Here is a 144,179-nt window from a genome sequence, read left to right on the forward strand (position 1 = left end):
GTGCGTGGTTTCATATCTCCAGAGGAAATGGGCCAGTGACAATTTTTCTCAGGCAAAATATTTCCTTCACAATTGGGTCCACTGCAGTCTTTCTCAGCCTTTTTTCTCATTCATATGCCACTTTAAGCAAACTCTTACTCATTTTTCGACACTCCAAGGAATAAAGTCCCAACCTGTTCAACCTTTCCCTGTAGCTCAACTCCTGAAGATCTGGCAGCTTCCTAGTAAATCTTCTCTGCACTCTTTCAATCTTACTAATACCCATCCTGTAGCTAGGTGACCAGAACTGCACACAATACTCTAATTTTTCCCTCACCATCATCTTATCCAACCTCACCATAACTTCCCAACTCCTATTTTCAATATGTTAATTAATGAAGGCCAAGATGACAAAAGCTGTCTTTAGAACCCTGTCTTCCTGTGACACCACTTTCATGGAATTATGTAACTGTGTTTTATCTTTTGCTGCCGATTTCTATAACTTAGCTGTTCAATTTCATAATGTTGGCTTCTGGACTATTTTATTGTGCCCCTTGATCTAGAGAGTTCTGGCAGAGCAAAGCAATTTTGTTTTCTTTTGTCAGCTCAAATTTTGTCACATTGATCCAAAAACAAGTATTTTCCCCATTCCTTCATTTCAGATTCTCTGCAGCTGCCGTATTGTACCTCACAGTGACGGCATCGCATTTGTCTTGTTTATCCATTACCCCTCCATCCAGATAGATGTGCTGATCAACGAGTCGAATCCACTCATCCAGCATCACTGCCATTTCTGCTGCTCGGGCTTTTCATCCCACATATTAAATTTGTTATTTCCCCTCTTCTTTTTCTCAGCAAAAAGAATCAGGTTTATTTGATCATCTTTCTGAATCCCAGTGAAAGGTTATGGACCTGGAGGTTTTAAAGCCGATTATTTTTCCAGTAGATGACCCGCTGAGTATTTCCAGCATTGAATTTTTATTTTACTGCCTTAGTGTATTACTGAGTGCTTTGAATGGGAGAAGAAATGTGGTTTGGGTTATGTAAAGATGTCTAGAATATGGAGTGGATTTAGAAAAATAGACGTAAAAATGGAGGGTCATGGAAATAGTTAATTCATCTTTTTGAATTTTGGAGTCTCCTGCCGGAAAGCGCAGGAGACTCATCGGGCTTAATTCAAACCTGCCGGCAGCAAACTCTTAATGATGTCCCATCTTGTCCTGTGGAGCCCAGCACATATAACCATATGACCGTTTACAGCATGGAAACGGGTCATATTGGCCCTTCGAGTCTGTGTCAGTTCACATGAACAACTCCACTAGTTTTCACTTCCAAAACTCTGGCCATATCCCTCCAACCTCCTCATATCCATGTACACATCCAACCTTCTCTTAAATGACAACAAGGACCCTGCCGCAATGATCTCTTCTGGAAGATCATTCCATTCTGCCACCACTCTCTGAGTGAAGAAGCATCTTCTAACATTCCTCCTAAAGTTTGCCTCTTACCTTGAACTCATGCCCTCTTGTTCCAACCTCCCCTGCCCTCAGGGGAAAGAGTCTACTCACGTCTAGTCTATCTATTCCTTTCATAATTTTGAATACCTCTATCATAACCCCCTTCATCCGTCTACGTTCCAATGAATAAAGTCGCTGTCTCCTTAATCTTTCTCTGTACTCGAGATGTTGTAAGCCATGTAACATTTTTGTAATTCTTTCCTGCACCCTCTCCACCTTATCCATTTCCTTCCGATATTTGGAGACCAGAACTGAAAACAATTCTCCATACCTGGCCTCACCAATGCCTTAAACATTTGCAGCATCACTTTCCAGCTATACTCTGGTCTATGATATGATTTCTGAATCCCAGCAGACCATATCTCAGGTTAAGACCCACTGTCTTAATGTCCCTCATATGCAAGATTTTGCCTCCCATCTGCACACTTTTGTGCTTTCTCCAAGGTTGATCTTGTCATGAGATACCATCAGATCCCATCCATAAGGAAGACATTCCTAACACGGTGATTATTACCCCTTCTGGACTTTTTGAAAATCTTAGGATGCCACTTGAGATGAAGAATGGTGTTCAAACCTGCCAGCGGGTTATAGACACTTTGGGCAGAGATTTAGAGTTCCCTTACATCTACTTGGATAACATCTGGTAAAAACAATGGCGTCACGAATATGCTGTCCAGACCGACTATATATCATATTCAGGGTGACATTGATATTCCTGAATTAGCCAGTGTCCAGGCAATGGACCCCGATGTTCAGGCATACAGTACGGCCATTACTAACCTGGACATACAGCAGAGGGCAGCACAACTGGGTGGCCAACCTTACTTTGTGACATGTCTTTGGGCTCCATTAGACCAATGTTTCCTGCATCTTGGAGGAAACACCTTATTGAACAGATACACAGCTTATCTCATCCGTCCATCAGAACATCTGTCAAGCTCATGTCAAATAAATATGAATAGCATGGACTGAGAAAAGGCATTGTGCAATGGGTTTGCACATGAACCTCCTGCCAGACTGCCAAAATTCAGTGCCACACTAAGGTACCTCTTCAACATTTCCCGACGGTATGCAGGCAGTTGGAACACGTGCATGTAGACCTGCTTGGACCTTTGCCAGAATCTCAAAACATGAGATACATTCTAACAGTTGTAGAATATTTCACGTGCTGGCCAGAGGCCGTCCCATTGCCATCCAGTGACACTGAGACAAGGGCCAGAGCATTAATCAACTGGATGGCTAGATTTGTTTTTTCCCACATTAATTCAGTCCACGGAAAACAATTCCCCCACGCTCCCACCGGCAAATGAAGTCCACTTTTAAGGCCCGACTCACTGGTCTCAATTAGGTTGATGAGTTGCCATGCATTCTTTTGGGAGTGCGCACAGCTCCAAAGTAAGATATATCTGCATTGTCCGCAGAGATGGTTTACGGTATGGTCCTTACAGTTTCATGGGACATTCATTTCACAACCAACTCTGATCTGAACATCCTTCCACAGCTTCCACATGGTATCGCAATCAGCAAAGCTTTTCCTACCCATTGGCTTGGATCCCCTTAACAGAATGTACCCCACCACTCCTGGATGCTGATTTTATATTTGTGCGCAGACAGGACCCAGGAGTGCTGTTACAACGACCGTATGAGGGCCTTTTCCACGTGGTGAAGAAGGATGGGTTTGAGTATACTTTGGACATTGGGGGATATTCGCAGCTGTTTAGTTGGGACAGACACAAGCCTGCCCATGTGGATCCCGCTTCACCCATTCAGTGCCCCCAGCCCAGACGATGAGGGTGTCGACTTAAGGTGCATGCAGCTGGTGTTTTACTTTCTGGCGACGGTTCTGGGGGTTGTAGCAGCTGTGTCGCGGGTCGAGTGGGCAAGGTTCTTTGGTGTGTGCATGAAATCATAAGGCAGACAGCTGGGAACTCATCCATTTAATTGACTGCATGCACGTGGTGCTGCGTGCCGAGGAACAGCACGTTGATCTGTGAATTCTCCTGCCGGAAGGTGTGGGACACTAACAGGGCTTTATTTAAACCTGTGGTCCCGTGGATCTGCAGCAAACTCATAAATGATATCCCACCTTGACCTATGGAGCCCGGGACATGCTGTAAATAGAAGAAGCCTGTAAAGACTGAATAAAGCTGTCTTGTGTTGACTACCCTGGTATGTGTGTGTGTGTGTGTGTGTTGCTTTAGTAGCTCTATCAAAGTAGCCGCTACATATATAAATATTTGGGAGGATTATCGCACTTACAGGATACTTTACATCCATCTCACAGCCTGTGGGAAGAAGCTATTCCCCAGCCTGTAAGTCCTGATGTTGATGATGGACGTGGTTAAAGATGCTGTTCACTAGATCAAAATGGTCTTTGTACTATTCCTTGAGCCCGATTTGAACAACACTCCCAGAAAATGTCATCTACAGAAAAAGGGAGACCCCAGTGATCCTCACCTCTCTGCATCATTCCTGTCTGATGCTTTACAGCTATTGGACCATCCAATGGTACAGCCAGACAGGAGACTCAACTGCGCTCCTGTAAAATCTCAGGATGAAAGTCGTTGGCCTTGACCTCCTTAACCTCCTTGGGAAGTGTAGGCCCTTCCTGACCAATAAGGAGGTGAGATTGATTTGTGTATTAATACGTGTGCTGTATGGATGGGAATTTTATGTGATTGAATTGTCTATTCTTGCTGTTTAACAATCTTTAGTGGATAGTTGTCATTGGACTTTAGGATGTACGATCATGTACAGATTGTCCTTCAATTGCCATTTGGCCCAGATGTCAATTCAGTCCAAGAATACGTTCGATCACAGGCAGATTCTGAACAATAACACCATTCATTCTTAAACAAACATCGTTTTTAATTTTTTTTCAACAAAAAAAAAGGATCAAACTTTAACTTATACTATTAACCTAACGGCCTTCCATTACCCCCTTCTAATTCTAATTCAGGTGTATTTAATGTGCATAAAGTTATTTGACACTCCTGCAAGTTCACCGGTATCTATCAATTCTTGTCTTCTTTTTCTTTCTTTGGCTTGGCTTCGCGGACGAAGATTTATGGAGGGGGTAAAAGTCCACGTCAGCTGCAGGCTCGTTTGTGGCTGACAAGTCCGATGCGGGACAGGCAGACACGGTTGCAGCGGCTGCAGGGGAAAATTGGTTGGTTGGGGTTGGGTTCTTGTACTGTGCACAGAATTCAACATTTATGAATTTTCAATGGTCATTGTATCAGCACCAATTTTCTGGTGCTTAAAAGTAAATGGTTACCCTCCATGAAGGCTCTTGTTGGTTTCAGAGAGGGATTTCTTGCTCATTGGACACACAAAAACTGATTCCCTCTGATCAGTCACTTTGGGCTCTTGCCAAAGAAACTTGACCCATCAGGGTTTTCCAAATGATAACCTCTTCTGCAGGTCACCATTGAGTTCCTTTTGTTTCCCTTATTTCAGGTGAAACACCATTTCTAGCCAGCCATTTCCTCTTGTATGGACAACAATGTTTTTCAACAGGCTGAACAGAGAACTCAAAACCCCTCTTCAAAATGGGGTTTCAACAAAATGCCAGCTTGCCATCTCTCTCTCTCTCTCTCTCTCTCTCACTCACTCATTCTCTTTTAGAAAAAGACAATTTGGCCTCTCCTCTCTGCTTGCAAAACCACATGACCTTTTTAGAACACCAAACTGGAACAGGCCAGATTACTGCACCAGACCCAAAGTTCTGAGTCCATTCATCTGTTGTTTTAAAAGCAATAATCCATTTACACCTGCTTTTGAAATGATAGCAAAGCAGTCTCCTTGTTTTCTCTTTGCAAAGGCTCTTGGCACCTGAATGACTCACTCTCGGCAAAGCTCTTGCAATTTAAATAAGTTCTGATTTGTGAAGTGTTTGTGATTGTTTGTGACCTACACGATTCCTATAATCCATCTCTTTCAAACATGTTGCTGGAAAGGTTCGAGAATTGATATAGTAGGTCACAGGAAGCTAAAGTTTAGATCTACAGAGTGCAGGTATTTAGCAAAATGGCCACCCAGTCTGTATTGATCTTGCTGATATCAAGGTCAACTGAGTCTACAAAATATATTAGATTAGTTTGGATGGGGTGCATGTGAAACTCTGCCTCACCTGGAAGGTCTGATTGTGCCCTTAGATGGAGGTGAGAGGAGATGTAGCGACATGTTTGGCAATTTCTGCAGTTCCCATGTGGAGTGCATCAGGTGGTGGTGGGTGGAGAGGGAAGTGCCATCGAGGGAGTCACAGAAAGATGTGCACCTGTGAAAAGAAGATATGAGTGGAGCAGGTTAGAGGATGGTACTGAAGTTGGAAGTGTCCAAGTATAACGTGTCAGATGTGGCAGATGATGGGTGGTAAGTGAGAAACCTGAGGGATTCTCTCCGTGTTCTGCCAGAGAGGAGGTGGGGTAAAGGCAGAAAGATCATTGGAGATATGGGTACAGGCTTTATCAATGACAGTATGGGAGAATCGGCATTTTTGAAGAAATAAGACATTTTGGGTATCCTGGTATGAGGACCTCAACTTGCGATTGTTACAGGCCCAGAGGACCCCAAAACCTTGCAGCAATAGAAAATCACCAAGACAAATGGATACTTCAACAAACGTCTTTATAATTTCCTTGAAACAAAAAAACTGGATCAAACTTTAACTTATCACTATTAATGTAACAGCCTAACATTAACACCTTCTAATTCTAAGTGCAGGTGTTTTTAATGTGTATAAAGTTCTTTGACACTCCTGCGAGTTTACCGGTGTCTATCAATTCTTATACTGTGTACAGAATTCAACATTTATGAATTTTCACCAAGCTCTGGTGCTTAAAAGTAAATGTTTACCAGAGGGATTTCTTGCTCATTGGACACACCAAAACTGATTCCCTCTGATCAGTCACTTTGGGGTCTTGCCAAAAAAACTTGACCCATCAGGGTTTTCCAAATGATAACCTCTTCTGCAGGTCACCATTGAATTCCTTTTGTTTCCCTTATTTCAGGTGAAACACCATTTCTAGCCGGCCATTTCCTCTTGTATGGACAACAAGGTTTTTCAACAGGCTGAACATAGAACTCAAAACCCTTCTTCAAAATGGGGTTTCAGCACAATGCCAGCTTGCCATCTCTCTCTCTCTCTCTCTCTTTCTCACTCACTCTCTTTTAGAAAAAGCCGATTTGGCTTCTCCTCTCTGCTTGCAAACCACATGACCTTCTTAGAACACCAAACTGGAACCGGCCAGATTACTGTACCAGACCCAAACTTCTGAGTCCATTCATCTGTTGTTTTAAAAACAATAATCCATTTACACCTGCTTTTGAAATGATAGCAAAGCAGTTTCCTTGTTTTGTCTTTGCAAAGGATCTTGGCATCGGAATGACTCGCTCTTGGCAAAGCTCTTGCAATTTAAATAAGTGCTGATTTGTGAAGTGTTTGTGTTTGTTTGTGACCTACACGATTCATATAATCCATCCTTTTCAAACATGTTGCTGGAAAGATTTGAGAATTGATATGGTAGGTCACAGGAAGCTAAAGTTTAGATCTACAGAGTGCAGGTGTTTAGCAAAATGGCCACCCAGTCTGCATTTGGTCTTGCTGATATCAAGGTCAACTGAGTCTACCAAATGTATTAGATTAGTTTGGATGGGGTGCATGTGAAACTCTGCCTCACCTGGAAGGTCTCATTGTGCCCTTGGATGGAGGTGAGAGGAAATGTAGGGACAAGTTTGGCATTTTCTGCAGTTCCCATGTGGAGTGCGTCAGGTGGTGGTGGGAGGAGATGGAAGTGCCATCGATGGAGTCACAGAAAGATGTGCATCTGTGAAAAGAGGATATGAGTGGAGCAGGTTAGAGGATGGTGCTGAAGTTGGAAGTGTCCAAGGATAACGTGTCAGATGTGGCAGATGATGGGTGGTAAGTGAGAAACCTGTGGGATTCTGTCCTTGTTGTGCCGGAGAGGAGGTGGGGTAAGGGCAGAAAGAGAATTGGAGATATGGGTGCAGGCTTTTTCAATGAGAGTATGGGGGAATCTGCATTTATTGAAGAAATAAGACATTCCTGAAGTAGAAGACCTCATCTTGGGACTGTTACATATCCAGAGGACCCCAAAACCTAGCAGCAATAGAAAATCACCAAGACAAATGGATACTTAAGCAAACATAATTTTTAATTTTCTTTAAACAAAAAAACAATCAACCTTTAACTTATCACTATTAATGTAACTGCCTAACATTAACCCCTCCTAATTCTAAACGCAGGTGTATTTAAAATGTATCTAGTTCTATGACACTCCTACAAGTTCACCGGTATCTATCAATTCTTATGCTGTGCAAAGAATTCAACATTTATGACTTTTCACCAAGATTTGGTGCTTAAAAGTAAATGGTTACCCTCCAGGAAGGTTCTTGTTGGTTTCAGAGAGGGATTTCTTGCTCATTGGACACACAAAAACTGATTCCCTCTGATCAGTCACTTTGCTCGTCTTGCCAAAGAAACGAGCCCCATCAGGGTTTTCCAAATGATAACCTCTTCTGCAGGTCACCATCGAGTTCGTTTTGTTTCCCTTATTTCAGGTGAAAAACCATTTTTCGCCAGCTATTTCCTCTTGTATGGACAACAAGGTTTTTCAACAGGCTGAACTGAGAACTCACAATCCGTCTTCAAAAGGGGTTTCAACAAGATGCCAGCTTGCCATCTCTCTCTCTTTCTTTTAGAAAAAAAGTCTATTTGGTGTCTCCTCTCTGCTTTCAAAAGCACATGACCTTCTGAGAACAGGAAACTTCTAAGTCCAATCATATGTTGCTTTAAAAACAATATTCCATTTTGCACCTGCTTTTGAAATTATTTAGCAAAACAGTCTCCTTGTTTTGTTTTGCAAAGGCTCTCGGCGCCAGCATGACTCACTCTCAGCAAAGCTCTTGCATTTTAAGTAAGAGCTGTTTTGCAAAGTGTTTGTATTTGTTTGTGACCTACACGACTCCTACAATCTATCCTTCAAAAACATATCTACATACAATATAAAATATAGATAATCTGTCACAGGACAGATGCAGCAGAGGAGTTGTGATAAAATCAATCGTGTCCTTTCAAAAAAATAAGTGGGAAGAGGTATAATCCAGGTAGCTCTGGTGAGTGGAGTTTGTAATAGTTAGAAACTTGAACCTCTCTATTTCAGGAGACAATTTACTGTCATGTAATTAAAAAATGTCGTATCACACAAAATAGCTTTTTTCCTTCTGTGAGGCAGACAGATTCGCCATTGGCAGAACTTGCCTGAAATGCCTCTTGCAGTCAGAGAAGGAAGCAAAAGAGAGTCGTGCTCTTTCCCCCCCCCCCCCCCCCCCACCATCCCATATCCTGGGCCAAGTCACTGAGGGTCTGTGGATTCTCTTTCAATGCTCACAGACCAATCCAAGCCATTGGTAATGGGAGCTCCAGTTTTGAACCTCTGACACGATTAGGAACCCTTCAGCACCCACTCATATCCCAGGTCTGACACCCTTTTAGCCAGTCTTGAACCAGTTTCTAGGAATCCACGGGCTGGTGTGAGTTCCTTGACTGCTTCATCCAGAAGCCCACAGCCTGCGTGGGTTCCTCTCCTCAAGTCACCAACAGCCTGTCACCTGTGTGGGTCCTTCAGCTGCAGAACCCCTCATTGGTCTGCTTCCATTGTCACTGACCTGTGGATTGAATCCTCTGCTTCTAAGATGTTGATGGGGTTTGGTCTTCTTGTTTTCTGGTGCCCTGCGCTAGTCCTGCGCTTCCCTAGAGTTCGCGGTGGCGAGCAAATTTAACACATCTAAATTTTAATTTTACAACTTAGAGGAGAATCTCGCATGTCTGGAGGGATGGAAAGGTCATTATTACAAATTGAAGCCTAATATTTGAATATTCAGGTGCCAAATTTGCAAAAGCATAGAGTATATATTTCTCAAGCTATATGTAATTTTTTCCAAAAGAATACAACTTTGAATGTATGCATGTCATCATGGCATCCCTAAAAATATATCTGATTTCCAAGTCAGTGCAATACATTTCCTCATTACCCCTAATGTAATTTTAAAAATTTCAATTGATATATTAATAGTTTTAACTTGGGCCTTGTTCCTTCAATATTTCCTAATAAAAATAAAGTTGTATTTTGCGGAAAAACAACTCCTGTAACTTGTTCCAAAAAATTTCTAATTCTCCCCAATAAGATCTTGCATTAGGACAAAGATACGTTGAATGCAAGAAAGTTGCTACATATTGACCACACCTAAAACATTGATCTGATAATTCTGATTATATTCTATTCAGTTTCTCTGGTGTAATAAGTAACTATGTAACCATATAACCACTTACAGCACAGAACAGGCCAGTTTGGTCCTATTAGTCCATGCCGTAACAAATCCCCACCCTCCTAGTCCCACTGACCAGCACCCGGTCCATACCCCTCCAGTCCTCTCCTCTCCATGTAATTATCCAGTCTATACTTAAATGTAACCAATGATCCCACCTCAACCACATCTGCCGGAAGCTCATTCCACATCCCTACCACCCTTTGCAGAAAGAAATTTCCCCACATGTTCGCCTTATAATTTCCCCCCTTCAATCTTAAACCATGCCCTCTAGTTTGAATCTCCCCGACTCTTCATTGAAAAAGCCTATCTACATTTACTCTGTCTGTCCCTTTTAAAATCTTAAACACCAGTATCAAGTCCCCCCTCAATCTTCTTCGCTCCAGAGAAAAAAGCTCCAGTCTGCACAACCTTTCCCTGTAACTCAGACCCTGAAATCCTGTCAACATTCTCGTGAACCTTCTCTGCACTCTCTCTATTTTGTTTATATCTTTCCTATAATTTGGTAACCAAAACTGTACACAGTACTCCAAATTTGGCCTCACCAATGCCTTGTACAATTTCATCATAACCTCCCTACTCTTGAATTCAATACTCCGATTTATGAAGGCCAACATTCCAAATGCCTTCTTCACCACACCATCTACCTGAGTATCAGCCTTGAGGATACTATTTACCACAACTCCTAAATCCCTTTGTTGTTCTGCACATCTCAAGAGCCTACATTTAATGCATATGACCTATTTAGATTTGCGCTTTTTCTATCCACTAAAAATGGTTGAATAGCAAGAATAGACAATACAATCACATAAAATTCCCATCCATACAGCACACGTATTAATACACAAAACAATCACATCTCCTTATTAGTCAGGAAGGGCCTACACTTCCCAAGGAGGCTGAGGAGGTCAAGGCCAATGGCTCTCATCCTGAGATTTTACAGGAGCGCAGTTGAGTCTACTGTCTGGCTGCATCATTGGATGGTCTAGTTGCTGTAAAGCATCAGACAGGAATGATGCAGAGTAGTGAGGATCACTGGGGTCTCCCTTTTTCTGTAGATGACATTCACTAGGAGTGTTATTCAAATTGGGCTCAAGGAATAGTGCAGAGACCATTTTGATCTAGTGAACAGCATCTTTCACCACGTCCATCATCAAAATCAGGACTTACAGGCTGGGGAATAGCTTCTTCCCACAGGCTGTGAGATGGATGAAAAGTATCCTATAAGTGCAATAATCCTCCAAATATTTATATATGTAGCGGCTACTTCGACAGAGCTATTAAAGCAACACACACACACACACACACACACACACACACACACACACACACACACACACACACACACACACACACATACCAGTTTAATCAACACAAGACTGCTTTATTCAGTCTTTACAGGCTTCTTCTATTTACAGCGTGTCCTGTGCTCCATGGGTCAAGATGGGACATCATTATGTGTTTGCTGCAGATCCACGGGCCCTGTGAGTGTCCCGCACCTTCCGGCAGGAGAAATCACAGACCAACGTGGTGTTCCTTGGCACGCAGCACCACGTGCATGTGGTCAATTAAATGGATGAGTTCCCAGCTGTCTGCCTTATGATTTCATGTGCCCGCCAAAGAAACTTGCCCACTCGGTCCAGAACCCCCCAGAACCGTCACCAGAAAGTAAAACACCAGCTGCATGCACCTTAGGTGGACACCCTCATGGTCTGGGCTGGAGGCACTGAATGGGTGAAGCGGGATCCACATGGGCAGGCTTGTGTCTGTCCAAACTAAACAGCTGCGAATGTCCCCCAATGTCCAAAGTATACTCAAACCCATCCTTCTTCACCACGCAGAAAAGGTCCTCATACGGTCGTTGTAACAGCATTCCTGGGTCCTGTCTGCGCACAAAAACAAAATCAGCGTCCAGGAGTGGTGGGGCACATTCTGTTAAGGGGATCCAAGCCAATGGGTAGGAAAAGCTTTGCTGATCACGATACCATGTCGAAGCTGCTGAAGAATGTTCAGATCAGAATTGGTTGTGAAATCAATGTCCCATGAAACTGTAAGGACCAGACCATAAAGCATCTCTGCGGAAAATGCAGACATATCTTACTTTGGAGCTGTGTGCACTCCCAAAAGAATGCATGGCATCTCATCAACCTAACTGGGACCAGTGAGTCGGGCCTTAAAAGTGGACTTCAGTTGCCAGTGGGAATGAGGGTGAATTGTGTTCTGCGGACTGAATTAATGTGGGAAAACCAAATCCAGTTGACGACGAATGCTCTGGCCCTTGTCTCAGTGTCACTGGATGGCAACGGGACGGCCTCTGGCCAGCGTGTGAAATGTTCTACAACTGTTAGAATATATCTCATGTTTTGAGATTCTGGCAATGGTCCAAGCAGGTCCACATACACGTGTTCCAACTGCCTGCATACCGTCGGGAAATGTTGAAGAGCTACCTTAGTGTGGCACTGAATCTTGGCAGTCTGGCCGGAGGTACATGTGCAAACCCATTGCTCGACACCTTTTCTCAGTCCATGCTATACATATTTATTTGACATGAGCTTGACAGATGTTCTGATGGATGGATGAGATAAGCTGTGTCTCTGGTCAATAAGGTGTTTCTTCCAAGATGCAGGAAACATTGGTCCAATATCTTATCCTGAGATATGATCTGCTGGCATTCAGAAATCATATCATAGACCAGAGTATAGCTGGAACTGATGCAGCAACTGTTTAACGCATTGGTGAGGCCAGGTTTGGAGAATTGTTTTCAGTTCTGGTCTCCAAATATAGGAATGAAATAGATAACATGGAGAGGGTGCAGAAAAGATTTACAAAAATGTTACGTGGCTTACAACATCTAGAGTACAGAGAAAGATTAAGGAGACAGCGACTTTATTCATTCAAACATAGACGGATGAAGGGGGTTATGATAGAGGTATTCAAATTATGAAAGGAATAGATAGACTGGACGTGAGTAGACTCTTTCCCCTGAGGGCAGGGGAGGTTGGAACAAGAGGGCATGAGTTCAAGGTAAGGGTGCAAAACTTTAGGAGGAATGTTAGAGGATGCTTCTTCACTCAGAGAGTGGTGGCAGAATGGAATGATCTTCCAGAAGAGATAATTGCGGCAGGGTCCTTTCATTTAAGAGATGGTTGGATGTGTACATGGATATGAGGGGGTTGGAGGGATATGGCCAGAGTGTTGGAGGGGAAAACTAGTGGAGTTGTTCATGTGAACTGGCACAGACTCGAAGGGCCAATATGACCTGTTTCAGTGCTGTAAACTGTCATATGGTTATATGTGCTGGGCTCCACAGGACAAGGTGGGACATCATTAAGATTTCGCTGCCAGCGGGTTTGAATTAAACCCGTGAGTATCCCACGCTTTCCGGCAGGAGACTCCAAAAATAGAAAAGATGTATTAACTATTTCCATGAACCCTCTACTTTTACATCTATTTTTCTAAATCCACCCCATAATCTAGACATCTTTACTTAACACAAACCACATTTCTTCTCCCATTCAAAGCACTCAGTAATACACCAAGGCAGTAAAATAAAAACTCAATGCTGGAAATACTCAGCAGGTTATCTACTTGAAAAATAATCGGAGTTAAAACCTTTTGGTCGATAAACTTTCACTGGGATTCAGAAAGATGATCAAATAAACCTGATTCTCTTTGCTGAGAAAAAGAAGAGAGGGAAATAACAAATTGATTACATGGGATGAAAAGCCCGAGCAGCAAAAATGGGAGTGGTGCTGGATGAGTGGAGTCCACTCATTGATCAACACATCTGTCTGGATGGAGGGGTAAAGGATAAACAAGACAAACACGATGCCGTCACTGTGAGGTACAATACGACAGCTGCAGAGAATCTGAAATGAAGGAATGGTGAAAATACTTGTTTTTGGATCAATGTGACAAAATTTGACCTGACAAAACAAAACAAAATTGTTTTGCTCTGCCAGAACTCTCTAGATCAAGGGGCACAATAAAATAGTCCAGAAGCCAACATTATGAAATTGAACAGCCAAGTTACGCAAATCGGCAGCAAGAGATAAAACACTGTTACATAATTCCATGAAAGTGGTGTCACAGGACGACAGGGTTCTAAAGACAGCTTTTGTCATCTTGGCCTTCATTAATTAACATATTGAAAATAAGAGTTGGGAAGTTATGATGAGGTTGGATAAGATGATGGTGAGGCCCACTTTGGAGTATTGTGTGCAGTTCTGGTCACCTAGCTACAGTAAGGGTATTAGTAAGATTGAAAGAGTGCAGAAAAGATTGACTAGGAAGCTGCCAGATCTTCAGGAGTTGAGCTACAGGGAAAGGTTGAACAGGTTGGGACTTTATTCCTTGGAGTGTTGAAAAATGAGTAAGAGATTGCTTAAAGTGGAATATGAATGGGAAAAAAGGCTGAGAAAGACTGCAGTGGACCCAATTGTGAAGGAAATATTTTGCTTGAGATAAATTGTCATTGGCCCATTTCCTCTGGAGTTATGAAACCACGCACAGAACAAGTCAATGTCATACGATTAAAACAGTGGTTTTCAAAATTTTTTCCCCAATCACAGAGCTCATTAAGTAATTACTTACAAACAGAGCACTTCTGGCAAAGGGATTAAGTGGAATATGATACAGGGGGTGGGGGTGTGGAGGAGGAGTTTGAAAATCACTGCTCTAGATGAAACAGTTTCTCCATCTCCGTTTTAAGCAGACATCCTTTTATTCTGAGGTTGTGCCCACTGATCCTAAACTCTCCCACTACTGGCAAAATCCTCACTATCCAGCCCTTTCACTATTCATCAGATTTCAATGAGGTCCTGCCTCATCCTAATAAACTCGGGCGAGTCCAGGCCCAGAACCATCAAATGCTCCTCAAACATTATTCCTCTCATCCCCAGGATCATTCTTGTAAACCACCTCTGGGCCATCACATCCTCTCTTAGAAATGGGGCGTAAAATTGCTCACATCCCTTACGAGATCAGGACAACCAGAAGGTGGTCACGGGAGGGAAGACAGCTGCAGGTCTGCCTAGATTCCATGGATTGGATGGTGTTCAAGGAGTCAGCTGAGGGGGGGGGGGAGAGTGGTGTGGCAAGATGGCGTAGGAAAAAGAAGTTCAAAGACACCTCTCGCTGACTGAACTGTTCAATACTCGAACTGTAATGTCTTGTTTTTCTTTATCAATATTTTGAACAATAATTTTCTACTGTAGAATTCTGGAAATGAAGAAAGGAAAAAAAACAGTGTTGGGCACGATCAGTTGCCCCAATTATCACAGAGATAAAGACTGAAGGGAACGATACGCTTTATTACACACAAGACTTCAGGCCCGGGTCCAAGTGAGGGAAGTGAAGGCCTGGATCACAGGGGAGGAGTCCAGGGAGGAGTTCAGGGAGGAGTCCAGGAGAGGATGTCATCAGGAGGCGGGGTGGGGGGGTGCCAGCCCGTGCCTGTACTGGTCAGTACATACAATACCATTTCATTACAAGCAACTTAGAAAAAACCTAGGTTGTCAACCTGTGAAAAGTGCAGAAGAAGCAAGGACGACCTTCCAGAAGGAACCTCGGGACAAGTTAGACATGAATCCTCAACGTGGAAGTCGGGAGCATCTGGAAGAAATGTCTGCAACCTCTGCACATCCGGAGATGAAAGATGGGGCCAAGATTTTTGGCCGGGCCAGGAGGAGCGCAAGTAAGGAATTCAACATGAGCCGGGCTTGACTAAGGAGAGTGGTGGGTGAATGTCCGAATGTGAGCTCTAGATACCGGGAAGGGGACTGCCTGTATGCAGCGGAGCATCTGGAGATGTTCTCACTTGCAGGAAATTCTGGATCCGATCTACAGTCCGGCTGCCAGGTATGATGTGGAAGAGAAGAGGTGGAGGAGGACAACTTAGAGGTTCAAGAAGAAGAAGAACAAGAATTACTACTTGCTGCAGTTGGACTCAATGAAGGGAGGCCTAAGGCTTGAAGAACATCTCCTTCTCCAATGAAAGCTGTTGTTTCACCAGATACCTTCCCCAGACGTCAAGGCCCCTCTACAGAACTGATCCATCAAAATGAAAATATGATGTCTACTGTGAACTAAGGTTTTGAAACTTTAAATGATCAATTTGCTGGTATGAAGGAAATAAATGGCTGGTATGTGTGAAGAAATTACATCTATTGAAGTTGATATTAATAAGAGTTTAACAGCAGTGGAGACTGGACAAGATCAATTTAAGAGGATAGAAGAAGTTTTTATTGACTGTCCGTATGGACCATTATGCAGAGAGAATGGATGATATTGAGGATTTATTTACAGGCTGGGATGTCCAGAAGAGAGATTTGTTACAAAACATTGATTAGTTGGAAAATCAAAGTTCTCGTAATAATATTAAGATAGTTGGTCTGCTGGAAGATATTGAAGATTCAGATCCTGTAAAATTATTTTTGGAAATGGATTCCAGAGATGTTGGGAGTTGAGTTTTTTTAGATCGGGTTCAGAGGGCGTTAAGGAGAAAATCTTTTCCGGGTCAAATGCCAAGAGCAGTTCTTTTAAGATGTTTGCGATATCAGGATAGAGAAATGATTTTGCGGCTTGCGGTTCAGAAAGCTCACCTTGATCAAAGCCCTACGATGGTTCAAGGCAATATGGTTTTATTTTATGCTGATTTAAGTCAGGAGATTATTAAGTGACGGAAAGAGATTAATCTGGCCAAAGCAGTTCTGTTTGATGAAAGGGTATAAGTTTACTTTACTTTATGGGCCAGATCAGTCTCAATGTTTTGAGAGTCCTTATGGTGCATTAACTTTTGTGAATTCCTTCCCAGATTTGAAGGAATCAATGGGGAAAATGTCCGAGGATAAGATTGGGATGGGTATGGGGAAAAGAAGTTGGAATCAGAATTGGTGAGTGATGTTGAAGATGAAGCTCAAGCTCATTGTGGGTGTTATCACTGGGATGACTGATGGGTTTTAATGTTCGGTTGGGGGGTGGTGGTTGACTCGACTACTTCTAAAGTCATCTTCCACTTGTGGTATTAGCTGCACCTGGTCCACAGAGGAGGATCCGACTCTTATACTCGTAGGTTTTTTTTACAGGATTTTCTTCTTTGAAAAGAGGGGTTTGGTTTTTTTATATATATATATAATTGTAATTGCTGTGTTAAGTGTCAATCTCAGGAGCAAATTAAGTTTCGGCTCATTTCAATTTTGTGATCTTTAATGTTAAAGGACAATAATCCGATTGAAAGGAAGGAAATATTAAAGAAAATGAAGGTTCATCTTGCTTTTTTGCAACAAACTCATATGGCTGAGAAAGAACATATGAAATTGAAAAGAGATTGGGTGGGACATGTTTTTGCATCTCCATTTAATTCGAAAGCTCGAGGTGTTGTACTTTGGTTCATAAGAAGTTACCGTTTCAGTTGGAATCATTCTCTGCCACATCATTTTCTCGAAGACAATCAAGATAACTGACCTGTTCATGGAGCACTGTGTCTGGACTCAGATTCACAAACTCACCTGGCAAGGTCAGCATACAGCCATAGACTAGCTCTACCACTAAACATCCATGATCTGCCCTAACAGCAGTAGGCATGCGAAGGAGAACCATGGGCAAATGTTTGCCCCATGTAGATGCATCGCCAACTGCTTTCAATCGTCAATGAAAATGCTCAAAGAAGCTGTTGGCCCTGAAATGCTCAGCGATAATTCAGGTCGTGCCCAGAGGATCAGTGAGAGCTCGGACCAATGCTGACTCGAACTGAGACCCTCGATCTGTTGTAATAGTTTGCCCAGAACATCTAAAGATGGAATCCAATGATCCACAAAAGTCCAAGCAATTGTCTCTACAGAGAGCCGATGTTAGGAATTTCATCCTTCCACCTGGTCGTCCAGTCCTAACCTGTGAGCAGATAAGTACATTGTCGAGATGGCGGAAGTGGACCTTCCAAGCACAAGGTGCACGTGCTGGAAATGGGAATCCAAAACAACAAAATCCCCCAGCTTGAATTTCATGTGCCTGGAGACTTTAGGGTGTTGACCCAGCAAGCGAGTCCTTGCCCATAATCCAACATTCTGTTTAACATGAAACCAGGTCAAATCTTCCTTAACCAGTTTGATTGATGCTCTTCTACCAGGAAGAGATAGATTGTGAAGAGAAAATCTCCTGCCTCATAACTGCCACACAAACGGCAGAGTCCTTCCGGTTGGGGGAAAAAAAATCACAAGCCAACTTTTCACCCAATTCATCCAGGGTCACATCTTAAAGATCGAGACCAGAGTTGATCTGGTTTCACCTGATGAAATTGGCATCAGTGTGCCGTGCATGAGCCATGGCAGTGAAATCGATGGCAATTGTTGGATGTAATGTCGCGCCTGGATAGGGCACCAGCCACAGCATTCGCTTTTCCTCAGATATGCTGTGTGTCCGATGAAAATTGTAGGATGAACTCCAAGTGCCAAATCTCTCTGCGCAAATAGAGATGTGTGCTTCTACTTTCAGTATGCAGAAGAGGCTGGTGGTCTGTACAAATTGTGTAAGAATGACCTTCCAATAAAAAGCTGAAATATTGAATTGGACATTTGGATTCAAATAAATTTATTTCAAAATTGTATCTACTATTTCAAGAGGAATCTCCAAACCCAGACTTGAATAAATCAAAAGAAAGATGGGAATTGCATTTGGGAACTGAAATTGACCCTTTTTGCTGGTCTGACATTTGTTGAGACAGTAATTAATGTTTTTGATAGATTAGTTAATTACAAATTTATTCATCAATTATATTTAATGCTATATCAATTAATTTATTGCAATTTTTTTCAAATTTATGTCTTAGATGTGGCACAGAAATTCGTACGTTGATACATTCTCTCTGGTCATGTCTCAAGGTGACATCATTTTGGAAAGATGTGGGCAAGTTTTTGGAACAAATTATAATAATGTTTACCATCAACACCTGAGCTTTTACTTTTGGGAAATGAATATGATTTGGAAGCCTTATTCAACTTCTCAAAAAAATTTTATAAGTTGCATTAGCAGTGGCCAGGAGATGTATAGCAATTCCATGGAAATCTGAATCCCATCTTAAAATTGATCGTGGGGAAATGCAAAATTGTATTCCCTTAGCAAAGGTGACATATAATATTAACTGGGTATGATACATTATTCAAAATATGGAAACCATATTTAGATATGGGTTTGGATATCTAATGTATTCACTTCTCCACCCCACCACCACTTTTCATTAATCTTAATGGTTGAACCTTCTCATGTTGGTTGAATTCTAATATTTTTTTAATATCCTGCCTTTCATTTTGGGAGGGAATAGTTATCACAGGAGCTTTGAACCTAGATCTGTTTTTTTTTTCATTATACTTTTCTTCTCTTCTCACTTTTACAGACAGTACAACCATTTATTTGTTATTCTATTTTGACCAATGTATCATTTGGATACGATTCTTGTATTATATTGTACTGTATACAAAACTATAAATTAAAAAAAAAACTGAAATGTTTCACTGCGCGATAGATAGCTAAGAGTTCTTGCCCAAATGTACTATACTTTGCCTGAGCCGGTGACCGCTTGGCTGAAAAAAAACACCGGAGGTTCCAATTGCCCACAGACTCGTTGTTAGAACACTGCTCCCACAGCACATGCATCTGTGGTAAGAGAGCAAGATTTTGAGCATTTGATGTACAACCTTAGTGACATTTGTCAGAACAGTGTTCACATCATGGAAAGCATAAACAGGATGGTCTCCCAAAGATAATGTCTTTTTGAAGCAGACATCAGATCCTTTGAGTCATTCAGCAAGTGGTAATAGAGATGCTGTGGCATTCACCAGGAAACAGCAATAAAAATTCCTCATACCTAAAAACCATCACAACTGGCCAAACATAACGGAGGGAGGAAATTCTCAAATTTTATGCACTTTCCATTCATCAGGCAAAATACCATGTTGTATAAATCTAGGTCCCAAAAATACAAGAGCAGCAGAACCAGAAACACTTTCCTGGGATTGATCACGAGGCCACATTCCTCAAGCCTCCGTAACAATGAGATAAGGTGGCTCTTGTGCTCCTCTTCATCCACACTTACAACCAGAATCTCCTCGATGAACACAAGCACCAAACAAACCCAAGGCCAGTGAGTTCGTGGTCCATGAACCACTGGAATGTCTGAGCTGCATTCCATAGACCGAATGGTTTTCTCAAAAACACAAACATGCCAAACGAGAGCATCACTGCTGTATTTGTGACATCCAAAGACTCAAATGGAATCTAATAGTAAGCACGTTCTAGATTTATTTTGGCAAATGCAGATTTGCCGTGGAGGTTTGCTGAGAAGTCTTGTAAATTTGGAATATTGTATCAGTCAGGCATGGTGGAATTGTTCAGGGGACGATCATCTCTGCAAGGCCGCCAATCTCTAGTTTTTTTCAGAACCACATACAATCGTGAAGCCCAGCAGCTATCAGATCTGTGGGCTAGGCACAATTCTTGCCATTCCAATTTTGAGATTTTAAGATAATCCGGGGTATTACAAGCCTGCGTCTCATAGACCCTGCCTTTATATGGTGGCTTATTGCATGTATGCATACCATTATGATGGGAACACGAGGCGAGGAAAAGACTTGAGGAAGGCTTGGAAAGGGCAGGAGCCAGGTTGAAGGCTTGTCAGGCAGCAGATGGCATTGGAAGGACAATAAATGTAGCCCACTTGCATTCAAGAGCTGCAGTCCACACAACGGCATTTTGTCAAATACATCACTGAAAAATGTGAAAAGAAATCCTCTCCCAAAGTGGAATTGGCCACATTTACAACTGAAAACCCACCCAAAACGATGTGAAGTTAAAATGAAATGCGAGTGACCTCTGGGCATATTTGAATAAGAGAATCATTTGTAGCTGAAAGAACACATGACATATTAGCAAATCTATGTTCCTCAGGACTTGGAGGGACAGGCACCGCACCAAAGTGACAGATAGTTTTGGAGTTTTACATAGAGATGCCAAACTAATAACCTATTCTAACAACTGCCTAGAATTGTTCCATTTTTCTCAGTTGCCTTCGATAATCTCTCCCAAATGAGAACAAGATCACAGACAAAGGAACAGAACCAGGCCACCAGGCCCATCGAATCTGCTCCGTAAACTGACACAAAACTATTTCTTGATTTAATACTCAGTGATCTGGCTTGCACTACTGTATGTGGCAGCGGTTCCACAGATCCACGACCCTATGGCGAAACAAGTTCTTCCTAATCTCTGTTTTATAGGATAACCTCTAATTTTCATGTCCTCAATTCACCCACCAAGGGAACCATCTTACCCGCATCCACCCTATCTAAACCTTTCAATATACGAAATGCCTTCATGAGATAACTTCTTTAATTTCCTGTACTCCAATGAATACAACCCAAGAGCTGTCAAACATTCCTTGTACGTTATCCTTTGCATTTTGGGAATCATCCTAGTCATTCTCCTCTGCACCCTCTTCAACAACATCACATCCTTTCTCACATAGGGGGCCCAAAACTGCACACACTACTCGAAATGAGGTCTCACCTGTGCCCCATAGATCCTCATCAACACCTCTTTACACTTGTACACCATTCCTCTTGAAATGAATGCCAACATAGCATTTGCTTTTTCATTATCAATTTCACCTGGTCATTAACTTTTAGGTTTCCTTGCACAAGGACACCCAGGTCCCAATGCACATCCAAGGTCTGAATTTTCTTCCCATCCAAATAGTATGCTTCCTGTTTATTTCCACTGCCAAAATGTACAACTGTACATTTCTCGATGTTAAATCTCATCTGCCATCATTTTGCCCAGTTTCCTAATCAGTTTATATCCTTCTGCAACTTTACGGTTTCTACATTTCCTACTCTGTCCCCTATCTTGGTGACCTCCGCAAATTTGGCCACAAAATCATTTAAACCACAATCCAAATCATTAATTTCTTTTTCCTTGGAATATATCTATCCTGCATTCCTTTTATTACTGCCACATACCATTCTAGAATCAATCATTACTGAACCTGAACATGTTCTTTGTGATAAACATCTTCAAATAAATGTTCTGGATTTAATTTTTTAAATTAATGTGTGATTCCTCTTCATCAACTCTTTGGAAGCTGAATTCACAAAATTTTCCAAATATTTTTTCAGCAATAATTCTGTGGTACAGAGGATTACTCATCTTTCCTAGAGGTTAAAAGTTGCATTTTGATTTTCTTGTTTCAACTGAACATTGTACAAGGTGAAGGCTGATTAAAATGGATTCAGTAATGATGGCCTTCAAATTTTGCATTATTGCTGTGGCTACACAGCTTGAATGATAAACTGCTGTTTCTACAGGGAATTAACTCATGGAAATGTTCTAAATACATTCATTGGAGATAGACCTCTGTGAAAAGTTTACTGCCCATCGGCAACGATCCTTGAAAAGAGATGAATCGTCACCCAACAGAGCAGCCCAGGAATAGGCCATTTGGTGAACAATGTCTGTGGTGACCATGATGTTCATTTAAATTAATCCCATGTGTCAGCACATTGTCCATACACATCACCCATTCCCTCTTGTTCATGTGCCCAACCAAATGCCTCTTAAATCGCGGTGATTTCACCACTATCCTGGCCATGTGGGCCACACCCCTACCGCACTGTGTAAAAACCTGCCTCACTTGTCTCCTTTTCCCCTCTCATGTTCAATATAGGCATCGTAGTATTTTTACATCTCCCACGGGGGCGGGGCAAAGAAGAAATCTATCTTCTCCAGGACTACAATAATTGGATAAATTTCAACCAGGTAATCTCTCAGCCTCCAATGTTCCAGAGAAAACTATCCAAATTTGTTCAATCTCTCCTCAGACCCAATGCGCTATCCCAAGCAACCCCCAGATAAATTCCTTTTGTCATGCAGTAACTAGAATTGCAGGAAACACTCACAATGTGGCCTAATCACATTTATACTTCATGCCCTGCTCAATGAAGAGTACTTTCTTTAACACCCTACACTTGTGTTGCCACTTTCAAGGAGCTCACACATGCACCCCGATATCCCTCTTTGCAACACTACTACAAGTCCTCTCAAAGAGCAAGACACTTGTCCAGATTAAACTTCATCTGCCATTTCTCTGCCCACATTTATCAGTCATCTGGTTTGGAAGGGAGAATACGAGGGGGACTGGGTGAATCAGCAGGAGAGAGAGTGAAACCTGGGGAGGGGGGAGGTGGTGGGCAGGTTACATGATTTTGGATAATTCCATATTCATACCATTGAGTCACAAATGCAATAAGAGATGGTTCCTCTGGATTTGACCTCACCCTGACAATGGTGGAGGCAGAAGACAAAGGTCATTGTGGGAATGGAATGGAACTTAAAATAGCTTGTGACCATGAGCCAAGATGGCCATTGTGATCAAAGTGGAGGTGCTCAGTCAATCTGCCATTTACTCTGCATTGTGTTTCCTGCCACAGAGGGCACGGACATGGTTGGAGGAGGTAATTGTGAAACTTTACCCTGCATGAGAATCCCTCGATGGTGGTAACTGATGTAGATTGCAGGAGAAAATGCCCAAGGACGGGGTGGAATTAGGAGTTGTTATTAGTTGAAAGATCATCACCAACGAGTAGGAAAGTAGCTTCAGTCTATTCTCCCTCTCAGAAAGATTTAGTTGATAAACAAAACAATCTTTCAGCACAGCCAGGGGCAAAAGGGCTCTTAATTTAGTCTTACAATCAACAGACTTTGAAGTTACCCACCGTAAATGACTCAAAATTCAATTCTAGATTCACTTCTGGTGGAAGTATAAGAGCCAGTGTCTTGCCTAATCAGATTAGCCTTATTCTGAGTTTCCATTTTGACTTTCACACCATCAAATGCAAGCCCCAGTTTTGTTCCCCAACTATTTTCTATCCTTACCCTCTTTGCAACCTCATCTACCTGAAATTGGAACAAACAACAGCTAATTTTTCCATGTATAAATCATATACAAAATAATTTACCCACATTTTCACATCACTGTAGCCACTGAGTGATAACTTGTGCCCATCAGAAAATTGCACCAGCCACTACAGTGTGCTATTTACCTTGGTGTTAATGACTCTTTTCCAGTGTTACTTGCAGATATAATAACATATTCAACATGCACAATATTCCTTTCCTTACTGACCAGAACTATAAAGCATTGTGTAAAAAAGAGAAAAGCTCAAGTCAACCAGGAGATACAAACTCCTGACTGCAATGTTGCTGTGCAAATTTGCTACATTATTGAAGTCTCACAGAGCTTACAACAGATATTCAAAGTCAAGCAATAACAGAAATAACAGAATATTACAGCACGGTACAAGCCCTTTGGCCCACGATGTTGTGTTGATCTTGATATTTCTAACAAAAAAAATAATACCCTGTAGGAGCTACTGTGGTTGATGCTACTAAATAAAGGCAAACACATACAAAGGTACACTGTTAGCCCACGACGTGTCAGGTAAGTCTGTGAACTGATGGTGGAGGGGCGTCCGCTACAACCCTGTTTTTCTTTCACCCATGTATGCCTGTCTTAGAGTCTCTTAAATGCACCTTACATGATATTGTAATGGATAAATATATTTGGAGAATTTGGTATTATTTGGGATTTTGGTAAGATTTAGAGTAGGTTACATACATATACACACATAAATTATGAAACATTTTATTTGAAAGACTGAAGAAATATTGAAGATCTCTGGAGGATGTTATTCACATTCACAAGTAGGTGTTAATCAAACTGATGTCATAAAATGAATGACCATTGTTTGGAAATGGAGCCAGGATGGCTACTAGTACTTTTCTGCAGGGTACTTAGAGGAAAGTCACACTGGGTTTTGTTTATCTAACAAAAGCTTGAGCAGAAGACAGAACTCCTGTTGTTTGGAATAAGAGGAATGGAACTCTGTAGTAGCTTGCAGAAAGAAGTTACCATCTAGAAAATCCTGACGGGGCAAGTTTCATCAGCCAGACATTGAGGTGACTAATGAAGGTACCTCAGTTGTGGAAATCCTGGAATAACAAATAACTCTCTCCAAACCCTACAAGAACCTTCCTGAGTGGGAAGCATTTACCTTTCGAGAACCAAAACCTGGTGAAATTTAGAAACGTTCAATTCTGTGAACAGCAGAAGAATTGCCTGCATCCAGAGAACTTGGAAGAAGGAGAAGTGAGATTGAACTGTGAACCAAATAACTTTTCTTAAATTTAAACACATTACAAACATGTGTGCTTAGAATTAGAAGGGGGTTCATTTGGATTAGTTAAGTATAGAGTTAATTTAAAGTTTCATTCTAATTTCATGTTTAAATTTGATTAAAAATAACTTCTGTTTTAAAAACCACTTGTCTTGGTGAATGTCTCTTGCTGCTGGGTTTTGGGATCCTATGGGCTCTTAACAATATGTGCTTGGATATAGACATTGGGCCTGTCAAAGTAGGAAATGGCTTCTACCAGCAGCAGTTTCTATTTGACAAAAAATATTGATAGGTGGCTGGCCACATACGTTTCCTAAAAATTAATACCTTCTCCCTCCCTAAACCACATTCTGCCCCATGACATCTTTCTGCATTGCATTACTGGGACCACCAAGGACCTGACCCATTTCCCATCTCTCCTTGCAATGCCAATATGGCAGCTGCCATTAAGAACTGACAAATCACATTTTAATTCAGCAAGCAAGATGAAAATCATCCTGACATCCTGCTTAAAAAGAAGGGTCAACAAACCTTCCAAATTTTGTCACTTCATTTTTATTTCAATTCCCATGGGGCATGAGCAAAAAATGTCCCATCCATTTGCTCACCAAATTATGAGTAAAATCATGATCCCTGTTCATGAAAACCCATAACATTCAATGTTACACAGATAATCTAGGAAGAATTCTGTAATAAAAATGAATGAAACATTGAAAGAATTTCCCCCTTATAAACATTGAGATTATGGTGCGCCAAGAGGCCAAATCGCTGCAACACTTGGATAGTCCAAGATGGCACAAACTCCCCTTCACTGCCGAGAAGGAGCCCACTCCTAGCACCATGTATAGGCTGAGGAGCCCTACACTTCTGTGTAGCGGCAGCCAGCTGGAGAGTGACTCCACAACACAATGACGTAAAGCTGGAAGTCGGGGAGTACGTCACCAGAAGTGGGTGGGCCAGCGAGCACACATGGGGAATTTAAAACAGTATGTGGTAGCGCTGCCACAGCGGATGCTACAAGGCGATAACTTCTTACTTGCTGCAACCAAACAGGTCTGCAAGATACACCAACCTAAATAGAAAACATGACTGGAAATACCAGAGATCATAAATTCAAAAGATTGGTGAAATGTTTACTCTGTATTGTTAACACCAAAGTCCCTATATTTTTAAGGCATTCGGACAAGTAACTGAGAAACATTGCATTTTAAACACATGGTACGTCAGGATCAGAAGGATTGGAGCATTATTGTTCAGGTGACACAATTTTAAAAAATAACATCTAACTTGATGAAGAATGTGATACAACAACAGGAAAAACTGATAGAATCAGACACATTCTATTAGCATTGGGAAGCAAAGAAAAATGGATTTGTGAGAAGTGGCTTCACGTTCACAAAATCTGCTCGAGACAAAAGTTGAGAACAAAGAACATTTAGTTACATTTACAACATTGCAAGGTGGGGTACTCTCCCCCTACCTCGGGAAAGTACACCGAGGGCGGGAAGCTTCTTTGTTTTTATACATTTTTCAATTCACCTCCCCTTACATTTTTCTTACATTTATCCTTCTTGGATTGGTTTGGCACTTTTCCCTATTCGCCTGACTCTTGACTGAGTCCGACTTTCTCCTATCCCATACTCACACCTCCTTTCCCCACCCCCTATTAAACAAGCTCTTTGTGTGTGTACGTGCATATTTCTTAAATTCCTCTGTTATCTTGTTTACTCTGTTCTGCTGTTTTTCATGCGCCATTTTACACAAAGAACATTTTAGCTTTTTTCTTGCTTTTTCTTTCTACCTTCTATAACTGTTTCAGAACTCCTAACATTAAAATAATAACTGTTTCTAAACTCCTGCAATTAAAATAATAACTATCTCTAAACTCCTTCAGATTTGTTTTCCATCCCTTCCTAAGCGACCCAATGACCCCTGACAGGTCCTTCCCGACTTGCGACCGTAATGAAACCCGAAAGGTCCCACAATGGACGCAAGTCGGAGATTTGCCCCTGTGCGATGAGCCCTGAAGTCTTAGAGACTATTTTTAAAATCAAACGAGAACAGAGAACAGAGACAAAATGTACGACCCAAAATATGCAGATTGATTTTGTGACTCAGTTTCTCAGGGTCCATCGGCTGGGGGCAGCCATCTTAATTTCAGTGCGCATGCGCGACTTGTTAGTTGGCGCTTCCACAAAGACTTTGCTGAGTGGCCCTCAGTCGGCACGTGCGTATCAGCCGCACATGCGCGAACCCAACTTCAAGTCGCAAATCCACAGCGCATGCGCCAACCAGACTTCCAAAACTTCACCAGTATGGAGGAACATAATCAGGTTGCCAGGCAGGGAAATAACTTATTCCCACAGGCCCACAGGTTGACAATGTAATGTCAGTTGAATGGGTCCGTCGAATGAAAAGGTTGAGAGGGATATGGTTTGTTTGCAAGCAGCTTGGCCAGCAGAAAAGAAGGAGCGAAAGGACTGTTTCAGAGTTGTCTATTTGGACCAGTCATTTGAGTTGAATCTTTAAAAAATTCATGACAGGCTGGACTATCATTTTAGATGGAGATTTTAGATTGACACATGCAGCCCGGGAACAGGCCCTTTCAGCCTATGAGCCACAACCACTCAATTACACCAATGACCTACAAACCCCACTGACAGTGTCAAATTTGAACCCAGCTCACTGGCCCCTTAACAGCGTTGTTCTAACCGCGACGCTAACCTCGCCACTCTCAATGGTTCCCAGGGTTCTTCCTCCTACTTTCCATTAGCTGTGATTGCTTCAAATTCCAGTGCCCTTGTTTCCCTGAGGCTCTGACCCCTGCCCAGTGACACTGTCCCCAATGCTTCTCCCTGGCCAGATGATCATCGCTCTCTTTCCCGGCTCTCACCCAAACTTTCATACCCCATTTCCACCACCTACGTCCCCCCTGTCATGTCCCACCCACTCACCCACAGGGCCAAGGGTAATGAGGTGGGGGCAGGTCCAGGCTGTAGTCACACAGCTTGTCGAAGGACAAGTGAGAGCAGGAGTCCTGGGGAAAATGGTGAAGGGTAGTGTGTACTGTAGCAGTCAGCTACAGGGGCACAGCCTCCAGTGTTGTGGGGGGGGGGGAGAGAGAGGACTGGCTCAGATGGGACAGATGTCCCGGTGCCAGGGGTCAGGGAATTCCCCAGCTCAGTGAAGGTCTGGGATGCTGCCACCGGCAAGGAGACTGGACCACACTGCTCTCCCCACATCTCCATTGTCTGGGGGTCCCAGGAACAGCTCATATTCCAAGGCCTGTGGGTGGCAGAAGGTTCAAGAACTGGGGTGGGGAAGTTGTGATGGGTGATTGATTGGAGAGGGTTCCAGTGAGGGAACGGGTCTGGTGGGTGGACAGACCTGATGGGGATGGGCTTTTGGGTACAGGCAAATAGGTGAGGGGGGATGGGATGGGGACTTTGGGCTTGGCATGTTGGGGGACAGGGGCTGGGTGAAGGCCCTGGTGGGAGTCAGGAGCTCTGGGAACAGTCCAAGCAATGGGTGAAGCATTGGGGATGGGCCCAGTGTGGGACAGAGGCTTTGGGGACGATCTCAGCAGGGGGATGGGTTTGGGGACGGGCCTGGTGGGAGATGGGGGCTTTGGGGATGGGCCTGGTGGGTGACAGGGGACAGTATTGGGGATGGAGCCAGAGGAAGGAGACCATCCCTGGAGCTCCAGTTCACCATTGGGTCACTCACCTTGGCCCACGGACGTACTTTGATCTGTGGGAACTTGAATTCGGTGCACTTGGGGTTCATCTCTCGGATCTGCTCCCTGGTTGAGGTCCCCAACACCTATTGGAACAGAAACCACCTTCACAACTGGCTCAAGGTGAAGGGAGCAGGAGGGTGGCAAGGGGAGGGGATGCAATGTATGCGTACCAGGTCAGGGACATGGGACGACCCCAAGAACTGGGGTGGTGGTGAAGGCTTCAGCCTCTTAGGGGCATTTAAGAGGCTCTGAGTCACATGGATAAAAGAAGAATGGAGGGTTATGAAGGAGGAAGGGGTTAGTTATTTTTATTTTGGTAGGAATACATCAGTCGGCACAACATCGAGGGCTGAACTGCTTGTACTGTGCTCTCGTGTTCTATGTTAAAACCTGTCAGTCTTTCAGCAAGCGGAGATGTTGGAGGGGGAACACTGCCGACTGGCACATTCCAGGCTGCAGGAGTACATGATGAGGAATGGATGGAGACTTGGCGCTGCCAACACGAAGGCACTATAGGGATGGATCATAACCCTCCCATTACTGGGCACTGAGAGGCTGAGACCAAGGGGAACTCCTCCAACAGCAGACGGGGGCAGTAACCACACGGTATAAAAATGGTGGCAATGAAGATAAACAGAGACGATTACAGCAATGTGCAGTGAAGGGAATATCTGGATTCAACTAGAGGAGGAGAAAGGACTTGCAACGGTCTTCCTCTTTGGAAATAATTTCTGAATAATGTCAATTTTGTGGGGTGGGGGGGTTAGGGAAGAAAAAAGCCCTACTCAGTCAACTTTGCTTCATGAGATACATTCTCCGATCCAGGAAATCTCTTCTGCACCTGCTCCAAAGTACAAGGTCAAATTTATAACTATTGGATAACACAAGTACGACCTGATGAAACAGCGTTATTGGGGTAAACACATGTAAACACACAACCAAGCCCTCACACTAACAGACAAATGATACATGTGCAGCACGTCCAGAAAAATAACTCCATATTGTTGAATAAATAGCAGAGTCGAGGAGTATTTGTATAAGTACACTGAGTGTGTACTTTGAAAAAATCCTGGATCTCTTTCCCGACAGGAATAGCTGGATGATGCTGTTGGCCGGGTGAAGGGGTCCTCGATGATTCTGTAAATGATCGTAGTGGATCACATTGATATTTGGGGTGGTGGGGGGCAGGAGGGTGTCCCCAGTTGCTCTAGGCCTCTTCAGGTCCCGTGGATTGACCTCTGATCATTTAAAAAATATATTATTTATAAATTATATACACAAAAAATTAACACAATTAATAATAATACAAATGAAATACAAATATATGTGGTATATATAAAATAAAGAATAAAGAAATCCCCCCATAAACCACCTCATGCCCCCTCCATCTGGACATTAGCAAACTGGCCTCTACTCAGCCCCCACGACACAGATATAGGCGACTGAAAGCAGCGAACAGTGCTCCAATCACTGGTTCTGGGGAGGTGGGGGATCATGCTAACTGGGAATCCACCCTATACACAAGATGGCTGACGAACGTGGTGACCGCACAGAGTCCACGGGGACCAACAACTTTCATCCCAGGGGACAACCCGCACGGAAGGATTCAACAAGGACAGGAATACTGACCAATCGGGCGCCGGCGCGGATGTGACATCACTCCTGTCGACAGCAGCGGGGAGAGAATAGAAGTAGAGCTGCCAGTGTAATGAAGCATCTTTAACTTTGATTGCTTGAGTGTGTGTCCTCCTTTCCACCCTTCACAGTAGCGCAAACACTCCAATTTCACATCGGGAGTCACATGTCTAGTTTCCTCATATGAAGAATGAGAAGTGCACACATATTGTCAAATTTGTTTCTGGGATGTTTTAACCGGGTGATAGGAGGAAAGTTTGAATATGGATCTCTTTGTCATTGGAAAAAAGGGAGATGATCTTACAACATTATGAGAGGACACAGCAGCACGGATCGAAAGACGATAATGCAAAGGAGCCGAACACCAAGTGTCACAATTTCCCAATAACCGATCGGCTGCTTAGACTTTAAGAAATGTCTGAAATGAAAATGAAATATCCTTGGAATTCTCTACCCTATTGAAGGTTCATTTGAAATTGGGATCCATGGACTTGTGATGAGTTTATTGGCGGACACATTCGTAGAGGGATCATATGCATTTAACTTAGATGCAGATACTTTGAAAAAATTAACAGACATTAAATTGGAAGCGGTAATAAATTTTGAGGAAAGATTGAGAATAAATAGTCTCCCTTGTAGTTGGGGTACAATGTATTTCTTGAGATCAGAGGAATCCTGGAGCCAAGACAAAGTGATCCTATGAAATCTAAGGATTTGATTGAGTTGTTGGGGTAGTTGGAAATGGAAGGGCCGAAGGGTCTCCTGCTCCTTCGACTGCCTGTCTTCTGCCTTGCGATGCTGAGTGGGTGCGCTGTGTGTTCGATCGCTCGCTGATTGGTTGCTTCAGTTGCGCGAGTCAATGGGCTGATTCGGTGAGGCCGCTATTTGATTGGACGCTGAAGTCGGGTTGGATTGATAGGCGGATTCGCGGGCTGATTGGCTCGTGCTGTGAGGAGGCGGGACGTTTGCGGCGGCATCGTCTGCTCAGGGTCCGTCGCGTCCCCGCTGACCCAACGGGAAGAAATTGGCGGCGGCGCCGTGATCCTCAGCCGCGTGGTCCAGGGAAAACGGGCGACCAGCAGCCCGGTGGGACCCACCCGGGAGCGGCCGGTACCGGCGGGTTGTTTGGGTGGAGCCGAGGCGTCGGTGCGAGGCCTGATGACGCCGACATGGCGAGGTTGGAGGACGTGGGGTAACTTGCAGCGGGAGTTGGCGGGGGCAGGAGATTGGCAAGTCTGGTTGGCGCATGTGTGGTGAGTTCGCGCATATGTTGCAGATACGTATGTGCTAATTGAGCGAAGCGAAACATTTGCGCAAGCGCCAACTGATGACTGGCGCATGCGCACAGAAATTAAGATGGCTGCCCCCATCCAATGGATCCTGAGTTACAAAGTCAATCCGGACATTTTGGGTCTTTTGTGCCCTGTGTCTCTGTTCTCGTTTGTCAAATCATTTGATTTAAAAAATAGGCTCTAAGGCTTCAGGGCTCTTCGCACGGGGTCAAAACACCGACTTGCGACCATTGTGGACCCCCACCCCGAAGCGACCATTGTGGGACCTTTGGACTCTACTACGGTCGCAGGTCGGGGAGGACCTGTCGGTGTCATTGGGTCGCTTCGGAAGGGATGGAAAACCAATCCATTTTTCTTTGCTTCCCAATGCTCATATAATGTGTCTGATTCCATCCGTTTTTCCTGTTGTAGCATCACATTCTTCATAAAGTTAGATGTTTTTTTTTTAAAGTTGACGTACCATGTGTTTAAAATGCAATGTTTCTCAGTTACTTGTCCAAATGCCTTAAAAATATAGGGACTTTGGTGTTAACAATACAGAGTCAAGATTTCACCAATCCTTTTGAATTTATGATCTCTGGGATTTCTGGTCATATTTTCTATTTTGGTTGGTGTATCTTGCAGACCTGTTTGGTTGCAGCAAGTAAGAAGTTATTGATTTGTAGCATCTGCTGCAGCAGCGCAACCAAATAAAGAGATGTCCCCACAAGGTGAGTGTAAAACAAAGACTGGCTTTACTGCTTTAAATTCCCCACGTGTGCTCACTGGCCCACCCACTTCTGGTGACGTGCCCCTGAATTCCAGAAGTGACATCATTGCATTGTGGCATCACTCTCCAACTGGCCGGCCGCTACGCGGAAGTCAAGGGCATCTCTGCCCGCACATGGTGCTAGGCCCAGGCTCCTTCTCAGTGGTAAAGGGGACTCTGTGCCATCTTGGACTGTCCAAGTGTTGCAGTGATTTGGCCTTTTATGCTTGCCCGGTCACCTGGTACGCTACAATCTCAGCATTGATAAGTGGAAAATTCTTTCAATGTTTTATTCACTTTTATTACAGAATTCTTCCTAATATATCTGTGTAACATTGAAAGTAATGGGTTTTCATGAACAGGGATCACGATTTTACTCATAATTTGGTGAGCCAAATTATGATAAGACAGTTTTTGCTAATGCCCCATGGGAATCAAAATAAAAATGAAGTGAGAAAATTAGGAAGGTTTGTTGACCCTTCCTTTTAAGCAGCATGTCAGGATAACCTTCATGTTACTTGCTGAATTAAAATGTGATTTGTCAGTTCTTATGGCAGCTGCCATATTGGCATTGCAAGGAGAGATGGGAAATGGGTCAGGTCCTTGGTGATCCCAGTAATGCAACGTAGAAAGATGTCACGGGGCTGAATGTGGTTTAGGGAGGGAGAGGGTATTAATTTTTAGGAAAAGTATGTGGCCAGCCACCTATCAATATTTTTTTTATCAAATAGAAATTCCTGCTGGTAGAAGCCATTTCCTACTTTGAACAGGCCCAATCTCATTATCCAAACAGATATTGTTAAGAGCCCAAAGGATCCCAAAACCCAGCAGCAAGAGACATTCACCAGGACAAGTGGTTTTTAAAACAGAAGTTATTTTTAATCAAATTTAATCTTGAAAATAGAATCAAACTTTAACTTAACTCTGTACTTAACAAACCCCAATTAACCCCCTTTTAATTCTAAGTGCACATGTTTGTAATGTGTTTAAATTTAAGAAAAGTTATTTGGTTCATAGTTCAATCTCACTTCTCCTTCTTCCAAGTTCTCTGGATGCAGGCAATTCTGCTGTGCACAGAATGGAATGTGTATAAATTTCACCAGGATTTGGTGCTCAAAAGGTAAATGTTTACAGCTCAGGATAGGTCTTGTAGGGTTTTTAGAGAGAGATTTGTTGTTCCAGGATTTCCACAACTGAGGTACCACCATTAGTCACCTCAGTGTCTCACTGATGAACCTTGCCCCATTAGGGTTTTCCAGATGGTAACGTCTTTCTGCAAGCTACTACAGAGTTCCATTCCTCTTATTCCAAACAACAGGAATTCTTTCTTCTGCTTAACCTAGTGTTAGATAAACAAAACCGAGAAGTGACTTTCCTGGAAGCACCCTGCAGAAAGGCACTTGTAGCCATCCTGGCTCCATTTCCAAACAATGGTCATTCATTTTATGACATCAGTTCAATTAACACCTACTTGTGAATGTGCATAACATTCTCCAGAGATCTTCAATATTTCTTCAGTCTTTCAAATAAGATGTTTTAAAATGTATGTGTGTGTATGTATGTAACCTACTCTAAATCTTACCAAAATCCCAAATATTACCAAATTCTTCAAATATATTTATCCATTACAATATCACGTAAGGAGCATTTAAGAGACTCTTAGACAGGCATACATAAGTGAAAGAAAAACAGGGTTGTAGCGGAAGCACAGCGCGATATTACGAACTACCACCATCGGTTCACAGACTTACCTGACACGTCGCGGGCTAACAGTGCTGGGCACCAAAGTACAGTGAGTGGATCAGATGAAGCCCCTGCCTAAAGGCACGGGGCACTAATGGCTCCTAGCTTTAACCTGCTGGTCCTGTGGACCGGAAGGTGTTCACTAATATTCTCATTGACAGGCAGGGAATAAAAGGTCTGTGTATGTCTGTAATAAACCAGTCTGGAGTTGACAACCTTTGTATGTGTTTGCCTTTATTTAGTAGCATCTATCGCAGTAGGTCCTACAGGGTATTATTTTTTTGTTAGAAATATCAAGATCAACACAACATCGTGGGCCAAAGGGCTTGTACCGTGCTGTAATATTCTGTTATTTCTGTTATTGCTTGATTTTGAATATCTGTTGTAAGTATCACATTTGTGGCCCGAAATGTGAAGTTAATAAAACATCAAACACAAGTTTTATCAGGTAAACTTCTCAGTGTGTTTATCTTCCAATTTCCTTTGTTCTACTGCTTGTGTTCTTATCTCCCTCTCGTACCATGTGACTTCCGGTACATCTCATACATATTCATTATCATGACATCCCTCCTTTAATCAGAAATAAACTTTACCTTCAATTACCAATATCCCTCGGAAACATACAAACATCGTAACTAATGGTAATACTATAACTCAACTACATAAAATTTACTTCCTACAGTACTCATACATGCACTTTATGATTTAAGATTAAAATACTGTCCCAAAGTTCTAATTAAAACTATGGCACAAAGTCTTCGTATAGTTTGGGCACTTTCCGGTTTCGTTTCGGCCTGGCTGCGATATTGTCGTCGCTTCTCGGTTGTTCACTCTCAGCGTCGGAAATACTGCTCGCCACGGCTTCGGGTGTTTCTGGCGCTCTAGTCACTTCATCAGGAGTGCTGGTAACTGCCTCTGGAACATCATCAGGTCTCTCAGTTTCAGCATCTCGTATTGGCCTTTCAACCTCTTCACTCGATGTATCTGGACTGGTACTTTTTTACACCTGATACATTTCTCTTATACAGAACTCCAGTCGGAGACTTGACTGTCACCATACTGCCACTTCTGGTTTCGACAGTATCGGGTTGATGGTAATAAGGTGGGTCTAGTTTACCACCAGTTTCATGCCTCACTAGAACATTATCTCCTGGCATGACGTCTGAGTACTTGGCTCCACGTTTTGAATCTGTGTACAGCTTTGCTGCACCTTTCTTTTCAGCACCGTGGTCCCTCATCTCCTGGTCGTCTCAGATTTCCTTTATTTCTGGCATTTTTGTGCGGACTTTTCTCCCAAAAAATGCTTCTGCAGGACTTTTTCCAGTGGTTGCGTGAGTCGTTGCTCGATAGACAGCCACATAAGATAGCAATGCTTCTCGCCAATTTTGTCCTTCTGCGTGTGCAATCCTCAATCGTTTTTCAATGGACTGATTTTGTCTCTCTACTTCTCCGTTGGCTTGCGGCCATTTCGGAGTTACTTTATGATGGTAGGTACCTGTGGTCCTCATGTATTCCGCAAATGTCTCTGAAATGAATTGTGGAACATTGTCTGAGTATAATGCTGTGCACGCGTGGGTTCGGATCCCATCCTCGTCGCCAATGTCACATTTGTGGCCTGAAATGTGAAGTTAATAAAACATCAAACACAAGTTTTATCAGGTAAACTTCTCAGTGTCTTTATCTTCCAGTTTCCTTTGTTCTCCTGCTTGTGCTCTTATCTCCCTCTCATACCACGTGACTTCCGGTACATCTCATACATATTCATTATCATGACAGTAATCACTGTGAGACTTCAGTAATGTAGCAAATTTGCACAACAACATTGCAATCAGAAGTTTGTATCTCCTGGTTGACTTGAGCTTTTCACATTTTTACACAATGCTTTATAGGTCTGGTCAGTAAGAAAAGAAATATTGTGCATGTTGAAGATGTCATTATGTCTGAAAGTAACACTGGAACAGAGTCATTAACACCAAGGTAAATATCACCCTTTAGTGGCTGGTGAAGTTTCCTGATGGGCACAAGTTATCCCTCAGTGGCTACGGTGATGTGAAAATGTGGGTAAATTATTTTGTATATGATTTATACATGTTAAAATTAGCTGTTTTTTGTTCCAATTTCAGGTAGGTGTGGTTGCAAAGTGGGTAAGGATAGAAAATACTTAGGGATCAAAAACTGGGGCTTTCATTTGATGGTGTGAAAGTCAAAATGGAAACTCAGAATAAGGCTAATCTGATTAATCAAGCCACTGGCTCTCATACTTCCACCAGAAGTGAATCTAGAATTGAATTTTGAGTCTTTTATGGTGGGTATCTTCAAAGTCTGTTGATTGCAAGACTAAATTAAGAGCCCTTTTGCCCCTGGCTGCTGAAAGATTGTTTTGTTTATCAACTAAATCTTACTGAGAGGGAGAGGGAGAATAGAGTGAAGCTGCTTTCCTACTCATTGGTAATGAATCTTACAGTAAGATCTTTCAAATAATTACAGATTCCTAATTCCTCCCAGTCCTCGGGCATTTTCTCCTGCAATCTACATCAGTTACCACCATCCAGGGATTCTCATGCAGGGTAATGTTTCACAATCACCTCCTCCAACCATGTCCTTACACTCTGTGGCAGGAAACCCAATCCAGAGTAAATGACAGATTGGCTGAGTGCCTCCACTTGGATCACAATGGCCATCTTGGCTAATGGTCGCAAGCTGTTTTAAGTTCCATTCCATTCCCACTCTGACCTTTGTCTTCTGCCTCCTCCATTGTCTGGGTGAGGTCAAATCCAGAGGAACCATCTCTTATTGCATTTGTGAATCGATGGTATGAATATGGAATTTTCTAAGTTCATGTAACCTGCCCACACCCCCCCATATTTTTCTCCCTTTCCTGTTAATTCACCCAGCTCCCCTCGTATTTTCCCTTCCAAACCAAATGACTTATAAATGTGGGCAGAGAAATGGCAGATGGAGTTTAATCGGGACAAGTGCCTTGCACTTTGAGAGGACTTGTAGTAGTTTTGCAATGAGGGATCTTGGGGTGCAAGCGCGAGCTCCTTGAAAGTGGCAACACAAGTGTAGAGCGTTAAAGAAATTATTCTTCATTGAGCAGGGCATGAAGTATAAATGTGGTTAGGCCACATTTTGAGTGTTTTCTGCAATTCTAGTTGCTGCATGACAAAAGGAGTTTATCAATGGGTTGCTTGGGATAGAGCATTGGCTCTGAGGAGTGATTTGTCAAATTTGGATAGTTTTCTCTGGAGCATTGGAAGCTGAGTGATGGCCTGGTTAAAATTTATCCAATTATTGTAGTCCTGGAGAAGGTAGATTTCTTCTTCCCCCGCCCCCGTGGGAGATGTAAAAATACTACGATGCCTATATTGAACATGAGAGGGGGCAAAGGAGAAAAGTGAGGCAGGTTTTTGCACAGTGCGGTGGGGGTATGGCCCACAATGCCAGGATAGTGGTGAAATCACCATGATTTAAGAGGCATTTGGTTGGGCACATGAACAAGAAGGAATGGGTGATGTGTATGGACCATGTGCTGACAGATTGGATTAATTTAAATGAGCATCATGGTCACCACAGACATTGTTTACCAAGTGGCCTATTCCTGGGCTGCGCTGTTGAGTGATAATTCATCTCTTTTCAAGGATTGTTGCCGATGGGCAGTAAACTTTTCACAGAGGTCTATCTCCAATGAATGTATTTAGAACATTTCCATGAGTTAATTCCCTGTAGAAACAGCAGTTTATCATAGAAACATGGAAGATAGGAGCAGGAGTAGGTCATTCTACCCTTCGAGCCTGCTCCGCCATTTGATCATGGCTGATCTTAAAGTTCAGTACCCCGTTCCCGCCTTCTCTCCGTAACCTTTAATACCCTTATACTGAAGAAATATATCTAATTCCCTCTTAAATATATTTAATGAACCTGCCTCTACTGCCCTCTGTGGCAATGAATTCCACAGATTCACCACCTTCTGGGTAAAGAAATTCCTCCTCATCTCGGTCCTAAATGGTTTGCCTATTATCCTCAAACCATGGCCCCGGGTTCTGGATTTTCCCATCCTTGGAAACATCTCATCTGCATCCATTCTGTCCTGTCCTGCTAGAATTTTATATGTCTCTATGAGATCCCCTCTCAATCTTCCAAAATTTGAAGGCCATCATTACTGAATCCATTTTAATCAGCCTTCACCTTGTACAATGTTCTGTTGAGACAACAAAATCAAAATGCAACTTTTAACCTCGAGGAAACATGAGTAATCCTCTGTACCACAGAATTATTGCTGAAAAGATATTTGGAAAATTTTGTGAATTCCACTTCCAAAGAGGAACCACAACAAGATTTTTAAAAATTAAACCCAGAACATTTATTAGAAGTTGTTTATCACTATAAACATGTTCAGGTTCAGTAATGATCGATTCTGGATTGGCATGTGGCAGTAATAAAAGGAATGCAGGGTAGATATATTCCAAGGAAAAAGAAATTAATGATTTGGATTGTGGTTTAAATGATTTTGTGGCCAAATTTGCGGAGGTCACCAAGATAGGGGACAGAGTAGGAAGTGTAGAAACCGTAAAGTTGCAGAAGGATATAAACAGATTAGGAAACTGGGCAAAATGATGGCAGATGAGATTTAACACCGAGAAATGTACAGTTGTACATTTTGGCAGTGGAAATAAACAGGAAGCATACTATTTGGATGGGATGAAAATTCAGACCTTGGATGTGCAAAGGGACCTGGGTGTCCTTGTGCAAGGAAACCTAAAAGTTAATGACCAGGTGAAATTGGTAATGAAGAAAGCGAATGCTATGTTGGCATTCATTTCAAGATGAATAGTGTACAAGGGAAAAGAGATGTTGATGAGGCTCTATGGGGCACAGGTGAGACCTCATTTCGAGTACTGGGTGCAGTTTTGGGCCCCCTATCTGAGAAAGGATGTGATGTTTTTGGAGAGGGTGCAGAGGAGAATGACGAGGATGATTCCCAGAATGCAAAATATAATGTACAAGGAGTGTTTGACAGCTCTTGGGTTGTATTCATTGGAGTATCGTAAATTAAAGAAGAAAGCTCATGGAGACATTTTGTATTTTGAAAGGTTTAGATAGGGTGGATGCGGGTAACATGTTTCCCTTGGTGGGTAAATCGAGGACAAGAAAATTAGAGGTTATCCATATAAAACAGGGATTGGGAAGAACTTCTTTCACCAGAGTGTCATGGAGCTGTGGAACTTACTGCCTCATACAGCAGTGGATGCCAGATCACTGGGAGTATTTAAACAAGAAATAGACAAGTATCTCGTTAGTGAGGGCATGAAGGGATATGGGGAAAAGGCTGGAAATTTGAAGGAGTGTAGAGTAGATCAGTGTGTATTTACAGAGCAGGATCAATGGGCCTGGTGGCCTGGTTCTGTTCTTTTGTCTTGGGATCTTGTTCTCATTTGAGAGAAATTATCGAAGGCAACTGAGAAAAATGGAAACATTCGAGGCAATTGTTGGAGTAGGTTATTTGTTTGCCATCTCTATGTAAAACTCCAAAATTATCTGTCACTTTGGATCGGTGCCGATCCCTCCAATCCCTGAGGAACATAGTCTTTCTAATATGTCATGTGTTCTTTCAGCTACAAATTATTCTCTTTTTCAAACATGGCCACAGGTTACTCGTGCTTCATTTCTGTCTTGCAATTTTTTGGGTGGTTTTTCAGTTGTAAATGTGGCAAATTCCATTTTGGGAGTGGATTTCTTGGCACATTTTTCCGTGATGTATTTGAAAAAACGCTGTGTGGACTGCAGCTCTTGAATGCAAATGAGCTGCATTTGTTCTTAAAGTTCCTGCCCTTTCCAAGCCTTGCTCAAGTGTTTTCCTCGCCTCGTGACCCCATCGTAACGGTGTACAGACATGCAATAAGCCACCATATAAAGGCAGGGTCTGAGACGCAGGCTCGTAATACCCCCAGATTATCTTAAAATCGCAAGCTTGGATTGGCAAGAGTTTGGCGTATTCCACAGATCTGACAGCTGCTGGGCTTCACGGTTGCATATGGTTCTGAAAAAAACTAGGGATTGGCGGCCTTGCAGAGATGATGGTACCGTGAACAATTCCACCGTGCCTTACTGATACAATATTCCAAATTTACAAGACTTCTCAGCAAACCTCCACGGCAAATATGCATTTGCTAAAATAGATCTAGAATGTACTTACTATTAGATTCCATTTGAATCTCCGGATGTCACAAAGACAGCAGTGATGTTCCCATTCGGCATGTTTGAGTCTATGGAATGCAGCTGAGACATTCCAGTGGTTCATGGACCACGAACTCACTGGCCTTGGGTTTGTTTGGTGCTTGTGTTCATCAATTAGATTCTGGTTGTAAGTGTGGATGAAGAGGAGCACAAGAGCCACCTTATCTCATCGTTTCCAAGGCTTGAGGAATGCGGCATCGTGATCAATGCCAGGAAATTGTTTCTGGTGCTTCTGATCTTGTATTTTTGAGGCCTAGAGTTATGCAACATGGTATTTTGCCTGATGAATGGGAAGTACGTGAATTTTGAGAATTTCCTCCCTCCGTTAAGGTTGGCCAGTTGTGATGGTTTTTAGGTATGAGGAATTATTATTGCTGTTCCCTGGTGAATGCCACAGCATCTCTATTACCTCTTGCTGAATGACTCAAAGGATCTTATGTCTGTTTCAAAAAGACCTTAACTTTGAAAGACGATGCTGTGTATGCTTTCCATGATGTGAACACTGTTCTTACAAATGCCACTAAGGTTGTACATCAAATGCCCAAGGCCTTGCTCTCTTACCACAGATGCATCTGTCAGTGCTGTGGGACCAGTGTTTGAACAACGAGTCTGTGGACAATTGGAAACTTTGGCATTTTTTGTTCCAGCCAAGTGGTCACCAGCTCAGGAAAATATAGTACACTTGGGCAAGAACTCTTAGCTATCTATCGCGCAGTGAAACATTTCAGTTTTTAAAAAAATATATTTATAGTTTTGTATACAGTTCAATATAATAATAGAATCGTATCCAAACGATACTTTCAATTATGAAAATGGAATAAAAAAATAAATGTTGTACTGTACATAAAAGTGAGAAGAGAAAAAAGTATAAAAGAAAAATAATACAGATCTAGGTGCAAAGCTCCTGTGATATCTATTCCCTCCCAAAAGGAAAGACAGAAAATTAATAAAATTGTAGAATTAAACCAACATGATAAGGTTCAACCATTAAGATTAAAGAAAAGTGGTGGTGGGGTGGAGAATTGAATACATTAGATATCCAAACCCATATCTAAATATGGTTTCCATATTTTGATGTATGTATCATACCCAATTCTAATATTATAAGTCACATTTGCTAAGGGAATACAATTTTGCATTTCCCCACAATCAATTTTAAGATGGGATTCAGATCTAAAACATGAATTTGAAAAACTAGGAATAAATTAATTTATGTGGCATTAAATATAATTGATGAATAAGTTATAATTAACAAATGTATCAAAAACATGAATTATGTCCCAACAAATGTCAGACCAGAAAAAAGGGTTAATTTCAGTTCCCAAATCCAATTCCCATCTTTCTTTTGATTTATTCAAGTCTGGGTTTGGAGATTCCTCTTGAAGTTGAAGATACAATTTGGAAAGGTTTCTTTGTAATTCCCTCATGAATCCCAATTTCCAATCCAATATTTCAGCTTTTTTACTGGAAGGTCATCCTTTGACCATTTGTACAGACCACCAGCCTCTTATGCATACTGTATCTCTACTTGCGAAGGGAGATTCGGCACTTGGACTTCATCCTTCAATTTTCATCGGACACACATGACATCTGAGAGAAAGCGAATGCTGTGGTTGGTGCCCAATCCAGGTGCGACATTACATACAACTACTGACATCAATTTCAATGCTCATGCATGGTGCACTGATCCCGATTTCATCCGGTGTAACCAGATCAACTCTTGTTTCCATCTTCAAGATGTGACCTTGGATGAATCGGCTGAAAAGTTGGTCTGATTTTTTTTTCCCCAACAGGAAGGACTAGGCTGTATGTGTGGGTGGCTATGAGGCAGGAGATTTTCTCTTCACAATCTATCTCTTCTTGGTAGAAGAGCATCAATCAAACTGGTTAAGGAACATCTTACCTGGCTTCGTGTTAAACAGAATGTTGGATTATGTGCAAGGACTTGCTTGCTGGGTCAACGCCCTAAAGTCTCCAGGCACATGAAATTCAAGCTGGGGGATTTTGTTGTTTTGGATTCCTATTTCCAGCACGTGCACCTTGTGGCTTCCAAGGTCCACTTCCGCCATCTCGGCTATGTACGCCTCTGCTCACGGGTGAGGACAGGACTACCAGGTGGCAGGATGAAATTCCTATCATCGGCATCTCTGTAGAGACAATTGCTTGGACTTTTGTGGATCATTGGATTAAATCTTTTGGTGTTCTGGGCACTATTACAACAGATCGAGGGTCTCAGTTCGAGTCAGCATTGGTCCGAGCTCTCATTGATCCTCTGGGCACTACCTGAATTATGGCGAAGCATTTCAAGGCCAACAGCTTCTTTGAGCATTTTCATTGATGATCGAAAGCACCATTGACAGCAGGTGGCAATACATCGACATGTAGCGAATGTTTTCCCATGGTTCTCCTTTGCGTGACTACAGCTCTTAGGGCAGATCATGGATTTTTAGTGGTAGAGCTATTCTATGACTGTATGTTAACCTTGCCAGGTGAGTTTGTGAATCTTAGACCAGACACAGTGCTCCATGAACAGGTCAGTTATCTTGACCGTCTTCGAGAAAATGAGATAACTCTGAGGTTCTCCTATGTGGCAGCATCATCTGCAGTGGATGTGCCAAATGATTCACAACAGTGTTCTCGTGTGTTTCTTTGACATGATGTTGTTTGTAAACCACTTTAGCCAATTTACGATGGTTCTTTCCAGGTCTTATGGCACCATCCATAGTGTTTTTTGTTTGACAGGAATGGAAAAGGTAACACTGTTTCCATCAACAGGTTGAAGCCAGTGTATTTCGAATGTTCACATTCTGCATCAGGGCCAGAGCGAAAGGACCAGTCGTGCACCTGCATACCCTGACTTACAGAATCATACGAGATCAGGCTGAACTGTCAACCCTCCAGACCGTTACACTTGGGACAGTTATATTCATTCGCCTCCTTGCATGGATCGGAGGCTGGAGGTGGGAGTGGGGGGAGGGGTCTGTCACGGTGATGCATCTGCCTGCTTTGGGAATGGTGCCAGTTGCCGCTGATGATGTAATTGGATCGTTGCACTGGAGGAATAGCCCACATGCGCAGGTGCGTTAAGCATCAGTATATGGGTGATGGATTTCGGATGCAGGAGTGGGGGAGAGGGAGAGCATCAGGATCACCATGTGGCACTGAGCTAAGGAGAAGGTCAAAGGGGTTTGGCTGGGTGATGTTTAGAGAGTTGAAGAATGCAATGTTGTGTTTGAGGAGGATAAAGAAGGTCGACTGCATTGTCTTCTGGAGGAAATGAGTGAGGATATTCTTTAATTGTTTGTAAACGATGGTATATCAGTGCCGTTACAAATCTAACCCTTCCCTACCTCACACTCATTACTCTCTATTATATTTCCATCCATGTATCTTAGTCTTTTGAATGTCCTCATTGTGCCAGCCCCCACCTCCACCCCAGCAATGCATCCCAGACCCTCACTGCTCTGTAATTTTTTTAAAGCTTGTTTAGACGATCAAATCAAAAGATGAATGAAGTTCTACTGCTTCATCTCGTGATCTCATCATCATTTCTTTGCAGATTATGTTTGTCTTAAATAGACACTATGAAGGAGAGGGGGAAGGGTGGATCCCTTATTATATCTGCTGTGCAAATACTGCGAGCTGCATTGTTACACCTCATAGCAACACATGTAACACCTCATCATCAGATGTTGAAGAATACTGGGGAATATTAATGATCTAAAATACCCAAACTGGAGAAATAAATTTAAATGAATGCCTTTGGAATGAACTTTGGAAGGCAGCATTGGGTTTTCGTGACTTGCTCATGAACCAGAATTTCTCTCACTTGGGTTCTGGCTCCTGAGACCATTCTCTTGCTTCCATTTCAATGAAGTGACTACTTTCCCTTCCTGGCTCCCATGCAAGCTCGCTGTGGCTTCTTTTGTACTGACTGTCATTATGTTGTTGCAAAGTACTGTCCATCCATCTTTTCTCAAAATCTGGACTAATCCGTACCAACTCATGAAATATTGATGCTCTCCATTTATTGACTTTCTTGATTTGAGTTTCTTCCTGTCCAACATGGTTCGTCAGTGGATGGCACAATTGCAAATCTGTTGCGCTGCCAGTGATAGGGATGGGGTTCAAATCCTGCTCTCTCTGTGAGGAGTTTTTATGTTCTCCCTGTGTGTGTAGGTTTCCTCTGGGGTGGGGGAGGGGGTCCAGATTTTTCCCACTGTTCAAAAAGTATGGGGGGTTGAAGGTGAATTGGGAGGCACAGGTTTGTGGGCCTAAAGGGTCTGTTACTGTGCTGTAACTCATCTTAAAGTATCGCATTGACTCTGATATGACACTAATGTAAATCTTGGTAGCAATGGTGTGTATGATTCTGCTTTGTCTTGATCTCTGCGGCTATTGGCCTCGTCTCTCATATGGAACCCTATAACTTGGATGATTTGGAATTACCTAGTTGTGAGGAGTATATCTGAATGAATAGCTTCGCTAATTACTCACCATGTTCATGTTTAAAGTCCATCTATCCTTGTCTGCCCAGTCTGGACTGGAAAATTGCAAATGTTACTCCACTCCTTAAGAGGGAATAGAGGCAAAAGACTGTAAATTTTAGACCATGTCTTCACATAAAAAAAATAATTATCATGTAAATTTAACAAATAATTCTGAAAATGAGGCCATCGTAGTCCCTAATGCATATTTCCATGTCAATTTTTGCAACAATACTCTTGCCAAAGTACCTTTCTATAAAAATATTCTGATGCCTGCATAACTCTTTAAAGAGTATCTTTGGAAGCGAACATGGAATTGATTGAAAAATATATTGAATACAATGAAAAATATTCACTTCAACACAATTCACATCTACCATTCATGTCAAAGGAAGATCTTTCCATTTAATTAAATCAGCTTTAATTTTATCAATAGAGAAACATATTTAAACTTACACAAATGTTGATAATCCACATCAACCATTACCCCTAAATATTTAATTTTCTTAGTCCATTTAGGCTGTGTAATCTGTTTACAAGTAGGATAATATTCCTCGTAATTGGTAACATGTTCCTCTTATCCCGATTAACCTTATAAACAGACATTTCTCCATATTGTACCAAACAGGTTTGCAGATGTCGTAATGATTCTGAGGATTTGTTAAATATACTGGTACAAAGGAACCTTATATTCTCTTCATTTATTTTAATCCCACTTTATTTTATCATTTTGTCTTATAGCTTGGGCTAGCGGTTCTATCACCAATGGTGACAAAAGACAACCTTGCCTTGTGGAGCATGTTAAATTAAACGTATCTGAAATTTGTCCATTTGTCACCATCCTCGCCAAGGGATTTTTATACCAGGCTTTAACTCAACCAGGTAAAAAAGGTCCAAACTTAAATCTTCAAGTACTTTAAATAAAAAGTACCTTTCAACTCGATCAAAGGCTTTTTCTGCATCTAATGCCACAATCATTGATTGATTCAAACAATGTCTTGACACATTAATCAACGTCAACAGTCTAACAATATTTTCAGAAGAAAATCTATTCTTAATGAAACCTGCTTGATCAACATGTATTAAACGTGATAAATACTTTGCAAGTCTATTAGCTACTATCTTATAATCTACATTTAATAACGATATTGGTTGATATGAGACAACGTTCAATGGGGCTCTTCCTTTTGTGCAATAACTAAGTCTAGCTCTAGAAAAGGATTCTGGAAATGCTTTTGCTCTTCTGTAGCTTGTTTAAGAACATCCGTCAAAACAGGAGACAAGACTTCATAAAATTCTTTATAAAACCCTCCTGTAAACCCATCTTCTCCAGGTGATATTCAATATCGCTTCTTCAATTTCTAACTCATTGAAAGGAATTTCCAATTCTGTCCTATCTTTATCGTCCAAAACTGATACGTCCAAACTACCTAAAAAAGACTCAACACGTTCCTCATCCTGACTTACATCAAAAGGATATAAATTCTGGTAAAATGAGTGAAATTCATCATTCATTTCCTGAGGTTTAAAAGTGATTCTTGTATTATTTTTTATCGCATTTATTGTCCTTGATGCCAGTTCAGTCTTTAATTGCCGAGCGAAAACCTTATGCACTCTTTCTCCGTACTCATAATAACGCTATTTGGATCATTGTATTAATTTTTCATATTTATATGTTTGCATTATATTATAACAGTTTCAACTGAATCAAATAAGTTTTTATCCACAGTCGAATTTCATTGGAATTCCCTTTCTAACATTGTTATTTCCTTCTCCAAATTTTGCCTCTCTGGCAAATGCTGCATCTAAATTCTTGTAGAATAATTGATTATCAGACATCTTAAATAAGCTTTTAAAGCATCCCACAAAACAAATTTACTTTGTACTGAATATGTATTAATTTGCACATAAGACTGAATATGGTCTTTGATTTAACTTAGAAACTTTGGTTGCTTCAATAACATCCTATGAAATCTTCACCGATAAAGGTCTCTACATTATGCAAACCAGAACATGTGCAGGAGCACAATCCTTTATCCAGAACCCTCGAGGGGGGGCGGGGGTCACTGTGTTCCGAATTTCAGATTTTTCTGGATTTCGCAAAGACAGATTTAAGCCCACCAAATTTGTGCTCCTGTATCCACCCCCACTCCCTTCTAGACGCGCTGCCATTTTCCCCCCACCCCTCACCCGCCTGATTCGCGCTGCATCTCTCTCCCCACTTGCTGGTGTTTGGAGCTTTCCGGATTTTAGATGTCCGGATAAATGATTGTGTACTTCTACTTAACAATGAAGAATGATCAGACAAAATCCTACTCTTAAATCTAGTATAAATCTACCCTGTAATTGTACTGACATTAAGCAAAAGTCAATTCTCGAAAAAGAATCATGTCTGGGTGAATAAAAAGAAAAGTATTTTTCTGTCAGTATTAACTTCCTCCAGATTTCCACCAAATTCAAATCTTTCATTGAGTCTAACATCCATTTAGCTATTTTGGTTCTTTGTACAGTTTTTGGAAATTTATCCAACTCTCAATTAAAATCCCCACCAACCAAAATATTTTCATTAGCTTGACCCAGATTCAAAAAAGTTACAGAAATAACATCTTCATCATCTTCATTGGGTCGATAAACATTCATCAAAGTCCATGCTTCAGCAAAAATTTTACAATTCACCAACAGCTCTCTACCCAATGTGGCAGAGAATGATTCCAACTGAAACGTTATCTTCGTATGAACCAAAGTTGCAACTCACCTCTAGCTTTTGAATTAAATGAAGATGCAAAAACATGTCCTACCCAATCTCTTTTCAATTTCTTTCTCAGACAAACGAGTTTCTTGCAAAAAAGCAACATCAACCTTCATTTTCTTTATATATGCCAATACTCTCTTCCTTTTAAGTGGATTATTAAGTCCTCTAACATTAAAGGTCAAAAAATTTAAATGAGCCATAACTTGATTTCCTCTTGAGATTGACACTTCACACAGCAATTACATATTTAAATAAACCCAAACCCCCCCCTTTCAAACAATAAGAAAACCCTGAAAAAATGTAAAAACCTACAAGAACCGGACCCCCCTCTGTGGACCAGGTGTAGTTCATACCACAAGTGGCAGATGACTTTAGAAGTAGTAGAGTCAACCACCACCCCCCAACCGAAATTTAAAACCCATCAGTCATCCTAGTGATAACAACCACATTGAGCTTGAGCTTCATCTTCAACATCACTCACCAATTCTGATTCCCCATTCCCTTCCCAATCTTATCCCAGGACATTTTCCCCATCGATTCCTTCAAATCTGGGAAGGAATTCGCAAACACTAATGCATCATAAGGACTCTCAAAACATTGAGACTGATCTGGCCTGTAAATAACCTTAAATACCTTCGGATACCGAAAAGTAAACTTATATCCTTTCTTCCACAGCACTGCTTTGACCAGATTAAACTCTTTCCGTCAATTAATAATCTCTCAACTTAAATCAGCATAAAATAAAACCCTATTGCCTTAAACCATCGTAGGGCTTTGATCAAGGCGAGCTTTCTGAACTGCAAGCCACAATATCATTTCTCTATCCTGATATCACAAACATCTTAAAAGAACCGCTCTTAGCATTTGACCCGGAAAAGGTCTTCTCCTTTTCGACCTATGAGGCCGATCTAAAAATCACGACTCCAAACATCTCTGGAATCCATTTCCAAAAATAATTTTTCAGGATCTTCTGGCAGACCAACTATCTTAATATTATTACGACAACTTTGATTTTCCAACAAATGTCTCTTCTGGACATACCAGCGTGTAAACAAATCCTCAATTTGATCTATTATCTCCACATAATGGAGAAATAAAAACATTATCTATCCTCTTAAATTGATCTTGTCCAGTGTCCACTGCTGTTGAACTCTTATTAATATCAACTTGAATAGATGTAATTTCTTCACACATACTAGCCATTTTTCTCTTCATACCAGCAAATTGATCATTTAAAGTTTCAAAACCTTAGGTCATAGAAGACATCATCTTTTCGTTTGGTTGGATCAGTTCTGTAGACATGAGGTTGACTTCCATCCCTGTTGCAGGGGCCTTGAAGTCTGGGGAAGGCATCTGTGGTGAAATGACAGTTTTCATTGGAGAAGGAGATGTTCTTAAATCCTTAGGCGTCCCTTCAGTGAGTCCAACTGCAGCAAGTAGTCATTCTTGCTATTCTTCTTCTCGAACTTCTAAGTTGTCCTCCTCCACCTCTTCTCTGCCACCTCATACCTGGCAGCCCAACTGCGGATCTGATCCAGAATTTCCTGAATGCGATAACTTCCACCCATGCTGAGAAGCTCAGTAGAACACAGGGGAGCATCTCCAGATGCACCGCTGCATACAGGCAGTTCCCTTCCCGCTAACTCCCGCTGGCATTCGGGCACCAACACCCCACTCTCCTTTGTCAAGCTGGCTCATGTCGGATTCCATACGCGCGCTGCACCTGGCCCGCCACCAGGCCAAAGATCTCGGCGCCATCTTGCCTCTGAGGATGCGGAAGTTTCTTCCAGCTTCTCCCAAGTTCCACGTTGAGGATTCGGATCTATCTCTAACTGTTCCTGAGGTTCCTTCTGGAAGGTCAGGCTTGCTTCTTCTGTACTTTTCACAGGTTGAAAACCGAGGTTTTTTCTAAGTTGCTGGTAATGAAATGGTATTGTATGTACTTACCAGTACAGGCATGGGTTGGCACACCCTCTTGATGAAATCCTCTCTGAGACTCCTCCCTGGACTCCTTCCCTGTGACCCAGGCCATAAAGTTTGAGGCACCTCTTCCTTCCCTTCACTTCCTTGCTTGGACCCAGGCCTGCAGTCTTGTGTGTAATGAAGGCTATCGTTCCCCTTATTCTTTGTCTCTGTGATTATTGGGCCAACTGGTCGTGCCCAACCCTGCTTTTTTCCTTTCTTAATTTCCAGAATCCTACAGTAGTAAATTACTGTTTAAAACATTGATAAAGTCAAAAAAGTCACTACAGTTCGAGTATTGAACAGTTCAGTCAGGGAGAGGTGTCTTCTCACATCTTTTTCCAATGCCATCTTTCCAAGACCCCACCCCCCCCCCACAACATCCCCTCAGCTGACTCCTTGAACACCATCCAATCCACAGACTCTAGGCAGCCCTGCAGCTGTCTTCCCTTACGTGACCACCTTCTGGTTGTCCTGATCTAGTAAGTGTTGTGAGCAATTTTAGGTCCCATTTCTAAGAGAAGATGTGATGGCCCAGAGGTGGTTTACAAGAATGATCCTGGGGATGAGAGGAATAATGTTAGAGGAGCATTTGATGGCTCTGGGCCTGGACTTGCTCGAGTTTAGAAGGATGAGGCAGGACCTCATTGAAAGCTGATGAATAGTGAAAGAGCTGGATTGAGAGGATTTTGCCAGTAGTGGGAGGGTTTAGGACGAGTGGGCACAACCTCAGAATAAAAGGATGTCTGCTTAAAAAGGAGATGGAGAAACCTTTTCATCTGGAGCAGTGATTTTCAAACTCCTCCTCCACACCCCCACCCCCACCCCCTGGATCATATTCCACTTAATCCCTATGCCAGAAGTTCTCTGTTAGTAAGGGATTACTTAAGGTGGAATGTGATTGGAAAGAAAAAGTTTGAAAACCTCTGTTTTAATTGTACCTGATTGATTTGTTCTGTGCGTGGTTTCATATCTCCAGAGGAAATGGGCCAATGACAATTTTTCTCAAGCAAAATATTTCCTTCACAATTGAGTCCACTGCAGTCTTTCTCAGCCTTATTTCCCATTCATATTCCACTTTAAGCAATCTGTTACTGATTTTTCAACACTCCAAGGAATAAAGTCCCAACCTGTTCAACCTTTCCCTGTAGCTCAACTCCTGAAGACCTGGCAGCGTCTTAGTAAATCTTCTCTGCACTTTTTCAATCTTACTAATACCCTTCCTGTAGCTAGGTGACCAGAACTGCACACAATACTCCAAATTTGGCCTGACCAACATCTTATCCAACCTCACCATAACTTCCCAACTCCTATTTTTAATATGTTAATTAATGAAGGCCAAGATGACATAAGCTGTCTTTAGAACCCTGTTGTCCTGTGACACCACTTTCATGGAATTATGTAACTGTGTTTTATCTCTTGCTGCCAATTTGTATAACTTCTCTGTTCAATTTCATAAGGTTGGCTTCTGGAGTATTTTATTGTGCCCCTTCATCTAGAGATTCTGGCAGAGCAAAGCAATTTTGTTTTCTTTTGTCAGCTTAAATTTTGTCACATTGATCCAAAAACAAGTATTTTCACCATTCCTTCATTTCAGATTCTCTGCAGCTGTCGTATTGTACCTCACAGTGACGACATCATGTTTGTCTTGTTTATCCTTTACCCCTCCATCCAGAGGATGTTGATCAATGAGTGGACTCCACTCATCCAGCACCACTGTCATTTCTGCTGCTCGGGCTTTTCATCCCACATATTCACTTTGTTATTTCCCCTCTTCTTTTTCTCAGCAAAGAGAATCAGGTTTTTTTGATCATATTTCTGAATCCCATTGAAAGGTTATCGACCTGAATGTTTCAACTCCGATTATTTTTGCAGAAGATGACCTGCTTAGTATTTCCAGCATTGAGTTTTTATTTTACTGCCTTGGTGTATTACTGAGTGCTTTGAATGGGAGAAGAAATATGGGTTGGGTTAAGTGGAGATGTTTCGATCATGGAGTGCGTTTAGAAAAATAAACGTAAAAGGGGAGGGTGCATGGAAATAGTTAAATCATCTTTTAAAATTGTTTTTTTAACTATGATTGTTTTCCGATGTACGTGCAGTGTTCAGAATTAAAAATTTATTGTTATGAACATGTCACAAAATTTGTCATTTTGTGGCAACAATACAGGTGCAAATATTGTTGTAAATAACATTTTAAAAAAAGAAATCCATTTGTGCTAAATGAAGCATAGTGAGGGAGTGACTGTGGTTCCTTGTCCATTCAAAAATCTGATGGCAGAGGGGGAGAAGCTGTGTTTGTACCACTGGATGTTCGTCTTCAGGCTCCTGGACCTGTTTCCCTGGTGATAGCAGTGTGAAGAAGGCCTGGCCTGGGTGGCGAGGGTCCTTGAGGATAGAGGTTGTTTTCTTGAGACTCCGCCTCTTGGAGAAATCCTTAATACATGGGCTAAGGATGAAAGGGGAAAAGTTTAGTGGAAACATGAGGGGGATCTTCTCCACACAAGGTGGTGGGAGAGTGGAACAAGCTGCCAGCTGCATGAGGAAATGTGAGCTCCATGTTAGCATTGAAGAGTTTGGACAAGTTGAGGGATACGAGGGTGTTGACAGGCTCTGGACTGGATGCTGGTCAGTGTGATGAGGCAGGATAAGAGTTCTTCAGTTGGCGCGTTAAACCATAAGACAGATAGCTGTGTTCTCACCCATTTAATGGAACGCGCATGGTGCAGCGGGCCGAGGAATGGCACGTTGATCTGTGGAGTCTCCTGCCGGAAAGCACGGGATACTCACGGGGCTTAATTTAAACCTGCTGGCAGCAAACTCTTAATGATGTCCCACCTTGTCCCGTGGAGCCTGGCACATATAACCATATGACAGTTTACAGCATGGAAACAGGCCATATCGGCCCTTTGAGTCTGTGCCAGTTCACATGAACAACTCCACTAGTTTTCCCCTCCAATACTCTGGCCATATCCCTCCAACCCCCTCATATCCATGTACACATCCAACCTTCTCTTAAATGACAGAAAGGACCCTGCCGCAACTATCTCTTCTGGAAGATCACTCCATTCTGCCACCACCACAGAAGCATCCTATAACATTTCTCCTAAAGTTTTGCCCCCTTACCCTTAACTCATACCTTCTTGTTCCAACCTCCCCCGCCCTCAGGGGAAAGAGTCTACTCATGTCTAGTCAATCTATTCCCTTCATAATTTTAAATACTTCGATCATAACTCCCTTCAACCATCGACGTTCAAATGAATAAAGTCGCAGTCTCCTTAATCTTTCTTTGTATTCTAGATGTTGTAAGTCAGGCAACATTTTTGTAAATCTTCTCTGCACCCTCTCCACCTTATCTATATCATTCCTATAATTTGGAAACCAGAGCTGAACACAATTCTCCAAACCTGGCCTCACCAATGCCTTAAACGTTAGTCTATGCTATGATTTATGAAGGCCAGCATGCCATACCCCTTCTTAAATACCCTGTCTACATGGGAATCCACCTTCAGTGAACTCTGTACCATAACTCCAAGATCCCTCTGTTCCTCTTCATTTCTCGACCCCCTCCCCTTAACTGCATAGGTCCTATTAAGATTATTTTTTCTGGAATGCAGCACCTCAGACTTGTCAACATTAAATTCCATCTGCCATCTTTTCCAAACAAACCAAATCCTGTAATCCAAGAAAACCTTCCTCACCATCCACCACTCCCCCTATTTTCATATAGTCTGCATATTTGCTTACCCAGTTAACCACACCCTCATCCAAATCATGAATATAAATGATAAACAACAGGGGACCCAGCACCAATCCCTGAGGCACACCACTCGTCATAAGCTTCCATCCTGACAGACAGTTGTCCACCATGACTCTCTGCTGTCTATGTCCCAGCCACCTCTGAACCCATCTCACTATCTATTAATCCCTAGTGACTGAACCTTGCTAACTAACATTACATGTGGAACCTTATCAAAAGCCTTACTAAAATTCAAATAGATCTCGTCAACTGCCCTACCTTCATCCACTTTTCTTGTCACCTCTTCAAAAAATTCAACAAGATTCGTTAAAATGATTTTCCGTTCACAAACCCATGCTGGGTGCCACTGATCAATCCCTGTCTATCCAGATATTTGTATATACTATCTCTAAGAATACCCTCCATATCTTTCGCCACCACCAAAGTCAAACTTACTGGCCAATAATTACTTGGCCTGCACCTTGTGCTTTTTTTAAACAGTGGAACTACATTTGCAACCCTTCAATCCTGCATCACCACACCCTTCTCCAGTGATCTTTGAAAAATCACTGTCTGAGCCCCCGCTATTTTCTCCCTGACCTCCCTTAACGTCCTGGGAAAAATCCAATCAGGACCAGGAGACTTATCCACCTCCATTGACCCTGGAAGCTCCAAAACCCTCTCTTTACTAATCCCTATTCTTTCCATAACTAAGCTATTCACCTCATTTATCTCACATAATCCAGTGTCTCTTTCCCTTGTGAATACAGAAGAGCAAAAAATTGTTCAATATCTCCCCCATCTCATGCAGCTCCTCACATACACATCGTCCACCGTTCCCATTTTCCAGTGGACCTACCCTATCTTTAACCCTCCTTTTACTGTTCACGTATATGTAAAAACCCCAAGGATTCACATTCACCTTATTTGCTATGGACACCTCATACCTTCTTTTTGCCTTTCTAATTTCCCTCTTGAGGTTCTTTCTGCAATCTAAGTAAGGATCATACATCTCATCAATCTTTTGTTTCTTATATTTAGCATGGGCCTCCCTTTTATCCTGAACCGTTCCTAATTTTTCTTGAAAACCACAGCTCCCTTGAACTTTTAGTCTTGCCTTTTGGCCGATCTGGAACATAAAGATTCTGTACTCTCAAAATCTCACCTTTTAAATACCCTCCAATTTTCCTCTTCATCATTTCCAGCTAAAAGATCAGCCCACACAACTCTCTGCAAATCCCTTTTAATTTCCTCAAATCTGGCCTTCCCCCACTCGAAGACCTTCAACTTCAGACCCAACCTATCCACTTCCATAATTAAGCTCAATCTAATGAACCCATGATCACTGGATCTGAAGTTCTCCCTAACGCTCACTCCACCACATGCTCATTCCCTAACCACATTTGGCATCTCCACATACTGCTGCAAAAAGCAGTCCTGAACACATTGAACTCTAAGCCATGCTGACCTCTCACTGACTGTGTTTCCCAATTGATGTTAGGACTTCACTTGCCTCCTTTCTGGACCAATCAACCTCGGATATTGCTTAATCAGGCTGAAACCTAGATTTGCCTTGTGGCATAATGGCAGAGGACTTGAAATTCTGGCATATAGTAGGTGCATTGGATGCTGCTACAGCATCTCAAGTAAGAGAATTTGTTGCCAATACCCTGGCAGAAAACCAGTACACCAGGTTCTGCCAATTTTTCCTCGATATGCTGGAATTGACAAGACATGAGTGCGGCTTGCGGCTTTTAAATATGGAGGGTCTGGGTGACAGGAATCCATCCGATTTAATGAATGAGATGTTCGCATTAACAGATGGTCATTCTAATTGTTTACTTTTTGAGACTCTATTCCTGACCAAACTCCCAGGTCATGTTGCAATACCAATCATTCACATGGATTTCCACCATCCCCATGACATAGCACAGGAGGCTGACAGGCTCCATCATACTCCAATGCAAGAGTCTGCTCACGTCCAGACTGTTTTTGCAGCAGATCCATCTCCCGTGTCCCATGAGCCTCCTATATCTGCAGTTCAGTCAAAGAAGGATGAGAGTGGTGTTTTTACCATGGCCATTGGGGTAAAAATGCCCATAAATGTGTCCCACCATTTACCTATTACAGCAAAAAGGCAGGAAACAAAAAAGCCGGCTACCATTAATTGCCTCGGCAGCTGGGACAAGTATGGGCCTATTGTATCTACAAGATGATGCTGGTAAGCACAAGTTTCTTGTAGGCACAAGTTTCTTGTAGACACAAGTGCTGAGGTCGGTTTGCTCCCGCCAACCTATTTTGAAATAAAAACCACAATAAATAACAACACCCGGCTCTTCAAACAGCAAATGGGACGACAATTCCCTGCTTTGGCACATGACGGGTCATGATTGGGATAGGAGATGTGACATTCCATTGGAATTGTGTATTGGCTTCCATTGCCCAGCCCATTATGGGTGCAGATTTTTTAAGGTCCCATGACTTGCCAGTAGACGTGGAGGAAATTGGTTCATGCTACCAGTTTTCAAACATACCCACTGGTATGTAGCAAATGGAGAGTTGCCCATCTAGGGGTGCAAACCCTGCACAAAGATGCCTATGGTGCTCTTCTCAATGAATTTACTTGTATTTTCTCACCTAATTTCAATACCTCCTAAACAGCCCAGGATGTGTCCCATTACATAGACACTTCAAGCCAGCTGAATTACACCAGGGCTCTTTGTCTTCCACCTGATAAACTGCTCAGGCAAGGGCAGAGTTTAGTGCAATGGAGGAATTAGGTATCATTCAGCATTCCAACAGACCTTGGGCATCACAGTTACACATGGCACCCAAGAAAACAGGTGGATGAAGACTCTGTGGCGATTACCGTAGGCCAGGGGTGTCAAACTCAAATTCGCAGAGGGCCAAAATTAAAAACTTTTAATAAGTCGTGGGCCAAACTAAATATTTATTGAAAATTTTCAACAACATCTGCATGTTTTCTCTTCTTTCAACATATGTAATGTTAAACTTTTTCTTATTAAAATAAATGTTTAATAATATTTTTGGTTAAACTCTTTCCAGAAGAAGCATTAACAAATGGGAAATAAAATATAAAATAAAGTTTGCTGTAAAACCAGACTTCTTTTCATCTCCTCCACCTTCTGGAGCTTTTGCTTCTCATTCAGATCCTTATACATGTCCTGGTGTTTTGTTTCATAGTGTCGCCGTATGTTATATTCTTTAACTACAGACACGTTGGTTCCACACACAAGACAAACAGGTTTGTCTTTTAAAATGATGAACATATAGTTTGCCTCCCACCTGTCTTGAAAGGTCCTGTTTTCTGTCTTTCTTTTGGCCATTTTTCATAAGAGGTTTATTACATGTGAGTTAGGTGACAGATCGCAGATCCTAATGAAAGTAAACAGAGGAGGTGGGGGCGATTAACGGGCTGATGGGCCGGCGCCAACGCATTTGCAAAGCATTCTGGGATTTGTAGTATTAGCTGTGCATGCGCTATATTGGCGTGGCGACCAGCGGGCCAGCTCTAATACATATTTGATATGATCTTGCGAGCCAAATATAATTATATCAAGGGCCAAATTTGGCCCACGGGCCTGAGTTTGATATGTGTGCCGTGGGCTCATTAACTACATCCGACAGATACCCTCTCCCTCATATTCAAGATTTTGCTGCCCAACCGCACAATTTCTGTGCTTTCTCCAAGGTTGATCTTGTCATGAGACACCATAAGATCCCAGTCCATAAGGATGACATTCCTAAAATGGTGATTATTACCCCTTCTGCGCTTTTTGAATATCTTAGGATGCCACTTGGGTTGAAGAATGATGTTCAAACCTGCCAGCGGGTTATAGACACTTTGGACAGAGATTTAGAGTTCCCTTACATCTACTTGGATAACATCTGGTAAAAACAATGGCATCACGAATATGCTGTCCAGACCGACTATATATCATATTCAGGGTGACATTGATATTTCTGAATTAGCCAGTGTCCAGGCAATGGACCCCGATGTTCAGGCATACAGTACGGCCATTACTAACCTGGACATACTGCAGTTGGCACCACAACTGGGTGGCCAACCTTACTTTGTGACATGTCTTTGGGCTACACTCAATCAGTGATTCTGCCATCTTGGAGGCAACACCTTTTTGACCAGATACACAGCTTGTCTCATCCGTCCATCAGAACATCTGTCAAGCTCATGTCAAATAAATATGTATGGCATGGTCTGCAAACAGGCGTCGCACAATGGGTCTGCACATGTACCTCCTGCAAGACTGCTAAAATTTTGTGGCACACTAAGGCACCTCTTCAATCTTTCCCAGTGGTATGCAGGCGGTTGGAACACGTGCATGTGGACCTGCTCGAACCATTGCCAGTATCTCAAAACATGAGATACATTCTAACAGTCGCAGAATGTTTCACGCGCTGGCCAGAGGCCATCTTGTTTCCATCCAGTGACACTGAGACAAGGGCCAGAACATTCATCATCAATTGGATGGCTAGATTTGTTTTCCGGCCCACATTACTTCAATCCAACGGCCTTGTGGAACATTTCCACTGGCAACTGAAGGCGCTCCTCAATTAGGTCAATGAGTTGCCATGGGTTCTATTGGGAGTGCGCATGGCTTCAAAGGAAGATATGTCTGCATTGTCCGCAGAGATGGTGTATGGTACTGTCCTTACAGTTTCATGGGACATTCATTTCACACCAACTCTGATCTGAATGTCCTTCAGCAGCTTTGACATGGTGTCGTGATCAGCAAACCTTTTCCTACCTAATGACATGGATCCCCTAAAGAGAATGTTCCCCCACCACACCTGGATGCTGATTTTTTGTGCACAGACAGGTCCCAGGAGTCCCGTTACAACGACCGTATGAGGGCCATTTCCGCGTGGTGAAGAAGGATGAGGTATGTATACTTTGGACATTGGGGGACATTCACAGCTGTTTAGTGTGGACAGACTCAAGCCTGCCCATGTGGATCCCGCTTCACCCATTCAGTACCCCCAACCCAGACGGTGAGGGGGACCACCTAAGCTGCATGCAGCTGCTGCTTTAGTTTCTGGTGACAGTTCGGGGTGGCGGGTGTTGGTGTAGCAGCTGTCTAGTGGGCCGAGTGGGCACGGTTCTTTGCCGGGTGCGCAAAATCATAAGACAGAGAGCTGGGTACTCATCCATTTAATTGACCACCCTCGCGTGGTGCTGCGTGCCGAGGAATGGCACGCTGATCTGTGGATTCTGCTGCGGGAAGGCGTGGGACACTCACAGGGCTTAATTTAAACCTGTGGTCCCGTGGATTGGCAGGAAACTCAGAATGATGTCCCACCTTCTCCCATGAAGCCCGGGACATGCAGTAAATGAAAGAAGCCTGTAAAGTCTGAATAAAGCAGTCCTGTGTTGACTAACCTGGTGTCTGTGTGTGGCTTTAATAGCTCTATCGAAGTAGCCACTACATATTTAAATATTTGGGGTGATTATCCCACTTACAGGATACTTTTCACAGCCATCTCACAGCCTGTGGGAAGAAGCTATTCCCCAGCCTGTCAGTCCTGATTTTGCTGATGGACGTGGTTAAAGATGCTGTGCACTGGATGGAAATGGTTTCTTTACAATTCCTTGAGTCCTATTTGAAAAACACTCCCAGTAAATGTCATCTACAGAAGAAAGGGAGACCAAAGTGATCCTCACAACTCTTTGTATCATTCCTGTCTGATGCTTTACAGCTACTAGACCATCCAATGATGCAGCCAGACAGGAAACTCAATTGCGCCTGTGTAAAATCTCAGGATGAGAGCCGTTGTCCTTGACCGCCTCAGCCTCCTTGCGAAGTGTAGGCGCTTCTGACCAATAATGAGGTGTGATTGTTTTGTGTATTAATACGTGTCCACCATCAGCCACCTCCCCACCATGACTACCAGCCCCACCATGACTACCAGCCCCCCCCCCCCCACATCACCATCGGGCACACAAAACTCAAAACGGTCACCCAGTTTCCCTATCTCAGCTGCACCATTTCATCGGATGCAAGGATCGACAACGAGATAGACAACAGACTCGCCAAGACAAATAGCACCTTTGGATGACTACACAGAAGAGTCTGGAAAAACAAACAACTGGCAAACCTCACAAAGATTAGCGTATACAGAGCCGTTGTCATACCCACATTCCTGTTCGGCTCCAAATCATGGGTCCTCTACCGGCATCAAATACGGCTCCTAGAACGCTTCCACCAGCGTTATCTCCGCTCCATCCCAGAGATCATAAATTCAAAAGGATTGGTGAAATATTTCCTCTGTATTGTTAACACTAAAGTCCCTATATTTTTCAAGGCATTCGGACGTAACTGAGAAACATTACATTTTAAACACATGGTACGTCAGGATCAGAAGGATTGGAGCATTTTTGTTCAAGTGACACAACTTTAAAAAATAACATCTAACTTTATGAAGAATGTGATGCTACAACAGGAACAACGGATGGAATCAGACACATTCTATGAGCATTGAGAAGCAAAAAATGGATTGGTTTTCCATTCCTTCCTCAGCGAACCAATGACCCCGACAGGTCCTCCCCGACCTGCGACCGTAGTGGAGTCCAAAGGATCATTCAGACCCCACAATGGACGCAAGTTGGAGTTTTGCCCCCGTTCGAGGAGCCCTGAAGTCTTAGAGCCTATTTTTAAAATCAAATGATTTGACAAACGAGAACAGAGACACAGGACACGTAAGACCCAAAATGTGCGGATTGACTTTGTGACTCAGTTTCTCAGGGTCCTTCGGCTGGGGGCAGCCATCTTAATTTCAGTGCGCATGCGCGACTTTTCAAGTTCACCAGATTTTGGTGCTCAAAAGGTGAATAATACCATTCGGAAAGGTTTTTGTTGGTTTTCAGAGAGAGGTGTGTTGTTCAGGGAAGCACTAGTGTTTTTGTGACTCAAAGTACCAGCATCTGAAGTCCGCTATCTCTTCAGAAAAGCTCTGATAGCTTTAGCATGGAGCAAAGCTGAACCAGGACTTTGCAGCTATTTAAGGGAGTGTGTGGGCAGGGTTTGTTCTAGACCAACAATCTCACCAAATGACTCTGCTTGAAATCAAGATTCAAACCATTTTGAGGAATACAACAGGAATTGTTCAACAAGAGCCTGGTGTTCCCTGAGGAGTTTTCTTTCAAGAGTGGAAATGATTTTTTTTAAAAGCCCGTTAATCTTCCTGATACAGATCTTTGTATTTAACTTTCAGGTTGCTATCTGTTGTTAACTTGGAGGCCTTTAATGGAATCTTTGCTTTAACCAAGCAGTTTTCTTGCAATTTTCCAGCTGTTGGATGCGATTCAGTTGCGGCAAGTTTAGCAAGTGGGATTTTGATGTGAAACTGCAACTCACAACGTCATTTTTGTGTTTGAAAATGCAAATGTGAAAATATTAACTTTGGTCTCCTTGGTTTGCTTAAGTTTACAGAGTAGACGTTGGGTCAAGCTGAGAAGACAGAGTTGGATGCCCTTTTGGCGAATCGGCTGGGCATAGCAGAAAGCTCAAAACGAGGGTCTGAAAAAATAATGAAGCAGACTGAAGTGCCGTTGAACCAAACCCAGGTAAAGAATTTAATTTTGTGCAGTGTACTTAAGAGACCAAACGATTTGTGCTTTTAGTGGTGACCTATTTAAATGAACAAAATCTGATTAGAATTAAAGTTTATGGAATGTTTGGAAGGTGCCACAAAAAATGGAGCGTATAAATTAGATGTTGTAATTAAGATAAATGAACAATACAATGAGCCTGGTGTCACAGTATCTGCCTACCTCTACCGTACATCACCATTAAACGTTCTCCCCAATATGAACCTGATGTCAAAGTATCTGACACAATTAATTGAACATCACTGTTTAACCTTCTCACGAATGTGAATCCTGTCTCATAGTTTCTGCTTCTGTCTATAGTCCATCAATGTTAAACTTTCTTCCCCCTGTGAACCTGGTGTAATAGTATTTGCTTCAGTCTACCGTCCATCACCGCTAAACATTCTCCCCACTGTAAACCTGGTGTCACAGTATCTACCTCAGTCTCCCATACATCACCCTTAAATCTCCTCCCTACTGTGAACCCACCGTCAATGTATCTGCAATAGTGTAATGGGCATCATTTTTAAAAATTCTTCCCATTGTAAACCCGGAGTCACAGTATCTGCTCAGTCTACTGTACATCACCGTTAAACCTTCTCCCCACTGTGAACCTGGTGTCACAGTATCTGACACAGTTCATCACTGTTTTCTCCCCACTGTGGTCTACCGTCACATCAAAAATAAAATTCTACCCTCAATGAACCAGGTGTCACTGAATCTGCTGCAGTTTTCCTTACACAACTATTAAACCTTCTCCACTCTATATACCTGGTGTCACAGTATCTACCTCAGTCAATCATACATCACTTTTAAACCTTCTCCCCACTGTGAACCCAGTGTAACAGTATCTTCCTCAGTCTGCCATACATCACCGTTAAACATTCTCACTTCTGTGAACCTGGTGTCTCAGTATCTGCCACAGTTTATTTTACATCACTCTTAAACCTTATCTGCACTGGAAACCTGTTGTCAGAGTTTCTGCCACCGTTTATCGTACATCACTGTTAAACCTTTTCGTTGCTCTGAACCAGTGTCACAGTTTCTCTCTAAGTCCACCGGACATCAGCGTTAAACTTTCTCCCTACTGTGAACCCAGTGTCTCAGTATGTGTTTCAGTCTCATGTGTATCAACATTAAACCTTCTCCCCACTGTGAACCTGTGTGGCAGTTTGTGCCAGAGTTCGTTGTACATCACCGTTAAACCTTCTCGCCACTGTGAAACTGATGTCACAGAATCTGCCCCAGTTTATGTTACATCACTGATAAACCTTCTCCCGATTGTGAACACAGTTCACAATATCTACCTTAGTCTACCATATATCACCGCTAAATCCTATCCCCACTGTTTACCCAGTTTCACAGTATCTGCCTCATTCTACCGTACATCACTATTAAACCTTCTCGCCACTGTGTATCCAGTTTCACAAATCTGCTTCAGTCTCCCAAAAATCACCATTAAAATTTCTCCTCACTGTGTCACTGTATCTGCAACAATGTATCGCGTGTCACGATTAAACCTCCTTCCCACTGTTAACCCGGAGTCACAGTATCTGCCTCAGTCTACTCTACATTACCGTTAATCTATCTCTCAACTGTGAATCCAGTGTCACAGTATTTGCCACATTATATCATACATCACCGTTAAACCTTTTCCCCACTGTTAACCTGATGCCACAACATCTGCTGTAGTTTATTGTACATCACTATTAAACCTTTTTAATACTGCTGTGAACCCGGTCTCACGGTATCTTCCTCTTTCTTCTGTATATCACCGTTAAACCTTCTCCCCACTGTGAACCCGGTATAACAGTATCTGCCTCAGTCTGCCATACATCACCCGTTAAACCTTCTCACTACTGTAAGCCCGGGGTCTGAGTACCTGCCTCAGTCAACCATCCATCACAGTTAAACATTCTCACCTCTTTGAACCTGGTGTCTCAGTATCTGCCACAGTTAAATCACCGTTAAACCTTATCTCCACTGGAAACCTGTTTTCAGAGGTTCTGCCAAAGTTTATCATACATCACTGATAAACCTCCCCACTGAGGTCCCGGTGTAACTGTGTCTTGCTCAGTCTGCTGTACATCACCATTAAACCTTCTCCCAACTGTGAATCTGGTGTCACAGTATCTGCCACAGTTTATCGTACATCACTATTAAACCTTCTCACTTCTGTGAACTCATTTTCATGGTTTCTGCCAACATTTACCGAACATCACTGTTAAACCTTCTCACTACTGTGAACCCTGTGTCATAGTATCAGTCTCAATCTACCGAAAATCACCATTAAACCTTCTCCCTAATGTGAACCCACTGTCACAGGATCTGCCTAAGTCTACCGTACATTAATGCAAACCTTCTCCCTACTGTGAACCCGGTGTCGCTGTATCTGCCCCAGTTTAACATACATCACTTTTAAACCTTCTCCCCATTGTGAACCCAGTGTTTCAGAATCAGTCTCAGTCTCCCATGTATCACCATTAAACCTTCTCCACACTGTGAAACTGATGTCACAGTATATGCCAGAGTTTTTTGGACGTCACTATTAAACCCTCTCCCCACTGTGAACCCAATGTAACTGTATCTGCCTCAGTCTCCCGTATATCACTTTTAAACTTAGTCCCCACTGTGATCCTGGTGTCACAGTGTATGCTAAAGTTTTATGCCCATCACTGTTTAACCTTCTCACTGCTCTGAACCCAGTGTCACAGTTTCTGTCCCAGTCTACCGTACATCACCATTAAACGTTCCACACTGTGAACCTGTTGTCACAGTATCTGCCACAGTTTATTGTACATCACTGTTAATCCTTCTCCCGACTGTGAACCCAGTGCCACAGTATCTGTCTCAATCCACCACACATCTGAGTTAAACCTTCTATTCACTGTGAACCTGGTCTTCTAGTCTCTGCCACAGTTTATTGTACATCACTGTTATACCTTCTTAATACTCTGAGCTCGGTGTCACAGTATCTTCCAATTTCTACCAAACTTACCATAAACATTCTCCCCAATGTGAACCTGGTGTCAATGTACATGACACAATTTATCGTACATTACTGTTAAACATTATCCCCACTGTAAACCTGGTGTCACAGTATCTGTCTCAGTCTACCATACATCACCATATTACCTTCTCCCCACTATGAACCTGGGTCACAGTATCTTCCTCTGTCTTTCGTACATCACCATTAAACCTTTCCCAACTGTGAAACTTGTGTCACTTTATCTGCCACAGTTTTTTTTTACATCACCATTAAATCTTCTTCCAATGTGAACATAGTGTCACAGTATATGCCAGAGCTTATCGTAAATCTCTGTTCAACCTTCTCACTCCTGTGAACTCGGTCTCACAGTTTCTGCCAAAGTCTACCGTACAGCACCCTTAAATATTCTCCCCACTTTGAACCTGGGATCACAGTATCTGCCTCAATATACTGTACATCATTGGTAAACCTTATCCTCACTGTTAACCTGGTATCAAAATATCTGACACAGTTTATCGTACATTACTGTTAGATTTTCTCACTGCTGTGCACCCAGTGTAACAGTGTCTGTCTCAGTCAACCTACATGATCATTAAAGCTTCTCCCCCTATGAACCTGGTGTCACAGTATCTGATTGAGTTTATCATACATTACCGTTAAACCTTCTCACTGCTTTGAATCCAGTGTCACAGTTTCTGTCCCAGTCTACCGTACATCACCATTAAACGTTCTCCACACTGTGAACCTGTTGTCACAGTATCTGCCACAGTTTATTGTACATCACTGTTAATCCTTCTCCCGACTGTGAACCCAGTGCCACAGTATCTGTCTCAATCCACCACACATCTGAATTAAACCTTCTATTCACTGTGAACCTGGTCTTCTAGTCTCTGCCACAGTTTATTGTACATCACTGTTATACCTTCTTAATACTCTGAGCTCGGTGTCACAGTATCTTCCAATTTCTACCAAACTTACCATAAACATTCTCCCCAATGTGAACCTGGTGTCAATGTACATGACACAATTTATCGTATATTACTGTTAAACATTATCCCCACTGTAAACCTGGTGTCACAGTATCTGTCTCAGTCTACCAGACATCACCATATTACCTTCTCCCCACTATGAACCTGGGTCACAGTATCTTCCTCTGTCTTTAGTACATCACCATTAAACCTTTCCCAACTGTGAAACTTGTGTCATTTTATCTGCCACAGCTTTTTTTTACATCACCATTAAATCTTCTTCCAACGGTGAACATAGTGTCTCAGTATATGCCAGAGCTTATCGTAAATCTCTGTTCAACCTTCTCACTCCTGTGAACTCGGTCTCACAGTTTCTGCCAAAGTCTACCGTACAGCACCCTTAAATATTCTCCCCACTGTGAACCTGGGATCACAGTATCTGCCTCAATGTACTGTACATCACTGGTAAACCTTATCCTCACTGTTAACCTGGTATCAAAGTATCTGACACAGTTTATCGTACATTACTGTTCGATTTTCTCTGTCTCAGTCAACCATACATGATCATTAAAGCTTCTCCCCCTATGAACCTGGTGTCACAGTATCTGACTGAGTTTATCATACATTACCGTTAAACCTTCTCACTGCTTTGAATCCAGTGTTACAGTATCTGCCTCAGTCTACCTTACATCACCGTTAAACCTTCTCACTACTGTGAACTCGGTGTCACAATATCTGCCAAAGTCTTCCGTACATCACATTAAATATTCTCCCCAATGTGAACCATTTGTCACTGTTTCTGCCATAGTTTATCCTACATCACCGTTAAACCTTCTTCCTACAGTGAACCTGGTGTCACAATATCTGCCACAGCTTATCTTAAATATCTGTTCAACCTTCTCACTCCTGTTAACTCAGTCTCACAGTATCTGCCAAAGTCCACTGTACATCACCATTAAAAATTATCCCCACTGTCAACCTGGGGTCACACCATCTGCCTCAATCAACTGTATATCACTGTTAAACCTTATCCTCATTGTTAACCTGGTATCAGAGTATCTGACACAGTTTATCATACATTACTGTTAGATTTTCTCACTCTGTGCACCCAGTGTAACAGTGTCTGTCTCAGTCGACCGTACATGATCATTAAAGCTTCACCCCCTGTGAACCTAGTGTCACAGTATCTGACTCCGTCTTCCGTACAACACTGTTAAACCTTATCCCAACTGTACACTTGGTGTTATGGTATCTTCCTCAATTTACCATACATCACCTTTAAACCTCCTCCCCACTGTGAACACAGTGTCACAGTATCTGCCTCAGTCTACTGTACATGACCATTAAACTTTCTCCTCACTGTGAACCTGGTGTCACATTATCTGACACAGTTTATCGTACATTACTTTTAAACCTTCTCACTGCTGTTAACCCAATGTCACAGTGTTTGTGAAAATTTATCGTACATCTCCGTGAAACATTCTCCCCACTGTGAAACTGGGGTCAGGTTACCTGACTCAGTCTGCCAGGTACAGCACCAATTGCTCTCAGCCAAAGGTGCTGTAGTTGAGTTTGGGTGACCAGAGGTTACTGCTCAAGAAGGCCAGGGGCTGCCATTCCCCTTCAATGAATTGCTCCAGTGTGCCCCCTACTGCTGTGCTGGATACATCTACTGTGAGAGTGGTGGGTGTCTCTGGCCTGGCGTGTACCACAAGGATTGTGTTGGCCAGTGTGTCCTTGGCCCTCTGGAACACCTCCAAATCCTCATTGTCCCAGGTAATGTCTTTACCTTTCTCCGCATGATGTGGGCCACTACCAGTATGGATTGGTTATAAAAACTAATTGTACCGGTGAATTCCTGCAGCCCCTTCATTATGGGGGGTTTGGGGAAGCATTGAACAGCCTCTACCTTTTCAAGCAGGGGTTTAGTTCCGTGCCTGTTGATTTGATACCCCAGGAAGTCGAACGTTTCCAACCTGAACTGGCACTAAGTAAGGTTTATAGTGTCCAAATTGCTGCAGTTGAGTGCATAGACGCCTTAGATAACACATGTTAAACTCAGGCCCGCGGGCCAAATGTGGCCCATGATATAATTATATTTGGCCCGCAAGATCATATCAAATATGTATTAGAGCTGGCCCGTTGGCCGCCGTGCCAGTATAGCGCATGCACAGCTAATACTACAAATCCCAGAATGCTTTGCAAATGCATTGGCACTGACCCGTCAGCCTGCTAATCGTCCCCACCTCCTCTCTTTACTTTCATTAGGATCTGCGACCTGTCGCCAAACTCACGTGTAATAAACCCTTTATGAAAAATGGCCAAACGAAAAACAGAAAACAGGACCTTTCAAGACAGGTGGAAGGCAAACTCTGACCCCACAGTTTGATGAATTTGTATCTTTTTCCTATATCTGACATGATCATCTCTAATCTATTCATTTTTTCTTCTGTACTTTTAATTCTTCTTTTTATTTCATTAAATTCTTGTAATTGCCATTCTTTTACTGATTCCATATATTCTTTAAAAAAATATATCCATTGTCTTGCCCTTCCCTTCTTCTTCCATTTCTCTGTGTTCTTCTACTTCTTCTTCCTCTGGGTTGCTCATCTGTTGTTTCCTCGATTTATTTTTACTCTCTTCTTTCTTGTTCTCGTTGTTTTCTATGTTCTCTTCTTGATGTTGTGCTGTGGCTGTCATTCTCAGCTGTGGAGATCGACTCCTCAGCTGATCCCCCCTCCCGTCAGTGTTTTTTTTTGTCTTGCGCATCGCGCATGTGCGAGGAGTCGCGCCAGCGCAGTTGTGCACTTTTGCTTGGCTCCGCGAGCCATTTTTGTAGTCCCGAGCTCGGGACTTTGGGACTTTGACTGACCTGAGGGAGCGGGCTTCTCTCTCCACAGCGGGCTTCCTCGGACAGGTAAGGCCTTCACCTTCTTCTTCTGATGTCTTTTCTTCTTCTCTTCTTCCCGTTGCTTTCGACTTTTCTTTCTTCGCTGCCATTTTCTTCCCACCTTTACTTTCACTTTATTTTAATTTTTGTGTTTGTGCCTTTGTGTTTTCTGTGTTTTTTTAAAACTTTTCCAGAAAGGGCTGGAGTTCCCCGACTGGCCACTACTCCATCACGTGACTCCTCCATGTGACACAGTTTATCGAACATTACTGTTGAACATTCTTCCCAATGTGAACCTGGCGTCACAGTATCTGCTACAGTTTATTGTACATCATGTTAAACATTCTCCCTACTGTGAACCTCGTGTCACAGTATCTTACACAGTTTGTCGTACATTACTGTTAAACATTCTCCCCTCTGTGAACCTGGTGTCACAGTATCTGACACAGTTTATCGTACATTACTGTTAAACCTTCACCCCACTGTGAACCTGGTGTCACAGTATCTGACACAGTTTATTGTACATCATGTTAAACATTCTCCCTACTGTGAACCTGGTGTCACAGTATCTGACACAATTTATCGTACATTACTATTAAACATTCTCCCCAATGTGAACCTGGTGTCACAGTATCTGACACAGTTTATTGTACATCATGTTAAACATTCTCCCTACTGTGAACCTGGTGTCACAGTATCTGACACAGTTTATCGTACATTACTGTTAAACATTCTCCCCAATGTGAACCTGGTGTCACAGTATCTGACACAGTTAATTGTGCATTAGGTTAAACCTTCTTCCCGCTGTGAACCTGGTGTTACAGTACCTACTTAAGTCTACTGTTTATCAACGTTAAAACTTCTACCCACTGTGAATCTAGTGTCACAGTATCTGACACAATTTATCGTACATTAATGTTAAACATTTTCACTCCCGTGAACCCATTGTCTCAGTATCTATCTCAGTCCACCGTACATCACCGATAAACATTCTCCCCACTGTGAAGCTGGTGTCAGAGTATCTGCGTACGTCTATCGTACATCACCATTAAACATTCTCCCAACAGTGAAAACAGTGTCACTTTCTCTGCCACAGTTTATCATACAGAACTGTTAAACGTTCTCCCCACCGTCAATCCCGTCAGTGTCGTAGCATCTGCCTCAGTTTCTCGTACATCACCAGTAAACCTTTTCCCCACTGTGAGGCCGATTTTACTGTACCTACCACAGTTTATCGTACATCACCATTAAACCTTCTCCGCGCTGTGCACCTAGAGCCATGGTATCTACCTCAATTCACCGTATATCATCGTTAAATCTTCTTCCCACTGTGAATACAGTGTCACAGTATTTGCCTCAGTCTACTGTACATCACCGTTAAACTTTATCCCCAATGTAAACCATTTGTTAAAGTTTCTGCGAGCATTTATCATACATTACAGTTAAACCTTCTCTCCATTGTGAACACTGTATCATAGCTTCTGCCTCAGTCTACCATACATCACTTTTAAAACTTATCCCCACTGTGCACCTGGTGACACAGTATCTATCTCAATTTACCATACATCAGCGTTGAACCTTATCCCCCATTGTGAACAATTTGTCAAAGTTTATGCCAGCGTTTATTGTACATCACAGTTAAACCTTCTCCCCACTGTGAACACTGTGTCATAGTATCTTACACAGTTTATTGGACATGAGTACTAAACATTCTCACTACTGTGAAACAGGTATCACTGTATCTGCAACAATGAATCGTGTATCACTGTTTACCCTCCTTCCCACTGTGAACCTGGTGTCAAATTATCTGTCTCAGTCTATCGTACATCACCGTTGATTTATCTCTCAACTGTGAATCCATTGTCACAGTATTTGCCACATTATATCATACATCACTGTTAAACCTTCTCCCTAATGTGAACCCACTGTCACAGAAACTACCTAATTCTACCGTACATTAATGTTAAACCATCTACCTACTGTGAAACCGGTATCACTGTATCTGCAACATTGAATTGTGTATCACCGTTAAACCTCTTTCCCACTGTGAACCTGGTGTCACAGTATCTGCCCCAGTTTATCTTACATCACTGATAAACCTTCTTCCGACTGTGAACCCGGTGTCACAATGTCTACCTCAGTTTACCATATATCACCAATAATTCCTCTCCCCACTGTTTACCCAGTTTCACAGTAGCTATCTCAGTCAACCATACATCAGCGTTAAACCTTCTCCCCACTGTGAACCCGGTGAAATAGTATCTGCCTCAGTCTCCCGAAAATCACCATTAAAATTTCTCCCCACTGTTAAATCTGTGTCTCTGTATCTGCACCAATGTATCACGTGTCACCTTTACACCTCCTCCACACTGTGAACCCGGTGTCACAGTACCTGCCACAGTTCATTGAACCTCACTATTAAACCATCTCACTAATGTGCACCCGGTTTCACAGTATTCATCACAGTCCACCGTACATCTCTGTTAAACCTTCTCACTACTGTGAACTTGTTGTCACAATATCTGCCATGTCTATCGTACATTAAGTGAAATGTTCTCCCCAATGTGAACCATTTGTCACTGCTTCTGCCATAGTTTATCGTACATCACAGTTAAACCTTTTCACTGCTGTAAACCCATTGTCTCAGTATCTATCTCATTATCATTAAACCTTCTCCCGACAGTTTATCGTACATTAGTGTTAAACCTTCTCCCTGCCGTTAACCCAGTGTCACAATGTTTGTGACAGTTTTTCGTACATCTCCGTGAAACATTCTCCCCACTGTGAAGCTGTGGTCAGATTACCTGCCTCAGTCTGCCAGATACAACACCGATTGCACTCAGCCAAAGGTGCTGTAGTTGAGTTCAGGTGGCCAGAGGTGTCTGCTCAAGAAGGCCAGGGGCTGCCATTGCCCTTCAATGAATTGCTCCATTGCGCCCCCTACTGCTGTGCTGGAAGCATCTACTGTGAGAGTGGTGGGTGCATCTGGCCTGGCGTGTACCAGAAGGATGGTGTTGGCCAGTGCGTCCTTGGCCCTCTGGAACACCTCCAAATCCTCATTGTCCCAGGTAATGTCTTTACCTTTCTCCGCATGATGTGGGCCACTACTGGTATGAATTGGTTATAAAAATTAATTGTACTGGTGAATTTATGGTGTGTTTGGGTAAGCACTGAACAGCCTCTACATTTTCAAGCAGGGGCTTAGTTCCGTGCCTGTTGATTTGATGCCCCAGGAAGTCAAACGTTTCCAGCCTGAACTGGCAATAAGTAAGGTTTATAGTAAGTCCAAATTCCTGCAGCCGGGTGCACAGTCGCCTTAGGTGGTCTCTGTTTAGCTTCATTGCCACCAACTTGATATCTTGTGGTTACTGCCACCCTCTGCTGTTGGAGAATATATTCCTTGGTCTCAGCCCCTCAATGTGACTAAGAGCCCCTTAAATGCCCCAAATGTTTTGGCCTTCACTCCTGGCAAGGCATTCCTGGCACCCACAACTCTGGGTAAAAGAAAATACCCCTGATATCTCCCCTAAATCTTCCTCCCTTTGCTTTAGACAGATATTTTCTAGTGTTTGCTACTCCCATGTGCGTTTCAGGCAAACTGAAGGGCATCTTTCACCGAGTTTCTTGTTTTCCAGCAGTTCTGGATGTCTGTCTCTGGATGCTCAGCTCCGTGGACCACCCCGCAGTATCCCATCTAGTCCTAGAGTCTCTGTGTCAGACATTCTCTGCTGACCACTGCCTGATGGCTTTGTGGTCAAATGTGTTTGTCTATGAAACCGTTCCCAGGAAGGTAAAGGGGCAAAGTCTTGCTGACTGGAACATTGTGCAGCACCAGGGCCAGGCCAATCTTTCGCAACATCTGAGCCAGGTAGAACCTCAGCACATAGCGGCATTTGGTGCCCTTGCACTTTGGTTCCATGGACAGCCACACACAATGATGGCCATGCTGGTTACACCCTTGTCCCCATTGATTGAACATACATGGTCCTTCTCCAGACTCTATCCATTTTGGACCCCCACATGAATAGGAAATCTGTTTTGGGAATTGCCAGGGTGGAGGTGTGGAGACGGGCCACACCTGCCCCACGTGCAGCAGGACTGAGAGTTCCTTGCACCTTGCAACTGATGATCCGATTGACAGAGTTGGGCATCTCTGTGGTTCTCCCTGTCTCCTGGAGCTGGGGTCTCTGTACTGCTCCCCATCTCCTTGAGTTGGTGCTTTGTTCTCCACCAGCCCCACAAGACAACCAAGACCCTTGGATGGAGAGCAGAGGTGCAGAGAGATCAGTGAGAACATGGGTAGTTTCAACAGGGTGGGGTCCATCCAGGTGCCTGATAACAGGTGGAAACCAAGGGTGAAGGAGAATGCAGGACATTCATTAGCAAGACATTGCGAGAGAGTGGATTCCTCGAACTCTTGAGGGGGGAAGGTGTTGATTGATCCATCGGTTTAGGTGGGGCAGGGTATAGACATGGCAGCTGACTGGAATTGTCAGCGGGATACTGAGACTTGGGAGAGGAGGGGAAGTAGGGTGCAGGAGTGTTCTGACGAGAGAGTGCTGAGGGAGAGGCAACATTGGTGGAACCTCAAGGTAAGGGACCCCTGATTATTTGCAGGGATGGCATTTGTAAATAGGTTTCGAGCACAGAGCCTCTTTGTCCCCCTGCCATCAGGAAGGAGATATGGAGGAATAGAAGCAGGACAGCCAGTTAGCTTCTTCCCACAGGCCTTGAGATTGACAAGGCAACATGAGCTGTCTGGGAGCAAAGAATGAAAAGGGGGAGAGGAATATGGACTGATTACAACAGCTCAGCCAGCAAAAGAGAGGGGCCGAAGGTCCTGTTTCTGTGTTGTCTATCTGGACCAGCCTTTTGAGTTCAAGCTTAAAAAAACCCAACCATTTTTAAATTTAATAATAATGGTACAGAATGAATCAAGAGACAAGATGTCTGTCCAGCAGCGAGCGTCGAAGGCACTTCCTGAAACCGAGGCTCTGAAACTACAGGGAGGTTCTGGCCGGAATGAGGCCCGACTTCTGCTAGAAGGAGGAGAGGAGAAGCAGGGATAATGTAGGGGAAGGGGTGGGGAAGGGAGGGGGTAGAGATACCTTTCTCCATTCACCTCCCCTTTCCTCCACCCTGTTCCCTGTCCTGGGTAAACTTGTACCTCTCACTTTGTTCGTTTGAGATTGGTCACAGTGTTCGAGCTACCATAAGAAAATAGACATCCACACCGAGAGCAGTTCAGTTTAAACAAATGTTTATTACAAATTCAAAAGCTTCTATCCTCTACACCTCTCTCCTTCCCCAAACCATACCCCTTACCCCTATCCCATACCCACACCCCCAAGCTGGTTGCAGCTTCTCCACCTCCCTCGACCAGGACGTTAGCTGGACTCTAGAAGTTCTTCTTGCTGAAAGATGTTGCCACCACTCGGAGAGTCTCAAACTTCAGCAGCGGGACCATGGCTTATATTACCCAAAAACTGCTTACCCAAGCATGTATTCCCAGCGCAGTAAGAAAGATAAGCAAGCAAGCTAGCATGTTAGGCTTCTAAGAAATAACGTAATTTTCAGCTTATCACTTTGAATACAATGGTTATTTTGCATCAAGGCTAGGCCTCTGACAGTCTGTGACGAAAACAAGCAGGAAGATTAAATGTTCTTGGTACACAGATGTCCTTTTGTCAGATAACTGCATCTCTGGCCCCTTGGTGGAATTTAGCTTACGTCTGCTGATTGTAAAAAACAAGCAGGTTCTCAGCCTTGCAGAAGCAAAGGTTGCAAAGGTAAAAAAAAAAAACACGGTTTAAATCTTCTATTACATTCCCTTCCCCATTCCCCTTCCCCTTTCCTTCCCCCGCTCGCCTCCCGGTTCCCCTCCCCCTTCCCATTCCCCTACTCCTAACTCTAACCCCTAACAAACCCTAACCTTAACACTACCGATACCCCCTATCACTACTCCACATCCCCTAACTCTACCCCTACCCCGTCCCCTAACTCTATCTCTACCCCTACGACGTCCCCTAACCCCAACCCTAATTCTGCCCACCTTCCTCTAACCCAAACACTCACCGCACCTCTATCTCCTACTCCTAACCCCTTCCCCTAAACCTAATACAAACCCACTTCCCCGAACTCTCCTAACCCTAAACCTAGACCTAATCCTAGCCCATGTCTCCTAACCCTAACCATGATGTTACCTCAATCCCGGCCCTAACCCTTACTCTCACCCAACCCAAGCCTAAACCCTACCCCTATCCTCTACACCTCTCTCCTTCCCCAAACCATACCCCTTACCCCTATCCCATACCCACACCCCCAAGCCTACCCCTTACTCACCCCGCTTCCATTACCCTCTTTCTCCTACCCCCCTTCCCCTACCACTCCTTCCCCCGGTTAGGGTAGGAAGGGGAAAGGGGGGGAAGGGGAGGTGAAGGGAGGAGGGCTGAGGGAAGGGGAATGTAAGCAGGAGGGGGTTGGGATGGAGGAGGTGCAGGGGAGAAAGGGGGTGTGGGTAAAGGGACATAGAAAATGCAGGGAATGGGGTTGGCAGGGCCAGAGGGAGAAGAAGGGGAGAGATTCAGGCCATCATGATGTTGTCCATCCTCTGTTCAGCTGGGATGCGAGGTTCTTCTGGACTTGTGTCTTGTCTCTGAGATCACTCCTTCTCCTGGGAAGAGAAATACGAGTGATAGAGATGTGGTCTCCGAGGCCTGATCATAATGATTTTGGAGGGTCCCAATTCTTCCCCCATTACCCCCCTCCCTACCCCTTCACACTAGGGCCTTTCCACTTCCTCTGCTTTACCTGAGGAAGTGTGTTTTTGAGAAAAGCACAATCTATCTGTGCAGAGCTCAGAGCACCGTGTCCCCATCAGGCAACACCCTGGTTCACCACTACATGACAGCAAGATGCTGGACAAATCATGGATGGATCAGTCGAGTCCCTTCAGCTGACCCATCTGAACCTACCCCACAACAATATTACCCTTCCCTTCCTCACACCAGTACCCTCTGTTTTTCTTTTATTCCTGTCCCCATATTAAAATCTTTTTTATGCCTTTTTTGGACCAGCCTCCTTTAAATCAAATATTATAACAATTAATATCAAATCACAACGTTACAGTGTTTACAAATATATGTTGATAACATATAAAAAAGAAAAGAAAGGAAAAGAAACTAAGATACGACTGTAGCGGCGGCTACTCTGTTACTGAATGACCTCACAAACAGACGGGTTGAGTTTAGTGAGCAAAAACTCCTTTATTCAGGTCTTATGCTCCGAGCCCGGACCTGGCTGAGAAGCACACCGGGGGCCCTGATGTCACTGGGGGGTCACGTGGGCCGCAGGCTGCGGGCTTCTGAGTCTGGTGCCGAGGTCGGCGAGAAACCCCCGACAGCGCCATTTTGGCTGGCTGCCCCGCCACGTGCGTGACATGAGGGGCTAGATCGCCTGCCTCATGGCTTGCCGCCACACACCCCCCCAGAACCGGCGTCAATGGCCTTTTTTGCCGGGCAGCCTCGCTTCTTGGTTTGAGCCGCAACCACTGCCTCGTTGGGATCGAGGTGTGCTTTCTTTAATCTGTCCACAGTAAACAGTTCCCTCTTACCACTGATGTCTGGTGTGAAGGTGGATCCCGAATGCTGGATGACTCTGTACAGCCCTTCATATAGTCTTTGAGGGAGTGCTGTGGAAGGGCCTCATCTGATAAAAAACATACTCTGTGGAATACAGCTCACTGGGGATGTAAGAGGCCTGTGTGCTATGTCTGGGCGGTGGTGGGGGTGTGAAGGAGTCCAACTGGGCCCGCAGGCAGAGAAGTAAACCGTGCGGTGACTGTTGCAGGTTGTGAGGTGCATTGAGAAACTCACCAGGCAGGGCTAGTGGTTTACCGTAGACCAGATCAGCAGATGACATTTGCAGGTCTTCTTTGGGTGTCGAGCGGATTCCCAGGAGTACCCAAGGCAGCTCATCCACCGAGTTGGGGCCGGTGAGGCAGGCCATAAGTGCCGACTTAAGGTGGCGATGCAATCGTTCGACCAGTCCATTGGCAAGTGGGTGATAGGCCATTGTGTGATGCAGCTCAATTCCCAGTCTGTTGGTGAGCTGTGCCCAGAGTGAGGTGGGCCGGGATGCCGAACCAGGTAACCCAACCTGCTTGGGAACAGGAGTCCGTGGAGACATCTGGCATCGGGATCACCTCAGGTCAACGAGTGGTGCAGTCTACCAATGTGAAAGGATAACAGTTACTTCGGGAAACGGGTAAGGGGCTGGCAATGTCCACATGTATGTGGCTGAAAAGTCTCGGACGTGTTCAAAATCGAGCACGGGCATTCTGGTGTGCTTGTGTACCTTGGAAAGCTGGCAATGGGTGCAGGTTCTGCCCCAGTCCACAATCTGCTTTCGAAGCCCATGCCAGACAAAGTGTTCTGCCACCATATGAACCTTGGACCTGATGGAAGGTTGGAAAAGGTCGTGGATATGGTGAAAACTTGCCTGCGCCACTGCTGGGGAACCACTGGTCACATGGTGCTCATCACTGAGAGGCTTCGGGAGGATCTGGAACCGCAGGCCCATGATGGTAGTCCTGAAGGCCTGCATCTCCTCGTCGGACTTCTGATCCGGGACAAGCTGGTCGTAGTCTAGTCTGGGTATCAGCGAGCAAATGGCCGGTTGGGAGAGCGCTTCAGTAACCACATTGTCTTTCCCTGCCTTGTGCTGAATGTGGGTGGTGAACTCCGATACAAAGGACAGGTGACGGTGTAAGTGGGCCAACCAGGGATCTCTAGCTATAGTGACAGCTTGAGTGAGGGGCTTGTGGTCGGTATAAATTGTGAAAGGCCTCCCCTCCAAGAAATAGCAAAAATGAGGCACAGCAAGGTACATGCCCAGCCACTCACGGTTGAAAGCACTATACTTGCAGTCTAGCGGATGAAGAAGTTGGCTAAAGAATTCCAGTGGTTCCACTGTCCATTAACCTGCTGCTCCAAGACAGCACCAATGGTAGTGGCAGAGGCATTGATGGAGAGCACCATAGGAAGGTCGGTGCGTGGGTGGAGGAGCAGGGTAGCCTTCACGAGGGCAACCTTCGTGGCTTTGAACGCCCTGTTGGCCTCTGGAGTCCAGGCGAGTATCTTGTCCTTGGCGAAGTGTGTCTGCATGATGTGTGCAGCTCCTGGAATGAATCGGTTGTAGAAGTTGACCATACCTGCGAACTCTTGTAGCCCCTTGTGGTTGTCCGGGCATGGAAAATCTCTGATTGCAGTGACCTTCATAGCAGCTGGTGTAGCTCCTTCGGCCATGATGATGTGGGCCAGAAACTTCATGGACTCTTTCCGGAACTGGCATTTGGCCAGGTTGATTGTTAGGCCAGATTCGGCCAGTCGGGAGAAGTGGGTGTGCAGGTGAGACTTGATTTGTGCCCAGTCTCTGCTGGCAACAAGAATGTCATCCAGATAAATGAACATGATATTCAAATCCCTGCGCACCGTATTCATGAGGTGCTGGAAAGTCTGGGTGATGTTCTTGAGCTCGAAAGGCATGCGTAGAAATTCAAACAAGCCGAAGGGGGTGATGATGGCCATTTTGGGGATGTCCTCAGGCTACAATGGGATTTGATGACACACGCGCACCAGATCGACCCTGGAGAATAACCTCGCGCCATGCAGATTGGCCGTAAAATCCTGAATGAGAGGGATGGGGTAAGGGTCAGGTACTGTCGTGTCATTAAGCCATCGCTAATCTCTACAGGGGCGCCAGCCACAGGAGGCTCTGGACCAGGTGGAGCGGCGAGGCCCCAGTTCCTGCAGATGCGAGAACTCCTCTTTCGCTATCTGGAGCTTATCCGGCAGGTTTAACAGTAATGTATAATAAACTATGTCAGATATTGTGACACGAGGTTCACATTGGGGAGAATATTTAACAGTGATATACGGTAGAGTTTGGCAGATACTGTGACATCAAGTTCACATTGGCGAGAAGTTTATGGTGATGTACGGAAGACTGACGCTGATACGGTGACACTGCATTCACAATAAGGAGAAGGTATATCAGTGATATACAATAAACTGTGGAATATACTGTGACACAGTTACACCAGGTTCACATGGTGGAGAATGTTTAACGGTGATGTACAATAAGTTGTGGCAGATACAATAACACCAGGCTCACATTGGGAAGAAGGTTTACTGGTGATGTACGGTAGACTTTGGCAGACTCTGTAACACCAAGTTCACAGTAGTGAGAAGGTATAATAGTGATGTACGATAAACTGTGCCAGATACAGTAAAACTGGTCTCACAATGGGGATAAGGTTTAATGGTGATGTGTGGTAAACTTAGGCTGATACTTTAACACCAAGTTAACAGGGGGAGAATATTTAATGTTGATTAAAGGTAGACTGAGGCAGAAACAGAGGACTGTGAAGGTTTAACAGTGATTTACTATAAATTGTGTCAGATACTGTGACAAGATGGCGTAGAGGGTAGACATGTGGTTCCACCCTTCCCCAGTTAGACTATTAAATGCTCAATTTTAAAAGTTGTAAAATTGATTAAAAATACTGTTTATAGACTTTGGAATAGTCGAGGATCGAAATAGCTGCAAATTTTAAAAAAAGTGAAAACTCAGTTACAGAAGAAATTACCTTACAAAAGTGTTGAAGAATCGAGGCCTAGTTCAAGTTGAAGCAATGGAGTCGTTGACTGGAGTCCCCAAGCCTCAGAAGACTCCTGCCCGGCTTAGTATTACAGCAGCGCCATCTTGTGCAATCGCAAGATGGTGCAGGCTCAGCGATGAGTTTGGCTGGTTTCAACTCATACGCTCGTTAACTCGGGGGCGAGGACGGGCCAACTGCGTGCCTGCAGCATTGCCTGGTGGTCCGGGGGTGCGCAGTGTAGCGTCGGAAGATACACGTGTGCGGTGGGTGGCCCGACCAGGCATGCGCCATGTGTCGAGGGTCCACGAACCTTTGGAGAAGGTGTGGGCTATGGGGGAGCCCGAGTGATGGCCAGCTGACGAGGTAGGCATGCTGTTGTCGGGTGTCCAGACCTGCAGCTGCACTGGAAGAGAACCTACTGCTTTGGAGGAAGAAGAGAGCTCAACTTCATTTGAATTTGAAGAACTGGGGACTGAGGCAAAAGACGGTCGGCCTCAAAGGGAGGTGATGGATCCTGGACTGGATTCTGTGTTTCCAATTCTTGAAGAGATTGCTTAGCTCATGGAAGATATGGCAAATATATCAATGCAGATGACTCATCAGATGACTCAAGGATTTTTGGAAATGAAAACTCAGATGAACACTGTGTGTGAAGAAAGAACTTTTCTGAAGCAAGATATTAATGTAGTTAAGAGTGATGTTACGAGATGGACACGATCAGTGGATACTGTGCAAAATCATTTTAAAAAGATTGAGGAGGCTTTCTTGAATGCAAGAGTCAAGTGGAGAGTAATAGAGAAAAAATGAAAATAGTGGAAGATCCTTTTGTAGATTGGGGGATTCAGAAGAAGGAATTATTGAAGAAGTTGGGCTCATTAGAAAACCAAAGTCGTAGAAATAATGTTATGATAGTAGGTCTTCCGGAAGATATGGAAGGTTTGGATCCGGTGAAGGTTTTGAAGAAATGGATCCCAAAAGTGTAGGGCAGGTAATTCATTCCAGATGGACTGGAATTAGATCGAGCAAACAGAGCGTTAAGGAAGAAACCGTTTCCAGGCCAATTACCACGAGCAGTTTTGATTCGCTGTTTTAAATATCAAGACAGAGAGGTGATCCTCCAATTGGTGGTGCAGAAAACACGGCAAAATCAGGCTCCACTGATGGTTCAAAATAATAGGTTTTTTTTTAAATGCAGATCTGAGTCAAGAAATTATCAGAAGATGCTGAGAATTTAATTCGGCTTAAGAAGTATTGTGGCGAAAGGGATATAAATTTGCTTTTCATTATGCAGCAGTATTGAAAGATTTTTATGGGAATTTTTAATCTCAGTTTTTTGAAAATGACCATGATGCTTTAATATTTGCTAATTCATTGCCAGATGTACGAGGAAATGGGCGATCATCACCATTGTCACCGAAGGGAAGGGTCAATGGGAATGGAAATGGGAAGATTGGAAAATATGGAAAGAATGGGAAAAAAGTTGAATTGAAGCAAAGTCTTCGCAATATTGAAGATCCGGAACAATCATTGGGACTGGAATCACTGGGTTGAATGTTTTTGTTTCAGGACTTTGTGAAAGTCTGACTGGGGGTGGGTGACACTGAGTCCTTTAGTCACCTGCCACTTGTGGACTTTACCACCCCCAGATTTTTAGGGGGCTACTACTTTTGAGTAGATTGTTTTGGGATTGATTTTTCTCTTTTTTTTTGGAACTTTTAAAATAGGTGGGGATTCGAATACAGCGAGACTTAGAAGGGGAGCATTATTTTATAGTAGGATTCACATTTGTGAGAAGGTTTAACAGTGATATACTATGAACTGTGTCAGATACTGTGACACCAGGGTCACAGAGGGATCAGATTTAACGGTGATGTACAGTATGTTGAGGGAGATAATGTGACACCAGATGCACAGTGGGGATAAGTTTTAATGGTGATGTACTGTAGACTGAGGCAGATACAGTGACACCAGGTTCAGAGTTGTAGAGGGTTTAACGATGATGTACGGTAGACTGAGACAGATACTGTGACAATGGGTTCACAGCAGTGAGAATGTTGAATAGTAATGTCCGATAAACTGTGTCAGATACAGAAGTTTAACAGTCATGTACGGTAGACTGAGGTAGATATTGTGACACCAGGTTCACATGGGAATAAGGTTTAACGATGATGTATGGTATGTTGAGATAGATAATGTGACACCAGGTGCACAGTGGGGATAAGGTTTAATGGTGATGTACTGTAGACTGAGGCAGATACAGTGACAGCAGGTTCACAGCGGGGAGGAGGTTTTATGGTGATGTAAGGTAGACTTTGGCAGATACTGTGACACCGAGTTTACAGAAGTAAGAAGGTTTAACTGTGATGTACAATAAACTGTGTCAGTTAACGAGACACCAGATTCACAGTGGGAATCAGGTTTAACAGTGATGTATGGAAGGCTGTGGCAGAAACTTCGACACATGGTTCACAATGGGGAGAGGTTGATCACTAATGTACGATAAACCATGGAAGATACTGTGACAGCAGGTTCACAGTGGGGATAATGTTTTAAGGTGATGTACAGTAGACTGAGGCAGAAACTGTGAGACAGGATTCACATTTGTGAGAAGTTTAACAGTGATGTACTATAAACTCTGTCAGATACTGTGACGCCAGGTGCACAGTGGGTATAAGGTTTAACGATGATGTACGGTAGACTGAGTCAGATACTGTTACTCCGGGTTTTCAGTAGTGAGAAGGTATAAAAGTTATGTTCAATAAACTGTGGCAGATACTGTGAAAGCAGGTTTACTATGGGAATAAGGTTTAACGTTGATAAAAAAAAATAAAATGTGGCAGATAAAGTGACAGAAGTTTCACTGTAAGAAGAAGGTTTAACGGTGATGTAAAATAAAATGTGACAGATAAAGTGACACCAGGTTCACATTGGGGAGAGGTTTAATGGTGATGTACGGAAAACGGAGGCAGATACTGTGACACTGAATTCACAATGTGGAGAAGGTTTATCAGTGATGTACGCTTAACTGTAGAAGATACTGTAACCCCAGGTTCACAGGGGGAATAAGGTTTATCAGTGTTGTACAATAAACTCTGTTAGATACTGTGACCCCAGGTTCAGAGTGGGAAGAATATTGAAGATGATGTACGGTTAACTTTGACAGATATGCTTACGCTGGATTCACTGTAGTGAGAAGGTTTAACAGTGATGTACAATAAATTTTGGCATATACTTTGACATTGTGATGGTACAGATCTATCACCAATGTATATAGTGTATATAGTTACAGTATCTAGACTGTATTTACAGCGATTGGCTGAGAGCTTAGCCACGCCTACTGTCTGGGCCTTAAAGGGTTCTATCCCTAGCCAGGTCGGATCATTCTGGACTGGTCGGCCACCTGTGAAGAGCTCCTGTCTTTTGCTAATAAAAGCCTTGGTTTGTATCAACAAGTCTTTGATTCTTTTGACGAGCTCTACAATTTTATTAGCAAAAAGAAAAAATATTTTTTTTTGAACAGGATAGAGCGTTTGACTCGGCAAGAAGAACTTGACATCGACCCACAGTCAGCTACAGCCTTCAAAGCCTTTAAGTTCTGGCTAATGAACTTTGAAAACTTCCTGAGATTCATTCGGGTGGAGGAGGATAACCAGCGTCTAACATCGTTGCTGTCTATGGTGTCCTTGAGAGTCTACGAGAACATCCAGGATGAGACCACTTACACCACAGCCATAAAGGTACTGAAAGAACTGTATGATCAACCGGTGAACAGAGTTCATGCCCGGCTCATGCTTGCGTCGAGGAAGCAACAGCCCAGCGAGTCCAGCAGGGCATATTTACAAGTATTAAAGGGATTGGGCAAGGACTGTAACTGTGTGGACAAAACTGCTGCCGAGATCACTAGCGACCTTGTCCGGGATGCCTATGTGGCCGGGCTCCGATCGAACGAAGTGAGGCTGTGCTTGCTCGAACAAGGGGTAGAAAAACTAGAGGACATGGTCTGGATTTCGATCACAATGGAGGATGCAGCCTTAACGCCCAATGAGCTCTCTAGGGACTGGACCACACGTTCTGATGTCGGTAGAGTGCCCTTCTACCTACCACCCCCCGAGATACTGATGGCCTATCGGCTGCTGCTACACTGCCCCCTGCGAACCCAAAATGTTATTTCTGCGGGAGGGACAAGCACAGCAGGTCCCAGTCCCCAACAAGAAAAGCCAGGTCCCAGAAGTGCCTTAAAAAGGGCCACTTTGCTGCAGTCTGTAGGTCTAAAATGGCCGCCAGCAAACACAGTGCCTCGTGTGAAGCCCAACCACCACTATCCCATTCAAACTCTTCTTCCCCAGAGCTCTCGTCCAATGAGAGCGAGGGTTCCCTGCACGGCAACACCTAACGTCACGGAAATGCCAAACCCGGAAGGGGCAGCCCACCCTCGCAACCATGGTGTTGGCCCGCCTCTCGCCCCCGTGCGGAACACTCGACCCAGCCACGGTCCCGACTGTGGCAACCGCTGCTGCTGCTGTCGCCACAGACACCCCCGGGGCCGATGCTACTGCTGCCCGCTCCCCGTCTGCCGCTGCCGACGCCGCTGCTGATGTGGCCACCACGACCGACTGGGGACCGGCCGCGGCCAACGCTACCACTGTGGAATATACTGTGACCCCAGGTTCACAGGGGTAATAAGGTTTATCAGTGTTGTACGATAAAATCTGTTAGATACTGTGACCCCAGGTTCAGAGTGGGAAGAATGTTGAAGGTGATGTACGGTTAACTTAGACAGATAATGCTGACACCGGATTCACTGGAGTGAGAAGGTTTAACAGTGATGTACAATAAATTCTGGCATATACTTTGACATTGTGATGGTACAGATCTATCACGAATGTATATAGTGTATATAGTTACAGCGATTGGCTGTAACTATATTGGGGAGAAGGTTTAATGGTGATGTATGGTAGAGGGAGGCAGATATTGTGACACCAGGCTCATTGTATTGTTCATTTATCTTAATTACTATATCTAATTTATATGCTCCATTTTTTTGTGGTAACTTCCAAACATTCCATAAACTTCAATTCTAGTCAGATTTTGTTAATTTAAATAGGTCACCACTAAAAGCCCAAATTGTTTGGTTACTAAAGTACGCTGCACAAAATTAAATTCTTTACCTGGGTTTGGTTCAACGGCACTTCAGTCTCCTTCATTATTTTTTCAGTCCCATGTTTTGTGCTTTCTGCTTTGCTCAGCCAATTCCCCAAATGGGCATCCAGCCTCTGTCTTCTCAGCTTGACCCAACGTCTCCTCTGTAAACTTAAGCAAACCAAGGAGACCAAAGTTTTCACATCTGCATTTTCAAAAACAAAAATGACGCTGTGACTTGCAGTTTCAACAGATAGCAACCTGAAAGTTAAATACAATAATCTGCATCAGGAAGATTAACGGGCTTTTTAAAAAAAATAATTTCCACTATTGAAAGAAAACTCCTCTGGGAACACCAGGCTCTTGTTGAACAATTCCTGTTGTATTCCTCAAAATGGTTTGAATCTTGATTTCAAGCAAAGTCATTTGGTGAGATTGTTGGTCCAGAACAAACCCTGCCCACACACTCCCTTGAATACCTGTAAAGTCCTGGCTCAGCTCTGCTCGATGCTAAAGCTATCAGAGATTTTCTGATGATATAACGGTTTTCAGATGATGATTCGTTGAGCACAAATAAACACTAATGCTTCCCTGAACAACACACCTCTATCTGAAAACCAACAAGAACCTTCCCGAGTGGTAAACATTCACCTTTTGTGCACCAAAGTCTGGTGAGCTTTTGATATGTTCAATTCTGTGCACAGTATAAGAATGGCCTGCAAACAGTGGACTTGGAGGAATGAGAAGTGAGATTGGACTGTGAATCAAGGAACTTTTCTGAACTTACACATACATTACACACACGTGCACTTAGAATTAGAAGGGGGGGGGTAAGTTAGGTAAAGTAAGTTAGTAAAATGGTGATAAGTTAAAGAGTAATTCTGTTTTCATGTTTAAAGATAATTAAAATCAACTTTTATTTAAGCAACCTTTTGTCTTGATGAATATCTATTGCTGCTGTGTTTTGGGATCCTCTGGTCTCGTAACAAAGCACCAAGCTTCAGAACAACCCGAATTCTTTAGGTTGTGATATTTGTTCATAATTGGGCCCCGGCATCTTTTGAAAGTTATTATTTGACTCTTCAATAATTTTTGGTAAATATCAACAAGACATAATATCATTTCACTGTTGTGTTTGTGTCGTTGGACAATTCCCTTTCCATTCAATCAGAATTAGAGTTTTGGGTGCCGTATTTGAGAAAAGATGTGCTGGTGTTGGAGAAGGTCAGAGATGATTTACTGGAATTATATCAGGAATGAAAGGGTTAGTGTATGAGGAGCAATTGTCGACTCTTCGACTGTACTAGTTGGAGTACAGAAGGATAAGGGGGTCCTCAGAGGCATTTCAAATAATGGAAGGCCTGGACAGAGTACATATGGCAAAGATGTTTCCCATGGTAGGGGATTCTAGGACAGGAGAGCATAATTTCAGGATAAAAGGGTGTCAATTTAAAACAAATGTGGAACAAATTATTTTGTCAGTGGATCGTGAATCTGTGGAATTGAGGTCATTGGGCGTATTTCAGGCAGAGATTGACAGGTATTTGATTAGTCAAGGAATCAAGGGTAATGGGGAGAGAGCTGGGCAGTGGGGCTGAGTGCAAGAATAGTGGAATAGACTCAAAGGGCGTACTTCTACTCCTTTATCTTGTGATCTATATCCTGCTGGAGACCTAGACAACCTTCCTGTTGTTTTCCATTCTTAGAAAACAGTCTGCATCATGTGTTTATGTCATGTGAACCCATTTCCGATTGAATCGCATGCTACACGTGACCCACACTCCTCCAGGATATTTGCTCTCATGTTATGCCATTTTAGCCAATTCAATAAGATAACTAAAGACAGCTGCGTTTCTCTCAATGCAAATTCTACATTGACAGGACTACATCTTCCTCATTTTGAAAATTAGTATCGAACAGCTCAAATGAGATTTCTTGCTTCTTTTTTTGAAAGGGAAAAAATTGCCATGGGTTAAATTTGAATCAAATAAAATAGGAGAGAGGAAAAGCAGAAGAATTTATATCCAAGTGGGAATTGAAATTAATGGTTGGTGATAAAGATAAACCATTGTTGAAACATTTGATTAATATATGGAATAAAATAAATTATGAAATTGGTGTAAGTGGATATACAAATCCTCGTCTCTTTTTCGAAGGATCATCAATTTCTGAATAGCTGATTTCGTAAAGGGATTATAAATGTTGAAGATTGTGATGAAAGGGGTAAAATAATGTCATTTGAGCAACTGAGAAATAAATATCGTATAACTCATTGCAATCTTTTTTGCTCTTTCCAACTAAGGAAATATTTGAAGGATAAGTTAGGACCAACCATGTTGTACTGAAATAGAAATTCCTTATAAAGAGGAATTGTTAAAATGTTTACTTCGATAATGTATTCTTTATTGCTAGTAGGAATTTTTAAATGAGGAGTTCATAAGTCTAGACAAATGTGGGAAATGGATTTGAATGTTGTAGTAATGTATGATATAAATTAGTTCAGTATAATTGTTTTTACATCAGTCATGTACCAGATGTCAGCAAGGATTTTATCTGAAAGCTACACCTAGAATCAGGTGACTCACGCAGTTGGATATGAAAAGCACTGCAGGAAGCTGATTTGGCAATAGGGATCATGTGATCCAGGGGAGTTGTATTAATTCACTTCAACTCAGCAGTCTGGAATTATTGACCAGAGTTCCACACTACAGCAGTGAGGAAGGAATTTACAACTAGTTTTTCTTCTACAGTTACTTCTTACACTAGAGAAATTGATTAGAATAAAATCAGAATTATCAGATCAATGTTTTAAGTGTGGTGAAGATGTAGCAACTTTCTTGCATTCAACTTATCTTTGTCCTAATGTAAGATCTTTTTAGGGAGAATTATAAATTTTTTGAAACAAGCTACAGGAGATGTTTTTCCGCAAAATCAAACTTTATTTTTATTAGGAAATATTGAATGAACAAGGCCCAAATTAAAACTATTAATATATCAATTGATATTTGTTAAATTAGCCTTAGTGGTGATGAGGAAATGTATTTCATTAGTTGGAAATCAGATATATTTTTAGGGATGCCAAGATGACATGCAAACATTCAAAGTTGTATTCTTTTGGAAAAAATTACATATAGCTTGAGAAATATATACTCTATGCTTTTCCAAATTTGGCACATGAATATTCAAATATTAGGCTTCAATTTGTAATAATGCCCTTTCCATCCCTCTAGACATGGGAGATTCTCCTCTAAGTTGTAAAATTTTAATTTAGATGTGTTAAATTTCCTCGGCACCGCGAACTCTAAGGAAGCGCAGGACTAGCGCAGGGCACCAGAAAACAAGAAGACCAAACCCCATCAACATCTTTGAAGCAGAGGATTCAATCCACAGGTCAGTGACAATGGAAGCAGACCAGTGAGGGGTTCTGCAGCTGAAGGACCCACACAGGTGACAGGCTGTTGGTGACTTGAGGAGAGGAACCCACGCAGGCTGTGGGCTTCCGGATAAAGCAGTCAAGGAACTCACACCAGGCCGTGGATTCCTAGAGACTGGTTGAAAACTGGCTAAAAGGGTGTCAGACCTGGGATATGAGTGGGTGCTGAAGTATTCCTAATCGTGTCAGAGGTTCAAAACTGGAGCTCGCATTACCAATGGCTTGGATTGGTCTGTGAGCACTGAAAGAGAATCCACAGACCCTCAGTGACTTGACCCAGGATTCGGGATGGTGGGGGTGGGGGAGAGTGACTCTCTTTTCCTTCCTTCTCTGGCTGCAAGAGGCATTTCAGCCAATTTCTGCCAATGGCGAATCTGTCTGTCTTTCACCAAGAAAAAAACAATTTTGTGTGATATGACACATTTTAAATACATGAGAGTAAATTGTCTCCTGAAATAGAGAGAGAGGTTCAAGTTTCAAACTATTATAAACTCCACTCACCAGAGCTACCTGGATTATACCTCTTCCCACTTATTTTTTTGCAAGGACACCATTAATTTTATCACAACTCCTCTGCTGCATCTGTCCTGTGACAGATTATATATTTTACATTGTATATAGAGATGTTTTTGAAGGATAGATTGTAGGAGTTGTATAGGTCACAAACAAATACAAACACTTTGCAAAACAGCTCTTACTTAAAATGCAAGAGCTTTGCCGAGAGTGAGTCATGCAGGCGCCGAGAGCCGCCGAGAGCCTTTGCAAAGACTGTCTAGCTAAATAATTTTAAAAGCAGGTGCAAAATGGAATATTGTTTTTAAAACAACATATTATTGGACTCAGATGTTAACTGTTCTAAGAAGGTCATGTGCTTTTGCAAGCAGAGAGGAGACACCAAATAGGCTTTTTGCTAAAAGAGAGAGAGATGGCAAGCTGGCATCTTGTTGAAACCCCATTTTGAAGACGGTTTGTGAGTTCTCAGTTCAGCCTGTTGAAAAACCTTGTTCTACATACAAGAGAAAATGGCTGGCTAGAAATGGTGTTTCACCTGAAATAAGTGAAACAAAAGGAACTCAATGGTGACCTGCAGAGGAGGTTATCATTTGGAAAACTCTGATGGTGAAAGTTTCTTTGGCAAGACACCAAAGTGGCTGATCAGAGGGAATCAGTTTTTGTGTGTCCAATGAGCAAGAAATCCCTCTCTGAAACCAACAAGAGCCTTCGTGGAGGGTAAACATTTACTTTTAAGCACCAGAGCTTGGTGAAAAGTCATAAATGTTGAATTCTGTGCACAGTATAAGAATTGATAGATACCGGTGAACTTGTAGGAGTGTCAAAGAACTTTATACACATTAAATACACCTGTGCTTAGAATTAGAAAGGGTTAATGTTAGGCAGTTACATTAATAGTGATAGTTTAAAGTTTCATCCTGTTTTTTTGTTTCAAGGAAATTAAAAAGACATTTGTTGAAGTATCCGTTTGTCTTGGTGATTTTCTATTGCTGCTAGGTTTTGGGGTCCTCTGGGCCTGTAACAACCCCAAGTTTAGGTCTTCATACCTGGATACCCAAAATGTCTTATTTCTTCAATAATTGCCGATTCCCCCATACATTCATTGATAAAGCCTGCAACCATATCTCCAATTATCTTTCTGCCTTTACCCCATCTCCTTTCTGGCAAAACACGGACAGAATCCCGCAGATTTCTCACTTACCACCCATCAGCTGCCACATCTGACACGTTATCCTTGGACACTTCCAACATCAGCACCATCCTCTAACCTGCTACATCTAACCCGCTCCACTCATATCCTTTTTTCATAGGTGCACGTCTTTCTGTGACTCCCTCGAAGGCACTTCCCTCTCCACCCACCACCACCTGATGCACTCCCCATTGGAACTGCAGAAATTGCCAAACTTGTCCCTACATCTCCTCTCACCTCCATCCAAGGCCACAATCAGGCCTTCCAGGTGAGGCAGTGTTTCACATGCATCCAATCCAACCTAATCTAATACATTTGGTAGACTCAGCTGACCTCAATATCAGCAAGACCAAATACAGACTGGGTGGCCATTTTGCTAAATACATGTGCTCCGTGGATCTAAACTTGAGCTTCCTGTGACCTACCATATCAATTCTCGAACCCTTCCAGCAACATGTCTGTTGGCCCCATCCTTCGCCAGGATGAGGGCAAACAATCTTAAAGAAAACACATTATATTCCTCCTGGGTAGCCTTAAACTCTACAGCATGAACACGAATGTTTCTAATTTAAGCAGCCACTCACCTCTGTCTGATTTCACTGTTTCCATCTCTTGATCTACTACCCATTTGAATATAATTACTCCTTTAAGGCAGAAGACTTGACAGTGGTGTTTTCCCCATATAGCTTACATAGATACATAGAAGATAGGAGCAGGAGTGGGTCATTCGACCCTTCGAGCCCGCTCCGCCATCCAAAGAGATCATGGCTGATCTTAAAGTGCAGTACCCCGTCCCCGCCTTCTCTCCGTAACCCCTAATTCCCTTATACTGAAGAAATATATCTAATTCCCTCTTAAATATATTCAATGAACCTGCCTCTACTGCCCTCTGTGGCAATGAATTCCACAGATTCACCACCCTCTTGGTAAATAAATTCCTCCTCATCTCAGTCATAAATGGTTTGCCTATTATCCTCGAACCATGGCCCCGGGTTCTGGACTCCCCCACCATTTGAAACATTCCTTCCGCATCCATTCTGTCCAGTCCTGCCAGAATTTTATATGTCTCTATGAGATCCCCTCTCAATCTTCTCAACTCCAGTGAGTTCAATCCCAATTTGCGCAATCTTTCCTCATAAGTCATTCCTGCCATTCCAGTTATCAGCCTGGTGAATCGCCTCTGCACTCCCTCCATTGCAAGAACATCCTTCCTCAGATAAGGTGACCAAAACTGCACACAATACTCCAGGTGTTGTCTCACCAAGGCTCTGTACAGCTGCAGTAAGATATCCTTATTCATATACTCAAACCCTCTTGATATGAAGGCCAACATACCATTTGCCTTTTTAACCGCCTGCTGTACCTGCATGCTCACCTTCAGTGACTGGTGCTCAAGAACCCCCTAGGTCTCTCTGCACTTCCCCATCTCCCAATCTATTGCCATTCAAATAGTAATCTGCCCTCTGGTTTGTATTACCAAAGTGGATAACCTCACATTTATCCACATTGTAGTGCATTTGCCTGTATCTGCCCAGTCCCCCAATTTATCCAAATCACACTGGAGCTTCCTGACCCCCTCTTCAGTGCACACTAGCTTAGTGTCGTCTGCAAATTTGGAGATATTACATCCAATCCCCTCATCTAGATCATTAAAGTAAATTGTGAACAGTTGGGGTCCCAATACAGATCCCTGTGGCACCCCACTGGTCACCGCCTGCCACTCAGAAAACGAGCCATTTATCCCAACTCTCTGTCTTCTATCTGCCAGCCAGTTCTCAATCCACATCAATACCTTGCCCCTAATCCCATGAGCCTTGATTTTGCATGCCAGACATTTATGTGGGACCTTATCGAAGGCCTTTCGGAAGTCCAGGTACACCACATCCACTGGCTCTCCCCCATCTATATTACCTGTTACCATCTCAAAGAATTCCAATACATTTGTCAAGCACGATTTTCCTTTTGTAAATCCATGTTGACTCTGTCCGATCCCTTCTCTGCTAGTCATAGGCTCCGCTATTACATCCTTAATAATGGATTCCATCATTTTGCCCACTACTGATGTAAGCCTCACCGGCCTATAATTCCCCGCTTTTTCTCTACCCCCCTTTTTAAATAGTGGGGTAACATTAGCTACCCTCCAATCCATGGGCACTGATCCTGAGTCTATTGAGTTCTGGAAAATAATTCAGAATGTCCACTTCCTTAAGTACACTAGGATGTAGATTATCAGGCCCTTGGGATTTATCAGCCTTCAATCCCTTCAATTTCCCCAAGACCATGTCCTTAGAGATACTGATTTCATTCACCTCCTCCCTTACATTAGTCTCTATGTTTCCCAACATCCTTGGGAGGTTATTTGTATCCTCTCTTGTGAAAACAGAACTAAAGTAAGAATTTAATTGGTCTGCCATTTCCTTATTCCCCATTATATATTCCCCTGATTCTGACCGCAAGGGACTGTGAGAGATTAGAAAAACTGACATTGCAATATGAACATGAAGAAATGAAGAAAATAAAATTGATACATAAGTAAATGAATGAAGCCAGTGCAAACAACATGAGACATGGATATTGGAAGGCAGGAAGCTGACACTGTCTGAGTAAGATAAGAATCTCCTACACCAGCAAGTTCACTGAATGAAGGAGAGAAGGACAGACAATTGAGAATAGAAGTAGAGTTAGTCTGAACGAGATAAGGGTCGCCAAGCCCCAGATAGAATTAGCAAGGCTTGCATAAATAATTAGAAGACCTTAGACAGTATTAGCAAGTTATACATATATAATTAGTAAGCCATACAACAGATTTTTCAAGTATGCGTATTTAACTAGTAAACCCTAGACAAGATTAACGAACCCTGCAGATGAAGGGACTGTAGCCCTGAGAGTCGGGAAGGTGTGAATGGGGACAAGGGCTAGGATGTGAATAAGGACAATGGGAATAATGGCAAAAGAAGACACCGACAGGATACCCCCTGGTCCTCCAAGTATACTGAAACTGCACGTAGGTAGGAAGGATTGCCTCTGCCAAACCCATCCAGGGGGCAGAAGAATGTAAGGGGGAGGGTATTCTGATACTGAAATTTACTGTATAAAAGTTGGGTGAGCCCCAGTGTATGTGTGTATTCCCAGGGTAAGGGGAAGCACCCAACTTTGCATTGTTGTTGTAATAAATGTTCTTTGTTCTCAATATTTGTCTCGAGCAATTTCTTTAAAGGTACTTCTATTTCTAACAAATGGGGGCTCGTCCAGGATAACACTCCCTCCACTGACAGAGTGCCCGACGACGAGAGTAGGTGCATCCCGGCTGATTCAGCTGGACTCACGGACGACGGATGGCTGGTCAGTGGAAGAAGCGAGTGATATCCGAGAAGAGGCATTGAGAACAAACGACGGAAGAACGTTAAGGAAGCGCGCTAGAGCCTTGCTACTGGAACCCGGTAAGAGGAATTTTACTTGCCTATCAGTATGGGAAATATGGGTAGCAAGGAAGAGAGTCCTGGTAAAGGATGTGAGGATCAGATAACTACACACAGCCCGCTTGGGTTGATGTTATCTGACTGGGGCACGGGAAGGACCCGTGGAAAGGACAAACTGACCATGGTCAGGTATTGTTGTAGGGACTGGGTTAAATACCCGATAAAAGGGAGCTCCGTGTACTGGCCAAAACTCGGATCCGAGGATGACTGGATGTGTCAAGCTTTGAACATCTGGCTCTATCAAAACCAGAGAGAGAACCTAGAGAGCAAGGAATATGCAGCCTGCTGGCTTAGGGGATCGTGTGATCAATTGGTTTTGAAAGAAAAAGAGTACAGGGACAAGAGAGAGGAGGAACCTTTTGTCCCTGAAACACAAGGGTGGGATGTGCTACATTCCCTCCCTCCACCTTATGTTCCTCCTATGCCGGCTCCTATCTTTCCTCCCCCTCCTATAACCTACCCTTCTGCACCTTCCCCACCTCCCCCATCACTAGAGAAGAAAGAAGAGAGCAGGAGTGGTATGATGACTCGCTCACAAAGCACTCGATTACCACCCCCGTTGACAGGAGAGAGAGGAAACTTTAATTCAGAACAGTGTGAGACTCTTCAGGAAGAAAGGGCAGAGCCCCCCAATCCATCTCCCAGGGGGCAGGAACCCAGACCTAATAAGCCAGAAACCAACTGGATGCGACCCCTGCGGGAAGTTCCCGTAGGAGAGGGTCTCGGTTTCGTAAATGTGCCCCTGACCAGTACTGAAGTGCGTAACTTTAAGAAAGAACTCACTTCCCTGATAGAAGATCCCCAGGGATGTGCCGAACAGTTAGACCAATTTTTGGGACCAAATCTATATACTTGGGAGGAGTTAACATCTATCTTTAGGACCCTGTTTACTTTGGATGAGCGTGGAATGATCCGCCAGGCAGGGATTAAAGTCTGCGATAGGGATCACCAAGGGGGACTAGATGCGGTACCCGGAGAAACTAAATTCCCCTTGGCAAGACCTAATTGGGATAAAAATACCAATGACGGTCGGGTATTGATGGAAGAGTACAGGGTTAATTTGATAAGAGGAATCAAGGAATCTGTCCCAAAGAGACAGAATTTCAAGAAAGCCTTTGAGGTTCCCCAAGGTCCCGACGAGACCCCCTCCGCATTTCTGAATAGATTGCGCACGGCAATACAGCAATATGGGGGTCTCGACATAGAATCCCCAGCAGGGCAACAATTGGTACTAACTGGTTTTGTTACCAACTCAGCCCCAGACATTAGAAGAAAATTACAAAAAACAGAAAACTGGCATGAGCAAGGAATTACCCAGCTACTACAGATTGCACAGAAAGCATTTGTCCAGAGGTCTGAAGATAAGCAAATAGGGAAGGCAAAAACATTAATCCAAGCAGTCAGAGAGGTAGTAGATGAGCGACATAAAAAGGATAGGGACTGTGTGCCAGCTCCTGTATGCGGTGAGGGAAGCCACGGGTGGGGAAGTGCAGACCCCAGTGGATGGAGGAGTAGAGGAGGATTCCGGGGATGAAGACCCTTCCCGGGGCACCTTAGAAACCCAGGTAGAGATTGGGAAATGGGAACATTTGTCTGTTTCCATTGTAAAAAGGAAGGACACTTTAAAAAGGATTGCCCACTGCGAGCCAGGGACACACGATCCTATGCCCCGATGGAAGCAGATTATGAATAGGGGGGTCACGGTTCTCAGTCAATACACACTGTGGGGCTGCACGGAGAACCATTAGTTAATTTATGCATAGGACCCCACAGTGACAACATGATATTTTTAGTTGATTCTGGAGCAGCCCGATCTAGTATTTTACACCAACCAAAGGGGGTTAAAATAGAAGGGACAATGATAGTTTCGGGGGTGGGAGGAAGAGACTTCACAGTCCCTGTATTAAGAGAGGTCAGAATCCAAATGGGAAATAAGGTAATAGTAGAGGATCTTCTACTACTTCCCCAGGCTGGAGTATGCTTATTAGGACGAGACTTACAGCACCAATTGGCTATCGGTACCAGACCACTAGAATCAGGCATTGGGGTTCAATTTTATATTTTAAGCGAGGAAGATCGAGAACTTATCAATCCAAGAGTATGGTCAGAAAAAGGCAATAGAGGAGTTTTAGACATTCCTCCCCTCCAAGTTACTTTAAAAGACTCGCAACAAACAATTAGAAGAAAACAATACCCAATTCCTATGGCTGGCCGCAAAGGTCTGCAGCCCGTAATTGACCAGCTGCTTAAAGATGGTATACTCGAACCTTGTATGTCACCCTTTAATACCCCGATTTTACCTGTCCAGAAACCAGACGGTACCTATCGATTAGTACAGGACTTAAGGGAGTTGAACAAAATCATTCTCACCCGTCACCCTGTTGTACCTAATCCCTATACGATCATGAGTAAAATCGATCCCCATAGTAAATGGTTTAGTGTGATTGACCTCAAAGATGCTTTCTGGACCTGTCCGTTAGCAACAGAAAGCAGAGACATGTTTGCCTTTGAATGGGAAAACCCTTTTACTGGACGTAAAAATCAATACCGGTGGACTGTCCTTCCTCAGGGCTTTACAGAATCTCCAAATTTATTCGGTCAGGTCCTGGAACAGATACTAGATGAGGCTCCTCGAAGAGACAATTGTCAGCTAATACAATACGTAGACGACTTGTTAATTACTGGAAGAATATATGAATTGGCTAAAGAATTTACTGTTGCACTTTTAAATTTTTTAGAAAAAAAAGATCTTAGAGTGAGCGAATCCAAATTACAATTTGTTCAATCAGAAGTTAAATACTTAGGTCATCTGGTAAGTCAGGGAACTAGGAAAATAAGTCCAGAGAGGATACGTGGTATTCTGCAGATTCCCCCTCCCAAAAATGCCAAGGAACTTAGGAAATTCCTTGGCTTAGTGGGATTCTGTAGAATCTGGATGGAAAATTATTCTAGCCTTGTCAAATTTCTTTACGATAAACTCACGATTATAGAGACCGAAGCTCTAGTCTGGACAGATGATGAGATTAAAGATTTTGACTTCGTTAAACATAGCCTTACGCGTGCCCCAGTCTTGGCACTACCCGACTTAAATAAGCCTTTTGATTTATATACTAATGCCAAAGGAGGTGTAGCCACCGGAGTACTAACCCAGGACAGGGCAGGCTATAGACAACCAGTGGTTTTTCTATCAAAGATTTTAGACCCCGTTTGTCGTGGCTGGCCAGAATGTGTACAAGCCATCGCAGCCACTGCTGTTTTAGTTGAGGAAGGAAGGAAAATTACTTTCGGCGCCCCTATGATAGTTCACACCCCTCACACAGTCCGCAATATTCTCTTACAACGTGCTGGGAGATGGCTCACGGACCCTAGAATTTTAAAATATGAAACGATCCTAATGGATAGGGATGATTTGACCTTGCTCACGACTAAAGCCCTTAACCCAGCAGCCTTCCTCGTTGCTCCAAATTCGGACAATTCCACAAATGAATTAGAACATGAGTGCTTAGAAGTCATAGATCTACAAACCAAAATTAGGGAAGATCTAACTGATGTCCCTTTAAAAGAAGGTGAAAGGTGGTTTATTGACGGCTCTTCACGATGCATTGCAGGAACTCGCTATAATGGGTACAGTGTAGTGGATGGGAAGCAAGGACTAGTGATTGAAGCCGGTCGACTCCCTGGTCATTGGTCAGCACAATCCCGTGAATTATACGCCCTATGTAGAGCACTCCACGGCTTAGAGAACAAAATAGACACTATCTCCACTGACTCTAAGTACACTTTTGGTGTAGTCCACACCTTTGGGAAGATCTGGAAAGAACGGGGAATGATAACTGGTAAAGGACAGAAGTTAGCCCATGAACAGTTAATTGTCCAATCCCTAGATTTTCTGACTCTCCCGACTGAAATAGCCGTAGTACATGTCCGAGGACATCAAAGTGGTGACAGTCCTGAAGCGAACGGCAACAGACAAGCTGATGCAGCTGCCAAACAGGCTGAACTTGCGGAAAAGATTCACATCCACCTATTACTGCCCACACCACTAGAGATTTAAAAAAAACCCATCTTTTCACGGGAAGAAGAGGTCTCAATGAAAGATCAGGGATTTCGCCAAACTGCCGACGGGTTGTGGTGGACAGCAGACGGACGTCAAGTCCTTAACAAAGCATTAGCCCGCCAAGTGGTAGATCAGCTACACCAACAGACACATTGGGGAACTCAGGCGCTTGTTGATGCCTTTCAACGATCTTCATACTGCTCCGGTATATATACAATTGCTAAACTTACTACTCGCAGCTGTCCGATCTGTCAGAGAATCAATAAAAAATCTATGCAGCCTGGCGGTCGCGACATAGCAGTTCGCCCGTTTCAACGCATACAAGTTGACTTTACAGAACTTCCTAAAATTGGTATTTACAAATACATTCTAGTCATGGTAGATCATTTTACACGATGGGTTGAAGCTTTCCCCACCCCGAATGATCGAGCTATCACTGTAATCGGAATACTTATTGAATCTGTGATTCCAAGATATGGTCTGATTCAAACCATTGATTCAGACCGAGGAACACATTTTACCTCTTAGGTTCTCCAGGGTGTCTGCAAGAAACTGGGAATAGACTGGCAACTACATACCCCATGGCACCCCCAAACTTCAGGTCGAGTTGAAAGAATGAATCAAACTTTGAAAAATCAACTCACTCGACTTCATGAAGAGACTGGCCTCTCCTGGATTAAATCTTTACCATTAGCCCTGCTTAGAATTCGCACAGCCCCTCGTAAAGACCTTGCAGTCTCACCATACGAAATGATGTTTGGACTTCCATTTATGGGATTCCACACTGATACCCCTATCCCTGAGGCTAATGATCAATACATTTCAAAATTTCTACAGGGTCTTTCTACTTCTATACATGACCTGAAACAGAAGGGATTATTAGCCCAAACTCCACCCCTGGAATTTCCTATCCATTCTATTAAACCTGGTGATTGGGTTTATGTCAAAGCATGGCAAGATAACCAACTGAAACCTGCCTGGGATAGTCCCTACTGTGTCCTTTTGATTTCAGACGCTGCCGTGCGAACAAGAGAAAAAGGCTGGACCCACATCCAACGGATTAAACCAGCTACCAAACCACAGGATCAAGACACTCAAACTCAACCCTCCACCTGGCGTGCAGTGCCTCATCCTTCTGACCTGAAACTTACACTACGCCGTGAAAAAGTGCCGTAATGTTGTTTTTATTCTTTATTGTATTGTTTAATTGTTGCTTCTCCATTTCTGGGACATCACTTAATTACTCACAATGTATTAAGTCCTCCTGGAATAGGGGCAGCAGAGGTCACAATTTTTTTCCTTTAGAGTTTAGACAAGGTGTAGATTTAGTTTTTAGCCATAGTAAGATATATTTTAATAAGGGATTCCAATACGGACCAGGGGACCAGAACAGCTGTAGAGACCGTCACTTAACTTCCCACATAGATATTAAAGGTATGAGTTCTAAACCTGTAGCACAAAGAGAGCGATATGACACAGACACACTGAATGTTAGTAACCAATGCACCTGTCAGAGAAAGAGAGAGAAGACGTTTGCTAATGTACACAGACAGGCTTCGACTCACAACTTCAATTCTACTCAGACTGTTAAACACATCTCTAATCGTAATGCACAATCCTCCCCAGACTGGTCTTTTCTCAAACATCCTTTGGGTTCCGCCGGCATTTACAATCCTTACTACTGCATCGTTAAGGGAAGTTCCAGTTATAAACGGCAACAGCGGCTACAGATCGCTAACGCTCCTTGCCACCTGAAACATCTAATCAGACTCCATGCAGCCTTGGGCATTATCATCCAACACAACACAATGGCCCTGAGGTTACGGGCTGAAGATAAACAACGTTTACCAGACACACTTCAACAACACCGCCTGCCTCTCGATTACAGCTTCGCTGCTGAACGCAGCACTTGTGAAAGACTCCTTAAAGACACTACTCACAACGGGCAGGCGGTTAAGAACACTTCTTCAGGACGTCAAAAAACTTCCCATGCCCAGGGACAGACTTTGCCACCTCGGTCCTCTGCAGGATCGACTGGACTTTTCACCGGTTACTGGAATCTGATACTCGCAACCCTTTTAACAGCTGGACTCATTACTCTCACCATCTTACTGCTTCCCTACATACAGACTGGTACACATCGTTTAACTCATCAACCCTTTCGTCAGAACACTTACACCCAAAGGATGTACAATTCCCAACATCTTTCTGAGGACATAGAAACTGCTATCCGTTTATTTACCAGCTGGGAAAACCGACAAGTTCCACTTTACCGCATCAGTAATACTGATCTAAAAGAAAACGGAGGATTGTGAGAGACCAGTAACACTGAGATCAGTAACACTGATCATTGTGTGAGATCAGTATTACTGATCTAAAAGAAAAGTGAGGATTGTGAGAGATGAGAAAAACTGACATTGTAATATGAACATGAAGAAATGAAGAAAATAAAATTGATACATAAGTAAATGAATGAAGCCAGTGCAAACAACATGAGACATGGATATTAGAAGGCAGGAAGCCGACACTGTCTGAGTAAGATAAGAATCTCTTACACCAGCAAGTTCACTGAATGAAGGAGAGAAGGACAGACAATTGAGAATAGAAGTAGAGTTAGTCTGAACGAGATAAGGGTCGCCAAGCCCCAGATAGAATTAGCAAGGCTTGCATAAATAATTAGAAGACCGTAGACAGTATTAGCAAGTTATACATCTATAATTAGTAAGCCATACAACAGATTTTTCAAGTATGCATATTTAACTAGTAAACCCTAGACAAGATTAACGAACCCTGCAGATGAAGGGACTGAAGCCCTGGGAGTCGGGAAGGTGTGAATGGGGACAAGGGCTATGATGTGAATAAGTACAATGGGAATAATGGCATAAGAAGACACCGACAGGATACCCCATGGTCCTCCAAGTATACTGAAACTGCATGTAGGCAGGAAGGATTGGCTCTGCCAAACCCATCCAGGGGGCAGAAGAATGTAAGGGGGAGGGTATTCTGATACTGAAATTTACTGTATAAATGTTGGGTGAGCCCCAGTGTGTGTGTGTATTCCCAGGGTAAGGGGAAGCACCCAACTTTGCATTGTTGTTGTAATAAATGTTCTTTGTTCTCAATATTTGTCTCGAGCAATTTCTTTAAAGGTACTTCTATTTCTAACAGGACCTACTCTGGATTTCACCAATCTTTTCCTCTTGACATATCTATAAAAGCTTTTGCAGTTGGTTTTTATGTTTGCCGCAAGCTTACTCTCGTAATTTATTTTTACCCTCTTGATTAATCCCTTTCTCCTCCTTTGCTGCATCTTGAACTGTTCCCAGACTTCGGATTTGGTACTTCTTTGGCCAATTGATATTCTCTCTCTTTGGACCTAATGCTGTCTATAATTTCCCTTGTTATACACGGTTGAGTCACCTTTTTTGGTTTATTTTTATGCCAAACTGGTTAAACGATTTCTGCAATTCTTCCATTAGATCTGTGAATGCTTTCCATTGTCTATCCAACGTCAACCCCCCCCCCCACCATAAACACCACCCAATCAATCTTACTCAACTCCCATCACATACCATCATAATTCCCTTTATTTAAGTTCAGGACCTTAGTCTCGGTTTTAATTTCTTCACTCTCCATGTCGAGTGAGAATTCGATCATATTGTGATCGCTCCTACCCAAAGGACCTCGTACAACAAGATTGCTGATTAGCCCCTTTTCATTGCGTAATACCCAGTCTAAAATGGCCTGCTCCCGAGTTGGTTCCTCGACATATTGGTCTAGATAACCGTCCCGTAAACATTCAAGGAACTCCTCCTCCTCAGTATTTTAACAAATTTGGCTTGTCCAATCAATATGTAAATTAAAGTCTCCGACAGCTGTTCCCTTATCTAATTTCTCTTTTTATGCCTTCCCTCACCTCTACATTACTATTTGGAGGCCTATATACCACTCCCACTAACGTTTTCCGCCCCTTGCTATTCCTCAGTTCTACCCATATAGATTCGGTATCTTCCGAGTTAATATCCTTTCTGTCAATCGTGTCGGTCCCTTCTCTCACCATCAATGCTACCCCACCCCCCTTTTCTTTCTTGCCGATCCCTCCTAAATATCATATTCCCCGGGATGTTAAGTTTCCAGGCTTACCCACCTTGCAGCCATGTTTCTGGAATCCCAATCAAATTGTATTTGTTTGTCTCAATGTCCACAGCCAATTCATCTACCTTGTTCCGAATGCTTAAGATATAAAGCCTTCAAATTTGCTTTTTTTACCTTCCCTGCTCTTTCTGATTTTTTTACTTTCGCTGCCCAACCTAACTTTTCCTATTTTATCTTTCCTGTCCTTTGCCCTATCATACAGGTTCCCATCCCCCTGCCAAATTAGTTTAAACCGCATCCGACAGCTGTACCAAACCTAGCTGCCAATATATTGACCCCTTTTGGGTCTAGGTGTTACCCATCCTTCTTGTAAAGGTCATGACTTCCCCAAAAGAGATCCCAATGATCCAAGAAGCCAAAACCCTGTCTTTTACACCAGCCCCTCAGCCACACATTTATTTGTCTTAACCTTCCATTTTTGTCCTCAGTTGCACTTGGCACAGGTAGCAATCCAGAGATCACCACCCTGGCGGTCCTTTTTTTTAGCTTCTGTCCCAGCTCGCTGTAATCCTTTTTTAGTACCTCCTCCCTCTTTTTATCTATCTCATTGGTACCCAATGAGGCATATACCAAGACATCAGGCTGCTCACAGTCTCCTTTCAGAATACTCTGGACCCGATTTGAGATATTCCTGTACCCTTGCACCAGGGAGGCAGCACGCCATGTGGGTATACCTATCTGGCTCACAGAATCTCTTGTCTGTACCTCTGACAATGGAGACCCAATGACCACTGCATTCCTTCTCACCTTTTATCACCTTGATCCTGAATGTTGAATGTGTATGTTCATGTAATTTCCCCGTCTCTGTCGGTTTCTCCGTCCTAATTAGAAGTGTAGAGGCTTGCCTAACATATCAACCCTGTTGTCCTGTTTCCATCCCCGAAATAAATGTGTGCTTTGTACCTCCGCTTTGATCTGGTTCTTAATCTGTGGGACCCACACGAATGTGACAACAATGGAGGAGGGGAAGCAAAGTATGTCAAAATGTGTTATTGCCTATGAACAGAGGCAATAGAATATTAAATTTATGTTATGACAGAGTATAAGATATTTTGAAGACGCTACATGGAAGAAATTCTTCAAACAATTAAACACAAATATGGAGAGGCAAGTGGGACCTTCTGTTTTCTCCCGCTTAGATCGTTCTTATGAGAAAGATAGGGACCAACATTGACGCCACCTAAAATTAGTGAAATGGAACAAAGAGTTGGATGGGAAATACACCCAAAGTTATCAATGAAATGTATGATGCTCTCCAGAGAGAAAATCCAAAACTAGGATAGCAGAGGTCAGGAGAAAGATGGGAGTCGGGCTTGGATGTGACGATTTCAGAAAGAAGCTGTTCAGAGTGGTGTGAAGATTGAAATATACAAATTCAAGAAGAAATAGTGTCAGGATTGTGTCAAGAGTGTTACAAATATGATTAATGCCAGATATAAAAATAAAAATCTCCACATCAATTCTGCTATACTACATATAAATTAAATGGACTATCTCCAATTATTCTGAGAAATGTTTTCAATGTAATCAGGTGATTGAGACTTTTCTTTCCTTTCGGTTTGGACCTGTGTAAAAGTGGAAGGATTTCAGTCTATTATTAGGACAAATTATGAAGATTAAAATACAAAAGGATGTGAGAATATTTGTGCTTGGTCAGAGATATGAAGCAGATACAAAACTGAAGTTGAATAAATATCAAAAACATTTTCTGAGTCCAGCCATAACAGCAGTGAAGAAATGTGCAGCATGAACGTGGAGAGCAGAGAGTTGTGTAACGAGAGATGGGACATTGAAATGAAAACTGTGGCACCATGCAACCATATAACCATTTACAGAGCAGAAACAGGCCATGTCAGCCTTTTGAGACCGCACCGGTTCACTAGAACAACTCCACTAGCTCAATCCTCCTGATTTCCGCCAATATCCCTCCAACCCCCTCACCTCCATGTACACATCCAACCTTCTCTTAAATGACAGAAGGGACCCTGCCGCAACTATCTCATTCGGAAGATCATTCCATTCTGCCTCCACTCTCTGAGTGAAGAAGCATCCTCTAAAATTTCTCCAGAAGTTTTGCCTCCTTACCATTAACTCATGGCCTCTTGTTCCAACCTTCCCTTCCCTCACGGGAAAGTGTCTGTCTATGTCTCGTCTATCTATTCCTTTCATAATTTTAAATAGCTATATTGTCCCCTCATTCGTCTACGTCCCAATGAATAAAGTCCCAGTCTCCTTAATCTCTCCCTGTAATCCAGATGCTGTAAGCCAGGCAACATTCTCACAACAGCCTCACAAAGATAAGCGTATACAGAGCCGTTGTCATAACCACACTCCTGTTCGGCTCCGAATCATGGGTCCTCTACCGGCACCACCTACGGATCCTAGAACGCTTCCACCAGCGTTGTCTCCGCTCCATCCTCAACATCCATTGGAGCGCTTACACCCCTAACGTCGAAGTACTCGAGATGGCAGAGGTCGACAGCATCGAGTCCACGCTGCTGAAGATCCAGCTGCGCTGGATGGGTCACGTCTCCAGAATGGAGGACCATCGCCTTCCCAAGATCGTGTTATATGGCGAGTTCTCCACTGGCCACCGTGAAAGAGGTGCACCAAAGAAAAGGTACAAGGACTGCCTAAAGAAATCTCTTGGTGCCTGCCACATTGACCACCGCCAGTGGGCTGATAACGCCTCAAACCGTGCATCTTGGCGCCTCACAGTTTGGCGGGCAGCAACCTCCTTTGAAGAAGACCGCAGAGCCCACCTCACTGACAAAAGGCAAAGGAGGAAAAACCCAACACCCAACCCCAACCAACCAATTTTCCCTTGCAACCGCTGCAATCGTGTCTGCCTGTCCCGCATCGGACTTGTCAGCCACAAACGAGCCTGCAGCTGACGTGGACTTTTTACCCCCTCCATAAATCTTCGTCCGCGAAGCCAAGCCAAAGAAGAAAGAAGCCAGGCAACATTCTTATAAATCTCTGCACCTTCTCCACCTTATCTATATTCTTCCTATGATTTGGAGACCAGAACGGAACACAATTCTCCAAACATGGCCTCCCTCATGCCTTAAACAGCTGCACTCTAGCCTATGCTATGATTTATGAAGGCCAGCATGTCATTTGCCTTCTTAACCACCCTGTCTACCTGGGAACCCACCTTCAGTGAACTCTGTACCATAACTCCAAGATCCCTCTGTTCCTCTTCATTCCTCTACCCCCTCCCTTTAACTGCATATGTTCTATTTTTTTTTTTTCCAGAATGCAGCACCTCACACTTGTCAACATTAAATTCCATCTGCCATCTTTTCCAAACAAGAAAATCTACCTCACTGTCCACCTCTCCCCCTATTTTCGTATCGTCTGCATATTTGCTTACCCAGTTAACCACACCCTCCTCTAAATCATTAATATTAATGATAAACAACAAGGGACCCAGCATCGATCCCTGAGGCACTCCACTTGTCACAGGCTTCCAACATGTCATATAGTTGTCCACCATGACTCTCTGCTGTCTATGTCCTAGCCACTTCTGAACCCATCCCACTATCTATTAATCCCTGATGACTGAACCTTCCTAAATAACCTTACATGCAGCACCTTATCAAAAGCCTTACTAAAATTCAAATAGATCTCATCAACCACCCGACCTTCATCCACTTTTCTTGTCAACTCTTCAAAAAAATTCAACAAGATTCATCAAACATGACTTTTCTTTCAAAAACCCATGCTGGGTGCCCATGATCTATCCCTGCCTATCCAGATATTTGTACATACTATCTCGAAGTATACCATCCATAATCTTCCCCACTCGGAAGTCAAACTTACTGGCCGATAATTACTTGGACTCCACCTACTGCCTTTTTTGAACAATAGAACTATATTTGCAACCCTCCAATCCCACGGCACCACACCCTCCTCCAGTGATCTTTGAAAAATTGCTGTCAGTGCCCCCGCTATTTGTTCCCTGACCTCCCTTAAAGTCCTGGGAAAAATCCCATCAGCACCAGGAGACTTATCCAGCTTAATTGACCCAAGAAGCTCCAAACCTCTCACTTTACTAATCCTTATCCTTTCCATAACTAACCCCTTTGCCTCTCTTATCTTGTATTGCCCAATGTCCGTTTCCCTCGTGAATACAGACGAGAACAAATTGTTCAATATTTCTCCATCTCATACGGTTCCTGACATAGTTTCCGGTCCCATCATCCAGTCGACCTATTCTATGTTTAACCCTCCGTTTACTGTTCACATATCTGAACAAACCCTGAGGATTCACCTTCGCCTTATTAGCTATGGACACCTCATCCCTTCTTTTTCCCTTTCTAATTTCCCTCTTCAAGTTCTTAAGAGTATGTCAAAATGATCACTGGATCCGAAGTTCTCCCTAACGCTCACCTCTGTCACCTGCCCCATTGCATTCCCAAACAACAGATCAAACGCTGCTCCCACTCTAGTTAGCATCTCAACATATTGCTGCAAAAAGCAATCCTGAACACAATGCATAAATACTAAGCCATCCTGCCCTTTCACTGACTGCATTTCCCAATCAATATTTGGAAAATTGAAATCCCCAACCAACACCACCCTATTTCACCTGCATATCCCACCTATTTCCTTGCACATTTGCTCTCCTCGTTTCCTTTCCCCATTTGGAGGCTTATAATATACCCCCATAATAATAACCTCACCCTTCTTATTTTTCTGCCTCTCTTGACGAGCCCTCCAGTCTATCTTGCCTCAGCACTGCTGTAATATCCTCCCTGACATGTAATGCCACACCTCCCCCTCTTAATCCACCAACTCTGTCACATCTGAAGCAGCAAAATCGTGGAACATTCAACTGCCAGTCACAACCTTCTTTCAACCATGTCTCGCTAATGGCCACACATCATAATGCCACATGTCAATCCACATTAATCCTCGCATTAAAATAAATACAACTCAGGGATCTCCTACATCCTACCTTCTGCATATCCTCCTATCTACCATTCTCACAATTTTCACTGCAGTATCTGTTTACTACTTCCTGCTTTTCCTCGCTCAAATTATCTAAACTTGTCTCTTTCCTTATCCTACTAACCCTCACCCTACCGTCCTGCCTAACTTGAAACCCTGTCCCCAACCATACTAGTTTAAACTCCTCCTGACAGCCCTAGCAAATGCTCCCACCAGGAGACTGGTCCCTCTAAGATTAAGATGTCACCCATCATTATGGTATAGGTCCCAGCTTCCCCAAAAAAGGTCCCAGTTGTCCAAGAATTGAAACCCAGTCTCTGACTCCACCCCTTGAGCCACATGTTTAACCTCCACCTAATCCTAGGTGCTCGCTGGAAGTGCTAGCAGCCTGATGTTCCTCTCGGAATAAGTGAAACAGGAAGGACCACTGTGCTAGCCTGAAAGAACGATATTATCATCTGGAGAACCTGATGGGCCAAGTTTTATCAGCGACACATTGAGCTGACTAATGGTGTTAGATCAGTTGTGAAAATCCTGGAACAACAAATCTCTCTCTGCAAACCCCATGGAACTTTCCTGAGTGGCAAAGCCTGATCACTGGATCCAAAGTTCTCCCTAACGCTCACCTCTGTCACCTGCCCCATTGCATTCCCAAACAACAGATCAAACGCTGCTCCCACTCTAGTTAGCATCTCAACATATTGCTGCAAAAAGCAATCCTGAACACAATGCATAAATACTAAGCCATCCTGCCCTTTTATTGACTGCATTTCCCAATCAATATTTGGAAAATTGAAATCCCCAACCAACACCACCCTATTTCACCTGCATATCCCACCTATTTCCTTGCACATTTGCTCTCCTAGTTCCCTTTCCCCATTTGGAGGCCTTTAATAATCCCCATAATAATAACCTCACCCTTCTTATTTTTCAGCTCTACCCATACTGCTTCTCTTGATGAGCCCTCCAGTCTATCTTGCCTCAGCACTGCTGTAATATCATCCCTGACATGTAATGCCACACCTCCCCCTCTTAATCCACCAACTCTGTCACATCTAAAGCAGCGAAATCCTGGAACATTCAACTGCCAGTCACAACCTACTTTCAACCATATCTCGCTAATGGCCACACATCATAATGCCACATGTCAATCCACACCTTTAGCTCATCCAGCTTCCTTACTACGCTCCTCACATTAAAATAAATACAACTCAGGGATCTCCAACATCCTACCTTCTGCATATCCTCCTCTATACCATTCTCACAATTTTCACTGCAGTATCTGTTTACTACTTCCTGCTTTTCCTCCCTCAAATTATCTAAACTTTTCTCTTTCCTTATCCTACTAACCCTCACCCTACCATCCTGCCAAACTTGAAACCCTGTCCCCAACCATACTAGTTTAAACCCCTCCTGACAGCCCTAGCAAATGCCCCCGCCAGGAGTCTGGTCCCTCTGAGATTAAGATGTCACCCATCATTATGGTATAGGTCCCAGCTTCCCCAAAAAAGGTCCCAGTTGTCCAAGAATTGAAACCCAGTCTCTGACTCCACCCCTTGAGCCACATGTTTAACCTCCACCTAATCCTAGGTGCTCGCTGGAAGTGCTAGCTGCCTGATGTTACTCTCGGAATAAGTGAAACAGGAAGGACCACAGTGCTAGCCTGAAAGAAAGAAGTTATCATCTGGAGAACCCTGATGGGCCAAGTTTTATCAGCGACACATTGAGGTAACTAATGGTGGTAGCTCAGTTGTGAAAATCCTGGAACAACAAACCTCTCTCTGCAAACCCTACAGAACTTTCCTAAGTGGGAAAGCCTGATGAACTTTATACATGTTCAATTCTGTGCACAGTATCAGAATTGCCTCCAACCAATGAACTTAGAAGAATGAGAAGTGAGATTGAACTGTGAACCAAATAACTTTTCTTAAATTTACACACACATCATACACGTGCACTTAGACTTAGAAGGGGATTAAGGTTAGTTAAGTTAATAGAGATAAGTTAAAGTTTGATTCTGTTTTCATTTTAAAAGATAAATAAAACAACTTATTTTTAAATAACGACTCGTCCTGGTGAATGTCTATTGCTGCTGGGTTTTGGGATCCTTTGGGCTCATAACACCATAGTCTGGTGATGTACATGGACCTCCTTCCCACTCCATCCATTTTGGACCCCCACATGAAGAGGGAAACTGCTCTGGTAATAGCCAGGGCAGAGGTGTGTGGGATGGGCCACGCCTGCATCACACGCAGCAGTACCGAGAGCACCTTGCACCTGATGACCAGGTTCTTCCCCATTACTGAGAGGGAATGTCATTCCCACAGACCCAGTTTCTGGTGGACTTTTACAATCGGCTCTGACCATTTTTTTGTTGCATGCCTCGGCCTCTCCAAGCCAGTTCCCTGACACCTTCAGGTAGTCAGATCTGACTGTGAAGAGGACAGCGGACTGATTTACCAAAGTGCATTCCTCGCTTTTGTTCCAGTTTACCCTGGAACATAGATTTGTATACTTCCTGGTCCAGCCACTTACAGACTTGTGTACAACTCAGCCGGTCTCCCAGAACTGGGGGGTCTCTGTGCTGCTCCCTGTCTCCTGGAGCTGGGGGTTTCTGCACTGTCCCCTTCTTGGAGATCTGGGGGTCTCTACACTGCTCAGTGTCTCCTGATATTGTTGTTTTATTCTCCACCAGTCCAACAGCACAACCCTGACCCCTGGACGGAATGTAGAGGTACAGAGGGATCAGTGAAAATATGGGTAGTTTTTCCAGGGTGGGGTCCATCCAGGAGCATGATAACAGCAGGGAACCCGTGGAAGGGGATGGAGGGCATTCGATGGTGCACCAGCAGGACGCTGCTGAGGGTGCAGATTCCCTCAGGCTCTCAAGGGTAGAAGGCGCAGGTTATTCCAATGGTTTAGGTGAGGCCAGGGTCCAAATTAGAGCTGGCGCAGGTCATCAAGGGTCGACATAACAGGTGCCTGGAACTGTCATGAGGTTACTAAGGGCTGGTAGAGGTAGGTAGGAGGGGATAGTTGTGTACCGACGAGGGATTGATGAGTGAGGGGCCACATGGATGGGACTTCGAGACAAGGGGCCTCTGATTGTCCAGGGATGGGGCCTGTAAATAGACCCGCAGACATCCAGCACACAGCATCTTTGACCCACTACCATCAGGAAGGAGATATGGAGGAACAAAATCAGGCTGCCAGACAGGGAAATAACTTCTTCCAACAGGCCATGAAATTGACAATGCAATGCGAGTTGAATGGGTCCGTGGAATGAAAAGGATGAGAGGGATATGGACTCTTTGCAAGCAGCTTGGCCATCAGAAAAGAAGGGCCAAAAGGATGGTTTCGGAGTTGTCTATCTTGTCCACACTTTTGAGTTGAATCCTTAAATAATTCATGACAGGCAGGACTATCATTTTAGATGGAGATTTAAGATTGACACATGCAGCCCGGGAACAGGCCCTTTCAGCCTCTGAGCCACAACCACTCAATTACACCAATGACCTACAAACCCCGTTTTAAATGGTGGAAGGACCAGGAGCAACTGGTGGAAATGCACGCAGACACAGGAAGAATGTACAACTCCCCAGAGACAGTGTCAAATTTGAACCCGGCTCGCTGGCCCCTTATCAGCGTTTTTCTAACTGTGGCACTAAACTCGCCACTCTCAATTATTCCCAGGGTTCTTCCTCCTACTTTCCATGAGCTGTGATTGCTTCCAATTCCAGTGCCCTTGTTTCCCTGAGACTCTGACCCCTGCCCAGTGACTCTGTCCCTAATGCCTCTCCCTGGCCAGATGATCACCAGTCTCTCCTGGCTCTCACCCAAATTTTCTTACCCAATTCCACCACCTACAACCCCCTCGTCATGGCCCACCCACTCGCCCACAGGGCCAAGGGTAGCAAGGTGGGGGAAGGTCCAGCCTGTAGTCACAAAGCTTGTCGAAGGACAAGTGAGAGCAGGAGTCCTGGGGCAAGGGGTGAAGGGCAGTGTGTACTGTAGCAGCCAGCTACACAGGGTCACAGCCTCCAGGGTGGGGGGAGAGAGAGAACTGGCTCAGATGGGACAGATGTCCCGGTGCCAAGGGTCAGGGAATTCCCCAGCTCGGTGAAGGTCTGGGACACTGCCACCGGCAAGGAGACTGGACCACTGCCCTCCCCACATCTCCACCATCTGGGGATCCCAGGAGCAGCTCAGGTTCCAAGGCCTGTCAGTGGGGGAAGGGGGAGGTTCGGGAATTGGGGTGGGGTAGTTCTGAATGGTGATCGAGAGGATCGGTCCAGTGGGAGGACAGACATGACACACATGAGGGCTGGGGCTTCAGGACAGATCCCGTGGGGAGGCAGGAGTTTTGGGGTCCAGCCGGTGGGGGACAATGGCTTTGGAAATGGACCTGGTGGGGGTCAGGGGCTTTGGGGAGAGACCAGTGGGTTTGTGGGAGGACCTGTCGGGCAAAAGAATTAGTGACAGACCAAGTTGGGAATGGCATTGGGGATTGGCTCAGCAGGAGATGGGATGTTGATGGACCCGGCGGGGATGCGTTTGGGAATGGATCCGGTGGGGGATGGTATTGGGATGGATCAGGTGGGGGATGGTATTGGGGTTGGACCCAGTGGGGGACAAGATTGGGGATGGACCCAGCGGGGGGTGGGATTGGGGATGGACTCGGAGGGAGACGGGATTTTGGATGGACCCGGCGTGCACAGAATTGGGGATGGACCCGGCGGGGGACGGTATTGGGGACAGATTCAGCGGGGGACGGTTTTGGGGTTGGACCCAGCAGGGGACGGGATTGTGGATGGACCCGGCAGGGGATGATATTGAGGATGGACCTGGCGGGGTCAGTTTTGGAGATAGACATGCTGGGGGATGGACCCGGCAGGGGACTGCCCATTGACTCCGTCTTCAATGCCTCACACCGGCCGGATGATCACCGTTCTCTTTCCCAGGTCTCACCCAAACTTTCTTACCCCAATTCCACCACCTACAAACCCTTGTCATGTCCCACCCACTCACCCACAGGGCCAAGGGTAACTAGGAGGGGGAAGCTCCTGGCTGTGGGCACACAGCTCGTTGAAGGACAAGTGGGAGCAGGAGTCCTGGGGAAGAGGTGAAGGGCAGTGTGTACTGTAGCAGCTAGCTGAACTGGGCCACATTCTCCAGGATGGTGGGTGGGGGAGAGAGAGAGAGAGAAGACTGGCTCAGATGGGATAGATATCTGTGTGCCAAGGGTCAGGGGATTCCCTAGTTTTGTGAAGGTATGGGACACTGTCAACGGGAAGGAGATGGACCACTGCCCTCCCCACATCTCTACTGTCTAGGGGTCCTAGGAGCAGCTCAGATACCAAGGCCTGTGGGTGGGGGAAGGGGAAGGTTAAAGAACTTTGGTGGGGTAGTTGTGATGGGTAATCGATTGGAGAGGGTCCCAGTGAGGGAACTGGTCTGGTGGGAGGACAGACCTGGATACAGGCGAATTGGCGTGGGGGACGGGGACAGGGACTTTTGGCTGGTCATGTTGTGGGACAGGGGCTTGTTGAAAGCCCTGGTGGGAGACAGGAGCTCTGGAGACGGTCCAAGCAATGGGTGAAGCATTGGGGATGGGCCCAGTGGGGAATAGGGGCTTTGTTGACAGGCCTGACAGTATTTTGGGGATGATCTCAGCAGGGGGAGGGGTTTGGGGACAGGCCTGGTGGGAGATGAGGGCTTTGGGGAAGGGCCAGGTGGGTGACAGGGGACAGTATTAGGGAAGGACCCAGAGGACAAAACCACCCCTGGAGCTCTGGTTCACCTCCGGTCACTCACCTTGGCCCACGGACGTGCTTTGATCTGCGGGAAGCTGAATTCGTTGCAGTTTAGGTTCATCTCCCAGATCTGCTCCCTGGATGAGCTCCGCAACACCTGTTGGGACAGAAACCACCTTCACTACTGGCTCAGGGTGGGGGGAGCAGGAGGGTGACAAGGGGAGGGAATGCAGTGTATGTGTACCAGGTCATGGACATGGGACGAGCCCTAGAACTGGGGTGGTGGTGAAGGCTGAAACCTTAGGGGTATTTAAGAGGCTCTGAGTCACGTGGATGAAAGAAAAATGGAGGGTTATGAGGGAGGAAGGGGTTAGTTACTTTTATTTTGGTATGAATACATCGGTCGGCACAACATCGCGGGCTGAAGTGCTTGTACTGTGCTCTCATGTTCTATGGTAAACGTGTCCTGTCAGTCTTTCAGCAAGCGGATATGTCGGGGAGGGACCGCTGCCGACTGGCACATTCCAGGCTGCAGGGGTACATGCTGAGGGATGCACGGAGGCTTGGCGTAGCCAGCACGAAGGCACTAAGGGGATGGATCATAATCCTTCCATAACCGTGCACTGAGAGGCTGAGAGCAAGGGGAACTCCTCCAACAGCAGAGGGGGGCAGTAACCACACGGTATCAAAGTGGTGGCAATGAAGGTAAACAGAGACGTATGCAGCAATGTGTAGTGAAGGGAATATCTGGATACAACAGGAGGAGGCGAAAAGACGGAACGGTCTTCCTCTTTGGAAAATATTTGTAAATAAAGTCAGGTTTGCGGGGTTGGGGGAGGGGAAGAGAAAAGCCCTACTCAGTCAACTTTGCTTCATGAGATACATTCTCCGATCCAGGAAATCTATTCTGCACCCGCTCCAGAGTACAAGATCAAATTTATTACCCTTGGATAGCACAAGTACGACCTGATAAAACAGAGTTCTTGGGATAAACATACGCAAACACACAACCAAGCCCTCACACAACAGACAAATGATACATGTGCAGCACGACCAGAAAAATTACTCGATATTGTTGAGTAAATAGCAGAGTGGAGGAGTATTTGTATGAGCAGCTCATCAATCGTTCCACGTTCTCCCTGCCTGGAGGAAGAGGCTGTTCCTGGGCCTGGAGGTACTGGCTCTGAAATTCCTGGATCTCTTTCCCGACGGGAATAGCTGGATGATGCTGTTGGCCGGGTGAAGGGGTCCTCGATGATTTTGTCAATGATCATAGTGGATCACATTGATATTTGGGGTGGTGGGGAGCAGGAGGGTGTCCCCAGTGTTGCTCTAGGCCACTTTACGTCCTGTGGATTGACCTCTGATCATTTTTTAAAAATATTAATTATAAATAAAATCCACAAAGAATTCACACAATTAATAATAACACAAATCAAATATAAATACACTTGTCATAGTTAAAAGAAGGAATAAAGAAATTCCCCCCCCCCATTAAACCACCCCATCTGCCCTCCATCCCCTTGCTAAAAGAAAAAGAAGAAAAATGAGGACAAGGGACCCCCAACAGGAGAACCAATTACTTTAACGTTCCTTTTCAAAAACTGAGGCCTTAAGGAGAAAGGGAATGTTAGAGCCACCCTTTCTAAATATGGGGTCCATATTCTTCCACAATATATGGTTGAGGCGGCCTGCTCACCAGGACGAAAGCCAGTACACAAGATGGATGACGAACGCGGTGACTACACAGATCCTGCGGCAACCAATCATCTTCGTCCCAGGTGACATCCCGCACAGTGGGAAGCAATGAGCAATGGCGAGAACACCCACCAACCCGAGGCTGGCTTTGCCGTCTCAAAAGACCTGTCATCACTAGCGGGAGAGTATATAAGCAGAGCTGCCAGTTCAATGAACCAGTCTTCGACTTCGACTTCACGGGTGTGTATCATTCATTCCACACATCATGGTGAGTGTGCTGGATATCGGTGCGAAGGAAGAGACTTTCACCATTGACCACCTCAAACCAGCACATCTGGACATTAGCAAATTCACCCCCCACGACCCAGATATAGGCGACCGAAAGCAGTGAACAGCGCTGGTTCTAGGGAGGTGGGGCATCATGCTAACTGGGATGCCACCCTGTACACAAGATGGCCGACGAATGTGGCAACTGTTCAGAGTCCACGGGGACCAACAACTTTCATACCAGGGGACAACGCGCACGGCAGGAATCAACAAAGAAGGGAACACCGAACAATTGGAGGCCGGCATGGATGTGACATCACTCCAGTCGATAGCAGCAGGGAGAGAATAGAAGCAGAGCTGCGAGTGTAATAAAGGAGTCTTTGACTTTGATTTTTTTGGGCGTGTGTCCGCCTTTACACCCATCACAGTAGCGCGCATGCTCCAAGTTCACATCGAATGGTCTTGCTCATCTTACATGGGGAGTCACGTGTACAGTTTCCTTACCTGAAGCATGAGAAGTGCACAAAAATCGTCAGATTTGTTTCTGGGGTGTTTTAAGCAGGTGATAGAAGGAAAGTTTGAATGTGGATCTCTTGGTCGTTGGTAAAAAGGGAGATGACCTTACAACATTATGAGAGGACACAGCAGCACGGATCGAGAGAGGATAATGCAAAGGAGCCGAACACCAAGTGTCACAATTTCCCAATAACCGATCAGCTGCTTAGACTTTAAGAAATGTCTTCAATGAAAATGTAATATCCTTGGAATTCTCTCCGCTTTTGAAGGTGCATTTGAAATTGGGATCCATGGACTTGTGATGAGTTTATTGCCGTACCCACTCGTAGAGGGATCATATGCATTGAACTTAGATGTAGATACTTTGAAAAAAGTAGCAGACATTAAATTGGAAGCGGTAATAAATATGAAGGAAAGATTGAGAATAAATAGTCTCCCTTGCAGTTGGGGTACAATGTATTTCTTGAGATCAGAGGAATCCTGGAGCCAAGACAAAGTGATCCTGTGTTTCCCAAGGATTTGATTGTTGTTGGATTAGTAAAAAGTGGAAGGGCCGAAGGGTCTTCTGATCCTTCGACTGCTTGATTTGTCTTCTGATGCTCATTGGGTTCACCTGTGTATTCGCTCGCTCGCTCGCTGATTGGTTGCTTCAGTTACGCGAGGCAACGGGTTGATTCGGTGAGGCCGCTATTTGATTGGACGCTGAAGTCGGGTTGGATTGATGGGCGGGTTCGCGGGTTGATTGGCTCTTGCTGTGAGGAGGCGGGACATTTGCGGCAGCGTCGTCTGCTCGGGGTCTGTCGTGTCGCCTCGGGAGCGAATGGGAGTAAGTTGGCGGAGGCGCCGGAACCTTCCACAGCCGCGCGGTCCAGGGTAAGCGGGCGACCCGCAGCCCACCGGGCCCCACCCGGGAGCGGCCGGTACCGGCGGGGTGTTTGGGTGGAGCCGAGGCGTCGGTGCGAGGCCTGATGCCGCCGACAGGGCGAGGCTGGAGGCCGCGGGGTTACTTGCAGCGGGAAGGGGCGGGGTCAGGTGATTGGCAAATCTTGTTTGCGCATGCGTGGTGAGTTCGCGCATATGTTGCAGATACGCATGTGCCGATTGAGGGCGACGAAACGAACCCTTTGCGCTCGCGGCAACTGACGACTGGCGCATGCGCACAGAAATTAAGATGGCTGCCCCCAGCTAATGGACCTTGAGTCACAAAGTCAATCCTGTGACTGTTCTCGTTTGTCAAATCATTTGATTTTAAAAATAGGCTCTAAGACTTCAGGTTTCCTCGCTCGGGGGCAATACCCCGACTTGCGACCATCGTGGACCCACCCTCCCCCCCGACTCGACCTTTGTGGGACCTTTGGACTAAACTCCTTTAATTAAAATAATAACTATTTATAAACTCCTACAAGACTTCAGGGCTCCTCGCACGGGGGCAAAACGCCGACTTGCGACCATTGTGGGGTCTGATTGATCCTTTGGACTACACTATGGTCGCAGGTCGGGGAGGACCTGTCGGGGTCATTGGGTCGCTGAGGAAGGGATGGAAAACCAATCCATTTTTTGCTTCCCAATGCTCATAGAATGTGTCTGATTCCATTCGTTTTTCCTGTTGTAGTATCACATTCTTCATAAAGTTAGATGTTATTTTTTTAAAGTTGTGTTACTTGAACAATAATGCTCCAATCCTTCTGATCCTGATGTACCATGTGTTTAAAATGTAATGTTTCTCAGTTACTTGGTCGAATGCCTTAAAAATATAGGGACTTTGGTGTTAAAAATACAGTGTAAAGATTTCACCAATCCTTTTGAATTTATGATCTCTGAGATTTCTGGTCATGTTTTCTATTTAGGTTGGTGTATCTTGCAGACCTGTTTGGTTGCAGCAAGTAAGAAGCTTTCCATTTGTAGCATCCGCTGCGGCAGCGCTACCAAATAAAGAGACATCCAACCAAGGTGAGTGTAAAACAAAGACTGGCTTTTCTGGTTTAAATTCCCCACATGTGCTCACTGGCCCACCCACTTCTGGTGACGTACCCCTGATTTCCAGCATCACTCTCCAGCTGGCTGGCCGCTACGCGGAAGTGAAGGGCATCTCAGCCCGCACATGGTGCAAGGCCCAGGCTCCTGCTCAGTGGTAAAGGGGACTCTGTGCCATCTTGGACTGTCCAAGTGTTTCAGTGATTTGGCCTTTTTTGCTTGCCCAGTTGCCTGGTGCGCTACAATCTCAGCGTTGATAAGGGGGAAATTCTTTCACTTTTATTACAGAATTCTTCCTAGTTTATCTGTGTAACATTGAAAATTATGGGTTTTCATGAACAGGGATCATGATTTTACTCATAATTTGGTGAGCCAATCGATAGGACAGTTTTTGCTAATGCCCCATGGGAAGCAAAATAAAAATGAAGTGACAAAATTAGGAAGGTTTGTTGACCCTTCTTTTTAAGCAGTATGTCAGGATGATTTTCATCTTGCTTGCTGAATTAAAATGTGATTTGTCAGTTCTTAATGGCAGCTGCCATTATTGGCATTGCAAGGAGAGATGGGAAATGGGTCAGGTCTTTGGTGGTCCCAGTAATGCAACGTAGAAAGATGTCACGGGGCTGAATGTGGTTTAGGGAGGGAGAGGGTATTAATTTTTAGGAAAAGTATGTGGCCAGCCACCTATCAATATTTTTTTATCAAATAGAAATTCCTGCTGGTAGAAGCCATTTCCTACTTTGAACAGGCCCAATGTCATTATCCAAGCAGATATTGTTAAGAGCCCAAAGGATCCCAAAACCCAGCAGCAAGACAAGTGGTTTTTAAAAGAGAAGTTATTTTTAATCAAATTTAATCATGAAAATAGAATTAAACTTTAACCTAACTCTATACTTAACAAACCCAAATTAACCCCTTTTTAATTCTAAGTGCACATATTTGTAATGTGTTTAAATTTAAGAAAAGTGATTTGGTTCACAGTTCAATCTTACTTCTCTTTCTTCCAAGTTCTCTGGATGCAGGCAATTCCGCTGTGCACAGAATGGAATGTGTATAAATTTCAACAGGATTTGGTGCTCGAAAGGTAAATGTTTACCGCTCAGGATAGTTCTTGTAGGGTTTTTAGAGAGATGTGTTGTTCCAGGATTTCCACAACTGAGGTACCACCATTAGTCACCTCAATGTCTCACTGATGAACTTTGCCCCGTTAGGGTTTTCCAGATGGTAACTTATTTCTGCAAGCTACTATAGAGTTCCATTCCTCTTATTCCAAACAACAGGAGTTCTTTCTTCTGCTTAACCTAGTGTCAGATAAACAAAACCTAGGAGTGACTTTCCTGTAAGCAGCCTGCAGAAAGGTACTTGTAGCCATCCTGGCTCCATTTCCAAACAATGGTCATTCATTTTATGACATCAGTTCGATTAACACCTACTTGTGAATGTGCATAACATTCTCCAGAGACCTTCAATATTTCTTCAGTCTTTCAAATAAGATGTTTTAAAATGTATGTGTGTGTATGTATGTAACCTACTCTTCTTTTTTTTCTTCTTTGGCTTGGCTTCGCGGACGAAGATTTATGGAGGGGGTAAAAAGTCCACGTCAGCTGCAGGCTCGTTTGTGGCTGACAAGTCCGATGCGGGACAGGCAGACACGGTTGCAGCAGTTGCAGGGGAAAATTGGTTGGTTGGGGTTGGGTGTTGGGTTTTTCCTCCTTTGCCTACTCTAAATCTTACCAAAATCGCAAATATTACCAAATTCTCCAAATATATTTATCCATTACAATATCACGTAAGGAGCATTTAAGAGACTCTTAGACAGGCTTATATGGGTGAATGAAAAACAGGGTTGTAGCGGATGCACAGCGCAGTATTACAAACCACCACCATCAGTTCACAGACTTACCTGACACGTCGCGGGCTAACAGTGCTGGGTACCAAAGTGCAGTGAGTGGATCAGATGAAGCCCCTGCCTAAAGGCATGGGGCACTAATGGCTCGTAGCTTTAACCTGCTGGTCCTGTGGACCGGAAGGTGTTCACTAATATTCTCATTGACAGGCAGGGAATAAAAGGTCTGTGTATGTCTGCAATAAACCAGTCTTGAGTTGACTACCTTTGTATGTGTTTGCCTTTGTTTAGTAGCATCTACCGCAGTAGCCGCTACAGGGTATTATTTTTTTGTTAGAAATATCAAGATCAACACATCGTGGGTCAAAGGGCTTGTACCGTGCCGTAATATTCTGTTATTTCTGTTATTGCTTGACTTTGAATATCTGTTGTAAGTACTGTGAGACTTCAATAATGTAGCAAATGTGCACAGCAACATTGCAGTCAGGAGTTTGTATCTCCTGGTTGACGAGCTTTTCTCTTTTTTACACAATGCTTTCTAGATCTCGTCAGTAAGAAAAGAAATATTGTGCATGTTGAATATGTCATTATGTCTAAAATTAACACTGGAAAAGAGTCAGTGACACCAAGGTAAATAGCACCCTTTAGTGGCTGGTCCAGTTTCCTGACGGGCACAAGTTATCACTTGGTGGCGACAGTGATGTGAAAATGTGGGTAAATTATTTTGTATATGATTTATACATGTTAAAATTAGCTGTTGTTTGTTCCAATTTCAGGTAGGTGTGGTTGCAAAGTGGGTAAGGATAGAAAATACTTGGGGATAAAAAACTGGGGCTTGCATTTGATGGTGTGAAAGTCAAAATGGAAACTCAGAATAAGGCTCATCTGATTTAGCAAGCCACTGGCTCTTATACTTCCACCAGAAGAGAATCTAGAATTGAATTTTGAGTCATTTACGGTGGGTAACTTCAAAGTCTGTTGATAGTAAGACTAAATTAAGAGCCCTTTTGTCCCTGGCTGTGCTGAAAGATTGTTTTGTTTATTAACTAAATCTTTCTGAAAGGGAGAATAGTGTGAAGCGGCTTTCCAACTCGTTGGTGATGAATCTTGCAGTAAGATCTTTCAAATAATTATAGATTCCTAATTCCTCCCAGTCCTCGGGCATTTTCTCCTGCAATCTACATCAGTTACCACCATCCAGGGATTCTCATGAAGGGTAAGTTTCAAATTCACCTCCTCCAACCATGTCCGTGCCCTCTGTGGCAAGAAACCCAATCCAGAGTAAATGACAGATTGGCTGAGCGCCTCCACTTGGATCACAATGGCCATCTTGGCTCATGGTCACAAGATGTTTTAAGTTCCATTCCATTCCCACACTGACCTTTGTCTTCTGCCTCCTCCATTGTCTGGGTGAGGTCAAATACAAAGGAACCATCTCTTATTGAATTTGTGAATCGATGGTATGAATATGGAATTGTCCAAGTTCATGTAACCAGCCCACACCCCCCCAGGTTTTCTCTCTGTCCTGTTGATCCACCCAGTTCCCCTCATATTTTCCCTTCCAAACCAGATGACTTATAAATGTGGGCAGAGAAATGGTAGATGGAGTTTAATCTGGACAAGTGTCTTGCACTTTGAGAAGAGTTGTAGTCGTGTTGCAATGAGGGATCTTGGGGTGCAAGCGCGAGCTCCTTGAAAGTGGCAACAAAAGTGTAGGGTGTTTAAAAAAAGTATTCTTCATTGAGCAGGGCATGAAGTATAAACGTGGTTAGACCACATTTCAAGTGTTTTCTGCATTTCTAGTTGCTGCATGACAAAAAGAGTTTATCAGGGGTTGCTTGGGATAGAGCATTGGTTCTGGGGAGAGGTTGGACAAATTTGGATAGTTTTCTCTGGAACATTGGAAGCTGAGTGATGACCTGGTTGAAATTTATCCAATTATTGTAGTCCTGGAGAAGGTAGATTTCTTCTTCCCCCTCCCCTGTGGGAGATGTAAAAATACTACGATGCCTATATTGAACTGAGAGGGGAAAAGGAGAGAAGTGAGGCAGGTTTTTGCACAGTGCGGTGGGGGTCTGGCCCACGCTGCCAGGATAGTGGTGAAATCACCACGATTTAAGAGGCATTTGGTTGGGCACATGAACAAGAGGGAATAATGGGTGATGTGTATGGACCATGTGCTGACAGATTGGATTATGCTCTGTTGGGTGATGATTCATCTCTTTTCAAGGATTGTTGCCGATGGGCAATAAACTTTTCACAAAGGTCTATCTCCAATGAATGTATTTAGAACATTTCCATGAGTTAATTCCCTGTAGAAACACCAGTTTATCATTCAAGCTGTGTAGCTACAGCAATAATGCAACATTTGAAGGCCATCATTACTGAATCCATTTTAATCAGCCTTCACCTTGTACAATGTTCAGTTGAGACAAGAAAATCAAAATGCAACTTTTAACCTCAAGGAAAGATGAGTAATCCTCTGTACCACAGAATTATTGCTGAAAAAATATTTGGAAAATTTTGTGAATTCAGCTTCCAAACAGTTGATGAAGAGGAGCCACAACAACATTTTTAAAAATTAAACCCAGAACATTTATTAGAAGATGTTTATCACAATAAACATGTTCAGGTTCAGTCATGATCGATTCTAGAATGGCATGTGGCAATAATAAAAGGAATGCAGGATAGATATATTCCAAGGAAAAAGAAATTAATGATTTGAATTGTGGTTTAAATGGTTTTGTGGCCAAATTTGCGGAGGTCATCAAGATAGGGGACAGAGTCGGAAATGTAGAAACCGTAAAGTTGCAGAAGGATATTGACAGATTAGGAAACTGGGCAAAATGATGGCAGATGAGATTTAACACCGAGAAATGTACAGTTGTACATTTTGGCAGTGGAAATAAACAGGAAGCATACTATTTGGATGGGATGAAAATTCAGACCTTGGATGTGCAAAGGGACCTGGGTGTCCTTGTGCAAGGAAAACTAAAAGTTAATGACCAGGTGAAATTGGTAATGAAGAAAGCGAATGCTATGTTGGCATTCATTTCAAGATGAATAGTGTACAAGGGAAAAGAGATGTTAATGAGGCTCTATGGGGCACTGGTGAGACCTCCTTTTGAGTACTGGGTGCAGTTTTGGGCCCCCTATCTGAGAAAGGATGTGATGTTGTTGGAGAGGGTTCAGAGGAGAATGATCAGGATGATTCCCAGAATACAAAATATAATGTACGAGGAGTGTTTGACAGCTCTTGGATTGTATTCATTGGGGTATCGGAAATTAAAAAAGAAAGCTCATGGAGACATTTTGTATTTTGAAAGGTTTAGTTAGGGTGGATGCGGGTAAGATGTTTCCCTTGGTGGGTGAGTCGAGGACAAGAAAATTAGAGGTTATCCATCCAAAACAGAGATTGGGAAGAACTTCTTTCGCCAGAGTGTCATGGAGCTGTGGAACTTATTGCCTCATACAGCAGTGGATACCAGATCACTGGGAGTATTTAAACAAGAAATAGACAAGTATCTCGTTAGTGAGGGCATGAAGGGATATGCGGAAAAGGCTGGAAATTGGAAGGAGTGTAGAGTAGCTCAGTGTGTATTTACGGAGCAGATTCGATGGGCCTGGTGGCCTGGTTCTGTTCTTTTGTCTTGGGATCTTGTTCTCATTTGAGAGAGATTATCGAAGGCAACTGAGAAAAATGGAAACAATTTGAGGCAATTGTTGGAGTAGGTTATTTGTTTGCCATCTCTATTTAAAATTCCAAAATTATCTGTCACTTTGGATCAGTGCTGGTCCCTCCAATCCCTGAGGAACATAGTCTTTCTAATATGTCATGTGTTCTTTCAGCTACAAATGATTCTCTTTTTCAAACATGGCCACAGGTTACTCGTGCTTCATTTCTGTCTTACAATCTTTTTGGGTGGTTTTTCAGTTGTAAATGTGGAAAATTCCATTTTGGGAGTGGATTTCTTCTCACGTTTTTCCGTGATGTATTTGAAAAAACGTTGTTGTGTGGACTGCAGCTCTTGAATGCAACTGAGCTGCATTTGTTGTCCTTCCAATGCCATCTGCTGCCTGACAAGCCTTCAACCTGATTCCTGCCCTTTCTAAGCCTTGCGCAAGTGTTTTCCTCGCCTCGTGACCCCATCGTAACGGTGTACAGACATGCAATAAGCCACCATATAAAGGCAGGGTCTGAGACGCAGGTCGTAATGCCCCCAGATTATCTTAAAATCGCAAGATTGGATTGGCAAGAGTTGGTGTCGTCCACAGATCTGACAGCTGCTGGGCTTCACGGTTGCATATGGTTCTGAAAAATACTAGGGATTGGCGGCCTTGCAGAGATGATCGTCCCCTGAACAATTCCACCGTGCCTGACTGATACAATATTCCAAATTGACAAGACTTCTCAGCCAACCTCCACGGCAAATATGCATTTGCTAAAATAGATCTAGTACATGGTTACTATTAGATTCCATTTGAGTCTTCGGATGTCACGAAGACAGCAGTGATGGTCCCGTTCGGCATGTTCGTGTTTCTGAGAATACCATTCGGTCTATGGAATGCAGCTCAGACATTCCAGTGGTTCATGGACCACGAACTCACTGGCCTTGGGTTTTTTTTGGTGCTTGTGTTGATCGAGGAGATTCTGGTTGTAAGTGTGGATGAAGAGAAGCACAAGAGCCACCTTATCTCATTGTTTCCGAGGCTTGAGGAATGTGGCATCGTGATAAATCCCAGGAAAGTGTTTCTAGAGCTGCTGATCTTGTATTTTTGGGACGTAGAGTTATGCAACATGGTATTTTGCCGGATGAATGGGAAGTGCGTGAATTTTGAGAATTTCCTCCCCCCATTAAGGTTGGCCAATTGTGATGGTTTTTAGGTATGAGGAATTTTTATCGCTGTTCCCTGGTGAATGCCACAGCATCTCTATTACCTCTTGCTGAACGACTCAAAGGATCTGATGTCTGCTTCAAAAAGACCTTAACTTTGTGTATGCTTTCCATGATGTGAACACTTTTCTTGCAAATGTCACTAAGCTTGTACATCAAATGCCTAAGGCCTTAGTCTCTTACAACAGATGCATCTGTCAGTGCTGTGGGAGCAGTGTTCGAACAGCTAGTCTGTGGGCAATTGGAACCTTTGATGTTTTTTTTCAGCCAAGCGGTCACCGGTTCAGGCAAAGTATAGTACATTTGGGCAAGAACTCTTAGCTATCTATCTCGCAGTGAAACATTTCTGTTTTAAAAAATATATATTTATACTTTTGTATACAGTTCAATATAATAATAGAATCGTATCCAAATGATACGTTCAATGATCAAAATAGAATAAAAAAATAAATGTTGTTCTGTACATAAAAGTGAGAAGAGGAAAAAAAGTATAAAAGAAAAAAATACAGATCTAGGTGCAAAGCTCCTGTGATTACTATTCCCTCCCAAAAGGAAAGGCAGGATATTAATAAAATAGTAGAATTAAACCAACATGATAAGGTTCAACCATTAAGATGAAAGAAAAGTGGTGGTGGGGTGGAGAAGTGAATACATTAGATATCCAAACACATATCTAAATATGGTTTCCATATTTTGAAGTAGGTATCATACCCAGTTCTAATATTATAAATCACCTTTGCTAAGGAAATACAATTTTGCATTTCCCCACAATCAATTTTAAGATGGGATTCAGATCTAAAACATGAATTTGAAAAATTAGGAATAAATTAATTGATGTGCCATTAAATATAATTGATGAATAAGTTATTATTAACTAATCTATCAAAAACATTAAGTACTGTCCCAACAAATGTCAGACCAGCAAAAAGGGTCAATTTCAGTTCCCAAATCCAATTCCCATCTTTTTTATGATTTATTCAAGTCTGGATTTGGAGATTCCTCTTGAAGTAGAAGATACAATTTGGAAATGTTTCTTTGTAATTCCCTCATGGATCCCAATTTCCAATCCAATATTTCAGCTTTTTTATTGGAAGGTCATCCTTTGACCATTTGTACAGACACCAGCCTCTTATGCATACTGTATCTCTACTTGCCAAGGGAGATTCAGCACTTGCACTTCACCCTTCAATTTTCATCGGACACACGTGACATCTGAGAGAAAGCGAATTGGTACCCAATCCAGGTGCGACATTACATACAACTACTGACATCAATTTCAATGCCATGGCTCATGTACGGTGCACTGATCCCGATTTCATCCGGTGTAACCAGATCAACTCTGGTCTCCATCTTCAAGATGTGACCCTGGATGAATTGGCTGAAATGTTGGTCTGACTTTTTTCCCCCAACAGGAAGGACTAGGCTATTTGTGTGGGCAGCTATGAGGCAGGAGATTTTCCCTTCACAATCTATCTATTCCTGGTGGAAGAGCATCAATCAAACTGGTTAAGGAACATCTTACCTGGGTTCATTTAAAACAGAATGTTGGATTATGGGCAAGGACTTGCTTGCTGGGTCAATGCCCTAAAGTCTCCAGGCACATGAAATTCAAGCTAGGGGATTTTGTTGTTTTGGATTCCCATTTCCAGCACGTGCACCTTGTGGCTTGAAAGGTCCACTTCTGCCATCTCGGCAATGTACTTTTCTGCTCACGTGTGAGGACAGGACTACCAGGTGGAAGGATGAAATTCCTATCATCGGCATCTCTGCAGAGACAATTGATGGGACTTTTGTGGATCATTGGATTCCATCATTTGGTGTTCTGGGCACTATTACAACAGATCGAGGGTCTCAGTTCGAGTCAGCATTGGTCCGAGCTCTCACTGATCCTCTGGGCACTACCTGAATTATGGCTAAGCATTTCAGGGCCAACAGCTTCTTTGAGCATTTTCCTTGACGATCAAAAGCACCATTGACATCAGGTGGCAAATCATCGACATGGAGCGAACGTTTGCCCATGGTTCTCTTTTGTGTGACTACAGCTCTTAGGGCAAATCATGGATGTTTAGTGGTAGAGCTAGTCTATGACTGTATGCTGACCTTGCCAGGTGAGTTTGTGAATCTGAGTCCAGACACAGTGCTCATGAACAGGTCAGTTATCTTGATTTTCTTGGAAAAATGAGATTACTTTGATGTTCTCCTATGTGGCAGCATCATCTGCAGTGGATGTGCCAAATGATTTACAACACTGTACTCGTGTGTTTCTTTGGCATGATGTTGTTCGTAAACCACTTTAGCCCATTTACGATGATCCTTTCCAGGTCTTATGGCACCATCCATAGTGTTTTGAGATTGACAGGAATGGAAAAGGAAACACTGTTTCCATCAACAGGTTGAAGCCTGTGTATTTTGAATGTCCATGTTCTGCATTAGGGCCAGTGGACCGGTGCGCCGGAGGACCGGTGCGCCGGAGGACCGGTGCGCCGGAGGACCGGTGCGCCGGAGGACCGGTGCGCCGGAGGACCGGTGCGCCGGAGGACCGGGGCGCCGGAGGACCGGGGCGCCGGAGGACCGGGGCGCCGGAGGACCGGGGCGCCGGAGGACCGGGGCGCCGGAGGACCGGGGCGCCGGAGGACCGGGGCGCCGGAGGACCGGGGCGCCGGAGGACCGGGGCGCCGGAGGACCGGGGCGCCGGAGGACCGGGGCGCCGGAGGACCGGGGCGCCGGAGGACCGGGGCGCCGGAGGACCGGGGCGCCGGAGGACCGGGGCGCCGGAGGACCGGGGCGCCCGAGGCCCGGGGCGCCCGAGGGCCCGTGCGCCCGAGGGCCCGTGCGCCCGAGGGCCCGTGCGCCCGAGGGCCCGTGCGCCCGAGGGCCCGTGCGCCCGAGGGCCCGTGCGCCCGAGGGCCCGTGCGCCCGAGGGCCCGTGCGCCCGAGGGCCCGTGCGCCCGAGGGCCCGTGCGCCCGAGGGCCCGTGCGCCCGAGGGCCCGTGCGCCCGAGGGCCCGTGCGCCCGAGGGCCCGTGCGCCCGAGGGCCCGTGCGCCCGAGGGCCCGTGCGCCCGAGGGCCCGTGCGCCCGAGGGCCCGTGCGCCCGAGGGCCCGTGCGCCCGAGGGCCCGTGCGCCCGAGGGCCCGTGCGCCCGAGGGCCCGTGCGCCCGAGGGCCCGTGCGCCCGAGGGCCCGTGCGCCCGAGGGCCCGTGCGCCCGAGGGCCCGTGCGCCCGAGGGCCCGTGCGCCCGAGGGCCCGTGCGCCCGAGGGCCCGTGCGCCCGAGGGCCCGTGCGCCCGAGGGCCCGTGCGCCCGAGGGCCCGTGCGCCCGAGGGCCCGTGCGCCCGAGGGCCCGTGCGCCCGAGGGCCCGTGCGCCCGAGGGCCCGTGCGCCCGAGGGCCCGTGCGCCCGAGGGCCCGTGCGCCCGAGGGCCCGAGGACCAGTGCCTGCATCTCCTGTCTTGCAGTATCATACGAGATCTGGCTGAACTGTCAACCATCCAGACTGTTACCCTGGGGACAGTTCCATTCAGTCGCCTCCTTGCATGGACCGGAGGCTGGAGGTGGGAGGGAGTGGCTGTCACGGTGATGTATCTGCCTGCTTTGGGAACGGTGCCAGTTGCCGCTGATGATGTCATTGGATCGTTGCACTGGAGGAATAGCCCACGTTCATAGGTGTGTTAAGCGTCAGTATATGGGTGATGGATCTCGGATGCAGGATGAGTTGAGAGAGAGGGTTAGGATCACCGTGTGGCACTGAGCTAAGGAGAAGGTCAAAGGGGTTTGGCTGGGTGATGTTTGGGGAGTTGAAGAATGCAATGTTGTGTCTGAGGAGGATAAAGAAGGTCGACTGCATTGTCTTCTGGAGGAAACGAATGAGGGTATTCTTTAATTGTTTGTAAACGATGGTATATCAGTGCCATTACAAATCTAACCCTTCCCTACCTCACACTCATTACCCTCTATTATATTTCCATCCATGTATCTTAGTCTTTTGAATGTCCTCATTGTACCAGCCCCCACCTCCACCCGAGCAATGCATCCGAGATCCTCACAGGTCTGTATTTTTTTTTTAAACTTGTTTAGACAATCAAATCAAAAGATGAATGAAGTTCTACTGCTTCATCTCGTGATCTCATCATCATTTCTTTGCAGATTATGGGCAAATTGAGAGAAAAATGTTTGTCTTAAATAGACACTATGAAGGAGAGGGGGAAGGGTGAATCCCTTATTATATCTGCTGGCCAAATACTGCGAGCTGCATTGTTACACCTCTTAACAACACATGTTGAAGAATACTGCGGAATGGTAATGATCTAAAATACCCAAACTGGAGAAATAAATTGAGATGAATGCCTTTGGAATGAACTTTGGAAGGCATCATTGGGTTTTCGTGACTTGCTCATGAACCAGAATTTCTCTCACTTGGGTTCTGGCTCCTGAGCCTATTCTCTTGCTTCCATTTCAATGAAGTGGCTACTTTCCCTTCCTGGCTCCCATGCAAGCTCGCTGTGGCTTCTTTTGTACTGACTTTTATTATGTTGTTGCAAAGTACTGTCCATCCAACTTTTCTCAAAATCTGGACTAATCCGTACCAACTCATGAAATATTGATGCTCTCCATTAATTGACTTCCTTGATTTGAGTTTCTTCCCGTCCAACATGGTTCAACAGTGGATGGCAGAATCGCAACTCTGTTGCGCTGCCAGTGATAGGGATGGTGTTCAAATCCTACTCTCTCTGTGAGGAGTTTTTATGTTCTCCATGTGTGTGTGTGTAGGTTTTCCATGGGGTGGGGGAGGGGGGTCCAGATTTTTCCCACTGTTCAAAAAGTATGAGCGTGTTGAAGGTGAATTGGGAGGCACAGGTTTGTGGGCCTAAAGGGTCTGTTACTGTGCTGTAACTAATCTTAAAGTATCGCATTGACTCTGATATGTCACTAATGTAAATCTTGGTAGTAATGGTGTGTATGATTCAGCTTTGTCTTGATCTCTGCGGCTATTGGCCTCGCCTCTCATGTGGAACCCTATAACTTGGGTGTTTTGGAATTACCTCGTTGTAAGGAGTATATCTGAATGAATAGCTTCACTAATTACTCACCATGTTCATGTTTAAAGTCCATCTATCCTTGTCTGCTCAGTCTGGACTGGAAATTTGTAAATGTTACTCCACTCTTTAAGAAGGAAGAGAGGCAAAAGACTGTAAATTTTAGACCAATCTTCACATTTAAAAAATCACGTAATTTGTTATCTTTTCCAAACAAATACAAGCTTTCATTTTGCCAATGATTCATATTTAAATCCACATAATTTTTCCAAGTAATCCCAATACATTCCCTCGCCACTGCTCATGCTAACTGAATAAACTCAATTTGAGATTTATCCATTCTTAAACCCATTGTTAAAGTTGTAATATACCCCATTTAAAAAAAAGCAGTGGATCTAACATTAAAGTAGTCTCCAATAATTCCACCTTAAACTCTTTAATTTTTATCCAAAAAGACTTACTTTATCACACAACCAGACAGAATTGAAAAAAAAGTACCAATTTGAGTCCCACAATTAAAACATAAATCCGAATGACTAAATCCATATCTTTTTAACTTTTCCGGCATTTAATACAACTGATGTTGAAAATTATAGTTCACCAAATTTAGTCTCACTATCTTCACACATAGTAGTCCATCCTTCTTGGGATAATTCTAAGGATAAATCTTTCTCCCATTTAGGCTTTGATTTATCTAAATCCAGTTTAGCCATTTTCTCTTGCAACAAAGAATACATTTCTGAAATAAATCCCTTTCTGCCCCATTTACAATTAATTTTTTAAACTTAGTTAACTTAGGCATGTTCGATTCCCACCCAAAACTCTTCACTACTGGAGCATGTACTTGAAAATATGCAAGCAAAGAATTTAACAGTACCTCAATTTTTTACTGAAGCCTAACATAGGAAAAAAATATCCCATGTTCAAAACAATCTGCTAACACTTGAATACCTTTCATCTGGCAAATCTTTAAATACTGAGATTATTCATCGAGAAGGATATGTATTTATCCTGATATGATGGAATTTGTAATGAAACCTTATCTCCAGTTCCTATTTCCTGATTTCTTTTATACCAAGTATCACATAAATGTCATAATACTGGCACATTATAATAATGCAAAAGACGAGGAGTCCATCTAAATATACACTGATGTATAATAAAATGAGAAATCTGTGATAATAACATTTTAGCCCAGTGTGGAGGTTGATTAACATTGAACATCCTATTAATAAATTTTAACTGATAATTAACTAATAATTTAATGAATAATTCTGAAAATGAGGCCATTTTCGTCCTTAATGCATATAGCCATGTTAAATTTTGCAATAATACTCTAGCCAATGTACCTTTCTATAAAAATATTCTGATTGCTGCATAACTCTTTAAAAACTATGTTTGGAAGTGAACATGGAATTGATTGAAAAAGATATTGAATATAAGGAAAATTATTCTTTTTAATACAATTCACATGTGCCATTCATGTCAAAGGAAGGTTTTTCCATTTGATTAAATCAGCTTTAATTTTATCAATAGAGAAACATAGTTCAACTTACACAAATGTTGATAATCCACATCAACCATTACCTCTAAATATTTAATTTTCATTTTTCATCTAAGCTGTGTAATCTGTTTACAAGCAGGATAATCTTCCTCTGTAATTGGTAATATCTTCCTCTTATCCCGATTAATCTTATAACCAGACATTTCTCCATATTGTACCAAACAGGTTTGCAGATGTCATAACGATTACTGAGGATTTGTTAAATATATTGGTACAAAGGAACCTTATATTCTCTTCCTTTATTTTAATCCCACTAATTTTATCATTTTGTCTTATAGCTTGGGCTAGCGGTTCTATCACCAATGGTGACAAAGGACAACCTTGCCTAGTGGAGCGTGTTAAATTAAACGTATCTGAAATTTGTCCATTTGTCACCATCCTCACCAAGGGATTTTTATACAAGTCTTTAACCCAACCAGGTAAAAAAGGTCCAAACTTAAATCTTCAAGTACTTTAAATAAAAAGTACCTTTCAACTCGATCAAAGGCTTTTTCCGCATCTAATGCCACTCTCATTGATTGATTCAAACAATGTCTTGACACATGAATCAACGTCAACAGTCTAACAATATTTTCAGAAGAAAATCTATTCTTAATAAAACCTGCTTGATCAACATGGATTAAATGTGATAAATACTTCACAAGTCTATTAGCAAATACCTTAGCTACTATCTTATAAACTACATTTAATAACGATATTGGTCGATATGAGGCAACTTTCAATGGGGCTCTTCCTTTTTTGCAATAACTAAGTCTAGGTCTACAAAAGTATTCTGGAAATGCTTTTGCTCTTCTGTAGCTTGTTTAAGAACATCCATCAAAACAGGAGACAAGACTTCATAAAATTCTTTATAAAACCCTCCTGTAAACCCATCTTCTCCAGGTGATATTCAATATCGCTTCTTCAATTTCTAAATCACTGAAAGGAACTTCCAATTCTGTCCTATCTTTATCGTCCAAAACCGATAGCTCCAAACTACCTAAAAAACACTCAACACGTTCCTCATCCTGACTTACATCAAAAGGATATAAATTCTGGTAAAATGAGTGAAATTCATCATTCATTTCCTGAGGTTTAAAAGTAACTCTTATATTATTTCTTATCGCATTTATTGTCCTTGATGCCTGTTCAGTCTTTAATTGCCAAGCAAAACTTTATGCGCTCTTTCTCCTTACTCATAGTAATTCTATTTAGATCATTGTATTAATTTTTCATATTTATATGTTTGCATTATATTATAACAGTTTCAACTGAATCAAAAAAGTCTTTTTATCCACAGTCGAATTTCGTTGGAATTCCTTCTCTCAAATTGTTATTTCCTTCTCCAAATTTTGCCTCTCTGCCAAATGCTGCATCTAAATTCTTGCAGAATAATTGATTATCAGACCTCTTAAATAAGCTTTTGAAGCATCCCACAAAACAAATTTACTTTGTACTAAATATGTATTAATTGGCAAATAAGATTGAATATGGTCTTTGATTTAACTTAGAAACTTTGGTTGCTTCAAAAACATCCCATTAAACCTTCACCGATAAGGGGTCTCTACATTATGCAAACCAGAACATGTGCAGGTGCACAATACTTTATCGAGATCCCTTTGGGGAGGGGGGGTCACTGTGTTCTGAATTTCAGATTTTTTTGGATTTAGGAAAGCCAGATTTAAGCCCACCCAAATTATGCTGCTGTATCCACCCCCACTCCCTTCCAGTCACACTGATATTTTTGCTCCACTCCTCACCTGCCTGACTCACGCTGCCATCTCTCTCCCACTTGCTGATGTTTGGAGCTTTCCGGATTTTAGATGTCTGGAAAAAGGATTGTGTACTTCTACTTAACAATGAGGAATGATCCAATAAAATCCTACTCATATACTCTGCATGTATAAATCTACCCTGTAATTGTGCTGATGTTAAGCAAAAGTCGATTCTCAAAAAAGGATAATGTCTGGGTGAATAAAAAGAAAAGTCTTTTTTCTGTCAGAATGAACTTCCTCCACATTTCCACCAAATTCAAATCTTTCATTGAGTCTAACATCCATTTAGCCATTTTGGTTCTTTGTACAGTTTTTGGAAATTTATCCAACACACAATTAAATTCCCCACCAACCAAAATATTTACATTATCTTGACCCAGATTCAAAAAATTTCACAAATAACATCTTCATTATTTTAATTGGGTGGATAAACATTCATCAAAGTCCATGCTTCTGCAAAAATTTTACAATTCACCAACAGCTCTCGACCCAATGTGGCAGAGAATGATTCCAACTGAAACGGTAACTTCTTATGAACCAAAGAAGTAACTCACCTCTAGCTTTCGAATTAAATGAAGATGCAAAAATATGTCCTACCCAATCTCTCATCAATTTCATATGTTCTTTCTCAGACAAATGAGTTTCTTGCAAAAAGGCAACATCAACCTTCATTTTCTTTATATATGCCAATATTCCCTTCCCTTTCATCGGATTATTAAGTCCTTTAACATTGAAGGTCACAAAATTGAAATGAGCCATAACTTAATTTCCTCTTGAGATTGGCACTTCACAGAGCAATTACATATTTTAAAAAACCTAACCCCCCCCCCCCCCTTTCAAACAATAAGAAACCCCTGTAAAAAATGTAAAAATCTACAACTACAAAAGTCGGACCCCCCTCTGTGGACCAGCTGCAGTTAATACCACAAGTGACAGATGGCTTTAGAAGTAGCAGAGTCAATCACCACCCCCCAACCGAACATTAAAACATCCCAATGGTAACACCCACATTGAGCTTGAGCTTCATCTTCAACATCACTCACCAATTCTGATTCCAATTCTTTTCCCTGTTCCCTTCCCAATTTTAACCTTGGGCATTTTCCCCATCAATTCCTTCAAATCTGGGAAGGAATTTTCAAAAGATAATGCAGCATAAAGACTCTCAAAACATTGAGACTGATCTGGCCCATAATTCACCTTAAATATCGTCGGACACCGAAAAGTAAACTTGTACCCTTTCTTCCACAGCACTGCTTTGACCACATTAAACTCTTTCTGTCACTTAATAATCTCCTGACTTAAATCAGCATAAAATAAAACCCTATTGCCTTGAACCATCATTGGGCTTTGATCAAGGCGAGCTTTCTGAACTGCAAGCCGCAATATAATTTCTCTATCCTGATATCACAAACATCTTAAAAGAACTGCTCTTGACATTTGACCCAGAAAAGGTTTTCTCCTTCACACCCTATGAGCCCTATCGAAAAAGTCTCGACTCCCAACATCTCTGGAATCCATTTCCAGAAATAATTTTACAGGATCTGAACCATCAATATCTTCTGGCAGATCAACTATCTTAATATTAATTCGACAACTTTGATTTTCTAACGAATCAATGTTTTTTAACAAATCTCTCTTCTGGACATCCTAGCCTGTAAACAACTCCTCAATATGATCCATTCTCTCCGCATAATGGGCCCCACGGTCCTTACGGTCAATAAAAATGTCTTCGATCTTCTTAAATTGATCTTGTCCAGTGTCCACTGCTGTTAAACTCTTATTAATATCAACTAGAATAAATGTAATTTATTCACACATACCAGCCATTATTTCCTTTATACCAGCAAATTGATCATTTAAAGTTTCAAAATAGTAGGTCATAGAAGACATCATCTTTTCATTTGGTTGGATCAGTTCTGTAGACATGAAGTTGACTTCCATCCCTGTTACAGGGGCCTTAAAGACTGGGGAAGGTGTCTGTGGTTAAACAACAGCTTTCATTGGAGATGGAGATGTTCTTAAAGCCTAAGGCCTTCCTTCAGTAAGTCCAACTGCAGCAAATAGTCATTCTTGCTCTTCTTCTTCTCGAATTTCTGAGTTGTCCTCCTCCACCTCATACCTGGCTGCCCTACTGCGGATTTCCTGCATGTGAGAACATCCATCCATGCTGAGAAGCTCAGTAGCACCAGAGGAGCATCTTCAGATGGGCCACTGCATACAGTCATTCGCCTTCCCGCGAACTCGCGCTCACATTCGGGCACCCACCCCCCTGGTCTCCTTAGTCAAGCCAGGCTTGGGTCGGATTCCACGCTCACTCTCCTGGCCCACCCCCAGGCCAAAGATCTTGGCGATATCTTGCGTCTCTGGAGGCGCAAAGGATGCAGACGTTTCTTCCAGCTTCTCTTGGGTTCCACATTGAGGATTTGGATCTATCTCTAACTGCTCCTGAGGTTCCTTCTGGAAGGTCGGCCTTGCTTCTTCTGCACTTTTCACAGGTTGAAAACCTAGGTTTTTTTCTAAGTTGCTGGTAATGAAATGGTATTGTATGAACTGACTCCTGATGATATCCTCTCCTCTCTTCCTGTGACACCACTTTCATGGAATTATATAACTGTGTTTTATCTCTTGCTACCAATTTCTATAACTTGGCTGTTCAATTTCATATCGTTGGCTTTTGGATTATTTTATTGTGTCCCTTGATCTAGAGAGTTCTGGCAGAGCAAAGCAATTTTGTTTTCTTTCGTCAGGTCAAATTTTGTCACATTGATCCAAAAACAAGTATTTTCACCATTCCTTCATTTCAGATTCTCTGCAGCTGTCGTATTGAACCTCACAGTGACGGCATCATGTTTGTCTTGTTTATCCTTTATCCCTCCATCCAGACAGATGTGTTGATCAACGAGTCGACTTCACTCATCCAGCAGCCAATTCTGCTGCTTGGGCTTTTCATCCCACTTATTCAGTTTGTTATCTCTCCTCTTCTTTTTCTCAAAAAGAGAATCTGGTTTGTCTGATCATCTTCTTGAATCCCAGTGAAAGGTTATCAACCTGAAGGTTTTAACTCCAATTATTTTTCCAGTAGATGACCCGCTGAGTATTTCCAGCATTGAGTTTTTATTTTACTGCCTTGGTATATTGCTGAGTGCTTTGAATGGGAGAAGAAATGTGGGTTGGGTTAAGTAAAGATTTCTAGATTATGGAGTAGATTTAGAAAAATAGACATAAAAGTGGAGGGTTCATGGAAATAGTTAATTCATCTTTTCGAATTTTTGTGTCTCCTGCCGGAAAGCTTGGGATACTCACTGGGTTTAATTCAAACCTGCCGGCAGCAAACTCTTAATGAGGTCCCACCTTGTCCTGTGGAGCCCAGCGCATATAACCATATGACTGTTTACAGCACGGAAACAGGTCATATTGGCCCTTCTAGTCTGTGCCAGTTCACATGAACAACTCCACTAGTTTTCCCCTCCAACACTCTGGCCATATCCCTCCAACCCCCTCATATCCATGTACACATCCAACCTTCTCTTAAATGACAGAAAGGACTCTGCCGCAATGATCTCTTCTGGAAGATCATTCCATTCTGCCACCACTCTCTGAGTGAAGAAACATCCTCTAACATTCCTCCTACAGTTTTGCACCCTTACCTTGAACTCATGCCCTCTTGTTCCAACCTCCCCTGCCCTCAGGGGAAAGAGTCTACTCACGTCTAGTCTATCTATTCCTTTCATAATTTTGAATACCTCTATCGTAACCCCCTTCATCCATCTACGTTCCAATGAATAAAGTCACTGTCTCCTTAATCTTTCTCTGTACTCGAGATGTTGTAAGCCACGTAACATTTTTGTAAATCTTTTCTGCACCCTCTCCACCTTATCTATTTCCTTCCTCTATTTGGAGACCAGAACTGAAAACAATTCTCCAAACCTGGCCTCACCAATGCCTTAAACAGTTGCAGCATCACTTTCCAGCTATACTCTAGTCTATGCTATGATTTATGAAGCCCAGCGGACCATATCTCAGGATAAGACCCACTGTCTTAACGTCCCTCATATGCAAGATTTTGCCTCCCATCTGCACAATTTCTGTGCTTTCTCCAAGGTTGATCTTGCCATGAGATACCATCAGATCCCATCCATAAGGAAGACATTCCTAAAACGGTGATTATTACCCCTTCTGGGCTTTTTGAATGTCTTAGGATGCCACTTGAGTTGAAGAATGGTGCTCAAACCTGCCAGCTGGTTATAGACACTTTGGGCAGAGATTTAGAGTTCCCTTACATCTACTTGGATAACATCTGGTAAAAACAATGGCATCACGAATATGCTGTCCAGACCGACTATATATCATATTCAGGGTGACATTGATATTCCTGAATTAGCCAGTATCCAGGCAATGGACCCCGATGTTCAGGCATACAGTACGGCCATTACTAACCTGGACATACTGCAGAGGGCAGCACAACTGGGTGGCCAACCTTACTTTGTGACATGTCTTTGGGCTACATTAGAGCAATGTTTCCTGCATCTTGGAGGAAACACCTTATTGACCAGATACACAGCTTATCTCATCTGTCCATCAGAACATTTGTCAAGTGCATGTCAAATAAATATGTATAGTATGGACTGAGAAAAGGCGTCGTGCAATGTGTTTGCACATGTACCTCCTGCCAGACTGCCAAAATTCAGTGCCACACTAAGGCACCTCTTCAACATTTCCTGCCAGTATGCAGACAGTTGGAACACGTGCATGTAGACCTGCCAGAATCTCAAAACATGAGATACATTCTAACAGTTGTAGAACATTTCACGTGCTGGCCAGAGGCTGTCCAGTTGCCATCCAGTGACACTGAGACAAGGGCCAGAGCATTCATCGTCAACTGGATGGCTAGATTTGGTTTACCCACATTAATTCAATCCGCGGAACACAATTCACCCACGTACCCACCAGCAACTGAAGTCCACTTTTAAGGCCCAACTCACTGGTCCCAATTAGGTTGATGAGTTGCCATGCATTCTTTTGGGAGTGCGCACAGCTCCAAAGTAAGATATGTCTGCATTGTCCACAGAGATGGTTTATGGTACGGTCCTTACAGTTTCATGGGACATTCATTTCAAAGCGAACTCTCATCTGAACTTCCTTCCACAGCTTCGACATGGTATCGCGATCAGCAAAGCTTTTCCTACCCACTGGCTTGGATCCCCTTAACAGAATGTACCCCACCACTCCTGGACACTGATTTTGTTTTTGTGCGCAGACAGGACCTAGGAGTGCTGTTACAACGACCGTATGAGGGCGTTTTCCACGTGGTGAAGAAGGATGGTTTTGAGTATACTTTGGACATTGGGGGACATTCGCAGCTGTTTAGTTGGGACAGACAAAACCTCTGCCCATTTGGATCCTGCTTCACCCTTTCATTGCCCCCAGCCGAGACGATGAGGGTGTCCACCTAAGGTGCATGCAACTGGTGTTTTACTTTCTGGCGACGGTTCTGGTGGGGGGTGGGGTGTGTATCAGCTATGTAGCGGGCCGAGAGAGCCAGGTTCTTTGGCGGGCACATGAAATCATAAGGCAGACAGCTGGGAACTCATCCATTTAATTGACCGCATGCACGTGGTCCTGCGTGTCAAGGAGTGGCATGTTGATCTGTGATTTCCCCTGCCGGAAGGTGCAGGACACTCACAGGGCTTAATTTAAACCTGTGGTCCCGTGGATCTGCAGCAAACTCACAAATGATGTCCCACCTTGACCCATGGAGCCCGGGACACGGTGTAAATAGAAGAAGCCTGTAAAGACTGAATAAAGCAGTTTTGTGTTGACTAACCTGGTATGTGTGTGTGTGTGTGTGTTGCTTTAGTAGCTCTATCGAAGTAGACGCTACATATATAAATATTTGGGAGGATGATCACACTTACAGGACACTTTTCATCCATCTCACAGCCTGTGGGAAGATGCTATTCCCCAGCATGTAAGTCCTGATTTTGATGATGGACGTGGTTAAAGATGCTGTTCACTAGATCAAAAGGGTCTTTGTACTATTCCTTGAGCCCAATTTGAACAACACTCCCAGTAAATGTCATCTACAGAAAAAGGGAGACCCCAGTGATCGTCACTACACTGCATCATTGCTGTCTGATGCTTTACAGCAACTAGACCATCCAATGGTCGAGACTCAACTGCGCTCCTGTAAAATCTCAGTTTGAGAGCCATTAGCCTTGACTTTCTTAGGCTCCTTGGGAAGTGTAGGCCCTTCCTGTCTGATAAGGAGGTGTGATCGTTCTGTGTATTAATACATGTGCTGTATGGATGGGAATTTTATGTGATTGTATTGTCTATTCTTGCTCTTTAACAATCTTTAGTGGATAGAAGTAGTCATTGTACTTTAGGATGTACAATCATGTACAGATTGTCTTTAAACAGCCATTTGGCCCAGATGTCTATTCAGTCCAAGAATACTTTCCATCACAGGCAGATTTTAAGCAATAACACCATTCATACTTAAACAAACATTGTTTTTAATTTTCTTTTTAAAAAAAACAGGATCAAACTTTAACTTATCACTGTTAACAGCCTTCCATTACCCCCTTCTAATTCGAAGTGCAGGTGTATTTAATGTGCATAAAGTTCTTTGACACAACTCTAAGTTCACCGGTGTCTATCAATTCTTATACTGTGCATAGAATTCAACATTTATGAATTTGAATATGAATGATAAGCTCTGGTGCTTAAAAGTAAATGTTTACCCTCCAGGAAAGCTCTTGTTGGTTTCAGAGAGGGATTTCCTGCTCATTGGACACACATAAACTGATTCCCTCTGATCAACCACTTTGGTGTCTTGCCAAAGAACCTTGACCCATAAGGGTTTTCCAAATGATAACCTCTTCTGCAGGTCACCATTGAGATTTCCTTTTGTTTCCCTTATTTCAGGTGAAACATCATTTCTAGCCAGCCATTTCCTGTTTTTCAACAGGCTGAACTGAGAACTCACGACCCGTCTTAAAAACAAGATGCTGGCTTGCCATCTCTCTCTCTCTCTCTCACTCTCTCTTTTAGAAAAAGCCTATTTGGTCTCTCTTCTCTGTTTGCAAAACCACATGACCTTCTTAGAATAGCAAACTGGTATCAGCCAGATGACTGCACTGGACTCAAACTTCTGAGTCCATTAATCTGTTGCTTTAAAACAATAATCCATTTACACCTGCTTTTGAAATTCTTTAGTAAAACAGTCTCCTTGTTTTGTCTTTGTAAAGACTCTCGGCGCCTGAATGACTCACTCTCAACAAAGCTCTTGTATTTTAAATAAGAGCTGTTTTGTGCAGTGTATGTGTTTGTTTGTGACCTAAACGACTCCTCCAATCCATCTCTTTCAAAAACATCTCTAGATACAATGTAAAATACATAATCTGTCACAGGACAGATGCAGCAGAGGAGTTGTGATCAAATCAATGGTGTCCTTGCAAAAACAAAAAGTGGGAAGAGGTATAATCTGGTGAGTGGAGTTTGTAATAGTTTGAAACTTGAACCTCTCTCTATTTCAGGAGACAATTTACTGTCATGTAATTACAAAGTGTCATATCACACAAAATTGCTTTTTTCCTGCTGTAAGACAGACAGACTCACCTCTGGCAGAAATTGCCTGAAATGCCTCTTGCAGTCAGAGAAAGACTGAGTGCTCCCCCCCCCCCCACCACCCCAAATCTTGGGCCAAGTCACTGAGGGTCTGTGGATTCTCTTTTAATGCTCACAGATGTATGCTCCAGTTTTGAACCTCTGACATAATTAGGAACCATTTAGCACTCACTCGTATCCCAGGTCTGATACCTGACACCCTTTTAGCCAGTTTTGACCCAGTCTCTAGCAATCCACAGCCTGGTGTGAGTTCCTTGACTGCTTTGTCCAGAAGCCCACAGCCTGCGTGGGTTCCTCTCCTCAAGTCACCAACAGCCTGCCACCTTTGTGGGTCTTTCAGCTGCAGAACCCCCCACTGGTCTGCTTCCTTGGTCACTGACCCGTGGATTGAATCCTCAGCTTCTGAGATGTTGGTGGGGTGTGGTCTTTCTGTTTTCTGGTGCCCTGCACTAGTCGTCCGCTTCCCCAGATTTCACGGTGGCGAAGAAATCTAACAAATCTAAATTAAAAAAAATTAACTAAGAGGAGAATCTCACATGTCTAGAGGGATGGAAAGGGCATTATTACAAATTGAAGCCTGATATTTGAATATTCAGGTGCCAATTTTGCAAAAGCATAGAGTATATATTTCTCAAGCGAAATGTAATTTTTTCCAAAGGAATACAACATGTCATCTTGGCATCCCTAAAAATATATGGGATTTCCAAGTAAGTTCAATACATGTCCTCATCACCGCTAACGTTAATTTAACAAATTTCAATTGATATATTAATAGATTTAATTTGGTCCTTGTTCCTTCCATATTTCTTAATAAAAATAAGGTCAGATTCTGTGGAAAAACATCTCCTATAACTTGTTCCATAAATTTTGTAATTCTCCCCAAAAAGATCTTGCATTAGGATAAAGATAAGTTGAATGCAAGAAAGTTGCGATATCTTCACCACACCTAAAACATTGATGTGATAATTCTGATTTTATTCTATTCAATTTCACTGGTGTAAGAAGTAACTGTAGAAGAAAAACTAGTTGTGAATTCCTTCCTCACTGCTGCAGTGTGGAACTTTGGTCAATAGATCCAAAATGCTGCATTGAAGTGAATTAATACAACTCCCCTGGATCACGTGATCAAGAGAGCAAAAATAAATTATGAAAGTAAGCTTGCGGCAAATATAAAAATCGACTGCAAAAGCTTTTATAAATATGTCAAGAGGAAAAGATTGGTGAAATCCAGAGTAGGTCCCTTGCAGTCAGAATCAGGGGAATATATAATGGGGTGTAAGGAAATGGCAGACCAACTAAATTCTTACTTTCATTCTGTTTTCACAAGAGAGGATACAAATAACCTCCCAAGGATGTTGGGAAACATAGAGACTAATGCAAGGGAGGAACTGAAAGAAATCAGTATCTCTAAGGACATGGTCTTGTGGGGAAATTGATGGGATTGAAGGCAGATAAATCCCAAGGACCAGATAATCTACATCGTAGGGTACTCAAGGAAGTGGCCATTCAGATAGCAGATGCTTTAAGAATTATTTTCCAGAACTCGATAGACTCAGGATCAGTACCCATGGATTGGAGGGTAGCTAATGTTACCCCACTATTTAAAAAGGGGGGTAGAGAAAAAGCAGGGAATTATAGGCCGGTGAGCCTTACATCAGTAGTGGGCAAAATGATGGAATCCATTATTAAGGATGTAAAAGCGGAGCATATGACTAGCAGAGAAGGGATCGGACAGAGTCAAAAGGTAAATTGTGCTTGACAAATCTATTGGAATTCTTTGAGATGGTGACAGGTAAAATAGATGGGGGAGAGCCAGTGGATGTGGTGTACCTGGACTTCCAAAAGGCCTTCGAAAAAGTCCCGCATAAACGACTGGCTTACGAAATCAAGGCTCATGGGATTGGGGGCAAAGTATTGATGTGGATTGAGAACTGGCTGGCAGGTAGAAGACAGAGAGTTGGGATAAATGGCTCATTTTCTGAGTGGCAGGCGGTGACCAGTGGGGTGCCACAGGGATCTGTACTGGGACCCCAGCTATTCACAATTTACATTAATGATCTGGATGAGGGGATTGGATGTAATATCTCCAAATTTGCAGATGACACTAAGCTGGGAGGGGTTGTGTGCACGGAAGTGGGAGTCAGGAAGCTCCAGTGTGATTTGGATAAATTGGGGGACTGGGCAGATACATGGCAAATGCACTACAATGTGGATAAATGTGAGGTTATCCATTTTGGTAATACAAACCGGAGGGCAGATTACTATTTGAATGGCAATAGATTAATAGATGGGGAAGTGCAGAGAGACCTAGGGGTACTTGTACACCAGTCTCTGAAGGTGAGCATGCAGGTACAGCAGGAGGATAAAAAGGCAAATGTTATGTGGCCTTCATCTCAAGAGGGTTTGTGTATAGGAACAAGAATACCTTACTGCAGCTGTACAGGGCCTTGGTGAGACCACACCTGGAGTATTGTGTGCAGTTTTGGTCACCTTATCTAAGGAAGGATATTCTTGCAATGGAGGGAGTGCAGAGTTGATTCACCAGGCTGATACCTGGAATGGCAGGAATGACTTATGAGGAAAGATTGCGCAAATTGGGATTGTACTCGCTGGAGTTTAGAAGATTGAGAGGGGATCTCATAGAGACATATAAAATTCTGGCAGGACTGGACAGAATGGATGCAGATGGGATGTTTCCAAGGATCGGAAAATCCAGAACCCAGGGCCATGGTTTGAGGATAATAGGCAAACCATTTAGGACCGAGATGAGGAGGAATTTCTTTACCCAGAGGGTGGTGAATCTGTGGAATTCATTGCCACAGAGGGCAGTAGAGGCAGGTTCATTAAATATATTTAAGAGGGACTTAGATCTATTTCTTCAGTATAAGTGTATTAAAGGTTACGGAGAGAAGGCGGGGACGGGGTATTGAACTTTAAGATCAGCCATGATCTTGTTGAATGGCGGAGCAGGCTCAAAGGGTCGAATGACCTACTCCTGCTCCTATCTTCTATGTTTCTATGTTTCTATTGCCAAATCAGCTTCCTGAGGAGGTTTTCAAATCCAATAGCCTGAGTCACCTGACTCCAAGTGCAGCTTTCAGATAAAATCCTTGCTGACATCTGCTACATGACTGATGTAAAAACAATTATACTGAACTAATTTATGTCTTGCATTGAGATCCTGATATGGATCTCCCCATATTTGCCAATCAATTACAATATTCAGATCCATTTCCCACTTTTGTCTCAACTTATGAACTTCTCATTTAAAAGTTCCTACTTGTAATAAAGAGGACATCATCAAATAATTTTTTTTAACAATTCCACTTTATAAGGAATTTCTATTTCAGTACAACATGGTTGGTCCCAACTTATCCTTCAAATATGCTCTTAGTATAAAACGCAAAGCTTACCAGATTCATGTAAAACAGCAATAATTACAGTAATACTAAAGCAAGGGAAAGATACACTCACACCAGCGTCATATAGACCAATATCTTTACTTAACACAGATTATAAGATAATAGCTAAATTATTAGCAAATAGATTAGCAGAGTATGTACCGAAAATGGTAAATCTAGACCAAACTGGATTTATCAAAAAAAGACGCACAACAGACAATATTTGTAAATTTATTAACTTAATTCATGCAGTAGAAGGGAATAAAGCACCAACAGTAGCAGTTGCTTTAGACACAGAGAAGGCCTTTGACAGAGTAGAATGGAATTATTTGTTCAAAGTATTGCAAAAATTCAGTTTACCGGAGAAGTATATTAATTGGATTAAAGCATTATATAAGGGACCATTAGCGAAAGTGACAGTAAATGGACATGTATCAAAGCAATTTAACTTAAGCAGGTCAACACGACAGGGATGCCCACTATCACCTTTATTGTTTGCGTTAGCTATAGAACCACTAGCAGAATTGATAGGAACAGAAAATAATATAAAAGGGATAAAAATAAAAGACAAGGAATATAAAATCAGTCTATTTGCGGATGATGTTATAGTGTACTTAACAGAACCAGAACTATCAATAAAAGAATTATATAAGAAATTGAAGGAATATGGAGAAGTGTCGGGTTACAAGATCAACGTAAATAAAAGTGAAGCAATGCCTATGAATGATGCGGATTTCTCAAAATTTAAGAAAGAATCACCATTTAGGTGGCAAATGCAAGCAATAAGATACCTAGGTGTACAAATAAACAAAAATCTCGGCCAACTATATAAACTCAATTATTATCCAATAATGAAAAAATTACAGGATGATTTAGAGCATTGGAAAGATTTACCATTAACACTAATAGGAAGGATAAACTGTATTAAAATGAACATTTTTCCAAGGATATTATACCTATTTCAGGCATTGCCAATACAACTGACAGAGAAATTCTTCAAGGAGTTAAAGAAAATAATAAGGAAATTTTTATGGAAAGGGGGGAAACCGAGGATAGCACTAGATAAATTAATAGAATGGTATAAACAAGGAGGCTTACAACTGCCAAACTTTAAAAATTATTATAGAGCCGCACAATTAAGATACCTATCAGATTTTTATCAAACAAGGGAAAAGCCAGATTGGACTAGATTAGAATTAGATAAAATAGGGGAAAAGACACCTGAACACATATTATATAAATGGGATGAAAAATTGGTACAACATAGAAGTTCTCCAGTATTACATCATCTACTCAATATTTGGAAGAAGATTCATGTAGAAAGAAATAAAACAAATTATCAATTACCAAAACTAATATTGACGCAAAACAAGTTACTCCCTTTTACAATAGATAACCTTTCCTTTAGAGAATGGGAGAAAAAAGGGATTAAAAGAATAGAAAATTGTTTTTCAGGAAATAGATTATTATCCTTTGAACAAATGAAAGATAAATACAATATAACTCAAGATACAGCACTGGCATATTACCAATTGAGATCCTACTTGAAGGATAAATTAGGAAGCAGTTTGAGTTTGCCAGAGGGAAGTAACTTTGAATATGTGATTACAGATACAATGATAATCAAAAGATTTATAACAAATATGTATATTAAACTGCAAGAAAACAAATGGTAAAACTAAACAAAAATGGGAACAGGATTTAAATATAAAGATAAAGAAGGAAACATGGTAGAAGTTATGCTCTGGAACGATGAGAAATACAATAAATACGAGGTTACATATGATACAATATAACTGGAAACACAGGCTATACATTACACCTCAAAAGTTAAATAAATGGGACCCAACAGTATCTCATAGATGTTTTCTATGTAAAAAAGAAATGGGAACAACAATTCATGCAATCTGGACATGTGAAAAAGTAGAAAAATTTTGGGAAGATCTAAATCAGATATTAAATAAAATAAAGAAAACAATATACCAAAAAATCCAGAGATCTTTGTCCTAAGTAACATAAAAAACAAAGAATTTGGAATTGATTTGGAGGATGCACAAAAAAGATTTGTTAAGATAGCTCTAGCCGTAGCAAAAAAATGTATTATGTCAACCTGGAAATTGGAAGATAATTTGAAAATACAATAATGGTATATAGAAATGAATAAATGTATTCCATTAGAAAAAAATAACATATAGTTTAAGAAATAATATTGAAATATTCGAACAAATATGGGAGCCTTATATTAAACACAATAGCGAAAACCTACCGGGGACAATCACTACCTAAGTTAACGGAAGGAAAAGGAAATGAAAAGAATGGACTCAGTGGAATTTCTGGTGTATTTTTATTGAATGACAACATTGTCTGACTTGTTTAATGTATCCTAGATTTTATA

At 43.2% G+C, this 144,179-nt stretch overlaps 1 protein-coding gene across 2 annotated transcripts; it reads left to right on the forward strand.

The window, feature by feature from the left end:
• Positions 1–31,398: 31,398 nt before the first annotated feature.
• Positions 31,399–99,466, forward strand: LOC138750352 (uncharacterized). Of its 2 annotated transcripts, XM_069912427.1 has the most exons (6): positions 31,399–31,693; positions 60,863–61,003; positions 82,055–84,344; positions 86,945–87,063; positions 91,266–92,248; positions 97,357–99,466. In XM_069912427.1, exon 3 carries the CDS (start codon positions 82,137–82,139, stop codon positions 83,127–83,129), a length of 993 nt encoding a protein of 330 aa, XP_069768528.1. In that variant the 5' UTR covers positions 31,399–31,693; positions 60,863–61,003; positions 82,055–82,136; the 3' UTR covers positions 83,130–84,344; positions 86,945–87,063; positions 91,266–92,248; positions 97,357–99,466. The 2 variants fall into 2 exon arrangements, 1 of the variants encoding a protein (XP_069768528.1); XR_011349278.1 differs by lacking the exon at positions 82,055–84,344 and having other exon boundaries at positions 92,026–92,248.
• The last annotated feature ends 44,713 nt before the right edge of the window (positions 99,467–144,179 follow it).

This window comes from Narcine bancroftii, unplaced genomic scaffold (assembly GCF_036971445.1).
Source record: "Narcine bancroftii isolate sNarBan1 unplaced genomic scaffold, sNarBan1.hap1 Scaffold_121, whole genome shotgun sequence".
In the NCBI taxonomy this organism is placed as follows: Eukaryota; Metazoa; Chordata; class Chondrichthyes; order Torpediniformes; family Narcinidae; genus Narcine; species Narcine bancroftii.

Bases quoted from the DNA above. Each gene is read 5' to 3' on its own strand.
- LOC138750352 (XM_069912427.1), top strand. From the start codon at position 82,137: ATGAACTTTGAAAACTTCCTGAGATTCATTCGGGTGGAGGAGGATAAC.